The sequence below is a fragment of the Carcharodon carcharias genome, chromosome 23 (assembly GCF_017639515.1).
Source record: "Carcharodon carcharias isolate sCarCar2 chromosome 23, sCarCar2.pri, whole genome shotgun sequence".
Taxonomy (NCBI): domain Eukaryota; kingdom Metazoa; phylum Chordata; class Chondrichthyes; order Lamniformes; family Lamnidae; genus Carcharodon; species Carcharodon carcharias.
In genome coordinates this window covers 9094082-9227371 of record NC_054489.1, presented here as the reverse complement: position 1 = coordinate 9227371, position 133290 = coordinate 9094082, and the positions used below count along the sequence as shown (strand labels likewise).

The 133290-nt window shown below is 43.3% G+C and overlaps 2 protein-coding genes across 2 annotated transcripts; one reads left to right on the top strand and one right to left on the bottom strand.

Annotated features, from left to right (window-relative positions):
* Positions 1-26051: 26051 nt before the first annotated feature.
* On the top strand, positions 26052-50483 carry LOC121294011 (polycomb complex protein BMI-1-like). The gene is made up of 10 exons (XM_041217495.1): positions 26052-26316; positions 36073-36201; positions 41377-41473; positions 41995-42050; positions 42150-42200; positions 42870-42978; positions 44534-44576; positions 46566-46664; positions 46756-46836; positions 48649-50483. Exons 2-10 carry the CDS (start codon positions 36090-36092, stop codon positions 48967-48969), a joined length of 969 nt encoding a protein of 322 aa, XP_041073429.1. The 5' UTR covers positions 26052-26316; positions 36073-36089; the 3' UTR covers positions 48970-50483.
* Positions 50484-77395: 26912 nt separating this feature from the next.
* LOC121294019 (CDGSH iron-sulfur domain-containing protein 3, mitochondrial-like) lies at positions 77396-132569 on the bottom strand. Its single transcript, XM_041217503.1, has 3 exons — positions 132364-132569; positions 97518-97652; positions 77396-80712 (listed from the first exon to the last, which is right to left on the bottom strand). The coding sequence occupies exons 1-3, from the start codon at positions 132412-132414 to the stop codon at positions 80524-80526; spliced, it is 375 nt and encodes a 124-aa protein (XP_041073437.1). The 5' UTR covers positions 132415-132569; the 3' UTR covers positions 77396-80523.
* Positions 132570-133290: the final 721 nt, after the last annotated feature.

Genomic DNA, 133290 nt, shown 5'->3' with positions numbered 1-133290 from the left:
CGTGCAAAAAAAAGAATAATCACATCACTTTTTTACAGCCCTTTGCAGCTGTTAAAAAGAATTAATGTTGCTCTATGTTCTACGTGAAGGTGGTACTGTAGCAGATAAAACCCACGTGGATATTAACCTCCGTTGGCATGATTTTGAATATGAACTCGATTGTTATTAATACTTCTACGGTGCAACGGTGTATTATTGAATTAAACAGCAAAAGAAAATGATTTCTGCCTTTAACTCATTTGCGATTCTTTTGTGTCCCTTGCAAGCTTTATTTTTTTAAGCGTGAATCCAAGTAAGAGTTGCACTGTGATTTATTCAGAATTAAGTGGATGGGGAACATTGTAGGATTTTGCCCTGGAGCACGTGCCTCTGTTGCTAAATTTATATTTTGGAAATGCAACTTGAGAAAAAAAGGCACAAATGTTTGCAAGAACATGGTGTGTCTGCAATTCCAAGACTCGGGGGGTGGGGGGGGGGGGGTGGTAGTTGCTTTTTTGTATTAATTTCCCGAGGCATCAAATGGTTAACAGGAAACCAGCAAAGCCCGGTTGCAGCTGTCAATCAGCCGGCGGCTGCAGACGGATCACGTTGCTCAGCTGATGTAAATGAATCTGCCTGTTGGGGGAGGGGAGATAATTGGCTGAATGGTAAAGGTAATAGATTCCACGGGCTGCAGCCTGTAAAAAGCATCTGCAATCAGTTTCTCATTGTAATTACTCATTCCGGATTGTGACTGAAATCACTATATCTTAAGATCAGATTTCATTATTTTTTTTTACTTTAATAACATTGCAAATTGGTCATTGATAATGGGGGGTGGGGTGGGGGGAAGTAAAGCTAGCAAATAATGTCTTGAATAATTATTGTAACGACATTCTAGCTTCGTGCACTCGCAGAGGTGAAAAATACAAACACGGAATAATTTGTAGGCTTTCCCCTCCCCCACCAGAATTGTGTGCTTTAATACTCGCCATGGTCTCTAGTCGCCTTAATCGGAATCTCAATTGGAATATCGGTGCACCGTTTCTATTATTGGCTGAATTTCTGATTTCCAGTCTACACCAGTGAAAATTTGTCTTAAATCTTTTGCATTTTAGACTTTACTGATATTCTGGTGCGAGTCATATGAACAATCTCCTAGAGGCCTGCAAAATGTTCATAACGCAGCTTAATATGTTTTCAGTTTAAATAATATTGCCTGAACAGGCACATGCACAATATAGTCGGTTTGAGTGCCCCTCAACCTTCAATTTATGTTCAGGCATTAGGCATTTAGCCACTTGCGTACTGCATCATGAATCGTCATCATGGCTGCACCGGTGAGTATTGCTGGACCTCGCACTAAACCTCAAAATACCTGTGGTTTGTAAAAAAAAAGTAAAGATTTTTCATTATAAGGCACACTCACCACTCACGTCGCACCTGAACACTAACAGCGTTTGCGTAGGCTGTCCACATGATTCTTTTTGCTACCCGAGACTAAAAGACACCAAGCATCAACCAACCTCCAAACTGAACAAAAAATAACTTATGTGCCCAAAAAACAGTCATACCAGTATAAAAATGCATCTTTTAATATAATGATGTGAATAGGATCTAGGTAGAGAGGAATTAAGCTGATATCTTACCCCATTCAACAGTTAATTTTATTAATTAGAGAAAGAACTGTTTACAAAGAAGGAATTTTTCTCCAGCCTGTGTTATTTTGTTGAGCACCCACCCAGCCCAGAACTTTATTTGAGAATGCCCTTTTCTGTCTAGTCCCGGGAAAAGCACCGACAGACGGTCATTTTGACACCTCTGATACTACACTGAAAAATCTACCTAATTTGGAATGAAAAGGGTGAAATGTTTAACCTTCCCGCCTTACAATATCTCGACCTCTCCACGCCTTCTCAAACCTCTAATATATTAGCATTTGCAACCCTGCCGGAACTAAGTTGCGCCACCAATTTTCGACGTCTATTCTAGCAAAGCGGCGCAGCATTTTAACAAAAAAAAACCACCGGGAAGTAACCAAACTTAAAATTCTCAAGAGAAACGTCTTTTTTTGGCATTTCGGTACAAACTGGCGCTGAAGGCTCCCAGAGATGAATCAGATTGTGGAACCCACGCGGTGGGCCCCATCAAGTGTCCTGTGTACGTGATCTGGGTTTATGTAGGCACCAAGGAATTCAGAACCCTGTGGGGTGGGCTGTAATGTGAATGTTGGCAGTTTGTAGCTGCCCAAATTGTTACATTGACACCAATGAGCTAAAGGAAGTAATGTACTCTGCATTTCTTCATTGCAAACCTACACGAGGGGAAATCCTTTGCACATTTTTCTCTAAAAAAAGGAATTCAAAACGCTCTGATATTCACAAGTACATTAAAGCGGATCTTCTTGTCTTTTGCTTCCTTGGACTTTTGCAATTATGGAAGTATATAGTACAGGAAGAAACCATTCGGCCCATTTCACCACTCCCGGTTCTTTCAAAGAGCTATTCAATTCCTCCCACTCCCCTCTCTTCCCCGCCCCCCACCCATAGCCCTGTAATTTTAAGTACATATCCATATGCTTTTTGAAAATTAATCTGTTTCCACCATGGTTTCAGGTGATACATTCCAGATCGTCGCAACTAGACGAGTTAAAAGGAAACCGCCCCATCTCCTCCTGACAGTTTTTTTTTGTCAATTATCTTAAATCGGTGTCATCTGGTCACCGACCTTCCTGTTAGTAAGCACTGTTCTTTAATATAAGAGTAAAAATGTGAAAGAAAAATCTCGAGGTTAATACCAATTTATGGGGTTTGCCCAATCCGATCGTTCCCTTCAACCTTGTTTCAATTGTGGATTAAACTGAAAACCATCGTAACGAATCGCTCTTCTAGTTCGGAGGAAGATTATCTGTGTCATGCATTTAAAGCAGAAAATCGCCTTAAACATTGGAATATTTTTTTCCCGGACCGCTTAAATTGTTTTTGTTTGCAAGGATCCGAAGACTCCGGGAAATGCTCGCAATGCCAGTTTGTTGTGCAGTGAATAAGTTTTAAGAGCAATTTCACCTTGTTTATGGAGCAATTTTGAGCATAAAAATCCGATGGTCATGGTGTTCATTGTGCTGTCGGTGCGGTCTATGCTCAACCAAGCTCCATATTACCCGGCAAATTACCCTGTGCGTTGCCGGCCCTGCGCTTGAGAGAAAATATTTGGAACAGTTAATGTCCCTTTTCCTCGGTAACAAAATAACTTTTTGTCATTGCTTTTAGACAACTTCAATCGCTCTCTTGGCTTTAAATTGCCAAGTTTTACTCCGTGAACCGGGGCACCACCAGGTTTCGGGCACAATGCAAAGATTAGAAAGAAAGAACTTGCATTGACATAGCGCCTTTCCACGTCCTCAGGATGCGCCAAGGAAATAGTTTTGAGGTGTGGCAATGCAAGAAATAAGGCATAGCACGATCCCATAAATGGCGAAGTAAATAGTGACCAGATATCCCGATATGGAATCATCAGTGCTTTTACTTGGCTGGGGAATTCGTGATGACGCTAAATCTGCTTGTCTCATTGGCTGAAGGCTGGGCCTAGACCCAGCCAGCCATCATAAACTGCTTAGGCAAGAGTTAATTGCGGGTATATCCTGGTCAGGTTGAATTTGGCCGCGCTACAACTCGTTTGAGTTGAGGGGGTAGTTTAGCTATGAGGAGGGTCGAGTCGAACTGGGTTAGGGCTGGATCAGGGAAAATAACCTGCAGGAGATAAAAAGGAAAAAAACCCAGGAAACACTCAGCAGGCCTCGCAGCATCTGTGGAGAGAGGAGTAGAGTTAATGTTTCAGGTTAGTCACAGGCTGAAACATTAACTCTTTCTCTCTCTCTATACAGCCTTTCTGACCTGCTGAGGATTTCCAGCATTTTCTGATTTTAATTCAGATTTTCCAGAAGCCGCAGCGTTTTGCTTTTGCACAGACTGAGGTGGGATTGTGGTATTAGAACAACAGCCATATCGGGTCGGGTTGGGGGCGGGGTTAATAGTCGCAATCAAAATCTGTTTGGTTGAGTGTTTTCATCGGCTCAGAGCATGATTGGATTGAATTATGTCATTCATCAGAAACAGCAATACTGCCCTCCCAGCCATTATTCCACTGCTTACAATTTACAGCGCAGAAATGGGCTGTTCGACCTAACAGGTCTTTGCAGATGTCCATGATCTAAACAGGACTCCTTCCATCTTCAACTTATCCTTTCAACAGGTCCTTCTATTCTTCTCCCTCTTGCACTCCCCTAGTTGCCCTTAAATGCTTCTATGTTATCCTACTATTCTATGTTATCCTACTCTCTCAAATAAATAAAAAAATCTCCAGAATTCTTTGCTAGATGATTTTTTTTTTGCATCTTCATGCATACAACTATCACAATTAAAGAGCTAAAAACAAAAAAACTGAGGATGCTGGAAATCCAAAACAAAAACAGAATTACCTGGAAAAACTCAGCAGGTCTGGCAGCATCGGCGGAGAAGAAAAGAGTTGACGTTTCGAGTCCTCATTGGGTCATGAGGACTCGAAACGTCAACTCTTTTCTTCTCCGCCGATGCTGCCAGACCTGCTGAGTTTTTCCAGGTAATACAAGTAAAGAGCTGTTTAACTTCTCAGTAAACAAACATTCTTTATAATTCCCCACCTTTAATTACGGAAGAACAAATCATATCATCAATGTATTTTTATAGCCAATTTAATGCCTTTATTAATAGATTAAACTTTCAAGATTAAATGCTATTTGCAAGAAACTTATAATTAGCGCTATTTCTAAACTAGTCATCTCCGTCGTATGAGGTAATATAAACTAAGCTTTTGCCTTGTACTCCTCCTCGAGTGTTGCTAATGCTCGCCGGTCCAATTATCTATACCCTCGCTTCTCACCTAACTCCCCCCAAAAAGCCCCAAAGCAAAAGCTCAGGACTTTTTCGATTTGGTATTCCGTACGTTTTCTTTCTCACTGAATCCTTTGAACTGTCTGTATCACCCAAGGCGGCTGCTTTTATTAATTTTAAAAGAATTCCACGCAAGTTAGCAGCAAACATCGTGGGAGACAAATCAGAAGATGTATTAAGTCTTGCGACTTCCAATAAAAACGCGTCTTCTGAGAACCATGATTTAAATGGTTGCTCTAGATTTTGCATTCCATTTCAGATTAACTCTCCTCTATTATGAACAAAATAATGGGAATCTCAAAAAGTATGAGATATTCGAGAGCTACAAATCTTAGATATTTGACTGTCCGCACAAATGTTGGGACATTTAGAAGAGTAACACGCTGACAATTTATCAATGATTCTGTGTCGGTGGATTTAACCACACACATCTCCTAATCTATTTCTCCCTGTTGAAGAGCCATGCATCCAAAATTGATGGAATAAACTCTGTGTTTACTGGAATATTTGGTGATTAGAGATGGACTCATTGGAAAGTTTAGTCTGCAATTGTCCCCATTGTTCACTCCAGTAACGCCCACAGAACACAGTTCCATTGATACCCAAGAACCCTCAACACCAACTAACATTCCTCCCCTTTACCGGAATTGGTCTCGTGTCATATCTAGAAGACACGAATAAATAAACACCCCGGAGATTTTCACCACCTGCATTCATTAGCGCCTCATACACTCATCACACTCACCCCGCCCCAGAAATGCACCCCTGTTGCTTCTCGCCTTCTCAGCAGACAGAAGCGACCTGACTAACTTGAGAAACTGAGATGGAATTCCAATAGCGCGGTAATGGAGGACACACCCAAGGCGAGAAAACGATGTAACTTAAGACACAGCTGCATCGCTCGCATGAGGATTTCGAACCTGTGATTATTTTCTTTAAAGTGGAACAATTCGGTGCCAGTTGCCCCACTTCAATGATTTGTTGATCGCTAGCATTTGGTCAAAGAGCTGAAATGAGTTTGGAAATGAAAACTGCAACTCTAACCCATGCCATGTGACACGGCTGGGCTTCACTGAAGGGAAAACACTCCAAATGTCCAATGTTACACCATGATTTTGGCGACTATGAAGGTATCCCTCGGCATCCGCATCATCTGTCTGCAGCAAAATAAGATGAATGTTCCCTCACCCGAATCGAATCGCTTTGACTATTCTTTTTAAAATGAAATAAAAATTGGAATTGGGTGAGAAGGAGAACTAGTTCCATGATAGATTTTAAGCTCTAAAAACGCAACCAAAGATGTTATGCCATAGCTAGATTTAGCAAACCCACATTTCATTATATCTGGAGTTTGCCATATATAAAGTTTCAGTCTGTACAGGTTTCACCGTTCAATATTTGGAAATGATAGCGTATTTTACAGGTAGTTTTAATAACCTGCTCATTTGCCTGTTTTTCCTTTGGCTGTTTGCTAACGCTGGAAACTTTAATATTGGCTGAGTTTATTGCGTGGGTGGAGATCAGTTGTCAAATTGGCACCGAGTTTAGACTCGTCTATGTAAGAGTAGTTGAGATATAATTATGCTTTAAAAAATTGACTTGTGAGTTCTTGCAAATAAAAATTAACCACATACTTGGTATGTCATCTGCACGTCAGAGAAGGATAATGAGATGGAAGCTAATTCCCAGGCTACCATCTAGCTTTGCAGCTTGTGGTCCACTTATTGTCGCATGTGAGACATCAACTCGCTGGCTGCATACAGCACAGCTCCCTCATCCAGCTGGCATTTAGATTGCTCAATTCGCGCGAGAGGGAGAGTTTCCCTCACGAGATGTGTAAACTCACCCGCAAATCGATGGAGCTGGGACGCTTAAACGTATGAAACAAACCAGTATATATCTCAAAAAGTGCAATACCGGTATAAGTGGCAAGTTCACACACCGCATAGTGCTCTCACTGAAATAATGAGAATGGATTTTGAAACTGAATGGGATTCCTGCGGGTCTAAATAGTCTGACCGACCCGTTTGCTGTGTACTACCGCACAGCCTCAACTCTTACTTCCGATGCAATTGGATCAAGAATTGAATTGATGTCAACGACAGGTTGAGGTCGGACTTCAGGTATCAAGAATCCGTACAACCCGAAACAGGAAGTTTCAAATGCATGATTATTATGTCTCAGTAAAGTATAGGACATGCTGGGAATTCATCATTGATCTGTCAACGTCAGAAAGAGGAATGGATGGAACATTCCATCCCATTGTTTGCTCAGGAAGCTGGACTGCATTAACTCTGATTCTTTAACCATACAAGGAAACATCATCAGATACGAGTAACTGTATGATATTATGTTGTAATGGCAGAGTTAGGGACCCAGATGGGTGAAATTCCAAGAGCCGAATGTTCTTGTCCTTAGCAAATATTCTCCTCCACAAATATTCTTATGTAGGGCATTTGACTTACCAACTCGCAATAGGACATCTTATCCTAGTGTTTGGAATTTAAACATTGGATTCGTTTAATACAAGGAACACATGAGTTCCGTTGAATAACCCACGCTGGGATCCTTGTAATGCATTCCTTTCATGTGGACATCTAAAGTCTCCTGAACTAATCCAGGAATGGCCAAACTTTGTAAACCATAGATCTACATACAATAATCTTCAGACACTCGAGCACCACAAAACACGAACAACCTTTAGAGACACATTGTTATTACTATTCCTTTAAGATATTGCTATCTTTACGTTTATCTTATCTTCAATAACCATAAATTACATATACCGCAGTTTCTAAACCTGAATTAATTGTTAGATTTTAGAATCCAACGCTTGGTCAGCCTTTCAGCAAATCATTTTCCTCTGGACCTTTTCTTGGTCGAGGTGGTGATCATGCCAATGGTCTCCTGTCAATGAAAATCCACCTATTCATGCGTATACCTGGAGTAGACCAAAATATGTTGTTCGTGCAACAATTTTTCAACAGTTTCGTTCTGTTTGAGAGGCACCTGGTTTGACTCATTTTATTTAATCTGTCTTTCGAGTGTTAATTTTGGGTGTGTCTCCAACATGCAGCAACAGGAGATCCAACGGCAAGTTATTTTCCACAGCATTGCGGAAAACCGCAGAATGTTGGGCGTCTTATTCCTATCAAATCCAAAATAAAATGGCAGCAACTAAGGAATATTGCTATGATGTATCAAAATAATACAGAAAGTACCTTAAATAAAATTAAGGAACAGTGGCTGTCAGACTTCATAGCATTGAGTGTGCTAGCAAGTCTATATGAACCTTTCGATTTTATAGTTGTTTAAGCGGAACTCAATGTAGTTTCTGAAAATATCAACTCAAAAGTTTTGTTGCTATAAAAGACAAAGTTGTAAATGATCTCCATCAATCCCATTGGCTTTAGATACTTTGAATACTCAGGCTTATAAACATTTGCCAAGACTCCAAGTATCATTATGACAGACATTTGGCTTTCTCTGGAGGCTAGAGACATCGATTGGCGATTCAAGGCAAAGGTTTACTTGTCCATAGCATCAACAATCTATTTCTATCATAGCTCGCTTTCTCCAATAAGACGGATGTCTTCACAGGGAGTCAAAGAGAAGCTGAGTTGTTCTCTCCGGTGTTCTGGCCAACATTTATCCCTCCAATAACTTCCAAATCAGATGATCTGGTCACTCATTTCGTTGCTGTTTGTTGGAGCTTGCACTGTGCAAATTGGCTACGTTTTCCCTTACATTACACCAGTGGCTACACCTCATTGGTGCTAAAGGGCTTTGGGACATCATGGCGTTGTGGAGCGCGCCACGTAAATACAAGTTTTTCTTTTGTTTCTATAATCATCCTTTAGCTCTAGCTCGTACTTGATTTGGAAAATAACGTTGTTCACAAAAAGGGGTTGCCGGTCTCTTTAGCCCATATAGAACTGGATTATGACTGGTGTAATAGCTTGGAAACTGCACACTGAGATATTTCAATTTCTGTATGTGGTTCCTGAATTGGAGTTCCCTGGTTTAATTGACGAGCATCAGAATTGCTGCCCTGATTATGGTTAATTGAACATTTTATAATGACGTGGCGCATTATTACATTGTGGAAAATAACAGGATAGAATATGCTTGTAGAAGCAAGTGTTAGGAGCAGCATATTTTTGGGGGAAGACAAGATTTTGGTATGTTGAGTAATTTTATACGTGCTTATGATGCAATTATATAGGAGTTGGAAAATGAGATTTGACATTTACCACGATGTACCCACCGAACGTAGAATTCCTGGAAGCTTCTCGGTAATACGTCATTAGAAGTATCTAGAGGTTTAGTGTTTAATATCTACCAGCCGATTATTATGAGGCAGAGTTGGAGAAGTGCACAGTCATAAAGGACATGAGGCTTTCAGAATGAACAATCTAGTTTAGATGGTTATCTATTTTGATGAGAATTGTTGCTTTGGGTGTCAATGTCTTTAAAACTTTGGGCTAGATATTGAATAACGAAAATGTATTCATTTAATGTTGCACCAGTATACGCATAATATATTCCTGCCGGCCCTACACAGAACTCAGGTGGTATAATCTTCCATCTTATCTCTAGTCCAGTGATCTTGTAGATCCTTCCTAAGAACTGTGTAAGTTTTATGAACATTAAAAGCATACACTGATGCAAGTTCTACTGGCCTTATACACAGAGCTAAGGATCTTGTACATTCAGTAGGAACAATTTATTTTTAGATAGCGTTAATATATATGATCACAACATATTTTTTTCTCCGTATGGATTTTGTGACTGACACAGCTTTGTGCTCACGCTGTGGTTACTGCTCTAATGTTTTGTCAAATATGGCCTAGAAGCCTGTCCACGTGTCTTGTTTCCAATAGAATTAAATATATTCCCAGTAAAGATTCAACCCTTCCGCAAAAAAGGTTCTAGGACATGTTTTCTTGCGACTGGAATAATTCAACAGGAATTCAGCAAAAATATGTACATAATATTTATATAGAGAGTGGTTAGACTGTAGGATTCCCTGCCGCAAAGCATTGGTGAAGTATATAGGGGATAATTGTTTGAAGAAAGAGGAATATAAGGAATAAAAAAGAGAGCACGAGTGTGGCGTTAGACTAGGCGGTTGGTGTGGCGAAAACTTCGGCACAGACCTGATGGGCCGAATAGTCTTTATATGTGCTGTAACATTAATTAATTCTATGCATGTTTTCTAACTTCATAAAATTTGTATGAGGAATAAACCACAATCTTATTTTTTTTGAAGTTTAAAGTTTACTTATCCTGCTTAGCGCGTGTTACAGTGATTGGTGGGTTTATTTGCTATTAAGAGCACAGATGAACAGCAGGGTATTGAAACAAAAACAAAAATACCTGGAAAAACTCAGCAGGTCTGACAGCATCTGCGGAGGGGAATACAGTTAACGTTTCGAGTCCGTATGACTCTTCACCAGAACTAAGGAAAAATAGAAAAGTGAAATAAAGCTGGTTTAGGGGGTGGGGGGGGGGGTGTTGGGGGGTGGGGGAACAGGTAGAGCTGGATAGAGGGCCAGTGATAGGTGGAGATAACCAAAAGATGTCATAGACAAAAGGACAAAGAGGTGTTGACGGTGGCGATATTAGCTAAGAAATGTTCTCTCCTGGTGTTTGAGTAGGGTATTGAACCCGGTTTCAGCTTCAATCCAACTGAACGTTCATGAAAGTTTGAATCCATTGGTTTTCCATTCAACTGGTTTGATCAGCGATTGGTTGGATGAAATACCCCAGTGCAACGTGCGTGTCGAACGGATAACAATACAAGACACCATGGAATTTCAGAAAGAATGAGAAGGCGAGCAGTTCCACTGAAAATAATGAAGCCTGGTGTTTATTATTTAATACGTTTCTGATCCTGAACCTTCAAGTACACTTCTGATTTATTATTTAAACACTCCCTTTTAAATTAAAAATACATTGTGAGCCTACCGAGCCTTAAAACTGTTGTAATGTGTTAGGAAACCAACCTTTTTATCCAAGTGCTAATGAATTGATCGGGCAAGCACGTTGTGTGCATTGCGTGCACTGTAAAGATGAACAAACGTTGATCCTATGGCCAAAGTTAGATATGCAATTCTCCATTTTGCTCGGTGGTTACTATTTGAGCCCGGTGATTGAAGCGATAACTACTATAGTCTCTAGATTACTATAATCCGGTTTAATTTTCGATGCGTGAACATGTGTTGGAATAGATGAGGCCAAAGGGCTTAGAGTAATAAGGCCCAATTTTCCATCAAAGTATCTGTAGGGGTTGGTTGGCAGGATTTCACTTGATATCTTAGATTAGATTTCCCAACAATTGTGTCATAATTTAGCAAACACCACCACCCCCCACCCCCACCAAAAAAAATCCTCTACCTATCAGTAATCCAAGTGTTTCAGATGGAAAGCGTCAGTTTAGCTGACCTGAGCTACAACATTCAAACAGAAATTCGTCTGGTGTTTAGCATTCTGAAAAAAAAAGTGTGATTTAACTTTTGCCGCGGTTTTGACTAAAACAAAGTACACAATTCAAGTGGCGCGGCACATTCATCCTCAGGCCAGTGTCCAAATAAAAATGTCCCCTAAAAATAAAATATGATATTGTTTGGAACGCTACCTCATATCATTGAGCCCTTTATTACTCTTGTCTTCAGAGATTTGTTCACTCCATCACAAGTGATTGCACTCATTGTGAATTTGATGCAATTTTAAATCCTTTGACCCGAGTCATTTTATAAAAACATGAATTTACGTTGGCGCCTGCTGTTACATTCTCGCATTGCAGGCGCCAAATTCTTGAAGTGATGTATTCGAAGGATCCCTTTCAACTATGCCCTGGCCAGCATTCACTTACACGCGAAAGCTTATCAGCATCAGACTCTGAAGAAGCAATAGAGTCACCTCAAACGGTCGACGTTTCAGCTTGCCCTTCTGGTACCTGGTACTAGAGATTACTCTTTTATGTAGATCACGAATAGAGCAAATTCCTCACATGTCGGAAAATAAACTCATGCTATTGCACGACGTGTAGTTTCCGGCCTCTGCGCCAGATGTACCTTTTCCCCAATAGACTGGAAACATAGATGGCGGGTATTTCTAGATTATGACGTGTGACACGCACAGCGATGCAGTGCATAGAATGCATGGAACTGTTTTGATCCCATCTGAATCACCTGTTTGAACCTTTCCGCCAGAACCCCTATCGAAGCACACTCAACACTCAATATTAACAATTTGGCACCTTCGGCCCTCGTGTAAGCATAGAGGAGAGAAAATGGTTACCATCATTAGAAGAAATATATATTTTCTTATGTCGTATGCCGTTTCACTATTCTGGTTAAAACGCGTCCAAGGCTGGAACCTTTAAGGGACATCCGTGTGGGAGTGTCGAAGCTCCCGCAGCAGCAGACGCCCACGGACTTTGACCCCTCGAGGATTAAACGCTGTGAAAAACATTCATCAATGAATTGAGGAAGTATTGAGGCAACCCTGAAAAAAGAGCATTTATAAAAAAAAAGGCATTGTAACATAAACATAAAAATTGTATTCCAGCATTTAAGGTATTCTACTGCATTGCATTGTCCTGCACATGTTTTACACCAGAGAAACTCTCAATCCAGCACTTTATTAAAGCCGTAAGAATTTTGAAAGTGGGCCTGATTGTAAATAAACCTTCTCGCTTTCCTCATCCATAAAGTGACGTTGGCAGCTCCTGTTTATTTAAAGGAAAAAATGCCTTCCACGTGAATCAGCATGCGTTTCCCCATCACCGCTGCCTCCTGTGCTAACTTAATGCAAAATCTCTTATCTCCAGAAAGCAAATGCAGGACTGGAACAAACGCCAAGTCAAACTCTCTTGACGCAACTGTGGCTCATTTGGCAGCGTTCTCTCCTCAGAGCTAGACGATTGTGGTTTCAAGTCCCACAGCAGGAATTGAGCACAAAATCTAGGCTGATATCCAATGCAGTACTTAGGGCGTGCTGCACTGTTTGAAGTGCAACCTTTCGGATGCTATATTAAAATGACCCCTTATCTGCCCTCTGGACCTAACACCTCGACGAAAAGCAGGGGCTTTATGTTAACCAATATATATCTCTCAATCAACTTCACAAAAATAGATTAGCTATTCACGATCACGTTGCTGTTTGTGGGAGCTTGCTGTGTGCAATTTGCTGCCGCGTTTCCTACATTGAGGTTATGACATCACTTCAAAGAAGCACTTCATTGGCTGTAAAGCGCTTTGGGGCGTTTGTCGGTCGTGAAAGGCACTGTATAAATGCAAGTCTTTCTTTGTGGGGGAAAAAACCCTCCAGCATATATGCCAGTCTCTGCCCAGTCAAACCACAAGTAGAGGATGAAGCCTATAATGGCGAACAGCCGCATTCTTAAATCAATTCGCAAAAACCTGAGCATTTTAGTAAAGCTCAGGATTGCATTTTTCTCACTTGTATTACTACCTTCTGGATAATATCGTCAAGTGGATTTACATTATGCTATAATTAATAATCAATGCGTTTCTATTGTGTGTCTCTGTGCTAACATTGTTCACCAAATTTCCCTTTAAATGTTCTACGCAATACCTGGTTAGATAATGATTAATTAAACAGCGATTCTTGCTCAACACCATCTATTCCGATATTCCAACCATTTCACTAAAAGCAATGTCATCTGTTTAGCTATTGTTGGCATCTGTAACCTATTTGTCGGCCCTTGTACGGAGGGTCATCACAGATTCAAGTTGGACAGTGGACCATTGTAGCTTCAAATATTTATGAATTCAACATATTTTGGCACTATCAAAGTAGTCAGATGAAGCCTATCTCTGCTTAATCAAAAATAACCCAGTGCATTGTTAAATTATTCTTTACCGATCCCTTACAGCCGTGGAGTCTCCCGTTCTTTCATTCTACGCTTCCTTTAACAATCTGTAAACTTGTCATACCCCATACTGGGGTCACCTACGCAATATTTCTTACCATACCTCTCCTTCTTTCCTATGCTCTCAATCTCGGTGTTAGTTCTCCCTCTGGATTTTGATGCTTCCCCGGCATAAATTTTTAAGTGAATTATACTTCCTCAACCTCGCGTGTTCGCGCGGGTCTGTGAGTTAGAAGGCCCACTCCAGAGCACCTAATCTAGGTTGACACGTCAAAGCGGCACTGAAAGATCGCCACGCTGTCGGAAATGCCGTTTTTGGATGAAGGGTTGATCCGAGGCCGCCTCTGCTCTTCTGGATTGACCCGCAAGATCCCATACCAACTCAAAAAAGAGCAGGACAGTTCAGTGGAATCCTGCACAATAATTAACATCACTTAAAACAGATTACCTGGTTACTGTATCATTGTTGTTTGTGGGAGCTTGCTACGCTTCAACAGTAACTACACTTTGAAAGTATTCAATTGGCTGTAAGGGCTTTGGGGTGCTCTTTAGTCTTGACTGGCGCTATATAAATACAAGTTGTTTTCATTATTTCAGTTCAACTGTATATATTAGTAGTGGTTGTTTTGCTCGTGTTACTTTTATCAGTCTCCAAATTCAAAATATTATATTCTCCATAAAGCTTAATTTTATCTCGAAGGAATAGTGGTTATTCTGCACTCCAGGGCGTTTATTCTCAGGGGTGATAGTAATTATATACAAAAACAACCACTAACCAGTGTTTCTGTTCCAAAACGTTAACGTTTAATCTTCTTTAACGTTTTCAAAATATGAGTTTGCTTGTTGCATTTTTTTCAAGTGGATAGGTGCAAATTTTCAGCAGCGGTAGGTCGGGATTCCGTTCTGCCTGTATGCCGTGGGGAGTGGGGGAAGGAGGTGGAAGGGGCAGGGGAAGGAACAGTTGTATATTCGCTATGGTGTTAAAGCTGCTCTTGCCCCAGTATCGTTGGGCCTGCTAGTGTTGAAAGACAGTCCTGGAGATCTCGCCTACATCAAAAAAACTCAATGAAGAGCAGTGGGAACAAAACGTCGTGTTCTGAAACCAAGAAGGGCTAGTTTTTTGTAACCTTTCTGACTTTTGGTAGTTGGTTAATTGTGACCTCATTCGTGCATCAGTCAATAGGCATGTATCACCGACGCCCATTGGCCACTTACAGCAAGATTTGCGTGGCTATATGGAAAGACCAGTTCTGTGACTGCCTAGTTGTATAAGGTGTGTGTAAAAGTATGACAAACACAATTGCCTACAACTAATATACTTCTCTCGGTTCCGACGTCATTGTTTGCGATATTACTGTCAACGGCTACTCATCGAAGTTTTTGTGTTTAATTCAATGCTCATGAGAAACGGTTTGAGGCTGTGTACCGGAAAGGTTAAAACGAAGCTTCTCTGGAAGTCTGAAGTTTCGAAATAGACACGCCCTCCCCACCCAAATACATATAAACAAGGACCTGCACTCCGACCCCCGCCCAATTAGAACATGAATGTAAAAGTAAAAGTGAGGTTTACCACCAATAGATGGAAAGTGATGTGATTGTCAGCGGTCATCCGCAACCATCTGCTTCTTTTAACCTTCGGGAAAACGTGCGAAACTGTTCGGCCATCCAACTGAGAAGAGTGTAGGCTTTGGAACTCTCGCGAACTTCTATTGAGTTCAAGATGTAGTCGTTCGTTTTTCTCTTCGGCATCCAACAATTAAAACCAGATCTATTTAACATCGTGTGAACTTCCAAAAAGAATTGTCAGATTGTTCGCTGCGGTCTCTTTGCCGGGGATTGGGGGGGTGGGGGGCGGGGGCTGAGGGGGTGGGGGGGGGGGGGGGGGGGGGGGGGTGGGGGGGTGGGGGGGGGGTGCGGGGCGTTTGGCGGGAGGGTTTCGGTCTAAATGTATTTTCTACCCAGACAAGGGGAATGAGACATGCCAATAAGCAGACTGGCAAAAGGCGTTACTATGTGTAGCCATTGCAAAAGTATAAAAATACTAGCGGGACCACGACATGTGAAGAATACAGTTTACCCCAAAATATAACTGGCTATCAGCTCTCGATACGACTAAAGAAGAATTAAGGTCAATCACCCAGTCTATTATCATTTGGTTCATTTTATACATTGGATCCGGCCGGTCCTTAACAAGTTACGTGAAGTGTTAGAGAGGTTACAATCCCATTCCCCCAACTCCACAAACAACTAATGGGATATGTAGAGAGTCATTAACAACAAGAAAGTGTTAGGATTGAATTAAGTCCAAGTATAAAGACCTGGATCAAGGTAGTTTCTTTCTGTTCGCCAGCTATTAGGTTCTAAGTGGACTCCTAATTCATGCAGACCACAGTAATGCTTTACTTTCCCTGAGCGAATAAAGAAATATTTAATTGCTCAAATCAAGATATTACCAGGCGAACTAATGAACTTTCAGTGCTTAAGGTTCCTTGATGTAGAGCTTAACAGTAAAACACTTGGATGAATCTCATGTAGAATGTGCTGGTGTAAATAGCTGTGATTCTTTAAATAATGGAACCCACCACGCGTTTAGCTGTTTAACTCTTAGCGTCTCTCATTAATCGTTAGGCCATAAATAATTTATATTGTTTATTATTTTTAGCTGAACCCTGTGAAATATGTTCTCATTACAATTTAAAGCGGCATTGACGCTTTACTGTGGTTCGCATGTTATCTGGAGCGAAAACGGTTCCATATACTGAATATATATAAAATATATAATGAACTTAGCAACCCAACCTTAATTTTGACTGTCTGTCACGTTCCTTAAACCCATCCTGGGAGACCGCCTGGGAATAGTAGGAATACCGGGGGGTATGGGGAGGACAGCGGGAGGGGGCTGCAGTGTGAAGTGTTTAGTGACTCTTCGGCCATCCTGGTATGGGGCAGATTTGATAGACCAGTTGGTCTTTTCCTGCCCGGGAGTTTCATATGTTTGGAACAATGCGCTTGGATATTTCAAATGCCTGAAATACTATCAAATATCAGTGATGTAATGATAATAGACTGCAGTCATTTTGGCTGGGTTAAAGATAATGACTCATATTGCCTGCTACCTTCAATAATAACTGTGAAGTACGGAGTGACAGGACATAATTTAGGAGCCCTTGATCCCTTGATTGATTCGGATTCTCCCTTTGACATTTATCTACAAACTTACTTGAACTAGAGTCAAGGATTTTCTGAGTGGAAAATATATTAATACCCTCTAAGCTGTTTTGCTACAAGTAACAAGGGCATTAGTAACCACGGAGAACCAGGAAAGTGTGTCTATACTATACACATAAGAAACTTATTAGCATCAACTTACATTTATATAGCGCCTTTAACACAATAAAAGATCCCAAGACCTTTCGCAGAAGCGTTATAAACCAAAATTAGACACCCAGTTACATCAGGCGATGCCAAGGCAGATATCCAGAAACGTGATCAGAGTTGGTGTTAAGAAGCATCTTAAAGGAAGTCAGAGATGCAGAGATTGGGGGTGGGGGTGTGTGGGGGGGGGGGGGGGTGGGTGTGCGTGTCAGTGTGTGTGTGTGGGGTGGGGGGGGGTGGGGGTGCGGCGGTATAGGGGTTGTTGGAATTCCAAAGTCTGGGGACTGGGCAGCTGAAGGCACCGCCACCAATGGTGAAACAACTTATGTTGGGGATGCTCAACAGGCCAGACTAGGATGTGCACAGATGTCTCGGATTTTACACAGCTCGGTGGCCCCGGAAGTGTTAACATGTTCCGTTTTCCAGTTTTAAGAGTTATCCTCACAGAAGATTCTGTGATACTGACCCCATCCGGGATTCTGCATAAATCAAAACTTTTTTTAAAAAACAGCATGGGTCCCTCCTTTCTTCCTCTGTGATGTAATGCTTGACTCTGTCCCTGGAAGCTGCTTAACTTATAACTATGAGCGTGCTGATGACAAACTTCTGTAAATAGACAGGCAGCGTTAAAAGACGGTTGAAAAATGAGAGCGAGAGACTTATCCAACTAACACGCAGTCTTGAGGTTGGATTGTGGGACAATCTTCTCGCTCAGATTTCAGAAGAGGAAAAAAAAGGAAGATAGATTTGCGTTTATATAGCGCCTTTCGGGGTCCTGGGTCCTCCTAAAGCGCTTTAACATACAATGAAGCCTGCCAGGAAGTGTAGCCATGAGTCGATCTGATCTGAAGCAGGATCTTAGAATCTTACCTGTTTACATATTTGTTCATAGGGGTGAATGGAAATGTTATGGAAAATAGATGAACGTTGTTATGTTTCTCTCCGTCTCTCTGTTTATTATGAGATTTGCTATCTCGTGGGTTGCTTTGTTGGTCAGCTGAAGGAGCTACCCTGGTTATACAGTCACACATGTTATAGCAGCGGTTGTGTAGCAGTCACAGTACCGGAGCGCAGTACACTGCTCATCCAGCGTTTGTACTGTTGCACGCTCTACATCTAAACAAGGTTCAGTTATTTTTTAATGAAAATGAAATGGATGCTTCGTGTTGCCAGTGCTAGACCAGTCACGACGCTTTTAATGGTTGCAGATGTTATTTTCAATTGTACTTTGTAATAATAAATTCATATTAAAAATAAAGAAATGTCGTGGAATGAACCGTGGAATCCTACTGGAAACTGGGAGTGTGTTTCTACCAATAAGGCTAACTGGATTACTGAGAGAGGGTCAAGATCACACGGCAGTTATTAATAATCACTGCTATTGCTATTCTGGTCAGTAGCTTTAAGGAGCTTAAGTGACGGTCTCTTGTAGAGCGGAGGCCTCAGACAGGGAAGCAAGCGATCTTGGGAAAGGCTTCCGGGAGAGAAGCGGCTTTCGCGGGGCAACCTCAAAAAAAGCGGCGTGTGGGCCGGGGGAAGCCACAATTGGGCAGAGACACTGTGGCTCCGGGGCTGGGTGGTAGGGTAACCGTATCAGGACTGTAGTGCGTGGGAAGAGACACTACGCCGGGAAAGAAACAGAGCCATATAAAACCCGGGGTAGAGAACTAGCGATCGGCGGCAGGGGAGGGGTGGATATCCAGGCGGGATTGAGGGTGGGTCATGAGTGTTACAGGCTTCCCACATGCGGATCTGGACTCATTGAGTGCGGCCGAAATTATTGAAACCTTACTTGAAGCGTCATTTGGCACTTTTGCCTAAACACACACATAAATAGCATCTACAGTACAAAGACTCGTGCTCCATAAATAATATCCAGTAGTTTTTATAGCCCACCTCCTGAAAACCAAGCCAGTGTTTAATTTGCAACGCGAGGCGTGGGAATGGAATATATTTCAATGTCATTATTCCAATACTTATGTGTTTACAGTAGCTTAGGACAAAATGAATCTGATTGTTGGATTCCTCTGTAGCTCGACTAAGTTTAAAACATAGAGCATCACATTATACGGGTGGAGCGCCTTTCTAATTTTGTTTTCGATTAACGCTGGAGTATTCTGGAGAGGGGCGCAATGCTGAGACTGGCTCTGTGATCAGCCATACAGAGCTACGGCCCTTCTGAAACGCGGACAAATCAGACTGAGAGAGGCGGAACTTGCCTCCAAAGCAGTCTCAATCCCAGCCACTGTTGAGAGAGAGGAGGGGGCGGGGTGGGTGGGATCCATTGTACAACAGCATACACCGGGGAAGAAACAGTGCCAGATAGCAAATCGGCTGGAGGTAATGCGGGGTAAATGTAAATGGATGGGATGGGCTGAAATTCAGGAGAAACCGGAGTGAATGAATCTTTAAATGCCTGCTGTTAACAATGGAGGAATTTGCCTGCTCGTGGGGCACTTGGGGTCATGAAAACAGTCCCCCTGTGAGAGGCATGCGCCAGTAGTGACACCCTGGCCCCTTTCAAAAAAAAATGGCCTTTCTTTTTTCATTCCAACCCCCAATAGCCGTCCACGTATTAGCATCGAGATCCAGCGCTTTTTAAAAGAGAAGAATGGCCCTTTGCAAAACTGGTGGCAAATAAAATGATCCCCCTTTGTTCCTGATCAGCAAATACTGGAGAGTATGTAGGAAAGAACAGGCCCTTGTCTGGAGAGAAAATATTCATTTGAATTAACATTCCTCTCACCCAAAACACCAATGAAAACTGGGACGGGCTGTGATGATAATTTGAAGCATATTCTTGTGGGAAGTTTACGAATCATCACAGAAGGTCTGAAAAAAATATTCTAAGGATGGTAACTAAAACCAATAAAAAGGCATTTTATTTTTTAAAGGATATATTTCACATGGGGTAAAAATCTTAGAGGCGCCCGACCTATCAACCCTCTCAAATCTAGCACCCATGAAATAGAAGATGTTGTTTTTGATCCTTGTTGGCATTTGGTAGGAAGGTCAATGGACTGCAACGTCTATGAAACCTTATAATGCAGAGTTAAAAGTTCCCATTGACTTGGAACTCACAGCTTACATAAGCTTAAAATAGGCGCTATGTTAATGTGTGTGTACTAGCAGGGTTGGGTTTATGTTTTACATTACAAGTAATCAAATAACAAAAGGAACTGTGGAAGATTTAAAATGAGTGAAATATAAAGATGGCTATTTTCTTGTTAACAAAGAAAATCATTCCTTTTAAATTTTGGTTCCCATGCTTCAATTCGACCAATCAGCGTTGCTGATTGACAGTGGCGGGCTCAGCCGGTTGAACGCTGTAAAGGTGTGCTCTCATGGCTGCTGCATTAACGTTATCCTTCCAGCCATAATATGACTTATCCCACATTGAAAGTCAATAGAAAATGGCGGAAGCTCTGTTGAAATTAACCGGCATCCCTCCCTCTCCCCTCTAAAGTAAAGCATGTCGTCGCATTGATTCGAACTGTCCGTGCCTGCGCCTGAGGGGCCAGACGAAGGTGCTATCTTTCTTTTTAAAAAAATCTCTTACCGGCTACTTTAAACCCTTCATAATGTCCTCATTTATCACAAAACTCCCTCCTCTTACAGAACGCAATTTTTTTCTCAATTGCCCACAATAACAGTTATTTTGACAAGCAGGAACGTTCGCTTCCCTTCTTTTCTGAGAATTCTCAGAAATGTTTCTCTTGAGTGCTTTAGAAAAATAACGAGCCGAGTACAGGACTGCTTTCGCTTTATAATAAAATTAAAATATAGCAGCCCCTATAAGGGCCCTACCTGCAAACTGTATTTACAAACGCGCAGGCTGCAAGTTGTTATTTGTGACATTTACTGCCTATAGACCCCCCTCCTTCTAAAAGAAATAGACCACTTCTGGCAGAGGACTTGGAGTAGGAGCATCCGCAGATCGTATCAGCGTGCAGGTCGAGTGGTAAAGGTTTCATGCATCAAGGTAACACTGGCGGCACTGGAACCTGAATGGATACATGTGAGAAAGTGTTAAACACACGACGAGAAATGTAGAGTGAAACAAGGAAGATCTCCATTTGAAGATTTCCGAGAAATGGCGTTGCAAGCAGAAAGATTGAAAACTATTAATTTAAAATGCCTCTTCTGTGTATATGACGTGGTTTCAACACACTTCAATCCAATTACTTTTTACCTTCTAGGTTTTGGACCACAAAGTTCAACCTAAAGTTGCAAAAGCCGATTGGTGAACCAGAACCATTTTTTCCTAGCTTGAAACCTGTAACTATGTAATTTTATTTTTGTGATAAATTTAGCGCGGATTTAGCAAGTAAAGTAGACACATATGTTTCATTGAGAACCACATTTGAAGTGTGTTGGTACATACAAACACACGAAATGGAAGGGCAGGAAATGGCCTTCTGATCCATCAAGCTTGTTCCATTCTATGATGACTAGAATACCATGACTAAACACTTGCTGTCTCCTCCTCCTCCACCCCCCCCCCCCCCCACCCCCCACCTCTCTTCAAACACTCCACTCGGCAGCCCGGTGATGTCCTGAAAGAGGCAAAATAAAAACTAAGGACAAAAAATCAGGACCAATCAAAGACAAATACTCTCGAAAATTTAAGCAGAATTAAATCATGAATTAATCATAGGTAATGGCAAGCTTTTATTTTACAATGTTGAAGGTTGTGGGGAGATGGTAGCATAGTGATTATGTTTTTGGATAGTGATCCAGGGCCCTCGTTTTAATAATGATTTCAAATCCCACCAATTTAAATTTAAATTCAGATAATAAATACATCTGGAATAAAACAAAGATAGCATTAGTGACCAAGTGACTATCAGATTGTAGTTTAAAAAAACACCTGGGCCACGACTGTCCGTTTAGGAAAGGAAATCTGCCAATCTTACCTGGTCAGGCTTACAGCAGACTGCAGATCCACAGTAATGTGGTTGACTCTTAACTGCCCTCTGAAATGGAAATATATCACCGCTCCTTCACTGTCTCTGGATCCAAATGCTGGAATTCCCTCCCCAACAGCACTGTGGGTGTACCTACACCACAGGGACTGCAGTTCAAGAAGGCAGCTTATCACCACCTTCCAAAGGGCAATTAGGGATGGACAATACATGCTGGCCTTTCCAGCGATGCCCACATCCCGCGAAGGGATGAAACAACATTACAAGAAGAACCCCGAAGCTCTGGAAAGATTGAGTTTAGACTAGGAAACAACTCGGTGAATTTTGATCCCAACATTAGAAAGAACAAGAGGGAACTTGGGAGGACACAGGTGGGGTTGGAAGCTACAAGGATGTGATGATAATATGCGATACTTATTAAGCTGGGGTGTTTGTATTTTTTTTGCATTGTAGTCGAGGCTGCCGAAGTTTCCGTGAGCGAATAAGTATTGCCCAGGTCACCGGTCATAGCACCTTCTGATGGAGGAAGGTCTGGGGCAGTGGAACTACATAATCTACGGCTCGCCAATCATTCAATGCACGTGGCGCATACGGTAACTATAATTGTCAATTAATCATGCTCATACATCTCAAGACACAAACAGGCAAATTTCAATGGGTGATTTTATTTTTATCTCAAGGAAATAATTTGCGTTTATATAGTGCCCCTCACAGCCTCAGGACGTCTCAAAGCGCTTTCAGCCAATGAAAAGCAATCTAAAGCGTAGTCACTGTTGTAATGTAGGAAACCTAATGTAGCAAATCAATGTGATCATGAGCAAAGAATCTTTTTTTTAACTGAGGTTGGTTGAATGATGAATTTTAACCTGGACTTGCTTTGAAGGTTATGTCGTCACAAGTTAGTCGAGGTTAAACGACAGTTGCCAGTTGAACTTGTTCCGTGATGATCCATTTGGCTTACCGCTAACTGGAGGATGTTGGGTTAATTGTTCTTGATTTTCAACTTCGTGAAGTATTTACTCCCATGACCTCACCCACGATTACATCACCAGTTCTCTCTACCAGTAAGGATGCAGATGCGGGAAAAGCTAAAGTAGGAACATAAATATTTCGCGTGGGAGACAAAGGAAGGAAAGAGCAGTGAACTTGGAAGCACCATTTTGTTTTCCTTCATGTCTAATGCTGGAATACCCACTTTGTACCGAGCTACCCATTCATTTAATCCCTCGGCCTCTCTCCCCACCACCAGACGGTCAAAGCCAAATTCAGAATCGAGGAATCACCGCCTGCTGTACATTAGGAATGACTTGCACCGGGGACCATTAACCAGCAGAATTCTGAAATTAAAGTGTGAAATTTATATTTAAATTAAGCTGTTTGCTAATGTGGAATAATTAAGGAGAAATGGTTTTCATGGTTGTCACTTATTTTGACACAAAGGAGGGACGGGCACTTTTCTGAAGCATCGTGTAGTTACTCAAATGCATGATTAAAAGACTCGAAGGTTATGTCACAGAGTGCCTGCTTTGGTCCTCCCTTGTTAGTGAAAGTCAACCGGCTCATTTATCGACAGAAAACACTGGGGCTGCGCAGCGGGTCGCCCAGCACCTGAAAGGGATAGATAGGTGAAAGTTACCAGGAGAAGAGCTGTGGAACTTCTAATCAAGCAGCTCCCAAACATTTACCCATCTTTCGCTTGAAGGGGCTGACTGATCCGCTGACTATTCCCAGCTTTTTGTGTTTCTCAATTCAGATTCCACCTCCGCCGGTGTTGGTTTTTTTTTTAGCTCTAATGAATTTGGAGATATCGAGGATCAGTTTGATATCTGAGCAACGTGCCAAGGACCTATTGAACCCGTGTCAAGTATAAGCGATAAAGATGCTAACCCTTTCTTAGTTGCCTTGATCCTGTTTGATCTGAGCGAGGGCGATGAGATTTAAACGCCTTCCTGGCGGTTTTGGAGGGGGGACTGAAGATACTTCGCCCAGCATTCACTTAAACTTTGTCTGAAAAAAAAAATACACGCCGAAAGAATCTGAACTAACCTCAGCCAGATGAAACTGTGCCGATGAACCCAACCACCGTATTCCCGGGCCCGGAGAAGCTTACGGATTGAGAGGCACATATTGCTGAAGACTTTACAATGGGATCAATGTCCAGTGAAGTTTGCACCATTCAAACACTTTCAGTTTCCACGGTTTCAAGCCGAATTTGTGCGCCAGAAGAAATAATTTATTTTTAAATCTAAAAGCTGTCCCGCTTCTGGAAGGCACAGAATCCCGGCTTTATTTTCAATCGGGAATGTGTGAGTTTTGAGCACTCAGTACTGACGTTCGCGTTTCATGTGTCGCACATCAGTTAATGCACATGGATCTCCCCTTGTTCGCTTGAGGATTTCAATCCCCGGCGCAAATTTAAAATCATACTGCCTCCCTCTCCCACCCCACCCCCTCCGTCCCCTTCTCCCCCCCCGCCTGCCCCCACCCCCCGGAGCACCACAGAAAGCAGATGAATTTTTGGTTCCGCCAGGGGGTGCGGGTTTGGGCTGGTGAGGGGGTCAGCGTGGGGGATGGGGAGCTGAACGCGTCAAGTTGAGGTTGCGGTTGACCAGGAGGCGAAATGCTGTAACTTCGAGGGAATGAATGCAGAATACAAGGAGTCTGGGACCTGAGACCGGGTCACTGCGGTGTGGATTTCATAGGTTTAATCATTCCATGATTTTTTTTGGAATCCTGGGCTAGCTAACACATTTCGCAAGGTTTTCTACTCCCACCCACCCCCACCACCAGCACCCCCCCGCACCCCCTCCCCTCCCCCCATCTCCTTTGGTGTAAAGTATGAAACTTGCATGGAACAGGCTGAGTCTTTTTCGCGCGCTCTCTCCAAGCACAATACCATATACATCATAGAAATATACAACATAGCAGTGGTAGACTAGAAGTTGACTTGTGGCGTCCTAAAACTCTCAACTTCCGCATGGTAAAACTGCTAACTCGATCGTAAGTATTTCCGACCAGAAATTGGCTTGGATCGGTCTGGGCTACGGCCCCAGAGCCAAAAATGAAAAATCAGAAATAATTGTTTAATTATCGGCACGTTGTGTATTATTCGGTCAGCTACCTTTGAGAGCATTTGCATGTCCTTTTATATATTGCTAAGGGACCGCCCGCAGTTGATTTTAAAAAAAAACAATCTGAGGTGGAATAAAATATTAATACAAATATTCACAGGCAAACTTTGAAATGAAATGCCCAGTTATTGTAGCGTGGCTGCAATAAATGAAGACAGTGCCGGTTCTGTGCAATTCAGATTTTTATAATTATTTATAATTCCATGCGTTGTAAATGCTGCCGTATGTATCCACAGTGTTTAAAAAATACAACCTGCAATTTAGGTTGAATCCTGGCCTGTAATTCTTGCTATGTTAAGGGCAGCGTATAGTTCAACCGAGCCAGAAAACAAAAAGCAGGTACACCCCCACCCCCTAAATTCAAAGACCTAATTAATAATCTACATGTCCCAAACCACTTGTAATGCTGAAGTGAATAATACTCACACAATACAAGAGCAACTAACTCATTTTTCCTTTTTATTAAGTATTGGTGTGTAATATATAATGCGCTCTATTTTTAAAATTGTTACATTTTAATCTTTGACCCTTTTAAAAACTGCTGGTAACTGCTCCCCACCACAACCTCCCTCCTCTTCCGCTCTGTCTCTCTGTGTCTCTCCCTCAGTCAATGTTTCGCTCGCTGTGTGTGTCTCTCTCAGTTCGGATCCCTCTGTTCCAGTCTGTGTCTCTGTCTCTCTCAGGCTTTTTTCCCCCCTCACAGTTTCTCTCCCTCTGCGTGTGTATGTGTGTGTGTGTATGTGTGTGTGTGTCTATGTGTGGGTGTGTCTGTGGGTCTCCCTCTGTCTCTGTGGCCTCAGCCTTTTCCCACTCGCTCGCTGTGTCTCTGCCTCTGTGTCTCCCCCTGTGTCTGTCCCTCTTGTCTGTCCGCCTGTGTCTGTCTCTGTCTTTCTCTCAGTCAGTATTTCTGCCTCTGGACACCCTGAAGGAATGAACCCACGTGACCAAACGGGGCGGTCGATCAGGAGCTGAAAAAAAAGCCATTTTGTGTGAGGAGTCTGTAGTAACAGCTCCAGCCAAACACTGTTTCTTCGCTCGATTAGTCGCACGAGAGACGGCGGGGGGCCGACGACCAGGTAGGGATCGCTTTAAAAAATATTCTACTTTCCGACCAGCCTGGGAGACCGGGCTCTGGGTCCGGCAGATGTCTTTAGTTGAACGAAATTAGTGGTGCGAGATCGGTTGACATCCCTATTGCTGTTTCTATTTCAAGATGGCCGCTTGCCTTGAATTCAATTCCACCGATCTGCTACTTTTCATTGTTTCTGCCGATTGTCTTCGTTGCCCCGGTGCCCGTTCTGGCCCCGGCCGCTCAGGCTGACCCCAGGCGTTCCCTCCGTCTCCCAGTCGGGCTGATCAGCCGGCACTCGGTGCTCCCATTTGTTGCAGAATTGGAGTTGGGTCCCTGTGCCGAGTGCTTCGCTCCTGCCTGCCCGATCTCTCTCTCTCTCTCTCTCTTCTCTCTCTCTCTCTCTCTCTCTACCCTTTTTAACAGTGGTGAGTTTCCAGACGCCGGGGCACTTTTCCTCTCTCAACGCCGAATTAAGTTAGAAATCGCTGCTTTCTCTAACCCCAGCCACACCAGCCCGGCACGGCTCGAAAGGTCACACTCTTAGCTTCTGATCCTTGCTCACTTTGGACTCCGGTTTGCTTTCGAATCACCGAAGAGAGCCTTCGAAAACGCGCTCCGTCCGGGTCGGGGAGCCTCGTGCGTTGAGAAAAATGTGGTCACCCAAATATTGCCCACGATTTAAACTTTATCTCGGGTCTCAGCGGCACGATTTTATAGAATCGCAATCTGCACACTGTGCAGATTGTCACTGCGAGAGTCCTGTGACGGTCCGCCTGAACCCGGGGGTTTTACGAACTTATTTCGCCCGGGTCCTATCCTGAAATACTTGCAAGTCGGGGAAGCTTTCTCGCCTGTTACAAACCGGGTTTGTCACGGCGGCTGCCGTGATCTGAATCTTTCCAGTCTTGTTAGATACCTGGGTCAAGGAGGAGGGAAGTATAGAGAGAGAGAGAGAGAGAGAGACACTGGCTTCATTTATCCTTTATTTTTATTTGTGGTGTGTGTGTGTGTGCGTGAAGGACTCAGAACAGCTTGTGTTCGGCACAGATCCGCACAGAACAAGGAGGCTGTGTCGAAATGCAAAGCGGTTGCAAAGATCTAGCCCCGGTTGGTTATAACGAAACTATATTGAATCGCCTTTTTAACGCGCGTGTTGTGTGTTTTGGACTGAAAGCTTGTTTTTTTTTGCGCCTCTGATGCATGTAGTTTAGACACTGTAAACCTTTCCGAGATTTGCACCTTTTAAATTTTGCTTATACCTTAAAGCCAAATACAAGAGTGTATCTGTGTGAAAATTTGCAGATAAAATTGAAATATTAAGATGTGAACTCAGTAACTGTAACCTGGGAGACGGTATGAAATTGAATTTTAATCTGGTGGTAGTTTGCGCTTTGTGAAGTTAATGTCATGCTTTGTGAAGGTCTTGTCAGGCGTGGTAACACGAGTTATGTTAAGTTTCCTCGGTGTTTTTTTAAAAAATATATAAATATATTTTAAAGTCTGATTTCGGCAGTGACACTTCCCCAGTCAGTTTGTAACAACAGCAGAGAACTATAATTAAAAACTGAAACTGGGCGTGAAGTGAGGACGAGAATAGTTTTATCTTTTTGAAACGGGGAATATTTATCTTTGAGGGGAAGGTGGAACTGGATGGAGATCTGGTGCGGCTTCGAGTTCAGAATCCACATGCACATGCGTTTGTTTTTAATGTATATTTTTTCAGAGGGTACGCGGGTTCAGATTTGCGATGGAGGCTGTAGTAAGTGATTGTGTTTACGTGTTTATGTCTCGTTACGAGGAACACGCGCCTTTCTCTGCAGTTCCACATAGAGCCACCCACCCACCCACCTAATCCCCCCGCGCAATGGAAATCATATCAGGGCAGAAGTACACAGAATAGTTCATCGGCGATTGACACATGAACCAGGAGAGAGGGCGAGTCGGGTCTAAGTTACGGGAATTGTCAGTCCAGACCGGGCATGGGCAGGGAAATTACTAACAAGCCAAACTCGGCTGTAAATTGCTTAGAAACGCTGGGCGGGGTTGCTATGTTGTCGGGTGCAAGGTGAAAATTGCTGATGTTATTCTCACTGCCCCCCCCCCCCCCACCCCACCCCACCCTACCTTTCCCACCCCTCCCCCAGATGATGATGAGAACTAATATTACGTGTTGAGGAACGAGTTAATGATGTGTGCGCATTTTGGAGGAAGTAACAGTCTGATCTGTATTTTTACTATGTGACACGTCCCGATGTCTCCCATTACCGAAAGCCATGTGATTTCGCTCTCTAAAAAAAACAAAAATCTTGACAAAAATCACGTGTTTGGTGTATAGTATATCCGGGTTCCAACCATTGCTGTTCTAGTAGCCACGCTGCTGTTAATTACCCGATACATTCAGTGAGTGTTGTTTCACGTGAATCGTACCAACGTGTCGTTTCTGTTGTTGCATTGAGCTGAGAGTTATTGGAATATTGAGCGCTGCCGACTCGCATTATTTGCCTGACAGCGGGTGTGGGGTCGGTACCGGTGACCGAAGCCCTTCCTCGGTCAGGGTTTTTGCCCGACAATAAATAACTCATCATGACAATCAAGGAAAACTACAGAAGTGAAAACCGATTTGGAGCTAAAGTTACACAGCATTTAACGGACTGGAGGTAACGCGGCCACGCAGAGTTATCTGCTAAACATATAAAGGCAATAAATATTTCATATGTAGCTAACGGATTCCTGACAACTGGAATTTCTCATTCTCCAGCACACCCAGAATAACACCTCCCATCGCTTGACTTTCTTGGTTTCAGTGACTGTAAATGACACACATTGATGGAGTATCACCGCTTGCCATATTAAACCGTGGATCTGTTTCTGTAGGTGTTTGAGTTTATTATTTAAAGGGCCTCTCTCTGATTTCTTTCCCGCCACTCTCCTTTAAGCAAGATCTGCCGCTTGTGAGGCCGTTGCAATGACGCTTTGGTGAAAGTGAATGAAACATAAACTTGGGGTTTTATTGTCGAAATGAAATCACACGTAGGCTAGTCAAAAGGCAACCAACTACCTTCTGACACTTTCGGCAACCCGTACAATTGGCAACACAAATTATTCTGCGGGTTGGTCATAGGATTAAATTGGGCCTCGTGCAGTTCATTACTGAAACATTCAACTTTTAAAACAATCATATAATTATATACATTTGATCTTTTATCCACCTGTATCAAGCATAATGTAGACATTGATTTTATTCTAATAACTTGTGCTTTTAAAGAAAAATTATGAACTGTTGTCGGCAAATATATTATCAACATTATCGCAATAACAGGTTAACAATTATTGAGCTGGAGTTTATCAAAATAGTTTGAAAGTGGCAAAATCGGGTCGAACTTTAATTTATTGCGACTCCCACCATCCCACCAGGCTGCGCAGTTCCAAACTATGGGTTGCCCTTGCACTGAAAAGCAAGTTCATGGGTCAGAGAGGACAAGGAATGAAACGTAGGGGGACTTCCCATCTCCGTTGTAAACACTGTAGTAGGCCCGAACAGCTGTGGGGAACATCACAAGTCATAGATTTTAGAACTCCATAGTTAACACTTTCTACAGACATCTGTAATAGCGACCCAGGTTGAGTTTCTTTAAGACTATTTGTGATACACATCCCTCTAACAAGGCAAGCTGTTTAAAAGTCCCAATCTGTTGCAATGATTTCTCTGACTAGTATCAACTCCATCGTAAGGCCCACATGGTTTACTTGGAGGAGTCGAGATGCTCTGATTCAGGGTCTGACTGTGCATGTTTCTGTGCGGCCTTATCGATAAAGGAGACACACATGACACATTCGCACAGCAGCTCGCTGCTGCAGCAGCCACCAATCCACTCTGCATTTAAAGAAACTAGAGACTCAGACAATCAAGTTGCCTTAATTTAGGGAACAAAACTTTTGTATAGAAGATGTCAGATAGAAGCCACCATTGTTGTTACTGTGCATGTAATGTAGCTGACATATTGTTGCAATTTCATGTATAGATTTAAATGGCGTTATTGGGAAGAAGACGAACAACCAGCCAATACTGTGAGATAGACTGAATTTGTATTAGCTTACTGCGTGATGGTGAGAGATTCCAAAAGGTTGAATTTGGTAAAATTTGTACTCACTGGAAACGCACCTTGATGTAAATAAACATCAACCAGCTTAAAAGAAACAATCCCTGAGCTGGAGTGCAACTTTTTGTGAAACAGAGTTTGGTTTGTTTTTGTTACTGCAATAAATTTGCGACAGGTCCGATCGCATTAATGATCAGGAAAGGGCAGCTGATCCCTTGCTGCTTGTAGTAGTTTTGCAGCGTTGCATAGGCAAGAAATCTAATCCACCGCGAGAGTTAAGAAGTGTGTTGACTCTGACAGGAACACGCAGTCGAAGCGCTGTGACCTCCAACCTTTGAATGTCCTACCGCTGGCCAGAGATCTAATAGCGAGTGTTTACTGAGATCCATTCTTGGAAGATGGCGGTGGGGGTGGGGGTGGGGGTGGGCGCGGGGGCGGTGGGGAGGTGCGTGGGTGGGGAGAAGCAGGGCGAAGGGAATGTCACTTGTAATGTAATCTGCATCCGCTAAAACCTCTGAATTTATAATCCCGGGAGAGTCCTTCTGTTTGGTAACTTCCATCAGATAAATCACTGCCCTTAAAAATAATCGAGCAATGCTTGTCAATTACTTTCAATCTGCAGGAGTTAACCAAAAACAAGACAAACACAGACTTTTGTTTACTTCACATCTCCGTCAACAGCTGTTTCTTCCAACCTCTGGATCATGCTGTGTTGCAACTGACTTTTTTTGAGGATAACAGTTTCCTGGCTGACCCCCTCCCCAATTCCGGAGACAATCGGTTTTCAAATGAACTACCGGAGAAATGTATCATTTATTAAACTCTAGAGTGTGGTTTTAGCAGAACTGATGGAATCATTCTTTTCTTTGCCCGGTTACAAGCTTGATTCAACCAACGCCCACAATACAGGTAAATAGCAGGATGCACCTCCCCGCCGGTACCGGTAAATGCAGCAGCACAGTCAGTCAGTAAGTCAGTCGGTTGGTGGGTCAAACTGTACATCTGATTCCAATTGCAATAAAAGGTATTTCAACGTAATTCAGTCACGTGGATGACCAAGAGCGTCATCTGCAGATTCTATACATGCAGATACACTCAAACACATACACACACTCAAAGCCACTCACTCAAACATACACACTCACACAAACACCCAAACACACTCTCACGCTTACAAACAAACACGCACACATACACAGACACACTCAAACACACGCGCGCACACACACTTACACTCACACAAACTAACACACACCATTTAAATACCTATATATTCAAACACAGGCACACCTCAAGCATTCACACACAAAAAGATTTACACACAGCCAAAAACACAGACACACACACATACCCACACACTCTCAACCGCTCTCAAACACCATCAGACTCAAACACACACTCATACAGACTCACATACAGTGGAGGCTGATGATCCTCTCAACTAATTTGCATCTTGAATCCACTTTGTGTCGATTCCCAATAATAAAAAACAGAAAATGCTGGAAAAACTCGGTAGGTCTGGCAGCATCTGTTTCCCTCTCCACAGATACTGTTAGAGCTGCTGAGGTTTTCCAGCATTTTCTGTTTTTATTTCAGATTTCCAGCATCCACAGCATTTTGCTTTTATTAGTGTCGATTCCCAAAATGGACTACAAAGGGCTGATTTGGGTGTTAGCTACAGCTAGGTGATTTCTCCACTCGTTTGTCTATTTGTTTTATTTACAATCTATTTTTGGTAGGGGGACATCTTACGAAGTGTAACGACGGACGCTATAGTAACCAGAAGTGGGGACTTTAGCTACTATCCATGTCATCACACCTAAAATCCTATGTTATGTCCTTGTTTATTTTCCTTTAAAAAATATTTTTGAAGGACTGCTGCTTTAGCGTTTTATTTATCTTCATTTTTTTCATATACATTTTTTTTTTGCGTGGCAGTTTCACCCGCCGGCCGCGGGGGTGTGATGGTGCATTTTCAAAGCGATATTAACTTTCTCCAGCATCGATTTAAGCGACTGTGTATGTGCCCCACGCAGCAATAGTCAACATAATGAATTGCAGGCTAAATGTTCATCGGATCATTTATCTGATTTTGTATGGACCAATAGATATGAAAACGCGCGCGCGCGCGTGTGTGTGTGTGGGGGGGGGGGATGCGTGTTGGGTGGCGGGGGGAGGCGGACAGAGGTAGAAAAAGAACGACGGACAGAGAATGGTTTCCAAGTAAAACAGTGAGTGAAAGCGAGAGGAGCGAGGGGGCTTGGTAACTATTCGTGGTCAGCAATCTGCTGAAGGGACGGGTGCATGTATTGCAGAGCAGATCATATATACGACGGGATTAGGAAAATCCCAGATAGTATGCGCAGGAGTATCGTGTTTACTGGTTACCGTATGTTTACCCGGTCTAGTACTGTACGCTCCAGGGGATTGGGAAGCGCGGACAGGTAAATCAGAAGGCGAGATTATATTGGGATCGAATACAGCAACCCGCGTCGATCCCGTATATTTACATCGCAATCTCCTTCCCTCGCTATCGAAATGTGTATTCTCGCTGTCGGAATCGTTTCTTCCACCCTGAAAACGCCGCGCAGGTCCTGCAATCTAATCTGTCAGATGTAGTATGTGGGCAACTACCTGTGTGTGTAACCGGGCAACCGCCCAGCTCCCGGTGAAGGCCGCTCAGCTTTGCGAACGGAAGAGGCTGACCTTGCTCAAGTGAAAATAACATCTCGAGTAGATTGGCAGAGATGTGATATGAACGGAGTGTCCATTGGTGTTTACAGATGTATGTGTATATGTGTGTGTTTCATTGACATATTCCTTGCAACATGTACCAGATTCTTTCCCAGACGATTCACTGGCACCGTTCTCTGTACCGGTTCCATACAAATCGATCTCGGACAGAATGTGACATATCCGCTACCTGCTTTCAGAAAGCTGTAACTCCCGGCGCCTCACTCGTCCCCATGACGGTTTCAAACTCATATACTGTGTCTCTACGTGTGTGATATATGATTGACAATCTAATTCAACTGTATGATAAATGAATGAATATTTATAAGCCTGTGATTTTCAGACCTTTTTTTGCCCTTTCCCATCCCCTTAAAGTTTTGGAATCGCTCGCTAAAAATATGTCTGTAGTCAAGTAAAGACAATTATGCCGTAAAAGCATTACATAACCTCTAAAATGCGATACCGGCCCCGCCTTTCTCTTGGTAATCCAGTGGCGAGTTTGTATCACGACCTCTGTTGCAGTAAGCGCTCGATATTTTCTGATTGCAATAGTGCCTTACCATAATCGATGTCAGTCACTGTGCAGAAGGCAACAAAAGAGAGCTGACGGTGTTTCCCCCCAGTTTGAGAAGTGCCTCTTGCTTGCGCGTTCCATCTGCATCTTTCGCCCTGGTCTTAAAACGGTGCCATTTGGTACATTGAGTCGACTCGAGAGGAGCCTCTCGTTTACCAGTGCTGATCGCATCATACTGGGTTGCACCTGGACCCATTGCACCTTTGCCACTGTGACCGGTACTGAAGCTTCTGTCTAAAGCTGCCGAGCTCCCTGCTTTAAGTAATTCAAGCTAAACAGCAACGAGTGATGGATGTATATTTCTTAACATTTGAACGAGTATGTCACATGCTAAACAGTAGAATGAATGCTCTCGTTGCTAACATAGTTTGTTTTATTCACAATGAAAGCACCCAAGCGCCCACCTGCCATCCCCCCACCCCACCCCCACCTCCATCCCCATCCCCCAGAAAAAACATTTACTGTTCATGTTTTAAGGGTAGGTATCACATGTGAGGATCCCTACTGCACTATTCATCTGTCATATAATCACTCCCTTTCTTTTTTGAGAGATGATTAGAGGCCACACACACACCAACAGGCATGCGCACAGTTGATTACAAAGGAAAACAAGCTTTGGACTCATATTTTTCCAGCATGTTCAACTTTTCAAAGTAGTCAGGCCTCCTCTTTATGCGATGGAGTGTTTGAGAACATGTGTTAAGTATAGGATTGGATACACACATTGCTATTTATATCCACCTTTTAAGACAGTTGCTTGGTAACCGCGTCTACATATAAAAAAATGGCACTTGAGGTAAAGCTGGCGTTTGTTGTAGGGTAAGACAGTGATGTAGAGAAATGTGTCACTCATTCGATGTAAGGTTTAAGATTGGGACCTCAGATACCCCATGTGGAGTCAGCTTGCTAAAGCACATGTTCTTTCACTTCCAATTGTTCAACTAGAGAGTGTCGCAAGCATTGAAGAAACCAATTGAACTTTGTCTTTCCCAAGTGCTTAAGACCGATAGATGTAATTCAACAATTCTCAATGTCTGTTTGTAAAATGCTAGCTACCCAACACTATTCTTCACAACCATATGAAATCTTTCTAAGATATGCTGCAGATATAAGTTTGTTTTCTCAAATGGCATTTTACAAAATCTAAACTTTAGCCTTGTTGCAAAGCATGATAAAAAGCTCCACACTAAAACATATTGGAGAAGAAATAAGCCTGTTCATTAGACGTGGGGATATTGTGAGTATGCTCCATGTGGACTTGCTTACTCTTCCACTGAACAGCATGGCAGCAAAAGAAAAAAAAATGCTGGAAAAACTCAGCAGTTCTGAGAGCATCTGTGGAGAGGAGGACAGAGTTAACGTTTCGAGTCCGTATGTCTCTTCATCAGAACTGAAGCATGCCAGCAACAATTCTTTCAGCCCGTCTCCAGTTTCAACACAATTCTATAGACTGGAACATTTTAATTTAGAATATTGTGTTGCTCTTCAAATGTTAGCCAGTTGAGCTTGTGTAACCTCCCAAAAGGAAGATCGATTCCTGAGTTTCTGATGTAATAATGAAAAGCGTTAACTTCTCAAAGACAACTTTGTCATTCTTTTGCTGAATTCAGTGGTACAAAGAAGAATACGTTCGCACAGTAACGCCCTCCCTCAACCATACTGTCTTCTCACGGTTTTTGTAATATCTACTTACTGTCATATTTTCTGATTAACAGCGGGGTGCTTTGCATGGTATTATCTAAGCTTCCAGCTATTAGCATCTGTAATAATGCATGGCACCCAGCTCACTACTACATAATGTAAGGAGTAGTTGTATTACAGTCTCCTTGGGTTCCAATCCTGGGTTGAGATTGTTGTATGTTATGTCAGTTAAGGGGCCAGTTCATTTCATAAAATGTAGACGAACTATTGTGACAGTATACTTTTCTAAAGACTCGAAGATAACACTTCTGCTTTTTGCTTACTTCACCTTATCTCTTAGGCTTATCTGTGGCCTTTTCTGCCCACTTTTCCTCCCCATTTGAGGTAAAGCCGGCGGTTGTTGTATAGTAATTGTATCGTAATATAGTCAATCCTCAGATTCTTTATGGTATTTAATTGCGTTTGTTCATTTATCGTGCTTCTCAGTCCGGTTTCCTCAAACAACACTTGTACTCCATGTTAGGAATTCAGGAATTGCGCTAATGGGGAAATTACTGATGAAATCTAAATGAAAGTGATGCTAGAAAGTCATACTTTCTGTGTTTTTATTAAAATTGAATTCTTTGGAACGAGTTACTAAACTTCTACATGAACTACAACTCCCCGAACCCAAATCCAACAACTAATGTCTTTTTTTTTCTTACCTCTTCAGAGTCCATTGCAGCTAAAATGCACAGAACCACCCGGATCAAAATCACAGAACTGAATCCTCATTTGATGTGTGCCCTGTGCGGGGGATATTTCATAGACGCCACAACTATCATTGAATGTCTACACTCTTGTGAGTTTATTTTAGTTGTGCTGGTTTATGTCAACTCTTAAGCCTCAAGCCTAAACCATGTCGATGTCTTCTAATTATTCAGACTATCCTTCAGCCGGCTACAGGTGAATGGCATTTTGAAGGTTAAGTGAGGAGTTTCTGAAACACGTTTGCAGCAGTTGTACTGTCATGCATTTTTCTTTAGTTATGAATCATAATGGTAAATTTAGCTACTTTTGCAGTCACAATTTAGGACATCATACAATTGGCACCTTTTCTATGGTTCTTTTCATAACTCCTTCACGGAAAAAGTCGAGTTTGGCTTGATTGTAAGGATGTAAACATACTTGTTTTTTATTTTCTTTCGACGCTAATAGACTCAATCGGACGCGTGACTTTAGGTTTTCAGCTAGTAGAGGGTGAATAACTACATGTAACAGGGCCAGTCCCTGTCACGCGAGGCCCTATCACTTCATCTGATTCCCTCCTGATAATCAGTAGGTAGGTGTCTTTGTTCGTGGCTGAGTAAAACCCGCAACCCTGCTAATCGTGAACCAGATGGAACCCAGGAGTATTGTACTCGCGCTATTCACCATCTCACAAGGAAATGGCCACTCTCAGAGTGTCACAAGTAGAATCAGGTGTTTTACTTCGCCGTGATACCCGTTAGCGCCCCTTTAGCTTTGACCTTTGGTCCTTGCTCAAACTCGCTCCAAGGTTCATGAATGGCGCGAGTACCTTTGATTGAAATATAACGTGCACCTAGGCAATAGGAAAAGGCTGTAACTCAATCTGACGGTTCATGTGACGTCTCTGAACAGCTGAAGCTTTGTTCAGCTTGTTGCTGAGGTCATAGTAATCCTTGCATTATGTTAAAGCTCCTACTCCCAACAAGGTAACTCGCAGCTTTTCTCTATCTGTTCCTATCTAGCTAATGCATAAGTTACAGACAAAACATAAAGTAATTACTATAAGGTTGTTTTCAATCATGAGTGATTTGCTGCAATTTCATTAAAGCTTTTTGATCACACAAATTCATTAAAACATATTTCAGCCTTACAGTGGTAATACTGTTGGAATTAGAACTTGTATCCACTTGTATGTTTTAAATATATACGCCAGACAATTACTATTTTTAAAACAGAAATTGTCCAATTAATTTTTTGAGGAAAGTACATTTTAATTATGTAACAATTATGAAGTTGTTTTCCGAATGTAAGGTTTTATACTTGTAACTTCAGTCCATTTTGCTGAAAATGCAATTGATCACTTATTGCTAATTTGCTAGATTATTTCATATCGCTTAAACCCTATTTGTAATCAATCCAGAAGAGGCTGATTACCATAAATTCATATTCCAGCAATTGATTGGAATTATTTATTGGCACACTTGACTACTATGTTACAGTCATACATCATACAACAGAATGGGGACTGCAAAACCAGTCTTATTGTCACTGACCTCAATTTCCAGTGCAATTAAAAAAAGACTGAAAACTAAAAATGATCTCCTCAAGTTCTTTAATTGAAGTCAGGAACATAATCTCAGAATTTAGATGACCATTTTGGAATTCCAGACTTTTGATTGGATAATAATTCTGTATCCACTTTCATAAATCCACTATCCACAATAATAACACACTTGAGTACATTAATGTTTCAAAGCCATCTTAGACAATAAAACTATTTGCAATCATCTATTATTCTCATGTAATTAATTTGCTTTCAATTATATTGCTGGTTTGTAAGACAGGCTAGGTATTTATTAATAAACCTCCTGGTCCCCTAGTTTCCATTAGAGTCTTGTAAGCAATGGTAAATGTGCAATATTTTGTACATGAAACAGTTGAAATTACTGATTTTGAATCTACTCCTAACTACCCATTATTGCATTTGTAAAAACATCTGAACCCATCAGATTCAGTTAAAAGTTCAGCTATCCAACCTTATCCCTGTGCAAACAATCTTAACTCCAAAATAATTTACAAGTTTGTAATAGCTCACACAAGTCCAGTGTTACACATTGGGAAAAAGTTGAACCCCATGATTAGATTGCATCCCTGCAAACACTTCCAGCTGTGCCCCATCCTCTATGTAGATCTTCTGAGCCTCTTAATCAGATGAATGCCTCACAATATTGTCTTTGCATGTTCTATCTGCAATCAAATGCAGTTTATTTATTTTTCTCTATATTTGCCCACATAACAGCAGTGAATAGGCTCTAAAAAGTAATTAATTGGCTATGTAGACTTTGAGGCACTATTGGAAATGCAAATTGATTTTTTTTTCCTTTGAAACCCCTTTACTTTGTTATTTACTTGCTCTCCAATGAAGACTCAATTACAGTTAACATCACAATACATATATCTCCAAATAAAATAATTAATTGTCCTGGAATTATATCAAACCCCAAAAAATGTTCATTTAATACTGTGAAAATTACATTTTTTACCAGGAAGAAAACATACAGAGATCTGTGTCTGAACCCTTCTGTCTTATTCAGCTTGTTCTGCACATTTAGGGGTTTTTTGTAATAAAAAAGTTTCTTTTGGTACAGATTATAAAAAGTATAAAAAGGTTATAAATTGCTTCATGTGTACGTGAGCATCAGGCTAGAAGTAGAAAACTATTATAAATTGCTTTGAGTACATGAGCATCAGGCTAGAAGATGAACAATCAGATATACTTCAAGTGAAGAATAGTGTGATAAGGCTGTGTATTGTCCCCAAAATTATTCAGCCCATACACAGAACAAATATTCAGCGAATTAGATGTACTTCCAGGGGTAAGAACTGGAAGCTGAAACATAACAGACTTGTGGTATACTGAACGACATAGCGTTATTTGTAGAATCAGAAGAGGCCCAACAAAATTTTGTAGATCAAGTAAAATCTAGAAGTTTAGAATATGGATTAAGAATGAACATCAAAAAGACAAAAACGATGGCAGTCAGAGGGAATACATTAGGAGAAACTGAAGTGAAGATTGAAGTGGATGGTGTCACACTGGAACAAATAGTTAAGTTTGTCTATTGAGGACAAATAGTAAAAGAAGATTCCAAATGCAATTTCAAAGTCAGAAGGATAGAGACAGCCAGAAGTAATTTTGTGAAGATGAAGAATGTGTTAACAACAAGAAAACTCAAGCTCATAATAAGGGAAAAACTCATAAGATCCTACATTCTATCCACTGTCCTGATGCCTCTGAAACCTGGACAATAGATAAAGATCTGTAGAAGGAAATAGAGGCCATTGAAATGTGGATGCTGAGAGGTTTGCTTAAAATTCCATATACAGACCACCAGACAAATGAAGAAGTGCTTGAAATTGCAAGAGCGAAAAAAAATCTAAAAAGTGACATCCGGAAAAGAAAATGACAATATTTCGGCCATTCGATCAGAGCTGAAAAGCTACAGAGACCTCTTCCAAAGAGCAAAGTGGGGGGCAGCAGAAAGAAGGGGTGGACCTAAACGTAGCTGAATGAAGGATGTCACAGAGCGATTGCAGATGAGCTACTGTGGGTGTGTGAGGATGGCGCAGGACAGGCGAGCGTGACATACCATGTCAACAGACCTCCTGGTAACTACAAGCAGGAGCATTACAAAACTCCCAAAGCTAACTTACTCAATATTTGTATTCTGCATCCTGCAACATAGACTTCTAAATCACAGCTTGTTCGCCTTTATATATTTCTAAGTTTGACCCAGACTTGTTCAATATCCGCAGAACATCTTCAAACATGACAGCCTTCATTGATAAATTAATTTATAAAAGATAATGAATTTATAAATTAAATAAACTGAGTTTCTGAATGGTCAGCATTTTAAACCATCGTCACGTGTAAATTGAACAGAAACTGGCGTGTGTTGCGAAGCAGTAGCTCATTGAGGGGTTGAGGTGACGCTATAAACCGTAGGAGCAAAGCTTGAAGAGTTTATTAACTTATCTGAAAGCTAGTGAGTGTTAGCGCCTTTGCGGTACTCCAGGGTTCATTGCTTTGCGTGGGGTTGTCATGACGGCAGCCGTTCGCTACGCAATCATTTCGTTTTTGTAGAAACGATACAAGGATTGGTTTTACTGCTGCCGTAGGGGAGTTTTGCGGTTTCCATGTGTTATATTTCCCGCTAAACAAATCTATCAAACTACAGATCTGTAGTCTGTCACCACTTTAAGCAATCGCGGCCTGTATCTGTATCAGGAATCGGTACAGACAACCTCAGACACACAGAAACAAGAAGACCGTCATGGCCCTGGAAAGAACAAAATTTAAACCAAGAGTTATTTGATTCAACAATGGACTTTCCCTCTCAATTTTGATTAGAGGCTTGAGGGTAGTGGAAATGTAGAACTCTCTCCACTAAAGTGTATTTGAGGCTGGAGGTCAATTGCAAACTTCAAAGCTGAGATTGATAGTTTTGTTAGGTAAGCGGTGTTAAGGGTTAAGTAGTCAAGGCGGGTAGATGGAGTTAAGCAACTGATCAGCCACGTTCTCATTGTCTGGGAACAGGCAGGAGGAGTTGAACCTCCCGTTTCTATACGCCTGGGGATTTTTTTTAAAACCAGGAATGTCCCCAATATGAACCCGACATATCTATCGCTGCACTTCAAATCTACCAGGTTTCTGTATTATGCCATTCACGCTGCTCTGACGCAAATTCCTAGCTAGATGTACCTGTAGAAGAATTTCCAGTGGGTTTTTTTTTACTGTCTTCAACCGTCCACGGAAAATCTGGACAAACCTCAATCGCTTTGAGGACGGGCCAGGGAAGATGTGGACACTTGCTCCACAAGTGGATTATGAGGAACAGCTCAGAGTGAGACGGCCGCCCACAGACTGAACCTCTGCCCTGAATCCATTCACACTGCGTCAGCTGAAGCCGTTGAATGGATAATCAACCTCGATGTCGAACTGCTTCCCCGGCCCATACGAAATAATAAACAAGTAGAAAAGTTCAAATGTATTTTGCTAATCTATTGCTCGGATGAAAAACATAGGACGATATCTATAAAACTGAATAACATGACTTTATATTAGTACCTAGGAAATGGAATAAATACAACAGTTGTAAGCCAACCTCTTCAACATTAACAGGAACTGATCAGAAACATTTAAAGTTACGTCAGTATACTTTAGACTGTCGAGTTTATAAAATTGTCTATCTAACCCTTATCTTTTTTCTTGTTTAAACCCTTGCAGTTTGTAAAACTTGTATCGTTCGCTATTTGGAGACCAACAAATATTGTCCCATATGTGATGTGCAGGTTCACAAAACTAGACCCCTCCTTAGCATTAGGTGAGTCCTATTGTCACATCTTCTGTTCTTCGGGGATCCGCAGTTGGGAATATCAATCTTCGGGTGCTTTTCCTGAATTAAAAATTGGGTGATTACTCCCGTCTATTCATCCAAACCATTCCTTAGCACATGTCCAGGAAAAAACATTGATTCTGATTTTTAAAATACAGGCGAGTTATAAACCTCCCTGTTACCATTAACGGAGGGGCGACTTACACTTTTAAGAATTGACAGCAAGATGTGGAAAGTTATAGTTTAACCTAGGATCACGAAAGAAAACCGGCGCAGATGGAAACCACTCGGCACATGGGGTATGTGGGAGCTGCTCTTTCCTCAGAACCAATGATATTTTGCCTCTTGCGGCATTTATTTAATTTTCTCTCAAACCATGCGATCGACTGGGCTGCAAAGACTTCTGACATTTCATATCTTCAAGTTTATTAGAAAACTTGTCAAATGTTTGATGTGTTTTTGAATCGCCATCTATGTACTTTCAACCATTGTCTTTCTCTCTGTTCCAGGGCCGATAAAACATTACAAGACATAGTTTATAAATTAGTTCCGGGCCTTTTCAAAGGTAGGCACCTTTTCCTTCATCTTACCTTCATTTTTAAAACAGATCGCTTGTGCGCATGTTGGACCTAAATGTGTTCTGCTGGTTTTGTTTCTTTTGCAGATGAGATGAAGAGGCGGAGAGACTTCTACGCGGCCCATCCCTCAGCAGATGGTAAATGTTTATTTGAAAATAGGGGATTATGGTTGGCTGCAAATCTGATACTGCCTTGAGAACCAAACATTACTTCCCCGCCCCCTTAGATCTCCAAACTACATGGTCAACTTCAATCTAATTGTGGAAGCATAAATCGGTAAACATCTACTTGCAATTCATAAATGCGAAATGATTGTCCTACACTTGCGTTGCGCTGCGGATGTGACAGCTCCGATATTAGTTGATGAGGTCACATAAAAGTCAGTTTCCTATTCAATCTGTCCCCAAACAAATACAGTGCTCCGCAAACTATGCAGACAAACATTCTACAGAATAACTCTGTCTGTAATTTGAAATATTTAATGTTATATTTAGTGGTTCATTTTTAAACGTTTCTCTTTAAAAAAAAACCTACTTCCCAGAAACCAAGTAGGTCACTGGGGCCTCAAATAAACCGCTCTTCTTGGCTGCCAATCTACAGAGGATGTTGTGTTAAGGAGGAATTGCAATGACAGGATAACAGAGAATGTATCGTCCTTCTTGTTTGATTTTTAATATCCAAATATTTGAGTTTCTGTAAACTTGGGGTCAAGTAATGGAATTGACAGGGGTTCTACATCTTCCCAGTAACTATAACTTACAGTATATGACTGAGCATTTATGTGTTTTTGCTTCCTCCCCACACAGTCACGAATGGTTCAAACGAAGACCGTGGGGAAGTCACAGAAGAAGAGAAAAGAATTATTACAGACGATGAAATCATTAGTTTGTCTTTAGAGTTTTATGAAGGCAACAAGTAAGTTGAATTACGTTTATTCCCTTTAATTTGAATCGCCCTCAAGTATTATCTTCTGGATTAACAGCAATATGAATTTTCATAGCTTTATACTGACATTTACAGAACAAAAGCACATTTATCCCTTTGAATTATTGTGACACTGACACCGTTCAACAAGTAACCAGAGACCCACAGAACCTTCGGTATAGTGACAGACCTATAAATGACAGGAAAAAGAGTTACAATTCAAACGTTGGAATACAAGCAAAGTATGCTGATGCTGTGAGGTATCTGATGAAAGATACCCACCCAATTTTTAAATTTTATTTGCCTTGGTCACCACATAGGCTGCAATCTATTAGCCTCAATAGCCTGTTTGCGACTTTCCTTGTTTAAAATGGGAGGGCAGTGGTCTTGCATGATAATAATTGGTCTATCCTGTGTCCCAACATATTTCTAATGTTATATAATTGGAACTGTTGCATTTGTACCAGGCTGCTCCACCTTACATTAGATGTAAGGTTTGTATAAGAACCCCTTTCACGGTAATTCAGTAGAAAGAAAGAAGCTGCATTTACATAGCACATTTCCTTGCCTCAGGACAAAGGTAATTAAGTACTTTTGAAGGGGTAGTCACTGTTATAATGTCGAGAAACGCATGAATTTGCATTCAACATGATCATACAAACAACAGCTTGACAACGACCAGCTCAATGTGTTGGTAATGTTGGTTGAGGGATGAATATTGGACAGGACATGAGAGAGAACTCTGTTCTTCTCTGACTCCTACCAGGGAATCTTCTGCATTCACCTGAGTCAATGCATCTTCAAATATCTATTTGTTAATTAATTGCTACTGTAGATTAATGTAGACATAATTAGAAAATATCGTAACATCGATGCATACTTTTACAAGTGCTGTCACAGTCATTGTATTTAGGTGCAGGGAATTACTGAAAGTGAGTTACAAGAGTTTGGCGAAACTGCCGGATTTGCACGTTCATCGATTCTATTCCAGTCACTATTTTGCTTTACAAATTATATATTTAATTAACACTGCAGTCTATTTATTTTCCGGTCCCTCACAGCCCAAGGACACTTAGATTTCCGCTGAGAGTTTTTCATTTTACGATTTTCTCCTTCATTCGCCAGAAAGGCAGGATATTGGAGATTAAGTATATCGAACAACGGCAATAGGGTTTCTACCCAAATTAACACAAATTCCATTTATTTTGCTCTGTGGTTTCTGAAGAGCCGAACTTCCCTTTGTTTTCGAAAAGGTGTGAAACATTCCAGTTACTATTTTGGGGAGAGACGAGGGTACTGTAACCGAACACAATACGTGACTCCACAAACCATGAGAAAGTTAGCGAGCTCTCTCTTCTGTTAGTAAGGGGTTATACATCGAATGAGAGGTAATGACCTTGTAATTAATTAAAGGGTGGGCTTGCATTTCTTTTGCACTTTTCTGGATTTTTCAAAGCGCTTTACCGACAATGGAGTGTTTCTGAAATCTCCCTATTTTGTTGAAAAAAATGGTCAACCCAAACTGTCCCTATTTGTTTTGTCCTAGATCAGAAAAGAAAGAAGCCCCACAGACTGAAGACACAGACAAGGTAATTTCCTTAGCAGTGCTTTTGTCTGAACTATTGCATCAAATTGTAACGTTTAGTTGTTGCTTGGTGTGCTGCGGGTGCAGTTGCTAGGGTCAAACATTGATATTTCTCTTGACTTGAACTTCTTGCTTGAGTTCATTTTTTAAATTGTATTTAGCAAAATCTCTTTTTCTCCGGTTTCGTTTCCTTCAGGGTGTCAGTCCGTATATTAGAAAGTAAGCAGAATACTTCCGGACATGTAAAATATTCATAAACTCACTTCCGGCTGGCAGTGTCTAAACTACTAACCCAAGATCGGAAAATCCTTTCAATGGTAGCGGTTTTTTAAATATTAGGTCAGAAAGCCAGGACTGCAAATTTGATTAATAGCATCGACATCATAGAATCTTTCAGCACGAAAGGGAGCCATTCGGCCCATAGAGCCTGTGCCAGCTCTCTGATAGAGCTATCCAGTCAGTCCTACGCCCCTGATCTTTCCCCATGGCCCTGATATTTCCCCCGCCCCTTCAACTATTTATCCAATTTTTTTTCCTATCAATCACTTGTAGATGCGCTTAATAATTTAATTACAAGAAGCTTAACCTTATACAGTTAAACTGTGAAAGCTGACGAACATACATTAGAAAGTTTAGGATTAGGCCTAGACGAGAGTTTCATTGTCCATTTTCAATCGTTGATGTACAATTTAAACAGATATGATGAATATTTGGCTAGACGTGAGACAGAGAGGCTCCTCCATGACAGATTCAAACTTCGCTAATGGAAATAATGGCTAGATTTAGATTATGGAGTTGCTAAGATGCTAGAGGCATTTAGTAAAAACGGCACTGAGTCTTTTGAGGGCTTTTTTATGGGTTTGAAACAATTGTGACTAGTGGCTGAACTGTTTCTCCACTACTTCAGTTACAGTGTTCAATGTTGCCAAACGCTGAATCGATTCTTGGCCTCCAGTCTATTATTTCCTTGTTCACTTTGTCTAAAAAGCAATACCTTGCAACGTTTGAACGTAACGCAAATTCAGTCCTCCATTGTAAGCTTCCTGGTCCTAACAAGGCAGCGAAGTTGTGGATAGTGCCTCTACAGTTGGACAGCACTTTTCCCTTTTGAGCATTGCCATTGGGTTCCCTTGTCCCTTTGCCGGAAGTACAGGTGTCTACCCACTGCAACGATTTATTAAACTATGCAATTCCATGTATGTAATTTTCCGGCTATATTCGTGCAAGGCGCTGGTCATATCCCAAAATCAAACATTAACCACAGCCCTCTATTGTGTTATAAGCAAGTTACAATCTCAAATCACTGTTACTATCTGATCTAAACGAAGCGCACGTTTGCTAGTTACAAAGTAGTTTGTCTTCACCGTGTGTAAATGGTGTCAGGAACAGTGAGAGCGGACGAGAGAGAGATTCAGAAATGTGCTTCCTATTCTTTTGTTGACCATACAATTCTCCAGATTGGTTTTAATTTGTTTTGGGACCTTGTACAATGTTTCCTTTTGAAAATAGTGCGTGTGTACATTTACCCTCACGTTTATCTGGGTTTTTTTTCAACTCCAATTTGAAAAGAACATGTTTTAATTAGTGTTCAGTTACTCTCAGCACAGAGTCACAGGTGCCTCTAGTGAAGGTGTGATATTATTGACCTTTGACAGCTGCTGCAGTGAGCTCGGTTGGTTGAACAAGGTGCAGAACAATAATGGATATCTTTATTCATAGGCGCCATGTTCTTAAAAGTAAAGCTGCTTATACTTTGATTACAAATTTAGCAAACCTGACCAAAGTCAGGTAGGAATAATGAGCTCGGTGTTTTTCGGGCCTGCCAAATATCATTTCCTTGTGAACTTGAAAGCGAGTGGCAAAAATAATAGCTTTAGATTTGTCTTTGACAATCATCAGACCAGAAGTCGCACCTCATTGGCCGAGGGCATCTGTCAGCCGAAAACATTATCTCACCCAGAGTGCTCACCGTGTGTGTATGTTCCCTCCCTAGGCTAACAGTGTACGGTACCTGCGATGTCCTGCTGCAATGACGGTGATGCATTTGGGAAAATTTCTACGGAATAAAATGGATATTCCCAGCAATTTTCGAGTAAGTTTGTAGCTTTAAAAAAAAAACAAATAACATTGAAATCTACTTTCCGTTTCTCACCTTTGCTGAAATCTGTCTATTTTATTTCTAGATTGACGTTATGTATGAAGACGAACCCCTCAAAGATTACTACACACTTATGGATATAGCATATATCTATACGTGGAGACGGGTAATTAAGCATTTTGTTATGGGTATATGCAATCAGTGAAATTGTACCAGGAAACTCACTCGTGTATGTACGCGTCTACATGCTAGCTCATGTTTGTGTGTGTATGCATGTGTATATGTACGTGTGTGTGTGTGTGTGTGTAAGTGTGCTGAGTATAGGCAATTAGGAGAACGGGTGGATGGGGTTTAATTCGTGTATTTGCCAAAAGAGCATTGGTTGCGATTTCATGCGTTGGCAAAACTCGGATGTGACCGTACGCTCCTCAAACATATAAATCCGTTTTAGTTGTTTGTAATGAATTCTGTGCATTCCCAGCGGCGCCTGTTCCAGGTAATCCTCGGGTGATCTGAGACAGAAAAACAGCCAACCAGGTTTCAGCTGTTCACCCAGGCGTGAACAAGAGGATATTGCAGTCCTTGGAGTATAGTCCCTATTGATAGGAAAGGAGTTGTTTTTGTGAACAGTAGGCCTGGGCCTGTAGCCAGGTTGAGAATCCAGGTATAGGAACATTCTAACCCGCACGATTATACCTGGGTGCCAATAGCTATCTCCATCACGTATCTTGCTTTCATTTGTTTACTGTATAAACGGGTTACCTACATAGTGAGTACTGTGCTAATCCGCGAGAATCTATTCATTTCATTTGCCGAACTTTATGGGGCCAGATGTCTGGTGTGGAGCCAATACAAGAGGTGCAGGTGCATATGTTACCTGAACTTATCCTTTGCACTTTTTAAAAACACTTTCCAAATGCCAAACAGACGCTCTCATATTTTCCAGATTCTGTCCCAACCAAACTATGTTAAATTCAGAGAACATACAAATCTTTTGCAGATGTTAAATTCTAAACTTGCATATTTTGGAAAAATAAGTAAGACTCATGGGTTTAGTTTGGTTGCTAACCTTGTTACGTACCCTGGCCAGCTGTTCTGACTGTCAATGCAAATGTTTAAAATTATACTAACCCAGCTTGTAATTTAATTAGCAACATGAGTGCAGTACAATAAAGGTATATTTTCCCAATGCCTACAACATTGATCGCTGAAATAAATAAAAACATATTTTTCTACCCTGTGTTTGCTGTGATCAGTTAGCTTCAAGCCCCAAATCTGATTAATTACCGGGTTTCACCACATGTAGAAGGTACTCAGGCAATTGTAACTACTACCCCACCCCCCCCCCACCCCACCCCGCACCCCCCTCCACCCCCAATAATTGAAAGCCAAACACACAGGAGTGTGTATATTTGCGTATGGATAAAACCTGTATAAATAAGGCGATCCTTTGCACTCCCTTGTCTGAGATTTCTCAAAAAGCTTGCCCCGTCCGTTCAAAGAGCACAGGCTAACTTAGGAGTAAGTGAAAATTCGGGCATTTTATAATTATTGACAGTGCTTTGGGAAATCTTTCGCTGTTTGGGCACAGAATGCTGTGAGATTCGGGAGTAATGAGGGGCCGGGTGTGAGAGTTGGCCTTTTCAACGGGACAGTAACACTGGTTTTGCGATAATCCTGTGTGAAAGGCCAAGGCCCGGAGTGAAGGACACAACCGAATTGAAAAGAAAATAGGAGACAAGGTAGGATAGGTGGAAGTAGTGGCGGTCTCTGGTTTAAAAATCTTGCCTTTTATTTACGGGGAGGAGTGGTGGGGGCGGATTGAGAGGTAGACTTCTGAAGTTTTGACCTCTCGGGAAAGACTAGTTCAGAGGACGACATTCAAATGTCTATATTGTGCTGCACATTATTTCCAATCGTTTGATTTGACTACGAACCGCATGCACTTTAATGTTTCTGTGTTGTGACTCCTTTGTAGAATGGCCCTTTGCCTCTGAAGTACAAGGTTCAGCCTGCCTGCAAACGGTTAAAACTCAGTCACCCGAGCGAGGACTTCGCTAACACCAGCATAAACTCGGAGAGTGACTCAGTGAGCGACAAGGGCAGCCCAGCCGCGGTCCCTTCCACGTCTTCTTCGCTGCCAAGCCCAGGCACGCCGGCCCTGTCTCCCAATCCGCAGTATCCAGTTGCAGCTGCCTCTATCGTGAACGGCAACACAAACTGTCACCAGATGCCTCCATCTGTCGGCAGAGGCCGCAAAGTGACTGTTAACGGCTCGGCAGCCCCTGCTTCCTGCTGAAAGCTGGACCAAGTGAATGTCAACCAACAAACGAAAGGGACTCGCCTGTATATTGAACGCGGCGCGGCCAACATCGCAAACTGGCTCCTGTGCCGTTTATTAAATGTAATATATATATTCTGTTTAGCAATATGGGTATTGTCAGAAACATTTGTATTCCCTGCACAGGTTTGTAAATGTAAACGGACAGAACACATCTCCACGATGGGCTCCCAAACCACTTTGGGGTGTCACCGTTCATTTCCTCTAACTGCAGATGTCGAGTACAGTCGATTCCTCTTAAATGAAGGAGCATTGGACCGCAGGATACAATTTGGTCGCCACGTGTGTTTACTGAGAGATCAGGCGTAGATGTGTTTTTTCTCTAAACCCTGTATATTTCAAACTTTGCCTTAAAGCCAGTCTCATGAGTCACAATTGTTAAAAGGGGAACATTGTATTCAAACTGGTATTGTGACAAAGTGATCGCGATTAACTTTCAATCTCATTCAGATGGATGGTGTTGTAGCCAATTAAAGTTGACCAGATCCAGGAGTCACGTGTTGGAAGATGCAAAGCAAACAACTTTCCTCTGCCTGGTATGAGGAAGATATTTTTCTCTCTCTCACATGTGACAGTGTGTATTAGTCCGATAAAACAGTCAAAAAACCTGAGACATGTGTACATGTAAACCATTATGTAGAGAACCCCATTTTAAAACCTTTATGGGACTTAGAATGGCCTAGAGACTAGTTTATATTCTAACTCCAGCTTTGGGGTCTGTGGTAACATATTCAGTACATACTTTAAACTAGTAGACTATGCCGTTTTATTTCACCAATTTTTGGTTTTAACGATAGTTGTGGGGGGGAGAAAAACGTTTGCTGACCAATGGTTGCGAAGCCACAAATTTCTGATCTCAATTAACAGAAATATAGCCGGATCTCTCAACAACTCACCTTCAGCCCTGAAAGAAATTCTTCCAGAATGCGTTCACTGGTCACCTCCATCCTTCTCCAACAGTTCAAATATTCAATGCAAAAATGTAAGACAATTCCAAAAAACTGGTTTTGGTTGCTTAATACAAATTGTGATGTTTTTTTCTTCATTTACTCAATTAATTGAAGTCGACTGTACAATCTAGCATTTCAATGCTTACATTTTTTTAGTCTGGGGTGGGTGTGTGTGTGTGTGTTATTGAGAGAGAGAGAAATAAAACACAAGTGTGAGAGTCAGCGAAACGCCTGAAATGAAATGATAAGTCTGTCCTGCTAACGATTTGCTACGACGAAACAGCACAAAGGAAATGAGTTCAGAATGAACATTGTTTCATAAATTTTATTTTATGTTTTGATAAACCTATTAAATCACTCTAGAAGCCTATTTACTTTAATTATAAACACCTTCCCATGTTTAAAAATAACCTTTCGATTGTAGAACGGTATGACAGCTATTCGGTTAAAATAATGACAATATCCATTTATTTTCTAAAGCAAAAAAAACATATTGAATAAAGTTTTGAAAGGAATGGACACTGGTAACACGATATTGCCTCATTTGGTAATTATAAATGCTTGCAAGTTGTACGCCGTTTGGCCCTGAAGTTTTCTAGGGAATATATATATATTTTTTAAAAGATGTTGAAAATGACCAGCAGGCCAATCAGCGGCTGAAGTAAGCGTCCAGCTTCACTGGAGCAGGATTGCGCTCTCAACTGTATTTTCCCGACTTTCTCACATTGTCAGATCACAGGCTTTTCTTGTTCTGCGTTTCCAGGTGAACATCAGTCGGTGCATCAGTTGCTGCATTTATATAGCGACTTTTTTTTTTAAAAAAATGTACTTTGTTGACTGTAAAGCGCTTTGGGAGAATTCCGAGGTAGTGAAGGCGCTATAGAAATGCAAATTCTTGAATTTCTTTCTATTAGAATGCAATACTTGTCCAATGTATATGGTCAACATGTTTCTCATGAAATACATATGATGAATATCTCCCTGTCTAATCCCAACTCAACAGCTCCCCGTCTTTTCATATATATTTTTGGAGAGAGAGAGAGAGAGAGAAAGTTAAATGAATCCAGTGCTGCTGAAATCTGCACAGCCATTTTCGGTAGCCTCACAAAATCCAGAGAACTCTGAGTCGCTCTCGTACTCTATAGAAATCCGATTCTGAACACTGGGCCGTGAATGGCATGGTGACGGGAGCAGTTTTATTTCGAAGGGGCAAGGGCAGTCCGTCTGTGTGGGGTGGCCTCGGGAGCAGTTACAAGGGGAGAGCGTACAGAAGAGAGTCCTGGGCGGGGACTCTGCCTGCAAAGGCAGAGTGAGTGAGAGAGATAAAGAGAGTGAAGTGGTATTGATGAAGCCAGACCCTTGTACGAAGGGGAAACCCCCAAATCCATCTGTATTAGATCTACTAACCTTCTTTGTACAAGATCAACGTGTTTCTAATGGGATCCGTCTGCCTCGTTCCAATAATTTGTTGTTTATATTTTAAAACAGGGATAATCGTCACTTACTGAACTCTGCTGCTGAAATCCATACGGCCATTTTCGGCAATGCCACCAAACCCAGGACACAGTCCCTACACAAGTCAATAGAGTTCCGATTCTGAACACTGCTTTTTTTTTAATGTTTCGGGGAAAAAATAGTGAAACTTTAATGGTCTAGTGAGCACTGAATGGGGTTGCGTTCGAACCACCGCCTCTCTCAGGATGAAGACGTTGTTCAGGGCTTTACGTTGGAGTAAAAGCTACCGGGACCGGTGTTCTGTTCATGGCCAGAATATGGCGAAGGGAAGCGGGGTGGAGGTGGGGGGTAAGAAGGAGATGAAACTTTAAACATCCTTGGATGAAAATGCCCCCAAAATCCATGGGAAGGAGCAGCCGACGGGCTACCCGTCAAGCTCTGCGCATATAATACACCTTTCAGAAGGGTCGCTATGGTTACCATCGATGCTGGCTAATATCCCCAGGGTTTTTATTCTAAATTCAAAATAAAACAGTCACACTGCAAAATATCTTCGAAATTCAAATCTGCACACGCCGGCTAATCTTTAATATTTTTTCTCCTGAACGCACACATTAAAGAGGCAGGGCTGTTGGGATCATGCACGGCTTCAATATTCCCAACTGGTTTTGTTATTCTCAATAGTTTCCGAATCTGCTGAGAACAGAATAATCCAGGTTTTTTCATCAAAAGTTGCCGCAGGCATTCCAAACATTTTTCCGCAAGAAACCGCAAGAATTGGTGTTTTTCACGAATAGCGGCCGGCTAGGTGCTGTGGAGATGTATCAATCGTATATACAACAGCTAATATTGGAAGCTGGGAAGTTTAACTGAGCATATTAGGATTTGAACAAATGAATTGGATTGAAATTATCTAAAGTAAATCGCCAACATTTGATTCATGCAGGCCACAGATATAGGTGGAGATCCAACGATAGGCCAGTCTCCCAAAGCACAGGAAAATATTTCAACACCCTCAAGCCCTCAAAGGTAACTGCAAGTATGTAGGTGAAGGGAAGGGGAAATCCTGCAGGATGATTTCAACGCGTCCTTTTACATTACCGGTGGCGAAGAGACAGCAAACTTCAGGGTGATTAGTCTTGGAAGAGGCAGGAATAATGACCTACCCCCGTCAATCTCCTTCACGCCTGTCAGACAGTTGCCCTGAACCGGATTTTTATTGGGTTTTCTGCCGCTGGATCTCAATTAGAACCTTCGATTTAGCCTATTGCATTCTTAGTCAAAGTATATATAATCGAGCATCAATTAAGGGCGGGATTTCTGACCACGATAACTGCAACAGATTAGAAGCCATTCTTTCTTTTAAAGGATATTAAATTCTGTGTTAGCAGAGTGTCAATTAAAATTGGTTACTTCTCGAGAACAAACCGAGAGGTTGTCGTTTATAACGAGTGAGATTTGGTAATTCTGTTAGGTCTGGGTAGGGATTGTGGAAGTAAATGAAACACAAAATGCTTATGCCAATTACAGCCTTAATACACGTAGTTCTAACTAATTACTTTTTAGTTTCCTGGAAGATTGAAAACGCCAAAGCCTTCACCAATCCAAGTTTTTAAAGAACGTTTCTGGGCAGATGTGTCAACAAAGGGGAAAGGTTAGAAATCAGTGGTTAAAAAGGGCAGAGGGACATGGCAAACCCATTGAAATTTATAGAGTTGTGTTAATTTTTCCAGTGTGATATACCTCAAAAATATTAAATCAATATGAGCGAGTTTCAATCCAAGCAAGGCTGGGCAAGTCTAGTTTTGCAGGAGTTTAATTTGATGGCAAACGTTTTTTTCCCCCGCCTTTGGACAGATGTTGCATTACTTTTTGGCCAATTGAACGAGAAGAGGCCGGTTTTGTTCACGCAATCGTTCAAACGTCTCTTGAATTCCGCAGATTGTTTTAGAGCCCGTTGTATAGACCAAAGCATATAACCTGTGTATATGTTCAAAAGATTAGCTATTTCCCCAAATGCATTATTTCATTCCATGCATCTTTTTTCCGGGGTGATCAACAATCAGTCCGTTCACAGGATAGGGAAGAAATGCCTCTTCCACACTGAGAAAAACAATCTTTCACCAAACGAATGGGAAGCAGTTTCTCAGTTTAATTCTGGCTGGCATGTAAACACAATTGTAATCAAGTAAACTTATTACACTTCAAGTGACCTTGGACTGACACACAACTTTTCGGACATTAGCCCAAGTTAGAAAAGTTCATATTTTAGAGCTGAGCTTTTCATTAGTATCACCCGCCGTTACAGATTTCCATTATTCTCTCAAAACAAATTGTAAAGAGTTTTTTTTTAATTATTTACAAATACTTCTGGTAAATAATTACTCGGCCAAGAAAGCGTCATAGGATGAAGGGGTGTGACTGAAGCCTGGCGGATGTTTAGCAACAGTACCCGGAGGACGAGCTGGTCGGTTGGAACTATTTCCCAATGGGCGGCAGGTTAAATCGGCTGTGCGAAGAGATCATTGAGACGTATGGGTATTGTATTTGTATCTCATCAATAGTCAGAAATTGTCACTCTGGATACAGCGAATCATGTCAGGGTACGTGTCCAAATGTTTATGCCTAACACAGCAGCTCAAGTAAACTTACTAGAATCACAGAAACTCACAGAACTATTTGAAAGAGCATTCTAGCTTAGTCCCACATCCTTGCCTTTTGTCTCTAACCCTCTAAATCCCTGATCCTCAAGTACCTGCTCAACTCCCTTTTACAGTTATTAATGGGTTCAGCTTCCACCACCTTTCCAAGTGGCATTACATTTTAAATGGTAACAACATAATCTTGACAATATGAAATAAATCTAGAAAATGCTGGAGATACACTAGCAGGTGAATCCATATCTGTATGGAGAACAGGTAGATGGTAACACAGTTCCTCATAGTCTTTGAATGGGGAACTGCTTCATAAAAGAAAATGCGTAATGAGGCCTTGGCCCTATGTGTTTGATCCATTGCCAAGGAATACATTTGATAATGGCAGCCCCAATGGGTATTTCTATTGGCCCAGTTCTTAGGATGAATCAAAAAGAGCAGCTTTATGGCCAGTTGCCCAATATAATCTTTAATAATTAATGAGCAGAAAACAAAATCACTCCTGGTTTTCACCTTATCACAGGCCTTCCCTTTAGTTCTTTCATCTCCTTCCTTTCACTGCCTCTATACTTGATTAGATACTTACATTTTTAATGTCTACTCCTGGTTGTAAGGCCATCAATTTGAAAGGTTAACTCAATGCTGCCTGATCTGCTGAGTTTTCTTTCAACATTTTCTGTTTTTATTTCAGATTTCCAAATTTTGCTTTTGTTTTTAGCAAAAGCTTGGCATTGAACATGTTTTTAACTCACCCTTGCGACTCTGCTGGTGCGTCTGTCAACTTGTGTACAAGCCGGGAACAATAAATTTATTCACTCTGGTCAGCACTGTCTGGCAAGGTCAACTGCTTTCAGTTAAGAACAGACCTTTGGATCTACTGGTGTAATTTGCAAAGAAGCAAGGTAAATAAATATCACCCTGGAATTATTTTTTGACACATAACATGATTGACCATTGACAGAGTTTTGCCAGGACTTTCTCTTCCCCAGGCCTCCTAGCTCAATGTTATGCTTTGCAAAACAGTTTTGTAGAACATATCACCAAATGGAGGTCATTTGGTCCATTGTGCCTGCACTGGCTCTATGAACGAGCTATCCAAGTACTTCCAATCCTCTGCTATTTCCCCATAGCCCTACAAATGTTTCATATCAACTACCTATCCAACTCCCTTTTGGAAGTTACTAACGAATGTGCTTCAATCACTCTTTCAGCAATCCACTCCAGAAAATAACAACTCACTGCATAACACTATTTCTCTGCATCTTCCCCCTGGAGTTTTTGCCAATTACCTTAAATCTGTGTTCTCTGGTTCTGACCGTTTTGACAGAAATTACATTCCAAAAGCAATTCATTGTGTGAAGTACTTTGAAACATTTTGATGAAGTGACAAGGTACTAAATAAATGCAACTATCAATGGCTGCAGCCTGACAGCAATAACACACCCGTGTGAGATACTCATTGCACATATCTGCAAGTGATATATAAGGCAACCTGTGATGAACCATAATCCAAAGAAGCACGTGGACTTTTGTTTGAATTTAAATATGAAATAACTTTCCATTGAATGATACTGGATGAGAGAGGATGGATGCAAAGTACAGTATAAAATGACCAGCTCTTCTTCAACTAATAGCATGGGATCTTGTTGCCTCTCATTCCTTTGAGTATAGGTGACTGAAGTGTTTAAAACATTAAAGCAACTTGGATAAATACAAATAAACTGTCTGCTCTAGTGGGGGGAACCCAAATCAGGAAGCCCATTCAAAAATTTAGACCTGAAGAATACACAAACAAAATCAGGGAGCGTTTTATCACACAAAGAATAGTAGGAATTTGGAACTCTCTCCCCAAAAAGGCTGAGGGCCAAACTGAAATCAATAGATTTTTTGTTAGTTAAGGGTAACAAGGGATATGGAGCAAAGGTGGAAAAATGGAATCGAGAGGCAGATCAGCCACAATCTTAAGGAGTGGAATGACCTGCTTCTGTTCATAAGCAATGTTCCTACATCAACTATTAGACCAGTAAAGCAGGGCCACGGTTGAATGCTTCATCCTAAGAATGGCTCCTCCAGCAATGCAATACTACCTCACCACTGAATTGACATGTCAACCTAGACTATGGGGTGGGGAGAGTTTCTGTAGAGGGTTCTCCCAATTATTTGCTGTAACCTTTGAAACGGAAACCCCTGGAAAAATTGTGTCAACATTGTTTGCCTGCAGTTTTCCAACCCCTTCCACCTAAGTTATACCAGATAATTGGGAGAAACTCTGGCAGGTAATCACTGGCTGTGTGCTCAAGTTCTGTAATGAAACCTGAACTTACAAACTACTACATCAGAAGTGAGAGCTCTGCTCCTTGAGATGTGTATATAAAAATCCCTCTGAGTTCATCAAATGGAAGAAAAAGTACTTGACAAACATTTTTTTAAACGAGAAGAGAAAAGTCTCTAGATTATTTGTGGCACACATAAATTGGTTAGGTAATCATTGTTTTCAACATCATTTCTATTTTTGGATATTCATAGATAAGTCAAGAAAGATTTGCCTGACATGATGGGCCATTTAACTTTCTGACTTAAAGCTAACATTGCTTATTTTAGGTAAAATTATTGTGTCAAAAACCTGTATAAACCAGCACTAACAGTATATAAATATTACCTGAGGGTTTAGTGTTGGATGAGTGGCAAGTTTGTGAAGAACTGGGAACACCTAACATATTGAGGTAGCCGCACACATGTGAACACACAGCATATGTACACACGGACAGATCAATGGATGCACATACATCTTATTGGGAGAGTCATGGAAAGTTTTTATCATGTAAATTCATTTACTATGTCACTGCTGTTTTCTCATGTTATCCCTCATTTCCTGAAGACAGTGATTCATGCTAGGATACAGTACACAACTCTCTAATAGCTTGACCAATTGACCATTCTTTGTGCGTGGGTCTAGATAGTGAGTACATCAGCAGCTTACTGGAATGTACAGGACATCACGTGCTGTGGCCTGAATGATCTCAGTGCCCCAATATATACATCTAGCAAAGGTCATGAAAATGGAATTGGAACCCTGGTTTGCATATTTTTTCACATTTCTAACTTACGTTGATTGTAATATCAAACTGCTAACTTTACATTCACAGTATGTAGTCATCGCTGGTAAGGCCAACATTTATTGACTATCCATAGTTGTCCTTGAAATTGTGATGCAGAGCCACCTCTTGAATACAAATGAATGGCTTGAGGGGGCTCAGACAGCAGTTAAGAGTCAACCACATGTGGAGTCACATTTGACCAGACCAGGTAAGGACAGAAAACTTCCTTCTCTAATGGGCCTTAGGGAACCAGATGTTTTTTTTTAAACCACAATCCAGTTTGTTTCATGGTCACCATAACTGATGCTAGTTTTTTGTTCCAGATTTTATTCAATTAATTGAAAGGAAATTACCCAACTGATGTGGTGGGATTTGAACCTGCTCCTGATTGTTAGTCCAGATCTCTATATTGTTAGTCCACTAAAATAGCCACTATGCTGCCATGCTCACACTATGTTTAAGGGAATCAGAGGTTTTCAGAGGTAGATTTGAATGTGGAACGCGAAACACAAACAGATCAGCCATGACCTCATTGAACGGTGGAGCAGACTTGAGGGGCCAAATGGCCTACTCCTGTTCCTATTTCGTTTGTTTGTATGTTAGCCAACTGATGCTGGCTAACTTAATTTAAATCTGCGATATTGAATTTGTATGGCTCAGTACCACAACACATAATCTATCTACCCAGGCAGTGAAATTTTGTGCTACTCTGCATTTTGCCTGATCTGCTAAACTAAATCTGAAAGGTCGACCTCAATAATCTCTCCAAAAATCCTAATGCCTACAATGTATTATGATTAACATTTTTATTATATGAGCATTTTTTGCTTAAAGAGCAGGTGTCACCATCAATATTCTTTCACAAGTCAGTTACAAGGAATTGCCATTAATTATTAAGCATTCTTCTGCTCTTTGCCATCTATCTATTTAATGTTTTGCTTAAACAGGAAATGCCGATAATATTATCAAGGGAATTATTTTGAACTTATTACCAAGTCTGACATTGCAGGGAAGCTGAACTGACATCAGTAGGGAAGAGATTAACCTCAGAAGTGTCTGCTTCATCTGTGAATGTTAATTAAGCTTTTTTAGTCTGTTGGGTTTGCAACTCCTTTAAACTAGTCCCCACAATTATCTGTTTACTGTGTACGCAAATGTGATAAAATGATCACTGGAAAGAAAATTATGCAAAACAATTGCGCCTTTTGAAAAAAGGATCTGAATGACTTTTAATTTGAGCGAATTAATGCAACTGAGAATAATTTCACAATTAACAAGTTCTTATGAGGGACTTATGCAGAACAGGTGGAAGAGAAAAGTGATACAGATATTTAGGAGCTTGAATTTATATAGCGCTTTTCATTACCTCAGGATATTTCAAATCACTTTACAGCCAATGAAGTACTTCTGGAGTATTCACTGTTTCATTGAACATGGCCACCAATTTGCACACAGCAAGGTCCCACAAGCAGCAATAAAATAATGACCAGAAAATCTGTTCCAGTGAAGTTGGCTAAGGGATAAAATTGGCCTGAGCATTGGGGTGATCTCCCCTGCTATTCTTTGAAATGGAGCCATGGATTCTTTTATATTCAACTCAAAGGGCAGACAGGGCCTCGCTTTAATGTCTTATTCAAAAGACAGCATCCCCGACAGTGCATCACCCCCTCAGGGCTGCACTGAAGTGCCAGCCTAGATTATGTGCTCAAGTCTCTGGAGATGGATTTAAGTAGATAATCTTCTGACTGGGGGCTGAAAGTGCTACCACCAAACTAAGGGAGAAATTATGCAGGAGCTTTAAAGGATGCGTGCATGAGGATCACCCTATATGAGCAAACTGGCAGCCACATTGCCTACATTACAACAAAGGCTACACTTCAAAAGCACTTAATTGGCCGTAAAACTCAGTGAGAGGAAAGACAATGATTTCTAGCATATTTCATGTCCTTGGCAGAGGACAAGAATTCACCAAGAAAATTGAGGATTTAAGTAAGTGCTACTTTTATGCGTCTCTGCTACTCTAGGGAAGAATTGCATCCAGACAGAGCATGAAATTTATGAGGAAAATATGAAACAGCTAATGAGAGTCATTTGAATTTAAGGGGTGGAGATTTGGAGGGGAGGGTAGAGAAAATTAGATCCAAATAAGATTCATTGAAGAATGGATGCAAAACGGATGTAACTCAGTGAAATACAAGAGCCAGTGGGAGCTGAAGGTGTCGTAAATCTAATGTGAATGCATGTGAATGTTGGAAGCTACAGAATCTAAAATCTCAGGCAGTGATAATAGGTACAATGTATAAGAACTGGGTGCTCAGAAAGAACAGTGTATACAGGAGTGGAAGAGATGTAGTCCATTTGCTAGGAAGGTTCATGCAATCTAATAGAGATGGAAAGGTACGTAGCACAAAAGGGGCAAGTTTAACATTAAAGGATGCTACAGACTAGCGGATCTGAATTAGAAGGATTCTATGAAGTAACACTGGCATGTGAAAATGGGACAGTTATATCATCAGCTGAATGGTGGAACAATCTCAAGCAGTGGCTTAGTGGTTAGTACTCTTAACTGAAAGGTTGTGGGTTTAAAACCTACCCCAGTGATTTGAATACAAAATATGATCTCAAGTATGGTGTACTCCTATCCTATGCTCCTAATTTAATGGGGAGAATCAACCAACCTAATGTAATCTGGGAAGATCAAGTTAGCAAGCATATTGTTTGAGAACTTGATGACCCAATGTATCAGGGAAGCCTTAAGAAACATCACACATCTTGGCTTTGTAATGGTTTATGACCCAGGTAATATATAGGAAACAAAAGTCATAGTTCCCTGGTTGATACCAACTAGAGAATAATCAAATGCCAAATGGTCTGGGATTTATCAATACTAAGCCTGGAATATAATTTTAAAAAGGCCAAATTCAGGGAAATGAAGTACAAATGTATAGAAACTCATTTGGGGGATTTTTTGTAACACTTAAATAGAAGTCTAGTAGTATATCCTTAAAAGCAAACAGCTGAGCATGGAAGGTCAGGTTACCCTTGGATTAACAAGAACAGACTGAATAAACATAACCTTAAATGGATAAACAAGACTACCAGAAGCAAAATAAGGTTAAAAAAAATCTACAAATCCTGAAGGGAGAAAGGTGAAGGGTGCACTGGGATGAATATAAGAACATTCAGGAACAGATTAAAAGAGAGGCTAGAAATGCAAAGAGGAATTGGTCAATGAGAATAGCTGGAGATGCTAAGCACGTTAATAAGAAACCCTTGCAGTAAGAGAACATTCAGAGAAGAGGTGACAATCTAAAAGCTATTGATGGGGGTTGAAACTGGATAACAATGAAATAGTTGCTGGATTAAAAGATTACAAAATAATAATATGGGAAGGCATGAGTAATAGTTCTATAACTGGCATTAGTCAGGAAAATGAGCTACAGATCATCAGTGAGGTTAAAATGCTGACAATAAATGAATCCCCATTTACCCTAGGAGAGATAAGGGATGGGATTTACAAAGGAGTGAATAAACACTGGTAAAATGTTGAATAAATGTGACAGAGCAGATCTTGACGACTAGAGAAAGTCATTTTGATTCATTACTGGTTAAAGTGATAGAATAGAGTAAACTTAAGCATTGCGTCCATAAAAAAATGCTAACTATTTTAATCACCAACACAGCTTCAGAGGCGATCTTGTCTGACTAATATTATTGATAACTTTGGGAAAGTGAAGTCTTGGGCTATTATGGAGCTACACTTCCAAAAAAGGCTTTTAATCAAGTTCCACATGAATGGCTACTATTTAAATTTATAGTGGTAGGAAATTGAAGTAAAATGTGGATGGTGACAATATAAATAAACTGATATTGAATTGGGAAGATGTGGTGTGTTGCCCCACAGGTTTTGGCATCCCTACAGTTTCCAACTTACAAACTATTATTCAAAATTTCAGCATAAACAGATCAAATTTGCAGTTAATACTAAACTGGGAAGAAGGAATTATACCTGAAAGTGGCAACAAGGACCAGAAAATGGGTTAGCTAGAGTATGTAAGTTGGTGCGCAAATGACAAATTGCAGGTAACTGCAAAATATTACACATCGGAAGAAACCGTCATGAATGGTGTTGGAATACCTTACTGCCAAATTGAAAGAGGCATAAGGATATTGATACAGTCTTCCAGACTTTGCAACATATCAGATTCAACATTGATTTCGATAACTTCAGATTATAATTACTGTTCCTATTTTTTTGACAGCAGGTGCTGGTAATAGTTCTGCTGTTGCTATTTTCATCTCCTCTAAAATTGTCTTTTTGTCCTTTACCTGTACCATTACTATCTCCTTTTGCCTTTTGCCATCATCTCCTTTGTCATTTTGTTCTCTAGCCTATCGCAGATATTCTTTTTATCTTTCCTCCTTTCCTCTCCCTTCCATCATTTCCCTGCCTCTGTATTTGTTTAAAAATTTCTCTCTGTTCTGATGCAAGATCATTAACCTGAAACATTAATTCTGTTTCTCACTCCACAGGTGTAGCCAGAACTGGTATTTCCAGCATTTTCTATTTTTATTTCAGGATTCCAACATATTTTACTTTTATTTTAGTCAGCTTGTGCTTAACTTGTCCAAATGTGATGGATCATCAATCAACAATGCAAATAAAATTCTGACTTATATAACCAGAACAATAAGAAAAGAGTCAACGGAAGCTGTACTTAACATATACTATGATCTGGTCCAATGATAGCTTAAGCACATCTCCTTTTCTGGTCACTGAGGTATAAAGAAGATATTTAAATCTTGAAGACAGAAAGATAAGGACTCTAAGGCTGCCCCCTAGCATCAAAGGGATAAGTTAAGACCAGAAAAACTTAGACTTTTCAGCCTTAAGTGGAGGTAACAGACAGAAAACTTCATAGAGACATTAGAACATAAGAAATAGGAGCTGGAGTAGGCCGTTTGGCAGTTCAAGCCTGCTCCATTATTCAATAAGATCATGGCTGATCTTTTATCTCAACTCTCCCTTCCCGTATCCCTTAATTTCCTCTTATCAGAAAATTTATTGATCACTATAAAAGAATGATGGGGACCTGAATTTGAACCAGAAACTTTTTAATCTGTTTTTTAAGTACTCTAAAACTGAACTATACCCCAAAGTATATTAGCAGAAAGCTGCAGAGAAAAAAGTCAATCTGGAACACTATTTCAAAGTTAAATTATGGATTGGGTTCAAACTGGTAAGAGGCAGATTTAGGACTGATAGCAAGGATTTTTTCACTCAGTGAATGATCAGTGAGCTTCTAGGACTGTGATCGTAGGCATAAACATGTGATCATTTAAGCACCAAATGCATGATTTGGCGGCGATATTTCAGGGTCGAAGAGCTAGGAAGGACCAAATGATCTCCTACATCCCACGAGGTTGGGTAAGGACAAATTATAGCCTGTCTAGCCTCACATTTCAAAATGCACCAACTGCTGGTGGTACTGGGGGGCCAATGGTGCAATGGAATCTATGTCAACATCTTCTGAAAAGGAGGGGGGGAGGGAGAAGAAAATTAGAAGGAAAGATAAGCTTGACTTTGAGCATGGCTTGTAGTGATTTTATGCTTGGGTCAGTATGCTGTGCAGTAAACACAGTAATAGGTAACAAGTTTTCCATTAACTCTGTGCCATGCTGTGTTTGTACTCATAAACTTACCCACATTGTTAGGAAGAATGTAAAAAACAAGCATACACTTAAGGGACATTAGCTACAGTGAGAACTCACAGGACTTAAGGTGAGACAGCACTACCTGAAATCCAGTAAATTAGCCATTGAGTTATCAAGAGGTTTCTCACTTGCAGTTGACCATGTAGATTGCAAATAATTTCCATGGGGGCTGAATTTGCTAATGTCACCTTGCAGGAAATAGGAATGGATCTGCATCTACCATCAGTAAGATAAGATAAGATAGGGGGGGAAATCTGATTGTTATTGTTTGAACACTAGCAGAATAAGTGATCCTGTGGTTGCTGGGCAAGGGATTACTTGAGCTGAATTGATTTTTAGGACTCATTGTTGAAGCTTATACACAGGCTTCTTAAATGAGGTAGTGTAAAGCTGCCAAGGTGCCTATTGCACAAAACAATGTGAATATTTTCCACAATATATTTTAAGCAGACATTCAAATTTTGAGGTACTTGAGACAGCAGCAAAAGTTTTAAATACCTCATGTACATGCACAAATTCCTTGAGGCTTGTAAATTTCTTGTAAGTTTTGATTTGTTCCAAATTTGCTCCTTCCCCTGAAGATTGAGCAGTACAAGTATCATGACCTTTGGCAGGTGTTCAAATGGTGCTGTGGGATCTTGTAAGTCCATCTGGGGGCTTTGTTCTGACCTAGAACTAAACATAAGAACATAGAAAATGTATGGCACAGAAGGAGACCATTCAGCTCATCATGTCTGTGCTGGCTGAAAAATATCTACAACCAAAATACCTATCCAGCCCAACCCAACCCAATCAGGTCTCATCAAATAAAATGCCACCTCGAACAATGCAATTTTAAAAATTATTTTATGGAATGTGGGCATCACTGGCTAGGCCAATGTTTGTTGCCCATCCCTAATTGCCCCTGAGGAAGTGGTGGTGAGCCACCTTCTTGAACCTCTGCAGTCCATGTGGTGTAGGTGCACTCACGGTGCTATTAGGGAAGGAGTGCAAGGCTTTTGGCCCAGTGATAGTGAAGGAATGGTGATATAGTTCCATGTCAGGATGGCTTGTTGGGAGCTTGAAGGTGCGGGTGTTCCCATGCATCTGTTGCCCTTGTCCTTCTAGGTGGCAGGGGTTGCAGGTTTGGTGAGTTGCCGCAGTGCATCTTGTAGATGGTACACACTGCTGCTACTGTCCATCGGTGGTGGAGGGAGTGAATGTTGAAGGTGATGGATGGGGTGCCAATCAAGTGGCTTGCTTTGTCCTGGATGGTGTCAAGTTTCTTGAGTGTTGTTGGAGCTGAACTCATCCAGGAAAGTGAACAGTATTCCATCACACTCCTGAATTGTGCCTTATAGATGGTGGACAGGTTCTGGGGAGCCAGGAGGTGTGATACTCTCTGCAGAATTCCCAGCCTCTGACCTGCTCTTGTAGCCAGAGTATTTATATGGCTGGTCCAGTTCAGCTTCTAGTCAATGGTAATCCCCACGATGTTGATGGTATTGATAGTTAATTGAACATTCCCTCAGTATTCACCAGAGTGTGAACCTGGATTATGTGCTCATATCTCTACATTTCATCTATGAACCCATAGCCCTCTGACTCAAAGGCCAGAGTGCTACCACTGAGCCAAGACTGGGGACCTACAACGGGGATTAAAGTTGTCGTGTGTGTTTACTGTACATCAGCTGTTGACTGCTGCAGCTGCTAAATTTCTCCAGACCAGTTAAAAGGATCAAGGGCAGCAACAGAAGTTGAGTGGACTAGAGACAGTAGTGGGAAGCTATCAAATAATCATAGCATAAGTTAAACGTAATTTCATGAAAATAGGCAGCAGCAATTACTGGTCCTTTCTGCTGAATGATGAATAGTTAAGTTTGAAAACAGTGTATTGCCAGTAGAATTCTACAGTCCACATTTGAATTGCACATGAACCTAGGATCCCTGCCCACCAGGAATTGAGGGTCATAGGAGAGCTTACATTGACCTCAGATTCTTGATATTTTAATAAGGCCAAAATAAACCTTAAAGAACTTAATCCTTTGATGCAGATTGACACAAATCCACTTCAGATGTTCCAGTCCACCACTGACTGTGCAGACTTTTAAAAGATTTTACAAGTCTTGCAAGATTTTGGTGGGACTCCTGAGACTTGAGATGAAGAGCTTAAACTCTTGTGTAGTTTTATTGTATTTTGAAATTCTCCACCTTGATTTTATCGAATGAAAAAGAATTCTGTCAAAGAGTCTTCTGCATAGTTTTTACTGCATTTTCCACTGATACATTTACGAACATACGAAATAGGAGCAGGAGTAAGCTATTCGGCCTCTCAAGACTGCTCTGCCATTCAATAATTTCATGGTTGATATGTTTGAGTTTCAAATTCCACATTCCCATCTACCCCCAATAACATTTGATTTCCTTACCTAGCAAGAATCTATCTGTCTCTGTCTTAAAAATATTCAATGCTTTCTGAGGCAGAGAGTTCCAAAGTCGCACAGCCCTCTGAGAAAAAAAAATTCTCCTAATCTCTGTCCTAAAAGGGCGACCCCTTATTTTAAAACAGTGCCCTCTAGTTCTCGACTCACCCACAAGAGGAAACATCCTTTCCACATCCACCTTGACAAGGCCGTTCAGGATCTTGTATACTTCAATCAAGTCACCCCTCACTCTTCTAAACTTCAGTGGAAATGAGCCCAGTCTGTCCGACCTATCCTCATAAGACAACCTGCTCATTCCAGGTATCAATCTAATAAACATATATTACCCTAATCTTAAATCCCACATTAAGATTAGGGTATAATTATCGTTAGCATTTTGTAGCTAACGTCGTATTTGAAGAAGTGTCATGTTTAGGGCAAGTGATTTCTTCCTGGAAAGGATGGTGAATATTACAGGGCTAATTGTGGTGTCTCTCAAAATGGCCTTTATGTCAAAGCTTGATATCTTGGTTTTTGTCTTCCCCTTCACACTGTTTCCTCTCCTCAAAATCTCAAGGCAATTATGGGGTGGAAGACCATTCTATCCATTTTAGTTCATCCCTCCCAAGAGATGCTAACCCCTTCATTAAACAGGTGTTTTACATCTACAACAACAATTTATATTTGGTGGCAGCCTTCATTCTCTTAAGGTGATGGTTTGCATCATGATGGTCAACTCTGTGTTAATCGGCCCCTGGTGTTTCTCAGGAGCCCCACCCAGGCATGGCAGCCTCTGCCACATCTGTTGCAGAGGAAGACAGTAGGCTGAGAAGGTGTGCAGCTCAATGGCTTCAGTTTTATCTGGTCTCCCTTCTTGGCTGACTGTGCTTTTCATTTCTGCTCCCCTCTTCCAATGCCCTTCCAAACAGTCAGCCTCCAGAGGTCACAGCCAACAGTACCTGTCTTCCAGTTGTCAGTGTCAATGTCCACCATCTTCATTTCTCGCTTGCAGATGTTGCAGCAGAGGTGTGGACACCGAGGAGGTTGTGACACAGTGGTCAGTCCACTGTATAGAAGGTCTCCGGGTATATGGCTATCATCCACCTGATAAATGTGATCAGATGTGCAGAAGCTGTTAGCTTAGCAATGAGTGTGTGCTAATGGAATCAGCATGCTCCAGGACCCCTGAGATGGTGACCTTGTCTGTCAAGAGATACCGAGGATATGTCTGAGACAACAAAGGTGACAACTGTTCAGCCTGTTCTCCTGCCTAGCATATGTTGCCTAGGTCTCACCACTGTAGAGGACTGTGCTCAGGATAGACCCATCGTTTGGTGTTTTTAGTCAGGTTGCGATTGTTCCACAGTCTCTTACTCAGCTTGGACATAACAGCTGCAGCATTTGGCTATGTGACTAGGGGAGGGCTGGTGTAGCTTAGTATTAGAGTATTTGATTACAGATCAAGTGATCTCTGGTTCAAATTTCATGTACCCACTTAACTTTCTTAAATAGGGTTTTTAAAGTAATGAAATGTCCCAAGGTGCTTCATAGGAGTGTTATAAAACCCACTGTGTCTCCTATCAATGTAATATGGCTGTCTGCACACATGTATTGGTTTGTCTAGATGTTACTTCGCTGCACCCAGAAAGCTGTTATATGGAAACATTAATATCTTTATTCATATTTGTTAAAACATTAACAAATATTGCTCTGGCCCTTCAGTAACAGCATCCCACTTTGTTATACAATACAAGGGAGAAAAGAAAGAGAGAGGGCAGAGCGAGTTAGGGCCGTGAGACACAGACGGTCAGAAAAAGCATCAGTTCCAGAAAACCTTGTAAAGTCTGGTTTTACTGATATTGTATCAGAGACAAACACATTATTAATGCACTGTGTCTCCTGCCAATGCAATATGGCCACTGATACCCGTCTGCACGGTGGTCCGCACATGTGCAGAAATCCAATGACATCAATGCTGGTGACTGCAGCCTGGAACTCAGCATGACAGGAGGGGGAAGAATAAAGAGGGACAATATAATCTAACACTCACAGCAACCTACAATCCACTTACATTTACTGGGATAGTAAGACAGAGTTTAGAGACCCTCACCAATGTGACTGCAGTAAAATATCCCACAAAGAAAATATATCACTTCACCCATCTGCAAATCCTTTCCTTCTAATCCACTGTAAAAGGAGTTTCCAAAATCCATCACTTTCAGCCCAGGTTAGAAATTCACAATATTTTCTCCTCCTGCTGCAGGGACAGTGATGACTGCAAATGAGCCCTGCTGCACATTGCCCCTTATAAAGATAGCAGCCACACATGCACCCTGCTGCATATTGCCCCCTATAAAGATGGCAGCCACACATGCACCCTGCTGCACATTGCCCCCTATAAAGATGGCAGCCACACATGCACCCTGCTGCACATTGCCCCCTATAAAGATAGCAGCCACACATGCACCCTACTGCACATTGCCCCCTATAAAGATGACAGCCACACATGCACCCTACTGCACATTGCCCCCTATAAAGATGACAGCCACACATGCACCCTACTGCACATTGCCCCCTATAAAGATGACAGCCACACATGCACCCTGCTGCATATTGCTCCTTATAAAGATGGCAGCCACACATGCACCCTGCTGCATATTGCCCCTTATAAAGAAGACAGCCACACATGCACCCTGCTGCATATTGCCCCTTATAAAGAAGACAGTCACACATGCACCCTGCTGCATATTGCCCCCTATAAAGATGGCAGCCACACATGCACCCTGCTGCATATTGCTCCTTATAAAGATGGCAACCACACATGCACCCTGCTGCACATTGCCCCTTATAAAGATGGCAGCCACACATGCACCCTACTGCACGTTGCCCCCTATAAGGATTGCAGCCATGCATGCACCCTGCTGCACATTGCCCCCTATAAAGATGGCAGCCACGCATGCACCCTGCTGCACATTGCCCCCTATAAAGATGGCGGCTGCTAACCTTGGTCTATTATCAGCATACAACTGTGCATGCATGACATTGGCAGCAAATGCAGCCTTATAAAACAAAGTATGACATCGAGCCATGTAAGGAGATATTAAGTCAGATCACCCAAAGCTTGGTCAAAGAGGTAGGTGTTTAGAAGTATCTTAAAGGAGAACATTGAGAGAGAGAGGTGGAGAGTGTAGGGAGGGAATTCCAGAGCTCTGCACCTAGGTAACTATAATTAACTTATTATAATTATAATTAACTTCAATGGTGAAGTTATGATGATTGGGAATAAGGCCAGAATTTGAGAAGCACAGATATCTCGGAAGGCTGTAGGGCTTGGAGGAGATTATAGAAACAGGAGTGGGGGTGGGGGTGGGGGATGAGGGGTGGCGAGGCCATGGAGGGATTTGAAAACAAGGATGAGAATTTTAAAATCAAAACGTTGACTGACCAGAAACCAATGTAGGTCAGCGAGCACAGAGGTGATGGGGAACAGGACTTGCTGCGAGTTAAAACACGGGCAGCAGAGTTTTGGATGACCTCAAGTTTATGGACGGTAGAATGTGGGAGATCAGCCAGGATTGCATTGGAATATTTGAATCTAGAGGTAATGAAGTTTAGAGATCTGGAGTCGTCTACAACTCTATCTGGAAGTCCATTCCACAAATTGATCGTTCGTTGTGCAGTAAAGCATTTCCTGGTATCAGTCTTAAATTTATCCTTTGCTAGTTTGAACAAGTGTTCCCTAAGTAAGTGCCATCATACACATTAACTCTGATTGACACGTAACTACAGTAAATGGGAATCCAGAAATAGCTGGAAGCATTTCTGATTAATAAATAAAAGGAATAATAGATACTGTCATTGGGAATGTGTTCTCAATACTCGTATTTGCAAGGCGTATGCAGGTGAACTTTACCTTTGTGTGCATTTGTGATAAAATGGTAAGTTTGTATGAGAGTTTTTTGACTGTGACTGTTTTACACCCTTGGTTACTGAATGGTGGTTAATGTCTGTTAAGTAAATACAAAAGTGTGAACCATTTACCTGTATTATATGAGTATATGTAAAGCTTGTTCTGCAGACATTAGTACATGTGGAAAACAATGTCGCTGTAGTTTAACCTGGCTTCAGAAGAGAGAGGTGTGAGACCATTTGGGAGAATTGCTTGACTTGCTTGGTAGCAGCTGCAAAGGTAAGTTAGCTTTTAAAAATTGCTCAGGTTGGACTTTGTGAGCTTATTTTAAACTTGCTACTATTCTTGCTCAAGTAAGGTTCTAGTAGATTGTCTGTGGTGTTACCTACGGTTGTTTGATACACTTAAGGTTTAGTTGAACATACACAAGATAATGAGAGACGTCGGAGAGGCATCCCTTAAAGCCATCTAGTGGTCAGATCCTGCAACTAAGTTAAAGTAGTAAAATTGATTGAAGACTGTTGACATAGCAATTTACAATAGAAATGTTAACTATAAAATGTGACCAATTATTGTGGCAACAGGTGCTTCCTGTTTATGCATGCCCTATGAATAATATTTCATGGTATGGAGATTGAAAATGTACTGGTTGAGAACAGGACTTTGAACCTGCAAACATCTCTCCTGAAGGAGAGAATACAATTTGCAACCAAGGATCTTGCTGCCTGTAAATCACACTCTACGTCTATCAATCGCTGATTGGTAGCACAATATATCTGCATCCTCAGCTTTATCATTGGCCTTATCCTGTGCTGTATGATTCATTCAGCCCGCTGCACTTATGCTGGCTCTTTGAAAGAGCTATCTGATTCATCCCACTCCCCCTGCTCTTTCTCTATAGCCATGCTTTTTTCCTTTTCAAGTATTTATCCAGTTCCCCTTTGAAAGTTGCTACTGAATTTGCTTTCACCACCCTTTCAGGATGTGCATTCCAGATCATCATAATTTGCTGCGTAAAAAAAATTCCGCTCATCTTGCCCGCCCCAGTTCTTTTGTCATTCTTGTGCATTAGACAATTATGCAATACTCTCCAGCTTCCATTAACCTCGAGGTAAACTAACATTTGATAACACTGCTGCTTCTGAATTGGAAGGTCATCAGTTCATTCGCCACACAGGATTGAGCGCAAAATCTTGGTTGATATTTTCATTAATGTTTCATGGAAGGAACACCACATTTTCTTTCAGATGAGATGCTTAAGAAGGCATCAGCTGCTTGTACCAAAAGGCAAACTAGATCGACCTGAACACAAAAGCTAAACAAGCCAGAAGCTGGAAATCTGAAATAAAAACAGAAAATGCTGAAAATGTTCAGCAGGTCAGGCAGCATCTGTGGAGAAAGAAGCAGAGTTAATAATGTCACATATCTGTGATCTTTCATCATCAAGATTATCTGATCATTAGTTATGGGGTATTGCTGTACACAAATTGGCTGCTACTTTTGTCTACGTAGCAACATCGATTGCAGATTAGAAGGTGGTTCTTTGATTATAAGTATTTGAAACATCCTAAGGATGTGGTAAGTGGCTTTTAGAAATGCAAGTTATTTCTTTCAACACTGTGCTGTTATTCTGCATGTAATTTATTGCAGCTTGGTGTCTTGTATGTGAAATCCTCCCAACCAGTGTTTTTCTACTGTGTAACCTGTTCCAGTCCAGAATGTGACATTTTACAGGCTATGTGATATCCTGAAAGCAACCTAATCCTGTTTATCATGCTCACCAATCTGCATGCAACATTCTGCAGCTTCTACATTTTTCGCTGTGGAATACACGTGCCACTAATTTGAATAATGGAGCCTCTTAAAGCAGGTTTTCTTTGACTGAAACCTGTACTTCCATTTTCCTTTGAGTCAGCCTTGGCTCAGTGCCTTTGAGTCAGAATGTTGTGGGTTCAAGTTTGCTCCAGCCACTTGAGCATAAAATCTAGGCTGACACACAAGTGTGCTACTGAGGGATTGTTGTACATTCACAGGTACAGCACCATCTTTCAGTTGTGATGTGAAACCGAGGCCTTGCCTGCCATCTCAGCTGTGCAACAACATTCTATGGCATAGTTTTTTTTTAAAAAAGAGGATATTTCCCCAGTGCCCTAGTCAATATCTACCCCATGATCAACATCACAAATTCCGATTATCTGGTCGGTTATTTCATTTTGTTTGTTGGAGCTTGCTGTGTGCAAATTGATTGTCTGCATTACAACAGTGATTGCACAACAAAATTAGTTAATTGGCTGTGAAGCATTTTGGGATACCCCGAGGTAGTGGATGCAAGGCCTGTTAATTGTACATCAGTTGTGGTTAAGGATTTATAGGTGGAGGCAATTGATTGGATTGTTACTTGAGGACATATAAAGAAACACTGTGGTATAGTTGAGTTAGGAGGTATATATTTGTAATGTTTCACTCGCCGACTAAATCTAAACCAAATAAAGATTATCTTTGGTTTCATCCTTCACCAGTTGGCTATCAGGAGTAATAACAAGATCTGTCTTTATTTTCTTTAATGAACTCCCATCTAAGACACTTCCCAAACATATCATGAACATGACTGTATATTATTGTGTGGACTACATGTGCCATTGATTTGAATGGTAGTCTCTTAAAGCAGGTTTTATTTGATCAAAGACATATATTTCCATTTTGTTTTCTTGCATTGATATGTAAAACCTAATTTAAAAAAAAGAAAATGCTTTATGTTGTTTTTACAAGGAACAAAAATATAATTATAATTCTGTTTTGCTGTCATCTATGTTTTCATCATATAATAAACTTCAGCACCATTTAACCCTAACAAGTCTGCAACTGCTCTCCATTGCCTTGATGCTTTATGCTTCGGGGATTATGCTGCACTGAGACTTCTGTCTCAACAGGAACGAGTAGCAGCAATACATTTGAATTATGTGCCGGGATCATGTCTGGAATTATCTGGACTTGATTGGATTTGCTGAATGATTTATTGGAGGTGTTTAGCATGTCAAAACACTGATTGTGAGAGCTCAGGTGGAGGCAGTCTCTGAGATGTGTCTCGAATGGGGTTCATAACCTATCAGAGCTCAAACCCTACACTGAGGTTTGAATGAGTAAATTGAAAAGAGTATGGAATTATTGAAATAAACTAAAGATTGACATGCATCCGGGGCACTGCAAAGGCAGTATACTTGAATGATTTTTTGCATCAATAATCCTTTAAACAAAGAGCTCCTTATTCAGCTGTGACATTGGCGTGTGTGTATGTGCATGTGCTTGTTTTGTGGATGCATTTCTTTAAATGGGGCTATCAGAACTCAGGCATGTCATTCTACTTATGTGTGTATATGTGAACTGGTGTCAGAATTGGAAGAAAAATAGAATTGGTGAACCCGTTAGCAAGCGCACCATCTTCTTCACTGTCCTTTTTGATTGCTCCAAAGGAACAAAATGAGAAAATGATGGCAACACACAACAGATCAGTCAGCTCCTGAACAACATCCCAGTGACAGAGGGTTTTTGATGAAAAGTCACACCTGCAGTGTTAACATGCCTTCTATATTTGTTTAAAAAATTTTAGGACCATTATCTACTTTAAGTCAGAAACAGAAAAAAAAAGACATTCAATCTAATGTCAAAGAGAAAAGCTTGGCATTTGACGGTATTTGGATGGTTAGCAGTAGCTGGTAAAAAAAGCATCAGCTCAGTTCCTGTAACTATTTTGTCAAACACATGGTGAAAGCTGCAACATTGACAGCTTTTATTTGTGGTTCCCATAGATGGTACTGGGTGAACGAAGCAGAGAATATATGAAGCTGACTGCTTGGCTAATTGTACTCCAAGCCCAGGATGTTCTGAAATGAAACGAGTAATGTGAGATACACAAAACATATACTGGACTTTGAATTCTTTCTGTCCTTCCTTTCACTCCCCCACTTCTGCTAAAAGCTATGTCGAAAACAATGTCAAAAAAAGATATAATAGCTCTAAACTGTAAATACAGATATCCTGTTAGAATTTATACAGGGACGCAGGAACAAGAGGACATCATTCAACCCCTCAAGCCTGTTCTGCTATTTAATGAGATCATGGCTGATCTGAAAGAGGAGTGGAGAAAGCATCGATCAAGCTATCTCTCTCTCTCTCTCTCTCACAAACTGGATAACTTAGGAAATGTGGGTAATCATGCTTGAATACATAATCGTGGTAACTTCAAAATAGAATGCATGTGATTGACAAGGGAGTGAGGAAAACCACTCCTTAAATGGGAGGCGGTGTGTAAAAATTGACAAGAGTAGGAACTAGAGGCCACATGAGAAGAAAGAACTGGAGCCATGGATTAGGCAATATTACATTTTCTTTTAACCATTGCTTAAATATGTAGTATTCCATGATTCAATAAACTGTACTTATTATCCATGAACCAGTAGATCTCTTCCTTCCTCACCTCCCTCTTCCAATCCCAATTTTCTTTCAACATTGTACACTATCTTCCTTCTTGGGAAGTCAATGATGAAAATCTTTCTTTCTATTCAATGATTGTTTAAGTCAATAGAAAGAGAGGAACAAGAGAAGACCATTCAACTAATCAGCATGTTCTGCCTTTCAATTAATTCATCTGTATCTTATCCATCTATCCACCTTTGGTCCATAGCCTTTAATATCCTTGCCAAACAACAATTTAGCAATCTTAGTTTTGAAATTTTCATTTGAGTCAAATTCTCAACAGCTATCTGAGATGTGAGAGTTCTAGATTTCCACCACCCTCTGCATGAAGAGGTGCTTCCTGGTTCTACCCCTGAATGGCCTGGCGTTAATTTTAAGATTATGCTTCCTTGTTCTGGATTCCTTCGTCAGAGGAAACAATTTGTTTGCAAAGTCATTTGGCAGAATGCCTCATCACCAGAACTTTGCAACAAGCACCAAGACATAGCTCGGCTGGCAGTGAGAAAGGCCCTCCCCATCAGATCCTTCCAACATGCCAGGAGTCTCACCCCCTCTGCATGTTGCCCTTGAGGTGGCTGTGGTGGAGACGAGACCATTGTTCACCTCCTTGTGGATTGTGCCTTTGCAAAGAAGGTCTGGAGAGAGATGCAGTGGTTTCTGTCGAGGTTCATCCCGAGCAGTTCTATGAAACAGGGCTCTGTGCTCTATGGGCTGTTCCCAGGGACACACACCGAGACAAACATCAACTGCAGCTGGAGGATAATCAACTTGTGAAAGACGCTTTTTGGTCTGCCCGAAACTTGTTGGTCTTCCAGTGCAAAGAGTTGTCCCCGACTGTGTTGCAGACTGGCACATTCCAAGGTCCAGGACTATGTGCTGAGGGATGCACTAAAATTTGGGGCAGCTGCCACAAAGGCCCAATAGGGAAAGGTTGCTGTCTAAGACCTTCTGCCAAATTGCACCGAGAGGCTGGGAAAGGTATACACCCCTCGGGCTGTAGGACTCACAATGAATGTACACATTGAATACTAATTGTATTGAACAACATGATATATGTTGATAACTCCAATACCATTGCACTGTCTGACTGTCTGTAATGACCATATTGAAATGACTGTAATATTCATTGATTGTATTGAAGCACCTCGTGATCCATGTGTAAAAGTTGAATCTGATTGCACGTTTTGTGATGACGATTTAGAAATATTCTGTAATGGTCTTCAAGATATTTTATGAATGAAGTACATTTTTCAAAAAAAACAATTTATTTGCATCTTTCCTATCAAATGCCATTATCATTTTAAATGTCTTGATTGCATCATTCCTCAATCTCCTATACTGAGAGGAATACAAGGCAAGTTTATGCAACAAATGAAGCTAAAAAATGCAGTGTTCCACATTATATTTTTTGAGTGTGTTAGGTGGCATGCCAGCAGGGTGTATGACGACAACAATTTAGATTATTTTTTTCCTGTTTCCTACAGAGATGGTGGATGCCTGAAACAATAACAATTTGCTCCCTCCCTTTATATTTTTTGGCAGGTTTTATCACCAGCAATTCGAAGGAAGTGAAAACACTGCACTCTTAATAACCTTGCACTGTGTGGGGGACTATCATGTGTTTTATTATTCATTCATGAGACATGGTAATCCCTAATTGGCTGTGAGAAGGTAGTGGTAAGCTGATTTTTGAACCATTGTAGTCCATTTGCTTTAGGTACACCCACAGTGCCTTTGTCATATCCAAGCCTGGGTTGGTGCTGGGTGGTGCATCTGGTTTTATTCTTATTAGTCTTTTTCCCCGAGCAGCTTGCTAAGTACAGCTGAGCTGGAGATTTGGAGTCACGTATATGCCAGACCAGGTAAGGAACAACATTAGTGAATGAAGTTGGCTTTAATGACATTCTAGTAGTGTTATGATCGCCATTACTGATCCTAGCTTTTTATTCCAAGTTTATTTAACTAGTTGAATTTAACTTTCCCAGTTGCCAATGTGGGATGTAAACTCATGCCTCTAGATCACCAGGCCTCTGGACCACTGGTCCACAAACATAACCATTATGCTAAAATAAAAGAAAAATACAGTGAATGCTGGAAATCTGAAACAAAAACAAAAATTGCTGGAAAAACTCAGCAGGTCTGACAGCATCTGTGGAGAGGAAGTCATTGTTAACTCTTCATCAGAATTTCAATACCATTATGCTACTGTACTCTGTGAACATTTAATAAGTTTCTAATCAATTCTTAAGTTTGCTATCTTAACATTTTAATCAATTTAAAATAAGGCCAGTGCTTTTTTATATCATAGGTCACCAGAACAAAATTCAGTTCAATACTTTACATTTTGAAATTTTGAATTCAAAATTGCATTGGATTGGGATTGGACCTTCCAGGGATAGATATTAGATAAGGTAATCCAATTTTCTAATGCTGGAACTGGGAATGCTGTCTCTAGAATGACCAAGTTAAAGAGTGGAGAGGCTGCGATAGATAAGTATTCCTAAACTTTGAAGGTCAAAGAGAATCTATACAGGGAACGTTCAACCAGGAGATTAAATAAACAGGGTAGACAGTAGAGTGAAAGCTGGAGTACACTGTACCTCTGGAATGGGTGGACTATAAAACAATTCATTTGTGCTTTTCAAACGTATAAACATTGTTCTCAGTCAGTTTGTTAATGTCTTTCTAATTGGGTATACTGTGGAACAGTAACAGAGGGGCATAGACTTGCCAGTGTAGCCTACTGAGTTTATAATCAGCGTTGTACTGGTATGTGGAAGACAGCATGTGGTGGCCAGGCATCTCTGTCCTCCCTCCCACTACAGGAATGGGGGTGGGAAGACAGTCAGCAGTATCAGCTGCAACACTGGCCTGTCAAACAGTGGCGGAGATGGAAATTGAGGCAGCAGAATTACCGTCCCAAACCCATGGTCTAGCGAGGCCAGGAAGGGAAGGAGAAATATTTTGGAGTAGGGAGGATAACAATGAAAAATCCTCCATAGCATTCTGTAAATTAATCCAAATCCCAAGTATATTCAAACACAACAACTTGAATTTACATAGTACCCTTAACATAGTAAAACGTCCCAAGGTGCTTCACATGAACATTATCAAACAAAATTTGACACTGAGCCACACAAGGAGATAATAGGACCAGCAACCAAAATCTTGGGCATCCTGTTCACTGATGGAGTCTAGCATCTTCATTAACTTTGTGTCATCTGTAACTTCAGCCATTGTGATTGAGTTAGGTAATTTGTGAAGATATTGAACAAAAGAGGTCCCAAAAACAGATCCCAGTGGGCCCCATTGCTAACTTTTTCCCAGGTTGATGAAGACCCCTGCCACCCTCTTGGGTGCTATTGATCAATTAATTAAACATTGTAAAATATTTCCACTGATACCTGCTGGATTCTCAGTTCTAACCTTTCCAGGGGAACTGAATCAAAGGCCTTACTGGAATTCAAGTACACCACATCCACTCCTTTAACCCTTTCAAACATCTTTGTCACAATCTTAACCAAAAGCAGTTAATTAGATTGATAAGCCCTCCTCTTCATGAACTTATATTGGTTTTATTTATGATCTTATTTCTATTCAGATGCTCCATTATCTTCTCTTTGGCAAAGGTTTCAATAAACTTGACCTGCATTGGACCTTGAAGAGCAGGGTTATTTCTAATGTAAACCATCAGACACCAAAAAAAATCTTTCCAGCAGCCAGCATGTATTGTATTAAATCTTTAATTATTGTCAAGTAAATACATTCTTAACATCAACAAAATTATCATGAGATTTATGGATCTTCGCTCAGGCTGGACAAACTCCTTTCACATCAGATAAATGTTTTTCACATTACAAAAACTCTTTGAGAGAAATAAATTAAATTGTATGAAAGAAAAACAGAATGCTCTGTCATATCAGCAGCGTCTGGTTTAAGAGCTTCCAGGAAATGTAAATGACAGGCACCCAATGGCCTCAGAGCCCCAGTGTAAGGAGGGAAAAATCTGCCACAGTTCTATGAATGACGCCCCTGCTGAAACCGTATCTTAGGTCTCCCTACAGCTAAACATCACTCACTGAGAAGACAAGTGGAAAAGATAAAAAAGAAAGACTTGCATCCATATAGCACCTTCCAGACTCCCATGATACTCCTATGCTCTTTATGACAAAATATTTTGGAGTGTAGTCACTGTTGTAATGCAGAAAGCAGGGCAGCTAAATTGCACAATTTAGCTCAATTGCACAGCAAGTTTTCGAAACGTACAATACATTAACGATCAAATAATCTATTTTAGTGATGTGGGTTGAGGCATTAATTATTGACCGGAACACCGAGGAGAATTCCTTGACTTTCTTCAAAATAGCTCCATGGGATCTTTTGCAGCTACCTGAAAAGACTGAACAGGCGTTGGTTTAATGTCTCCTCCGAAAGACAGCCCCTCAGGTAGTATAGCCCTCTCCCAGTACTACACTGGGAGTATCAGCTTGAGTTTTGTGTTCAGGTCTCAGGATTGGAGCTTGAATCCACAACCTTCTGACTCAGAGGTAAGCATGCGACTCACTGAGCGGAGACTCAATCTCCACAGCATAAGTTGCAAGGGCAGATTTTTTTTCAATCTTATTTAAACAGCTTCTCTTAACAGCTGATTTATCTTAAGTCAGCTGTTTACAAGAAAGACTGGGTGGAGAAAGGCCATTCAGCCCATCTCATTGAGCCTTCAAGGACCCACAGTCACCCCCTTCATAGCCTCCAGCTGCTTCCCTAACCGATCCCATGCGTTATGGTCACTGTCCAATGATAAGGTTCATTGTGTGTGTTACACTGGTGAGCTGAACTTCACACAAACATTAGAGAATGCACACAGACAGCTCCACTTTACTTGGAAATGAATCTGGCACTCACTATAGAGCAATTAAAGTGCCAATTCCATGCAGCATAAAGGTGCAGATATCAGAATGCCTAACAACCTCGGTAATAAATTTACAATTGATCATGATGCAACAAGAAGCATCAGTGCAATTTAAAATTATTTTTGTGGTATTTTACTGGATAGTGAGTCATCTCCACACCAAAGACAACTGAATAGCTAATTAAACTAGCAAATATTTGTACTGCACTTCAAAGGTTATTGACTAGAATGCTAAACGTGCTAATGCCAATGAAGTGCTTTGGCAGTGTTATCTCCATTGCAATGTTTTCCTACATTACAACAATAGCTGCACTTCAAAAATATTACACTGGCTGTAAAGTGTTTTGTGACGCTCTAAGGTTGGGAAAGTTGCTATTTAAATGCAAGTTCTTTCTTCCTGGTATCAATTGTTTAAGGGAGAATGACTAGAAAATCATTGTGTTAAAGGTTTCCTGAAATTCTTTGTACACATTTATGCCATGCATCATTGAATCCTGCAGGCAGGAACTTAACATGAACACCTTAACCACGGCACTTAAATAATGTGAAGACTTAATGAATGCCTTCACTACTCTTTATGACACACCAGAATGTTTAGTAAATATTATTTTTGTTTTTTTAAAAACAGTGGTTTAGGTAGGATTTGAAAAGGCAGAAATCTCTGAAATATTAAAGCTGTTCCTTGCAAGGATTAAGCTGTTAACAGTGCTAGCTTTTGTCGCCCGCCACCTGCATGGGTTACAGAATAGTTGGAGCAGTGAACGCCCCTTGTTGAGGGAAATCCCCTGGAAAAATATATAATGAGTTATTGTATCACTCACATATTTTAAATAGCTGTCTTAAAAAAGGCACTCTATCATCTTGCAGGGAGACAATCCTGACAGGTGGAAGCTACAATTTACTAGTTTAAGGGTGCGCAATGTGGTGACAGCTAAGGGGCCTGTGCAACACTGAACAGACCGTAAAACTGTGTGAAAAGCATGCCTGATCCCGAACCTACCTGACAGGTCAGGTTAAAATTGGGGCTGAAAGAATTTGCAATTTTCCCAGTATGCACTAGTGGCTGTGAGATCCGTAAATCACAGCTAGATTTTTTTTCTACCTATTCAAACATTTGGAGATGGGGTCCAAGTGGAGTAGGCACACTGGGGGAAAGGGGGAATAATATTCCACCAGACCTCTGGAAAATGAATTAGCTGGATCCTTTCCTACACGTAGGTCCTGAAATTCTATAGGATTGGGAGGTTTTCCCAGTCTCTCGTTGTAACAACTGTTAGAGACCAGCGGGATCCTGGAGAGACGTTGTAAATGGTTACAGAAAGAGATGCAAACTATTAGAAGTGGACATTTATCTGGGGTTCTGCCAAAGACGCAGGGAGATGCTGGGCAAATTTCAGTGCCATGATATTTTCAAAACTCCCTTAGGTTTGGGATTATTTTTCACATTAATTTTGGATCAGCATGCTTAGAATTCACCCAAATTTTCCCAAAATATCCCACCTAAGCTGCAACCTTCCTGAAAGAATCTAAACCACTTTCAATTGATTCTGTTACACATTTGTGAGATTTATTGCTATTGGACCAAGACAATTTAAAAACAAGACAGAACTAAAGCATGTAGGAGACAGAGTTCCATACTTTTTAAATATGTTTACAAGTGTGTAACTAAACCAGAAGTGAAAATTAAAGCATAACAATGAAAAGTTTATGGAGTGATTGCCTTTATGTTGATTTTTACTGAAAATCATTTCAGTCCTTTTTATTTGCATTTTTTTCTCCTTAAACAGGAACTACTGTTCAGTTTAACTCAAATTTTTATAATCCCACATAGGACAGAAATTCTTAACCCTTAACTGCTTTTAAAAAAAAAGTTACAGCAGGTGAACAGAGATTTTTTTTTTGTAGCGTGTGTTGTTGCTTGTACAGCACCTTGTGTCTCAGTTCTATTCCAAATGGGGGCTTGCATGGAGAGCAGCCTGTTGGATCCAGCCCTCTTTGTGAGTGCCATCGCAGTACGGAGGGCGTTTGGTCTGTTTGCAGCCACACAGCCACACCTTCTTCGCCTCCTCCAGTTTGAACCTCAGTGGAGTGGGAGCTGAAGGGACGGACCTGTGGGTCCCATCACAGAATGGCTAAAGAGAAGAAAGAAAAGCTACTTGGTTAGAAAAAAATATATAGATCGCAATATACACTGGCTTGGAGTTTGTGTTGCATATGAACCTAACATAAGAAATAGGGGCAGGATGACATGTAAATTCATGAGGCATTACATTGTTATGTTAGGGGATAGTGATAGCATGGTGGTTATCCTACTGGACTAGTAATCAAGAGGTCTGGACTAGTCATCTGGCAACATGAGTTCAAATTTAACTGTGGTAGTTGGTAAATTTAATAAATAAATCTGGAATTAAACAAAAAAGCTAATATCAATAATACTGACCATAAAACTACTGGATTGGTGTAGAAACACAACCCTATACTAATATGGCCCTTCAAGCCCACTCTGCTATTCAATAAGTTCATGGCTGATCTTCTACTTCAACTCCACTTTCTTTCCCTATCCTTATACCACTTGATTCCCTGGGCAGCATCTTAACCTATGTCAGGTGGGCTGGACAGGAGCAGGCGTGGAGCCAATCGCTGGCTGCGTGCCACCATTTTACATGGGTGGGCCAATTAAGGCCCGCCCAGCTAGTAGTGCTCAGCTCTACCTGTGTGGGCGGGGTGAGGAGGGCGAGTCGGGGCCTGCGCTCTATCGCACATGCATGCCAAAGAGTGCAGCAATCTCCCTGAGGCACGGAGCTGTCTCAGGGAGATTAAGTTGATATTAAAATAATTGAATAAAGCATTTAAAAAGTTATTTAAACATGTCCCCTCATGTGACTGTCACAGGAGATGGGACATGTTTTTATATTTCGGGAAAAAGTTTTTATTTATTTAATAAACCCTTCAGGAAACCTTATCCCACCCATGGATGAGGTTTCCTGAAAAACATGAAGGCCGCATGGGCTCTTTGCCTGTCCACCAACCTTCAGGTTGGACGGGCAGTGTTGGTAATAAGCTTGATTACTTTTTTAATGGCCTTAATAGGCCGTTAACAGTTCGGTGGGCGCGCAGCTGCCTCTGGTGCACGCCCGCTGAATGAGAGATCTAAATGAAGTCAGGACGCACGCCCGATGTCATCTCGTGTCATTTTGCGCATTGGCGTGTCCCTGCATGTCAACAGCAATATTCTGGCCCCTAAGTGTCCAAAAATCTATCGACCTGTGTCTTGAATATACTCAATAGCTGTTAATTGTATATTAATTGTGTTTAATTTTATGCAGGTGGTGGACATTAACTTGGGATTCACTTGAACCACTCTGAAAATGGACAAAAACTAAAACTGTGTTGGGTTAGGAAGTGTCTGCTGAACTTCACCATAATGGCACCAGTGACATATCAACTGGTCTCAATCTCCATTCGAGAAGGATAAACAGCTTGATGTTCATGACCATCATCCTGCAACCATTTCCAAATGAGAGGAAGGGAGAAGAGAGCAAGAAAGAGAGATGGAGAGGAAGAGAGAAAGCAAGGCTCATGTGGACGGATCTGGGCTGAAAGTAGAATCTGGTTCAGCTGTAATGTGTCCCATACTTGACCAGCCTCCTAAAACTAACTTAAAGAATGGTGGCTGAGCGTACTGTAAGGCACTCAGTACATGTGGAGGACTATACAGCAGGAAGGGATCAATGCCTCTGAGGAAGGGGAGAGAAAACGGGTGAAAGAAAAGGAAGGCTGAGGAAAAAACACAAGCACACAACTTTGCAAAGACTCTTGGAGGATTCTCAATAGGTCACTTGTCATAGATTAAAGGTAATACTTATCTGAACTCAGTTACTGTTTCACTTGGAGATACTAGTTTGAGGACATTAATCAAGTTGTCACTGATAGTTGTCCCATCAGAATTCAATTTTCATCACAAACTGACAGATGGACTGAAGCAGATAAGGGAGGGGGACAGTGGCTCATTTCTAACCCAGATTATTTCTCAACTTTGCTGCCAAAGTTTGTTTGGCTACAAGACAATCGCCCTTGTTCAAAATTCATAAAGAAAGCTGAATCTTTGCTTTCCTCCTCTACATATTGCAATCATTCTTATGCAGGGTTGTGCTGATATTTGAATGGATAATGGAAGAGATATACTTGGGCCCTCAAGGCTACAACATATTATTTTTCTCTGAGAAAAATCCCTTATTTGTCCATGTCGAGCGAGGTCAATGTTATAAATTCAAAGTTGATCTGATCTGCTTCACATTCCTACTCAGAAGTAGAACTGTCAAAAAATAGATTAAAAAGTGTGAAAAGAAAAATGATCTCTTTTGAGTCCGGATGTTCAAGGGCTTCTACATGTGACCCTCAGCTGCAAGTTTCGATGATCTGGGCTGGCTGACAATGAAGACACATTTGCCACAAGTTGGTTGAGTTTTACCAGATCTTGGTTGGGATTTTGATGGCTCATTTTTCCAGTGAAGAAACAGACTTTGTCCGATTCTCCCCTCCCATTTGACATTGTCCAAATTGCTTACCACATCAGTCAAATGAAACGTTCACTTATATACCACAAAGGGTATTGTCCTATTAGGAATGATTGAGTAGACTGGGCCAGTGTCCCTTGGCGTTTGGAAGGCTGGACGGTGACCTCATTCAAACCTATAACATTTTCTGGGGACTTTTGGAGGGATGGATGTTGGGGAAGGGCTATTTTCGTTGGCTGGGAGTTCTGGAATTGTAGGGCGTGGTCTTGAGGTGGGGGTTCATCGGCATGAGGATTGTGAATTTTTGGAGTTCTCTGTCCCCGGGGCTATGGATCCCTGGTTGTTAAGTGTATTTGGAGCAGAGGTCAGTGGATTTTCAGGTGCAGGATGTGGGGGGAGTACGGTAGTTGAGGGAAGTAGGAGCGATGAGGGAAGATGCGGAAGGGTGGAGTTGAGGCAGAAAATCAGCCAAGATTCTATTGAATGGCGGAGCAGACTCAAAGGGCTGAGCAGTCTACTGTGTTCCTATTTTGTTCATCAGATTTCTGAATTATCCTAAAAGAGTTTCATGTACAATGAATTATCTTGACTGTTGCTATGCAGGGGATATGACAGCCATTTGCACAGCAAGAACTCATAAACACCAATGAAATAAATGGTTAATTCATCTGTTTTTCATCGTACTGATTGTACCCCAAAATAGTGCCAATCAGATAAAGTCCCATGGCCGTTGCGTTTTCCACTACTCTCATAAAAGATGAACTTTTGTGTTGTGTTGTATTTATACAACTTTTCACAACCTCTGGACTGTCCAAAGCACTCTAGAGCCAACAAAGTACTTTGCAATGTAAAGTAGAAAGCACAGTAGCCAAGTTTTGCACAGCAAGCTCCCACAAACGACAATATTAAAATAACCAGATAATCTGCTCTAGTAATATTGGTTGCGGTATAAATTTTATCAGGACATTCCCCTACTCTTCTTTGAACAATGCTAATGAATCTTTTACATCCACTTGAAAGAACAGATGGACCTTCAGCTGAAAGACAACACCTCCAACAGTGCAGCACTCCCTTGGTACTGTATTGTGAATGTCAGCCTTCACGACTCTGGAGTGAGACTTAAACCCACAACGTGGTGATTCAGAGGCAGGCAGATTTACATACTGAGGCTAAGCTGACACTGCCATGGAGTTAAAACTGAGCGAAGTCACTTCTTTCAAATTAGGGGAAAAGGCGCAATGTTGATTGAAAAGGAGAGGTATTAGCATCAGTGATGAAGACTATTGCTTGACAGTCCAATGAGACATTAATTAATAAATTAATGTACTGGAATAAACAGGTTGAAAAGATCAAATTTGTAGATTTTCAAAAGCTCGATTGCATATGCAAAAAATTCATAAAAGGGGCAAATGAAAATCTGGACTTTATACACGTTACAGAGGCACAGAATACAAAAGTTAAGAGTTGATGATGACTCTTTGCAAAGAACATCTTTAGGTCGCAGCTTTGGGAATCTCAAAAAGAAGGATATCGAAGGCATAGAAAAAATGCAAAATTTAATTTATTCGCAGGGAGCAGAGAATAAGGGGCTGAATTTTACCAGACATCTTGGGATGGGCTGGGAGGCGGGGGGGGGGGGGGGGGGGGGGGGGGGGGGGGGTGCTGGCTCGTAAAATAGTGAGGGAAAGTGGGAGTTAGAGTGCCCATCTTCTTCTGGCTGCCATGCCATCTTGCCAGTGGTGGGGAAGGGGGCAGATGGGCCCGCCCCCACCAGAGGCCAATTCAATCACCTAAGTGGTCAATTACCCACTGCCACTGGCATTTTACCAGTAGAGGCTGAGCCCCCCCACCACCACCACTTGGGGAAACCACCAAGTAAACAATGGCAGAGTCCCAGCTGGCCCAGGGACAGAGGATCCTCTTATTCAGGCACTCTTTAGCCAACAGAGGGGCCACTCCCTGGTGGCAAAGGTCACCCCCATGGCAATGGTACCACCTGTCCTCACCAAACCTGCAGGCCCTGGTTCTCCCACACTCCACTGACCTGGTTGGGAAGGCGCTGGCTGCCCTTCCATGGTGTCCTCTTCTTCCAGGTGCTGTCCCAGCAGTGGCCACCTTGCCCGGTGTGAGAAGGGCCAGCAGCAGCTCCTCGGGGCAGCCAACCATACTTAATGGGGACTGGATCAATTAGTTGGCTACCACTTGTAAAATACATTGTTTTTAGTGTATTTAAGACCGAGTGTATCTGAGTGTATTTAAGACTGAGATAGACAGGTTCTTGATTGGTAAGGGGATCAAAGGTTATGGGGAGAAGATGGGAGAATGGGGCTGAGAAACTCATCAGCCATGATTGAATGGCGGTGCAGACTCGATGGGCCGAATGGCCTAATTTCTGCTCCTATGTCTTATAGTCTTATGGACTTAATACAGCCCCAGGTAACCACAGACCGCTGAACCGGGACTGCCCTCTCGCACTTCCCCCTGCACCCCCCAACCCCCCAAAAGCTGTTTTTGGGCTTGTCGGCGGGACCCCCGCTGTGAGAACAAAATTCCGCCCATTGATTAGGAGGAGCTGGATTCTCTGCAGCAGAGGTAGTTAGAAGGTATCTAATAGAAGCATTCAAAAAATTTAGAGAGTTTAAAATATAAATATTGAAATTTGGTCAAGAAATCAGAAACAATGAGGAATAAATTTGGGATTAATACCATAAAGACATCATGGGGAAGGATGGTTTTCCACATAAGGGGAGTATGAGAATATGGAGTGAATAAGCATAGTGGCTCTTGAAGCTAAGTCAATCATAGCGTTCAAAATACAATTTAATAACATACTTGAAGAAAAATATTAAAGAATACAGAGCAAGAGAAGGGAAATTGGATTAGAGTTGATAACTTTAATGAACAGACATCAGGCAAAACTAAATAACCTCCTTCTGTGCTGAAATTTGTAAAATTCTATGAAAACGGTTATTTTTTAATATCTGCACATTACAGACTGTGCAGATTAATGTTCCCGTAACCTTCTTCTTTTTCCTGCCTGCAGCTAATTTTGAGAACTGGCCAATAAACGACTGCAAAAAGGCTTAAGCTTAACAGGATATTCACTTTTAAAAACCCTCCAAGCTACAGGCTGGGGTAGTTCATTAGACACTGACCTTTCTATGGTCTCTAGAACCAAGGCTCAAATCCAGCCACATTGATCGGATGAAAGCTCCTCTGTTTTTCCTTATTCTTTCATGGGATGTGGGCATCGCTGGCAAGGGCAGCATTTGTTGCCCATCCTTAATTGCCCTTGAACTGAGTGGCTTGCTGGGCTATTTCAGAGGGCAGTTAAGAGTCAACCACATTGCTGTTGGTCTGTGGTCACATGTAGGCCAGACCAGGTAAGGATGGCAGATTTCCTTCCCTAAACGGACATTAATGAGCCAGGTGGGTTGTTAACAAAAGTCAATGATAGTTTCATGGTCACCATTACTGAGACTAGCTTTCAATTCCAGATTTTATTAATTGAATTTAAATTCCACCAGCTGCCGCAGTGGGATGTGAGCCAGTGTCACAAGAGCACTAACCTGAGCCTGACGATTATTAGTGATGTTACCTCTATGCCATTTCTTTCCAAAGCCATAGTGCACCTATGTGCAATGAGTTTGGTCAGTGTCAACTAACTTCTAACAAAGCTCATTGCACAAAATTCCACACTTCAGCATCAAATGGGTAATTTCAGTCAAGCCATAGGATGCCTGTTGCAGGAAACATCACAATGGAGGTGAGTGAAAGAAAAAAGACTTTCATTCCTTAAACAACCGCAGGATATCCCAAAGCACTTTACAGTGAATGAAGCAATTCTGAAGTGTAGCCAAAGTTGTCAGAAACACAGCAGTCAATCTGTTCAAGGCACAGTCCCACAAACAGCAATGAGATATAATGACCAGATAATCTATTTTAATGATGTTGCTTGAGGGATCACTATTGGCCAGGGCATTGTGGATAATTTTCTGCTCTTTTTCAAAACTGTGCCTTGGGATCTTTTGCATCCACCCCAGAGGGTCTTGCTTTAATGACTCCTCTGACAATGAAGCATTCCCTCAAATGCCACACTGGAGTTTCAGCCTAGATTTTCATATTCGAAGTCTCTGGAGTGAGAGCTGAAACTAAAACCTTCTGACTCATACAGAGACAAAAATTCTACCAAATAAGCCATGGCTGAGAAATGCTTCTTCTGAAGTTAAGCTCTTTACAACTTTACTCAAAGAGTGGAAATTGTTATCAAATGGAGTGGTTCAGGTGAAAAGCAGAGATACATTTAAGGGGAAGCTATATAAGTACAGGAGGAAGGAACAAAAGGTTATGGTGAGATGAAGCAATGTGGAAGGAGGCTCATGTGGGGAATAAACAGCAGCATAGACCTGTTTGGCTGAATGACCTGTTTTATTGCTGGAAAGATGATGTATTACTACAAAATCTAACTGCAATGTATCTGGGAATGCTCAAAGCTGCCACTAAGTGCCTGAAATGGAAGAGGCTTGATTCTTAATCATTAACATTCCTGGTGTTAATGAGCAGAAAATTTGCAGTGTAAGTGCTTCAAAGCATCGTTGATAATTGTAGTAAGTGTATATTTCTTGCATAATTTAGCATTTTTCCCAGTTGGTGCTTTAGAAATCTTCCCCACCCCACTCTTATAATGAACTTAATTTTAAGTCGGGGTTGGGTTGGGTTGGGTTGGGTGGGGGCACATACTGCTACACCACACCCCCCCACTCCTCCTTCACCGGAAGAAATGTCAGTCCCAGGCCAACCAATGTTAAACAAGGCCGCCCTGCAGCCATCACATGCTCCTGGCGGCCTTACGGAGGTGAGTGCGGGACTTCCACCCCTCCGTGGGATCAGGTTCTGCCCTCAAGAGCTGCCGGCCATCAGATTGGCAGAACACAGCACTGGGCACTGCTGGAACTGCAAGTATGTCCCGAAATGAAGGCAACATGAATATCGGAGTGAGGTAAGTCAAAAGTATTGGGTAGGGAGGGATCGGGGAGCCTAGGGAGAGGCACGAGGGAACGGGTTTTGCTGTCTAGGCGGCAACTGACAAAGGGTGAGGGTAACACCTAAGGGAGGGGAGGGGAGGAGGGGGGGTGCCCCAGATGTGCACAAGGCATCACCAGAGGGATGTACCCAACCCTTCCTCCCTGTCTTTTAACAACCTATCCAATTGTGCTCCCCTGCCCATGCCAACCATTTTATGGCATGGGCATCATAATATTCGAACTAATGGGCTTGTTAACGAGCTCAATTACCTGTTAATTATTTTTTTAAATGGCAGACAGGCTGCCAATTTTGGTGCCCGCCCTCCTACTCTTTTACGTAGAACAGTTCAGGGGTGAGCAGGAAGGTGTGGGCTAGCTATCCGTCATATTTTACTTGCCCACCCACCCCCTACTAAAAACATGCCCAGTGGGTGGGGCCGGGGGGTGATGAGGTGGTGGGGGGGTGGGGGGCACTGTAAAATCCAGCCCAATGTCATTGCAGTCATGCAAATGACCCAGGCACATAAGTTGTTCTGAAAATCCAATATGCTGGACTCTGGGAGAAGAAATGGATTTCCTCACATGTTTCTAGGAACAGGAGAGAAGGAAAATGACACAATAGTGCTCATGTGTACATGGAATAGGACTACACAGCTGCCCATGTGTGCAATAGGGTGTAAGTTTAAACTGCCAAGCCGCATTTTTAAAGAGTGTGGTTAATGAGTCATTACACTAAAGTACCAAAAGGAGTCAAAAACTTTAATATAGTGTTTCTAGTGGTAACCCCCTGAGTTTATTCATAGTTTAGGGTTTTAAAAACCTTGTTTTACAAGATTTCTTTGTTGTGTTAAGTCACATTTAACACAGCAATGCTTCCTTGAAAAGAAATAAAGCCTTAGAAGTGTTCTTGTTCTGTACACATCAAGAATATTGAACATAATATTCTGTTGCATTGTATACAGCTACGCAGGTCAACAGAACCATGAGAATAGCAAGATGACTTTACAGTCATTCTTACAATAATCTGGCTTCTGCAGATCAGAGGAGTGGAATCAGTTGTGTGGTTAATAAAAAAGTATTCTTATTCATCCTGTCATCTGGTTGACTCACAGGTACGTACAGCTCTCTTGCTACCTTGACCAAGTGACCATTCATCATGTATGACAGTAGCTAGGGAGGATGACCAGGCTATTTGATTTTACAGGGTGGCTATGGTCAAATCCAATTGTGATCTCATCCAACATCCACAAGTATACAATTTCCAATATTGGTCACTGGTCAGCAATGAAAAGTGAGATTCTCAGGTGATTTTTTTAAAATCAACTTTCTCTGGTCCATGAGATCAATTGTAGTCCTCCTGCTCCACTCCCCATCCTAGTTAAGGTTACCCAACTCAAGTGCCAGCTTTGGCTCAGTGAGTAACACTCTTCCTTCTGAGTCAGAATGTTGTGCGTTCAAGTCCCACTCCAGAGACTTACAAGTAAACACGTAATCCAGGCAGGCACTCCCAGCTTAGTAGTGAGGGAATGGTGCACTGTTGAAGGTGCCATCTTTTGCATCTCCGCAGCCCTGTCTCCCCTCTCAGTTGGACGTAAATGATCCTATGGCACTATTTTCAAGAGCAGTGCTGTGCCGGCTAATATTTATCCTAAAATCAACAACACTAACACAGATGATCTGGTCATTAGTGCATTGTTGCATGTGGGAACTTGCTGTGTGTAAATTGGCTGCCACATATCCTGCATTACAACACTAACAACACTTCAGGAGTATTTAAGGCTGTGAGTTGCTTTGGGACCTCATAAAAGGAGCAATATGAATGAAAGTTCTTTTTTAGTCAAGAAAACAAAAATAGAGACTTTCTGGTCTACTTGAATCATCATTACACCATGTGGTGAATCTACCCCTTAAGAGATTATAGGAACTTCAAGAAAAAAATAGTAACTTAATAGTTCCAATACCACAGTACCTCAGAGTCTACATGAATTGGAATCAGTTGCATGTGATCTTTATGAGCTCCACAGACTTAATGACGTTCAGTCACAGCTCACACCAACCAGAAAAGGCCCAGGTTGCATTCCTGATATGGACTGAGTGAACTGGCTTCACCTAGTCTCGGTGTCCTAGGTCATGGGAGGAGGGAGGTGGATTAATCAACAGTTCAGCTCTCTCCAGTAACCCTCGCCCTCACTAAAAGTACATACATGTAAAGCCAATATGATTCAGTAACTTCAAGATATAATTTCCTGATTGCTATGTGTAGTGCTATTGTATATTTAGCAGTAAGATTTCCTATCCTTGTTATTTCTAGCAAAACCATAGAAGCTCTTAATTCTATAGAGCCATTCATACTGTGAAATGTCCAAAGCTGCTTTGCAGGTGGTTGCTGAAAGCTTTACATAGAGTCTAGAGCACATAAAGAGGCCATTTGACCCAACTTGTCCATGACGGTTTTTTATGCTCCACGTGAACCTCCTCCCACCCCTCTTCATCTTACTCAGCATAATCTTTTATTCCTTTCTCTCTCATATGCTTCTTAATATTCCCCTAAAATACATAATTTGCCTCAACTACTGTTTGTGCTAGCGAGCCCCCCATTCTTTGGGTATAGACTGCTTTACTACCAATGGTGAACTGGTTATACAGAACCTCAAAGTTGGAAGAGTAAAAGGTAGCTTTTGAAAATGAGAATTGAAGAAGATTGTAGAGACAGGGTGGAGAAAGGCCATGAATGGTCTTGAACTATTGTTCTATTTTAATGCTGCTACCTTTAATAGCCAGGATAAATCACTCTCACTCTCTCAACTGTAAAGAGCACATCATCATCAGTGCTGACATGGCAATTTCAGAAATGATTTTATTGGGGCAAAAAAATTGTTTTTGTTGGGGGAGGTGGTTGAATCCTGAGGGGCTTGAAATGATGATTTTGGGTACTTTATTTGGTGCCAGTGTTTTGAAATACATTTTTTTACTTTATATACCTCTAAAGCCTTGATGTCTATAATATCTCCAGGTGTGGAAAAGTATACCCTACAGCTAAAAGAGACAAGACATTTCCCTTGATTACTCATGGAGTAAACAACTGTGTGTGTGGGTAATAAACCTGGCAGAGTGGATCACCAAACCACTGATAGAACCCACCCAATTTTCATTAAATTGTAATTAACAGGATGACAATCTGGTTGGTTAGATAAAGAACAATCAATCTGCTTTGCCAGGTTAGTGCCCTTGCAGCAAGGCTGAAAATTACCCACAGTGATATTTATCTAATGACGTAGCTGAGCCATATAAACTCTTCAGACTCATCAACCCGACAACTGTCACCTGCAGAAACCATTCATCCTCAATCAGCAGCCAGCCACTGGAAACATAAGACCATAGACATAGGAGCTGGCCATTCAGCTCCTCGAGCCTGTCACACCATTCATATTAGATCATAACTCATCTGTATGTTAATTCCAGCTTGGCCTCTTTGCCCTTAATACCCTTGTCTAACAAATATTTATCAGAGTTTTGAAATTTTCAATTGACCTATCTGGACAACCTACTGCTCATTTTAAGGTTAATCTGGTAAATCTGCGCTGCATCCCCTCCAAAGTCAATCTACCCTCCCTGAAGTGTGGTGACCAGAACTGAAAGCAGCCCTTAAAATGGGTCTAACTCAAGCTTTATAAAACTGTAACTTCCACCCTTTTGTATTCCAGCCCACTTGAGATAAAGCCAATGCTCCATTAGTCTTTTTAAGTTATGTCTAATATTACTGATTTATGCGCTTAAGACTCTGAATGCTCTCTGCTCCTCTACTGTTCCTAGCTTCACATCATTTCAAAGATATTGTGATCTATCTTCCTTTGAAAACCACCCATCCACCTTAAGCAGGCAACAGAAGGCAACAGGTCACCAGAGACCAGACAGCAAAACCTGCCCATCGCAATTGGCAGCCAGCCACCCATAGTCAAGGAGTGAAACTAAAATACTGATCAATTTCTCTTGCTGACATTCAGCATCTGGCACTTGCTCAAGTTTGAACTCCTAGTCTCCCTGTCCCAAAAATCTGTAGAAGCACAAAAATCACAGGTGATGTTTCAGAATACCACAGGAGTTCTTTAAGATTGTATTAGTTGGTGATTTTTGAGACCCTTGAGGATGGCAGTGCTGGGAATGGAAATGTTTTCCCAATTCTCCAATGGTCAGGTGCAAAGTAAAGGCCTGGTGTTGTCAGCCTAGATTTTGTGCTCATGTCTCTGGAGTGGCACTTTGAATCCACAACCTTCTCATTCAGAATCACAATGCAGAAGAGGCCCTTCGGCCCATTGAGTCTGCACCGACACGTGAGAAACACCTGACCTACCTACCTAATCCCATTTACCAGCACTTGGCCCCATAGCCTTGAATGTTATGACGTGCCAAGTGCTCATCCAGGTACTTTTTAAAGGATGTGAGGCAACCCGCCTCCACCACCTTCCCAGGCAGTGCATTCCAGACCGTCACCACCCTCTGGGTAAAAAAGTTTTTCCTCACATACCCCCTAAACCTCCTGCCCCTCACCTTGAACTTATGCCCCCTTGTGACTGACCCTTCAACTAAGGGAAACAGCTGCTCCCTATCCACCCTGTCTAAGCCCCTCATAATCTTGTACACCTCGATCAGGTCGGCCCTCAGTCTCCTCTGCTCCAACGAAAACAACCCAAGTCTATCCAACCTCTCTTCATGACTTAAATGTTTCATCCCAGGCAACATCCTGGTGAATCTCCTCTGCACCCCCTCCAGTGCAATCACATCCTTCCTATAATGTGGTGACCAGAACTGCACACAGTACTCCAGCTGTGGCCTCACCAAGGTTCTATACAACTCCAACATGACCTCCCTACTTTTGTAATCTATGCCTCGATTGATAAAGGCAAGTGTCCCATATGCCTTTTTCACCACCCCACTAACATGCTCCTCCGCCTTTAGAGATCTATGGACACACATACCAAGGTCCCTTTGTTCCTTAGAGCTTCCTAGTGCCAGGTCATTCACTGAATACTTCCTTGTCAAATTGCTCCTTCCAAAGTGTATCACCTCACACTTTTCAGGGTTAAATTCCAACTGCCACTTATCTGCCCATTTGACCATCCCGTCTATATCTTCCTGTAGCCCAGGACACTCAACCTCACTAGTAACCACCCAGCCAATCTTTGGTTCATCTGCAGACTTACTAATCCTACCCCCCACATAGTCATCTATGTCGTTTATATAAATGACAAATAATAGGGGACTGAGCACAGATCCCTGTGGTATGCCACTGGACACTGGCTTCCAGTCACTAAAGCATCCTTCTGTCATCACCCTCTGTCTTCTACAACTAAGCCAATTTTGAATCCACCTTATCAAATTACCCTGTATCCCATGTGCCGTTGCCTTCTTTATAAGTCTCCCATGTGGGACCTTGTCAAAGGCTTTGCTGAAATCCATATAAACTACATCAACTGCACTCCCCTCATCTACACACCTGGTCACCTCCTCAAAACATTCAATCACATTTGTTAGGCATGACCTCCCTCTGACAAAGCCGCTGACTATCCCTGATCAAACCTTGCCTCTCCAAGTGGAGATAGATACTCTCCAATAGAAATTTCTCCAATAGTTTCCCTACCACTGACTGAGACTCACTGGCCTGTAGTTCCCTGGCTTATCTCTACAACCCTTCTTAAATAGTGGAACCACATTAGCTGTTCTCCAGTCCTCTGGCACCTCCCCCGTGGCCAGAGAGGAATTAAAAATTTGGGTCAGAGCCCCTGCGATCTCCTCCCTTGCCTCCCTCAGCAGTCTGGGACACAAATCATCCGGACCTGGAGATTTGTCCACTTTTAAGCCTGCCAACACCTTCAATACCTTGTCACTCCCAATATCAATTTGCTTAAGAACCTCGCAGTCTCTCCCCCGAGTTTGATACCTTCAGCCTTATTCTCTTGTGTGAAGACGGATGTGAAGTATTCATTCAACACTCTAGCGATATCCTCTGGCTCCACCCATAGATTGTCCCCTTGGTCCCTTATGGGCCCTACTCTTTCCCTGGTTATCCTCTTCCCATTGATATACTTATAGAATATCTTGGGATTTTCCTTACTTTTACCAGCCAGAGCTTTCTCATATCCCTCTTTGCTCTCCTAATTGCTTTCTTAAACTCCACCCTGCACTGTCTGTACTCCAGTAATGTCTCTGCTGATTTGCTTCCCTTGTACCTGCTAAAAGCCTCTCTTTTCCTTCTCATCATAAGCTGAATATCTCTGGTCATCCAGGTTCTCTGGGCTTGTTACTCCTTCCTATCACCCTAGAGGGAACATGTTGAGCCTGTACTCTCCCCATTTCCTTTTTGAACACCCCCTACTGTTCCTCTGTAGATTTCCCCACAAGTAACTGTTCCCAGTCTACCTTGGCCAGATCCTGCCTTATTTTACTAAAATCCACTCTCCCCCAATCCAAAAAATTTTTTTGCAACTTGTCGATTTCTTTGTCCATAACAAATTTAAACTGTACCATGTTGTGGTCGCTATCACTAAAATACTCGCCCACCACCACCTCAGCTCCCTGTCCGGCTTCATTCCCCAGAATTAGGTCCAGCAATGCGCCATCCCTTGTTGCACCCTCTACATATTGACCTAAAAAGTTCTCCTGTACACATTTCAAGAAATCCACTCCATCCAAGCCCTTAACACTATGTCTATCCCAGAGGCAAGAATACTACCCACTGAGCTACAACTGACACAAAAATATAGCTGGCCAACATTGAAGAGGAAGAATTGTCACTCAGTCGCAGGCCTCTGCCAAGTTAGGTGGATTCAGCCAGATTGGCTGGTCAGATGATCTTCATCTCCAGATGTCTGGATTAGTAAGAGTGAAATTGATCAGGTTTGTCATTCCTGATTGCTGTCCCTGCCTGAAATGCATAAGCGTGGTGAGGCTCTCTTGAAAACTAATAGCTATTGATGCTGTCACTCAGGGCTTGCAAATAAATAATGACCATATAAGAGACAAATTAAACAAACACACAACGGGGTAGATTTTCACCTTCACCACCAGCATGATAAGACAGGTGCAGGAGTAGGCTATACAGCTCCTCTATTTTTTATTCATTCATGGGATGTGGGTGTCACTGGCTAGGCCAGCATTAATTGCCCATCCCTAATTGCCCTTGTGCTGCCTTTTTGAACTGCTGCAGTCCATGTGGTGTAGGTACACCCACAGTGCTGTTAGGGATGGAGTTCCAGGATTTTGACCCAGCGACAGTGAAGGAATGGCAATATATTTCCAAGGCAGAGCGGTGAGTGGCTTGGAGAGGAACTTCCAGATGGTGGTGTTCCCATGTGTCTGCTGTCCTTGTCCTTCTAGATGGTAGTGCTCATGGGTTCTGAAGGTGCTGCCTAAGCAGCCTTGGTAAGTTTCTGCAGTGCATCTTGTAGATGGTACACACTGCTGCTACTGTGTGTTGCTGGTGGAGGGACTGAATGTTTGTGGATGGGGTGCCAATCAAGTGGGCTGCTTTGTTCTGGATGGTGTCAAGCTTCTTGTTGTTGTTGGAGCTGCACTCATCTAGGCAAGTGGAGAGTATTCAATTACATTCCTGACTTGTGTCTTGTAGATGGTGGACAGGCTTTGGGGAGTCAGGAGGTGAGTAACTCGCTACAGCATTCCTAGCCTCTGACCTGCTCTTGTAGCCACGATGTATATGGCTAGTCCAGTTCAGTTTCTGGTCCAGGGTGACCCCCCAGGATGTTGCTTCCCCATTCAATAATGTCAATGCTGAATTTTCATTTCAGCTCCACTCTCCTGCCCTCTCTTCATATTCCACGATTCTCATATTGTCGAAAAATCTATTGATGTCAGTCCTGAATATACTTATCAGCTGAGCATCCACAGTTCTAATAGATTCACAACCCTCTGAGTGAAGAAATTCTCCTCATCTCTTCATCCTGGGACTATGGCCCTATGTTATTAACTGTCCAACCAGGGGAAACAGCCTATCAGCATCCACTCTGTCAAGCACTTCAAGAATTTTAGATGTCACAATAAGACAGCCTCCTGGTCTTCTAAGGTGCAGAGAATTTAGACCCGTTCCACTCAATCTCATAGGATAGCCCTCTCACTGAGAGAAATCAATCTGGACAGCTGTCCGAGCAGGTCAGCCACTCTTTGCAAAACCCATGTGATGCTCATTCCCTTGAATTCACCAAGGTGTTCTATAAAGGACAGGTGAGTCGCTCTGATAGATTACCGCCCAAGCAGGAGGACATAAATCTACCTCAATGACCTCAGGCTAAAACAGCAGGGAAACAAACCGAACAGGAATTCTTCCTTCAGAAAGGAATCATAACTTTCTGAAATGCTTATGAAGCAGAGTGCTGCGTTCAAAAAAATTTGCGGCATATAGTGAACGTTAAGACATTGAGGGGGTACTGTATGTATTGAGGATAGTGCTGTGAAGTCTTCACTAACAGACTGTCAGTCCCCACAGGTCTTGGGCTTGAAATGCAAATTGTGAAAATAAATATGATTATTCAGGGGCTGGCACCTGAGATGGAAAAGCAAGAAAACCTCGTGAATGAAACTTAACTTGTTCACTTCCCTGTAGTGCAGAGAATGGAACCTGCCACCATCACTTCGTCTGGCTACACGTGACTCCCGTCCCTACAACAATAACTTACATTTATGTAGTACCTTTAACACAGTAAAACATCCCAAGGCAATGGGGTCAACTCTAAACAGTCTCTGAAGAGGCCCAGTAAACAATTTCTCGAAGGCCTAATGCCTTGGAATTGCCCACATCTGGAAAACAAATATAAAAAAAAGCGTGTTGTGGTTCGAATTAAATAAAATCAGCAATGTCATAGGCCCTGATCAAAAGGTTTTTATTTCCTGGGGCGACAAAAGATAAACTGTAATTTTGTCAGAAAAAGTGTTTTGTCTTTTCAGTGCACGAGCAGAAATTATTTGAAGCAAGTGTTGAGGGCTGACTGCGAGCAAGTTTAAGAATTAACACCAGGCTAATATTGAGGTTAATTTTCATTCTTGTCAAAGCGAAGGTGGTTAATAGTAGCGAAAGTTACATTTTCAATCTTTTTCTATTTAAAAGGCCAATTTTGAGCGCCTTGTGCTGATGCTGGGACCACACCTAACTGGGCAAATACCTGGACACTTAATGGATGGAAAATTGTGTGTGGAATACCTGGGGATTCCTGAAATGCATGGCCAACGAGTAAGGCCGTTTGAACTTGGAAAATTGCCAGTTGGTTTGAGCCCATTAGACATAACGTGGGACGCGTGCAGAAAGTAATGTTTGATCCATTCCGAAAACAAAAAGGACTAATACTCCAAATAAAAAAACAGTATTAAGTAGTGACAGTGAATAAATACCTGCTTCTTGCTGTGCCCACAGGCACACCAAGCGTAGAGTTTGGCTGCTTGAAGTTCTGCTTCAAAGGGATGTTTGGCTGCGATGACAGCTCTCTTTGGTGAAGCAGCAGACGTGCAGTACCAATGACTCCTTATCTGCGGGTGGAAGGAAAAAAACATGAAACAGAAATGCTGGTTGGCGGTTTTGGTGCCGAAGGGATTCTAATTACCGTCGTTTGGTTCGGTCAGCAACTGGCAGCCAGTGGAGCCGCAGTGCAGGGCTTTTCCTTGCTGCATTAATTGTCAGCAGAGACAGATTTCAATGAGCAGTCAGGACCCCCCTCTATGTTTTTATTGAAGTATTTATTGGTATTTTTATACTGTTAAACATACGAAAAAACTTTTCAGAGCAATAGCTTTCAAAGTAAGCCAGCTTTTTTTTTTTACAAAACAGTTGCTTTCTTTTAAAGTTTACTCATAAAGACAGGCCTCAGTTAAGCTGTGTCGCATTGTGTTGAGCAGAACCCCAAGCTCTCACAGCAGTTTCCGAAAAAGCACAGGTTCTGCCAATGTCCTTTGCTCCAGTTTTATAGGATCCAGATATAAGCGTCCGTGGAGAGGTGATTAAAACGGGGTAAAAGTGAAATACTGCAGATGCTGGAAATCTACAACAAAAACAGAAATACCTGGAAAAACTCAGCAGGTCTGACAGCATCTGTGGAGAGGAATACAGTTGACATTTCGAGTCCGTATGACCCTTCGTCAGAACTAAGGAAATATAGAAACGTGGTGAAATAAAATGGGGGAAGCTCAAGAAACCAGACTGGAGGAGCCCCAAAAAGGTGAGGGTTTGTGGGGCTGGTGGAAGTTACAGAGAAAGGCAGCAAGTCACCAAGACTCCATCAATAGCACCTTCCAAACCCACAACCTTTATTAACGAGAAGGGCAAGGGCAGCAGATACATGGAAACACTATCACCTGCAAGTTCCCCTCCAAGTCACATACCATCCTGACTTGGAAATACATCGCCGTTCCTTCACTGTCGCTGGGTCAAAATCATGGAACTCCCATCCTAACAGCACTGTGGGTGTACCTACACCACATGGACTGCAGCTGTTCAAGAAGGCAGCTCACCACCACCTTCTCAAGGGCAGTTAGGGATGGGTAATAAATGCTGGTCTAGCCTGTGGCGCTCACATCATGTGAATGAATAATAAAAAAGAACGAGGCTATGGAGAGCTTTGAAAACAAGGATGAAAATTTTAAACAAAAACAGAAAATGCTGGAAAAACTCAGCAGAAGAGAGAAACAGAGTTAATGTTTTGAGTCTGTATGACTCTTCTTCAGAGAATTTTAAATTTGAGGCGTGGCTGGACCGGAAGCAGAAGAAAACAATATTCAGCTAAAGATTTTCTTCCTAATCAGTATCCAATGACACCCAGAGGAAAATAGGCATTCACAGAAGTCGGGAAAAGACTGCAACAGCCCCAGTCCCACAGCACCCTGACAAAGACCACTGAGGCTCACACATCATCACCACACTCTGATGAAACATTAAGTGGCTGGCAACACCTATGGAATCATGTCTCAGCCACAATCAACATCTTTGACAGGGGGCATGGGCTGAGGTGTGACACTATTTTAAAAATGAAATAGTTACTTAAACACTGTTTTGTCCATCTGATTGGGAGGGGTGAAGAGCTAACGAGAAAGGGTTAGCATACCCTGATGGGAGTCCATTCAACATTACAGTAAAGGTTATATCGGTGGCTGGAGGAAAAGGTAAGACATATGGGAACAAGATAGGCTCATGTTATTAGGACTAATAATGGTGGGCAGGATAAATGCCAACAATGGGTGGGTTAGGCAGAATGTTATAAATAAAGACTTGCATTTATGGAGCACCTTTCAATAATTCAGGATGTCTCAAAGCTCTTCAGTCTATGAAGTACTTTTTAAGTGTAGTCAGTGTTCTAATGTAAGAAACATTGGAAGAATGTTTATGTAATTCTGTGTGAGAGATCTACACATTCGCTAAATAAATTCAATAACACCAGGAGCTAAGATAATTTGTCATTTCAACAGAAATGTGGAAGCAGATTGAATAGTTGCATTCAAAAGGGAATTGGATATTGGGTTGGAAATGAAAAAATAATGCTGCGTTATGGGGAAAGAGCAAGGGAGTGGGACTAATTAGGGGGCTGTCATTGGAAAGAATGGGCCAAATGGCCTCCTTTTGTGCTGTATGATCCTGGGATTGAATATTACGGAGAACAAAGGGTTGTTAAAGTTCATTTTTTTGTTTCAACTGACGGGTGAGACAACCTCTTGAAACCTGTACCCAGTCTGTCTCTCTTCACTGCCAAGTGTTTGGGAATTACACCCAGAGCTACGTCACAGCCAGATATATTAGACTACCCAGTGAAAGAAATGACTGAGTCGAGAGGGGGTTCTGTTTATCGTATTAATTTGAAAGGAAATTACAGTTTTTCCCCTGGTTTTCCTCGGGGGGGGGGGGGGGGGGGGGGGGGGGGAGGGGATGAGATTTCCTGGCAGATCGTCGAGGCTGAAAATACATACAGAATAAAGGAGGATAAATGCTCACAATGTGGGGGAAGCTCCCATTCAGCGGCAGCTGGGTTCAATTCGGCATTTTCCCTCCACTCTTACAAGAATTGACCCAATAAAGATTCCCCCCCCCCCCACCCCCCAGCCGGTTCTGAAACGTTTACCTGATTATCAAAACCCCTTAACTCGTCCAAAATTAATTTACTGAATGCAACTCAACGCCAACTGAATATGGCGCCTGGGCAACTCGGTGTAGTTCACAGATTGAAGGTTGTAATGAATAATAAAAAGGGGGCTTCCTTGCAAAGGTGAACAGATTTTTTTTTCTCTGTTGGATGAATCTTAGTCGATAGAATCTACCTTCCCGCGAAAGACATAAATATTGAAAGCGGAAATTGGCCAGGCTGAACGGGACTGTAGTTAAAATAAATAAATACATTGCAAATGTATATTTGAGAGGGAACCCTTCAAATGACAAAAGGGAGGGAGGGGGGGTTGCTGGAATTAAGATATTACGAACTGGGAAGAGTTTTGAGAGAGTTTACATTCTGGGACCTCTTCGACCCAATCTTCCTGAGAACATCCGAAAACCCCTTTCTCAACGTGTGTGTATCGGTGAGGCTAAAAGAGAGAGGGGGAGGGATTCAGACAGCAATGTTTATGTTTATTGTCCCAAGTAGACCCGGGGTCTGGTTTCCATTATCTCGTCTGCATTTCGAACGCTGCGAGTGAGTTCATTCCGCCTCCGCCTCGGGTCTCAGGATGGGAGAGAGAACACGAACAGTTCGGCGTTCAGGTGCGAGTTTTCTTTTAGGGAGTGTGGCGATAGGTCTGGTGCGAGTGTCCGGCGAAACGAGATCTCTCTCTCTCTCCCTCCCTCCCTCCCTGTGCTGTCATTACCCAGGTTTGCTTAGAACGTGGGTTGGTGGAGACGTGTGGATGGAGACAGAGCAGGTGTGTTCCCTGGAGGAGGAGGAGGAAGAAGGAGGGGGAGGAGGGGGGGTCTCAGTCTCCTGTTTTAACTCACCTGCTAACACTCCAGATGCAAAATGGTGTGGTACCTGAGGGAGGGGAATGATGACCTGAGTTTAGTGATCTGTTGCCATCATGACTAAACCACAGCTCAGTCTAGAAGCGGATGATAATGACCTGAAACTGTGTTAAATCACGAAAAAGAAACCCATCACAAAGTAAGAAAGGGCCAGGTCTTACTGAATGCGGGAAATATTGAGCAGGTCAGACAACATGGGTGGAGAGAGAGAGAGCGAAACTGGACATTAACATTCCACATTGCTGACTTTTCATCGAAACTGGAAGAGAGCTTCCAGCAGTTGCTGTTTTTATTTCTGATTTTCACCATCTGGTGTTTGTGTTCTAACTAGAAAAAACGCTGGCTACATGTTGGGGAAAACAATTCTGATTTATAAAAGAAAAGAAAATCAGCCTCGCCCTCCAAGGCAGAATTATTTCCGGTTCTTAATTGGGCGAAGTAGCCCGGAATGGAAAGCTATGAAAGTGGTGAGCCTCCTTAGACAGCACCTTCCAAACTCACGAACTCTACCACCAAGAAGGACAAGGACAGGAGATACATGGGAACACCACCACCTGCAAGTTCCCCTCCAAGTCACTCACCATCCTGACTTGGAAATATATCACCGTTCCTTCACTGTCGCTGGGTCAAAACCCTGGAACTCCCTCCCTAAAAGCACTGTGGGTGTACCTACACTACACAGACTGCAGCGGTTCAAGAAGGCAGCTCACCGCCAGCACCTCAAGGGCAACTAGGGATGGACAATAAATGCTGGCCCAGCCAGCGAAGTCCACATCCCGTGGACGAATAAAAATAAAGACAATTATATTTGTGCAATTTCAAAGTAAGCAACAGGAATCAACACTTCATTTGGCGCAGGACACAGATTTATGGTAATTGGCAAAAGGCCGGACCAGGAGGAATAGTTCTGGGCAGATCTGGAATGAGCTGCCTGAAAGGCTGGTGGAAGCAGTTTTAATTGGCATCGAATCACAGAATTGTTACAGCGCAGAAGGAGGCCATTCAGCCCATTGTGTCTGCACCAGCTCTCTGAATGAGCATTTCACCTAGTGCCATTCTTCTACCTTCTCCCCGTAACTCCACATATTTGTTTCTTTTCAAATAATCATCCAATTCCCATTTGAATGCTTTGATTGGACCTGCCTCCAGCACACTCTCAGGCAGTGCATTCCAGATTCTAACTGCCTATTGTGTGGAAAAAAAAAAATCACCTTTCAAAAGGGTATTGGATAAATAATTGAAGGGGAGAAAATTGCAGGGGAACAGAAGAGACAGGGTCGGGGAAGTAGGGGTTTACTGGATAATTTAATGGAACTAATTGGATAGCTCTTTCAACGAGCTGGCAGATGCGTGATGGACTGAATGGCATCCTTCTATGCTGTAAGATTCTAGGTGCTGCTCACAAGTTATCTTTTAATTGTACCATTTCTTATAGGATGGATGCATTGTATATTATCTGCCTCTTTACCCTGGTATGGCTTTGATTTTCCAAACTTTCTTCTCACCTTGGAAAAGTCTGGTGTGCTTGCAGGTTTGGGTTCTAGAGACTCTGACATTGCACCAAAAAGAACTAATCAGTCAGGTTATCAATACATATATCGTTGATCACTTTCAATTATCAACTGTTATTTTCGAGGAGTAAAGCTCCCAAAACTTGTAATTTTTATTTTTGAAAGCAAACAATGATTTTATATACAACTGCAAGCGAATAAGCAACACTGGGAAAATCTTGGGACTGAGTTGTCTGTAATGATGATGAGGGAGTGCAGATCAATAGTGGTTCCCTAGAATAAAAGCAAAATACTGTGGATGCTGGAAACCGGAAATAAAAACAGAAAATGCTGGAAAAACTCAGCATGTCTGCCAGCATCTGTGGAGAGAGAAACAGAGTTAATGTTTTGAGTCCAATTCGAGTTCACTGGAACAACAAAGCTCTGAAGAAGGGTCATATTGGACTTGAAATGTTAATTCTGTTTCTCTGTCCACAGATGCTGCCAGACCTGCTGAGTTTTTCCAGCATTTTCTGTTTTTCATACTGTACCCTATTGTTCCTGGAGGCAGTAAGGATGTGATCCAGCATCTTTGTGACAAGAATTGTTACTTTAGAAGCGATGAATGTAGTGTTCACTGGAAACAAATCTTATCGAGAAGATTTAAGGAGCAAGGATGAACTATAGCCAGGGAAACTTATCCTGAGTTTAACAACAACTGGGAAAACATCGCCTAATCCCATTTTATAACCAAAACAGCTGAATCTCAATATCCCGTTTGGATCGTAGTATTTCCCCACCCCCTCAGTTAATCTGCACTGTTTTACATTAAAGTGGAAAGTACTGTATTTTAATTAAGGGATTATTTGATTTTTTTGTTCTGTCAAAAGACAATAAAGAAAATGATATAGCTGCAGGAAAATGTCTGGGCAAACCTTGCACTTGCTCATGATTTGTGATCTCTGTATTTAAAAGAAAAAACAGCAATTGAGGAAGGGATGTTACAACCAAAAATGCCTTCTGGATACATGGAGTGTATTGTAGAGGTGGAAAAACATTGCAAATATTTCTCCCCCCTGCTAAAAGGAAGGATTGCAAAGCCCCAGAATCAGTTTCTGAACTGGTGCAGCTTTAGTCAATCACTGATATTAAATACAACAGTTACACGTCAGTTTCATAAAATATGCACATGGCAAACAGTCCAACTGCTAAATTCTTATGGGGTGGGGGGGGAGGTGTGGTGGTGTGGTTGGGGTTGGGGGGGGTGTGGTTGGGGGGGTGGTGGTGTGTGGTTGGGGGGGTGGGGATGTAGTGGTGGGGGTGACAAGCAAAGAAAGAGTGATCATAAATAAAGATTACATAGAATTTATGGCACAGAACAAGTCATTTTCCCAATCGGGTTAAGTGGCCATTTCTGCTCCACATGAGCCTCCTCCCAACCCACTTCTTACATTATCAACATACCCTTCTATTCCTTTCCTTCATGTGTTAAGCTAGCTTTTCTTTAAATGTTTCTATGCTATTCAACTCAGCTATCCCTTGTGGTAGCGAGCTCCACATTCTCATCACTCAGGATGTACTAATAGTAGTACAAAACTAGTTAGCTCAGCGATTCACTAAGGGCAGTTGTACGACCCCTTGTAATGATAAGTGTATAACACAGACGAATGTCAAGTGACATGCAGTGAGGGGTTAGGTAATGGAGCCACACTAGTTGTCATTGACCAATACATTTCCGTGTACTATGCAAGTCACTAAGTATGGAAACATAGATCTGATGACAGACAAAACAGAAATCTGATAATCCAAGGGCTCCCTGTGATCACCTCTGAAAATCTCTACTTGCCAGGAAGCCATGAGAGTAAACCCCTCGGGATATTAGAATAAACTTGAGAAGAAGTGAAGACAGCAAACTCAGGTTGACAAGATGTGATGAGTGGTGTGCCACACGGATCAGTACTGTGTCAGTTTATATCAATGACTTGGATCAAGGGACTACATTTATGGTTGCTAAATTTGTTGATGACACAAAGATGGGTCGGAAAGTAACTTGTGAAGAGGATGTAAGGAGTCTGCAAAGAGACATGGATGGGTTAAGTGAGTGGGCAAAAATTTAGCAGATGGAGTATAATGTAGGAAACTGTGAACTTGTCCATTTTGGCAGGAAGAATAGAAAAGCAGTGTAATTTAAATGGTGAGAGATTAAAGAACTCTGAGGTACAGAGGGATCTGATGTCCTGGTACATGAATTACAAAAATTTAGTATGCAGGTAAAACAAGTGATTAGGAAGGCAAATGGAATATTGTCATTTATTGCAAAGTGAATTGAATATAAAAGCAAAAGTGTCTTGCTACATTTGTACAGGGTGTTGGGGAGACCACATCTAGAGTACTGTGTACTGTTTTGGTCTCCTTATTTAAGAAAGGATATAAATGCTTTAGAAGCAGTTCAGAGAAGGTTCACTCAACTGTTACCTGGGATGGGGAGCGGTTATCTTATAGGACAAGCTTGGGCAGGCTAGGCCTGTACCTATTGGAGTTTAGAAGACTGAGAGGTGATCTTACTGAAACATATAAGATCCTGAGGGGACTTATTAGGGTGGATGCTGAAAGGATGTTTCCCCTTGTGGGAGAGACTAGAGCTAGGGGACACAGTTTAAAAATAAGGGGATCTCCCATTTAAGACAGGGATGAGAAGAGAATTTTTCTCTGAGGGTCGTGAATCTTTGGAACTCTCTTTCCCAGAGAGCAGTGGAGGCAGGGTCAATTAATATTTTTAAGGCAGAGGTAGATAGATTCTTGACTAACAAGGGAGTCAAAGGTTATCAGGGGTAGACACAATGTGGAGTTAAGACCACAATCAGATTAGCTATGATCTTATTGAATGGTAAAGCAGGCTCGAAGGGCCAAATGGTCTACTCCTGTTCCTAAATCATATGTTTGTATATTCGAGCATGAGCTTCCTAGGCACCTTTCAATTGTTTATTTGGAGAAAAATGTCCTTTTTAAATGTGCTATCAAACTCACAAACAATAAATGATCAGGTCATTGCCATGTAATGATAATATGATGATGGCTGTTCCTGTTTGGCACCACATTCATGTTGCAGTGTTGTATTACTGTTAGTAGAATGATAACCAGCAAGAAAGAGTGACTCCGTCAAACATCAGATGAGAGGCACCCTCTACATGGTCATACACCTACACCCAGCCGCCTAAAGTCAAGGAAGAGCTTCATGAACAGTGTTGTTCCATTACAATCAACGCCATCTGAAGCCCGCATCGCCTTGTGGAAAGACCGGATGAAAGCCTTCTCCCAGGAGCTAATTACAACTGGGCAATCTGGAAGAGCCTTAAGAGACTTAGGACTGGTGTAGGTCGTTCAAAGGTGTCACTAAGCAAATGGGGATATACAACCTGCCCGACAACTTGTGAATGTGGAATTGAGCCACAGACTATGCAACATCTCCTGCAATGTCTATCGCTAGAGGAACCCTGCACTGTTGCAGATCTTGCCGAATTTAACAACAAGGCGCAAAAATGTGTCCAGTTCTGGCTGGGCCATGTATAGACTGTCTGTGGACACAAGAAGAAGAAGTATCGCATGTAAAATAAAGGTTCTCTCAGCCCACACATTGTGTGTGACTTATTTCACTGAGACAACTGGTTTAGAAGAATCACCAAGAATGACTGTAGAAATTAAAACTATAAAACCTTTTCATACTGTAACTTGCCAAACTCTCTAACCTGCAAACAAAAATACTCAACAAATGAATGACACAGGACATTAAAATTCCTAACCATGTTTGCATCAGCAACAGAAATATTTGATGAAAAAGATTTGTCTTTATTGGCCACAGTGGTGTGTTTGTGGAATGTTTTCTGGGGTTAAAGGTGTTATATAAATGTAAGTTGTTTCCATATGTAAAGTTCAAAAGGATAATCTCAATGTACATAAATCTTAAACTGCAAATAGTAACCAATATTGAGTGTTATGTTTCAATGAGGTGTCAACACGAAGGATAACCCTTCTCAAATCTATTCGTCTACAAAATTCAAAACAGGACAAACTTGTGAATAAGAATATCGAAGTTTGGATAGTGTTTGATTTTGGCCAATGGTACTGTCAGGTTTTAGGGATGCGTAAGTTCCACTGTAAGTTGGCTGAACACCTCTGCTTATGAAGATACACTTTTCCCAAATGACAAGCATCACAGTGCTGCTCTGAACACATGTTGAAAAATTCTGAAAAAAGCCTGAACATTTAGCATTCCAACACTTAAAAAAAAAATCAGACTTTCTGCTTGTAAAATACGAAGCCAGTAAAATCGCCACAAGTCTTAGAAGAGGTGTGAAGTGCGACTGGATTTGTATTTTTACAATCAGCCCAATTCTGTAATTAAAGCAATGAGTTTCAAATGGTTTATGACTACATAACAGAAGTAAAACTTAATTAAACATTAATACTATACGCTACTGCAATCTCGTTCTTATTAACAGAAAATTCTAAGTTCTGCGTTATTGGAAGCATGCTAGGACTGCCTATTTCCAATGCTCTATCCCGGCTGCTATCAGTAACCAGATTTTTTAAAAATTATAATTGCGACAGATAGCAAATGTAATATCTCACAGATGGGATACATTAACTGATGCATTAAGGAGAGAACAGATGGCTGGGAGCGAGTTTCATGTCTAACACACCAGAGGGCTTTGGATGACCTCCATAAGCTGCAAGAGTAAAGATCAAGCAGTTTATAAACTTCAGCCAAATTACTAGAGTTATAATCCGGATCACACCCTTCACCAAAAAAAAAGCTTCTGCACTGTCACGCTCAAGCTTCTGTCTATTGCTACTGCCAAATCTCCCTCATTACCAGTGACCACGGTCATTACGGCTATTACATGGAGCTGTGCGGTTTGCTATGGTGCTTTTTCTTCCTTTAATTCAGCTGGCATGAAAGAGTGTTGAATTTGTTGTTTGGTGGAGATAAATAGTATTAATGTAGAGAACAGGTGTGATCGCAAGATACATGGCCATCCTCAGAAGCTAGAAGTTGTATCACTGTTTCCTAATGACTCTCTTAAATCTTGAAATTTATATCCATACATATGACCCAGATTTTGCTAATAAAATTACAATTATTAATGTGCAAATGGTACAGCAACTTCAGGCAAGGGCATGGTTAAATGCAGATATCCAAAAGTGGCTGTCCAAAACTCCCCATTCCGTCATTAGCTTCATGGAAGTGGCATCTCATTATCTGCCCTAGGAACATAGGACTTAGGAGCAGCAGTAGGCCACTCAGCACTTCGAACCTGCTCCGGCACTCGTTAAGATCATGGCTGATCTGGTTGTGGTCTCAGCTCCACTATCCTGTCTACAACCAACACCCCCCCACCTCACCCATGCCATATCCCTTGACTCCTTTATTTATCAAAAATCTAACTCAGCCTTGAGTAAATTCAATGACCCAGGCTCCACTGCTCTCTGGGGAAGAGAATTCCACATGCTAATGACCCGCTGAGAGAAAAAAATTTCCCTCATCTCCATCTTAAAAGGGAGGCCTCTTATTCTTAAACTCACTATTGAAAATCGTAGAGTCGCTGTAATTGCACAGTCGATATGAACTAAACTTGTCACGGAAAGTTAAATCAAGAAATTTCAATTCCAAGCACCCTTTTAACAATGTGATAAGTTTTACTGCTTCCAATCAGTCTTTCAGTATTGAAAATTATAAGTGTGGACTCACATTCTTTCAGATTTTAATTCTAAGAAATTTTAAAAATGTGATATAGATCGCTTTTCAAGTTTTACTTGGTGCGTTATTCTCTCTTCTTATCCAATCTTTCTTTCCCTTTCTTTTCTACCTGATTTGACATTGAATTAACCAACTCTAGTTAGGCCTGGAACAAAAACAAAAATACCTGGAAAAACTCAGCAGGTCTGGCAGCATCTGCGGAGAGGAACACAGTTAACGTTTCAAGTCCATATGACTCTTCATCAGAACTAAGGAAAAATAGAAAAGAGGTGAAATATAAGCTGGTTTAAGGCGGGGGGGGGGGGGGCCGGTGGGACAGGTAGAGCTGGATAGAAGGCCAGTGATAGGTGGAGATAACCAAGAGATGTCATAAACAAAAGAACAAAGAGGTGTTGACGGTGGTGATATTAGCTAAGAAATGTACTAAAGGGGTCATTAAGGGTAGAAAGCAGGATGAGCAAGGGACAGATAGCCCTAGTGGGGGTGGGGTGGGGGGAAGGGATCGAAATAGGCTAAAAGGTAGAGATAAAACAATGGATGGAAATACATTTAAAATAATAGAAATAGGTGGGAAAAGAAAAATATATATAAATTATTGGAAAAAGGGGATCGGAAAAGGGGTGGGGATGGAGGAGAGAGTTCATGATCAAAAGTTGTTGCCTGGGTTTAACTGGGTGGGGGAGGGTGGAGGGGAGGCATATTGCTCGCCCCCACTAGAAAAGTCGGTCACAAGCCGACCATCTTTAAAAGAGGTCACCCACGGTTGGCAGCCTTAACAAGCAGGGAGTGGAAAGAAGCCCCATCATCAAGAGCTAACGGCCAATCTGATTGGCTGGCAGGTCTTGCAGCCCCAGCAACTCCAGAATTCAGTAGCGGGTGCCGCAGTAGCTCCATGAAGAAGACAGCATGGACACTGGACTCTAGTCTGGGATTTTTGGATGCGGAGAGATTGGGCACCCTAGGGAGAGGGGAAGGTTTGGGTTTTTGAGGCTGATGGGGAAACAAAGGGCGGAGTGCCATCTTGGGGGGGGTGAGGGTGGGGGTGGTGTGCCATCTTGAGGGGGGGCCCTGATGTGCGCAGGGCTCCCCCAAAAGGAGATACCCCCTTTCCTTCCCTCTCTTTCATCAGAGTTGGTGAAAATGTAGCCTGCCCACACTCATCCGCATTCCAAAACCAATCTTATTATGGCAGTGGAGGCAGAACTATGCCCCTGACTGCCTCAGTTAATAGGACTAAGGGCGAGATGGGCCATTCTCACCCCTCTGGTTTTCAGGGGTGAGCAGGAAGGCAGTGGGCTAGCCACCCATCATACTTTACCTGCTTCCCCAGGGCAAAAACACACATGGTCAAAAATCCAGTCGAAAGTTACACTTCGTTCTCAGTCCCCGTGCTGTCAATTTCATAATCCTTCAATTTGATTGGTTACGGGAATATGGGGGGATACGCTGTTGCTTGCCCTGGTCACTCAGGTCGCTCTGCTTCCTTTGCTGTGACGCTATCAACTTGCATTTTCCACAACTTGATCTTAAAAAAAAATCTTAAAACCTAAATGTGAAAGAGCAGGTTTAACTAATGGCAGATGCCATCAGATGCTCTGCTACAGTAAATTATAGCCCTCTGTGGTATTGAGAGGTCAGCTTTATTCTGTTTTTATTTCTTTTTCTCCCACTAATGGCTGCTATTCTGATGGCCAAAACTAAAGGATAAATGACTGCGAGTAGACTTTTAATAGATGTGGAAATATTACCTGGTGTATAAGTTACTCTATAAGGAAGGCCATAATACACAACTTGATTGAAACCTACTGGTGAATCATGTGCGCTGTGATAATCTATTAACAAAACAGTACACTCAGTTCTTGCAATAAAATTATTAACTTTTGATCCTAGGAATTACTGTTGCTGGTATTAGCAAATATTTAATCATTTTGATGATATTCTTCTCTCAACTGTTTTAACACAGGAGTTATTGTTAAATGGGTAATTCTTAAATGGCGGGGAGGAGGAGGTGCAGGAGGAGAGGCTGTGTCTGTTGTTACGATCCTAGACCAGACCCCCAAGTTATCGGTAAGATCTGGTTAGGGACCAATAACATTTTGTTTAAAGTAGACAAAGTTTGAGATTCAAGCTGCTTGCTCAGTGAATAAAGGCACAAGATTCTAATAGTTTCCAACAAACAAAAGTAAACTTTACTATACAGGATCAGAAAGATAATTTGTTTATATCTATAGATAAATATCTAACTTACACTGTAACATTTAGGATAAATATGAGATACATATGAATTAACAGTCAAACACACCATCCTGCAAAATAGATGCCAAATGCGACCAAACAAATTCCACGGGTTTCTCAACAACCCATCTAAACATCAGTAACACTGTGGGCGGGATTTTCCAGTCCTGCCGAAAGTCAATGGGCTTTTGGCTGACCTGCTGCACCCCTCACGGTGGGTCCCACCTCAATGGGGCCGTAAAATCCTGGCCTGCGAATCAACAATCTCACAGAAACTCCATATCTCTCAGGAGGGATTCCAGTCTTCACCTTCTAAGGTCTTGCCTTGGAATTCTCTCCAAAAGTCGCTCCAACTTGGATGGCTTCAACAACAGCAACCCCCCCCCTCCCCTAAGGGTTTCAATCTTGTCTCCTGAGATTCCATTCCCCTAGATTCCCAAGTCTGCAATTAAGCAACAGCTCTCAAGCACAACTTCAGATATTCAGCCACACCAAGCGAAACACTAACACTCCAAATGGGTATCTTTGACCCAGCGGCCTGCAGCACACAGTCACCAACCTTTGGCTGTCTTTGCCACTTAAAGTCTGCTCCCAACAGCCCTTTTCCAGTTTGGAGCCTGTTTCACTGCTCTGCTCTTTTTTGTTAACTTAAGTGGGGCCTGTTTCTGTCTCCTACTTCTGTCCCTGTGACTCCCTTTTGGGACCTCCCTCTCCGGGACACTAGTCTTTCATGATATTTCGCTCCCGGTCACCTGACCAGGGTTTTCGCACCGTTTTCTTTTTTCTCTCTCTCTCTCTCTCTTTATGTACAGGCACACTGAGGCTGTCCTGGGCCCAAAGAACTTAAGGATGCAGAATTGCTCACGTGCAACCTGCTCCCGGTCTGCTTCGCACAGTACGTCCGAGGTTTGTCAGGACTTGGAGTTCCCGACCTTTGAGCTCAACAAGATAAGTGTTGTTTTCATACAAATGTGCATAAATCATTGAAGGTAGCAGGGTAGGTTGAGACCGCGGTTAATAAAGCATACAGTATCCTAGGCTTTATTAATAGGGACATAGAGTACAAAAGCAATAAGGTTGTGCCAAATTTGTATTAGACACTGGTTCAGCCTCAGATGGAGTATTGCATACAGTTCTGGTCACCGCACTTAAGGATGTGAAGGCACTGGAGAGAATGCAGAAAAGATTCATGAGAACGGTTCCAAGGGTGAGGAACTTCAGTTATGAAGATAGACTAGAGAAGTTAGGACTGGTTTCTTTAGAGAAAAGAAGGCTGAGAGAAGATATTCAAAATCATTGAGCTCTTCCAGCTTGTGAAAGGATTGAGAATAAGAGGGCACAGATTTAAAATAAATGACAGAAGAAGTAAAAGCGCGATGAGAAAAATCTTTTTCACGCAGCGACTGGTTAAGGTCTGAGTGCACTGCCTGAGAGTTTGGTGGAGACAGGTTCAATCGAAGCATTCACAAGGGAATGAGACTGAAAACGAAGAATGTGCAGGGTTACCAGGAGAAGTCAGGTGAATGGCACTAAGGGAATTGCTCATTTGGAGAGCTGGTGTAGACACAATAGCCCAAATGGCCTCTTTTTGCCCTGCAAGAATTCTTTGAACTGAAATTTCATACACTTTGAGTTTCGATTTAGATAACTTCCTATATCTAGAGATGCATGAGGCAGTCAAAGCCCATGATTTATTTCCGTAGCTTGTTTTTCCTGGAACAGGTCGCTAGCCTGAAAGCTGAGGCTATAGCTTCAGGTACACCTCTCTGCATCAAATGTGGCTGATTAGGAATCTCTCCCACTCTTATGGCCTGTTAGAAGGATTTGCAGGTTGATAATCAACCCGTTTGCCAAGCTATGGAGCAAGACTTGAACCTGGATCTTCTGGCTCTAAGGCAGGGCTGCTACCCATTGTGCCACAAGGGCTCCTGTGTAATAGCTTAGCTTAAAATTAAATTAAAAATGGCTTTGGAGAGGGTAGAGGAGATTTACTGGAATGATACTAGGGATGAAAGAGTTCAATTCTGTGGTTAACTAGAGAAGCGAGAATTGTTCTCCCTGTAGCAGAGAAGGTTAAGCGGACTGATAATTAAGTTGAAGTATGGCACTGTTTACTGTAAATGCTAATCCACTTGTTCACTTAACAAGTGTTATATAAACCAATTTGTTGATTTACATTTGGCCTCATCTTACTAAAGTGATGAATAGTGCTTCACTTGCAGGGTTAGAGAAATGTACAAAACTCAGTAAGAACTTGAGTTTTATATAACTCCTTTTACAAGTTACAAGGAGTTATATAGGGCTATATAGTTATATAGAGCATCTCAAAATGCTTCACAGCTAATAAGCACTTTTTGAAGTGTAATCATCAATGTAATTTAGGGTCTTGACAGGGTAGATGTTGAGAGGATGTTTCCCCTTGTGAGGGAATCTAGAACATGGGGGCATAGTTTCAGAAGAAGGGGTCACTCATTTATGATGGAGATGAGGAGGAATTTCTTCATTCAGAGGGTTGTGAATTTTTGGAACCCTCTACCTGGGCTGTGGAGGCTGAGTCATTGACACCTCTATAGTTTAAGAATCTGTTTGTCTCAGCCTTGAATAAATTCGAAGGTTATGGGGGGCAGGCAGGAAAGTGGAGCTGAGACCAAGATCAGATCAGCCATGATCTTATTGAATGGTGGAGCAGTCTCGATGGACCGAATGACCTCCTCCTGCTTCTAATTCTCATGTTCTTAAGGAACAAGGCAGCAGCCAGGATTTCCCGGCCCTGTTGGAGTTGGGTGTCATGACGGGCAATGGCTGGGGCGGGGGGGGCACAATATGGCAAGATGGCCAAAAATTGGTTTGACGCTGCCATGAAACCAGTTTGCGATTGTCCACTCCACCCATGAATGGGGGGCCGCATCTCGCACTGCTGCACATCGTGGACTTCATTCTAACACATTGGCATCTATTTATAAGCTCTGCTTGCCAGAATCAGTCCCCCACATCAAAATTACCACCCACGCCGAGAACAGCGAGCTTCACCACTGCCTTTAAAAAGTCCTCACCTGGTGGAGGGGAACTCGGAGGTGAGCGCACACAACCTTGCGCAGCACTCGCGAGCATCGTCCGTAGGACATTGAGGGAGAGGCGCTGCGCATTCACTGGGAGGCACAGGCAGGTTGCTTTTTCCCAGCTGGCGTTCAGTGCAGTGCAGTGCCAGGGCAAGGGATCTAGTGCAGGTCAGGCAGGGGGTGAGGGGGTGGGGGAGTGTGCAGGGGGCTGCGCACTCCACAAACTGCCGCTGCAAAGGGGGGAGGACCCTGGTTGAGGAGGAGATGGAGGAGCTGCACGTATGCTGAAGAGATCAGGCGTGGGGCCAGCCCTACTTCGAAGGTGCTGAGAGCACAAAGAGAATGACCAAACTCTGTCACACCTGCCCACAACATTCTGGCAGCAACGACAAACACCATCGAGGTGCAGGGGGGCATCAGTAATGTATTCATTTAGTGAGTGTGAAGCTGGACCATCACTTTGGTCTGAAGGTTACACACTGCACAGGGAAGAGGCCCTGGACTGAGACACCTGCCTTTATCTTTGCCTTTGTCTTGTTCAGGAACCAAGGTTTCATATCTGAGTGACACAAACACTGCTCATCATAACAAGGAGCCATAGGCAAGGAGACATTTTTGGGAGTTTATTTACAATAATGAACATTAAGTACAAGTGATTAACACCCGTGCTCAGGCTGTGCAACCACTTTGCTTGGCCTAAATAGCCGTGTGGTTATGGTACTGGGTTTGTAATCCCAAGATCAAGAGTTCAAATCTCACAATGGCAAACTATGAAACAATGTAACTTCATCTGAAACAAATGGAAACGGGTTTGTACTCGAAAGAGTTACATCTTTTTAACCTTCCTAACCCTGCCATTACCCGCTACGTCATGATGCTCCCCTGACATCCACAGGGGAAGCGGAGGCAGCCTGCTGACTGCTACACCCTGTACATGATGACTTTGGCGAGCGTCCTCTGGAGGGACGAGACCTGGAGGGCCCCGGCCTGCTTTCGGGGTTCTGCTCTGTAGCAGTGACACCCTCCTCAGCCCGTGGAGCTGCAGCTGCTAGGATCACAGAAAGAGGGGAGTCGGATGGGCTGCAAACTCCCGGAGTCACCTGAGTGGATGACCCTGGGGTGTGCACCTGCTGATCCTCATCCCTCTGGGTGCCCGAGGGCCCCTGGCTGACTCCTTGAGGAGAAGGAGAAGCTGAAGTGAGATCGAGCTGCCCGGCATCCCTCTTGCGTTGACACAGTTGGAGGCCAACTATGGCGTTAGCGATGGAGTTGAGCCTGTGCAGCAGTGCAGGACTGATGTCCTGGACCAAGGTCTCCGTGGTAGCCACCAGTGTCGACCTCAGTGCATTGGCAAGCCGGCCAATCAACACAGACTGAAGGTGGACAAACTCCTCCATTGTGCCTTGCAATCTGAGGAGTGCAGCAGACATCGCTTCCTGGTGTTCCCGAGCTTGCCTTTGTAGCAACTGAAGTACGGCCGAGTCCAGAGGCTCAACACCTGACTCTGACTCAGCAGATATCTGGCCCCCAGCAGGCCTCCGAGTGCTGGAAACCTGGGAAGTCCCTGTCGCTGCCTGCCGTGGATCAGACAGTGCAATGTGCTCACCAGGTTGTGACCCTGAGGCTACTCTAAAGCTAGGTCCCACCGAGGTGTGTGTCTCTGCGCTGGTGGAGAGTGTGGGTGAGTGCTGAGACAGGTCTTCAATGAGGGTGCCATCAGCTTCTTCTTCCGAGGTGTCTTCGGGGCTTGAATCGGGGACCTGGGATGTGGACCCCTCGGCTGCTTCCCAGATGTGCCTGTGAAAGCAAGAAGAGATAACTAGTGCATGGCAGGGGACTGCGGAACAGGGGAACTGACTCATACCATGGTCGTCTGATGGATGTTGCACTGCTGGATCCTCACTTGGTTGAGCACTGCCAGGTTGGTCAACACAGGAATGGTCCAGATTGTCGCTGGCCAGCTGGATAACACTGTTTCCCAAGTTGGTGAGGACCTTGATTTCAGGCATTCCTCCACCAGTCTGCCATCTCTCCCATTTGTTGTGTGCCAGCTGGTCCTGCATGAATACAGATGGTGAGTGTGTAAGCAGGACGCCTGCCAGGCCAGATGAGAAGGATGCCTGCATGTGCGGGTGGTGAGTGGTGCCATGGACAAATGAGGACACAATCTGAGGACAGATGAAGGTGTGTGTGTGTGTGTGTGTGTGTGTGTGTGTGTGTGTGTGTGTGTGTGTGTGTGTGTGTGTGTGTGTGTGTGTGTGTGTGTGTGTGTGTGTGTGTGTGTGAGTGCTGAGAAGAGTGACTTACCCTGGCGGAATGGACGAGATCATTCATCCTCTTTTGGCACTGGGTGGCTGTCTTCTTTTGCAGGGCATTGGCACTGACCACCACTGCCACTGACCCCCATGCTGGATGGGTGACCTCGCTTGGTGTTCTTCGCCCAGAGTGGGGAAAGGGGACTTTACAGTGAGTCTCCACTGCATCCAGCAGGTGCCCGAGAGAGGCATCACTAAATTTGGGTGCAGCATCTTTCCTCCTTTTGGCAGCCACGATCTTGCAGCAGGTTCCATTGCATAGAGAGTGCTAGCTCTGTGCAGGGCCACTCTTTGCATATGGCGTCCATATTACTGAAGGTCTGAGGTGACAACAGGACGAACGAATCAGAGGCCACCCTGCCAGTGATCCAGTGTGTGTCCCGGGAGTGTGTTATTAATGAGGTGGGACGTGCTGGGAATGGGACAATACAGCGTGAAAGCCTGCTATTGCGGCCGGTGGGTAAAACATTCTATTTCCTGCCCGCTACCACACTTTGTGTAAACCTGGGATTACTCTGCCCAGCTAATCTGTGCACAGCGTGGTTCCACAAACAATCAAGAAATAAGCAAGCAGATAATTTATTTTTTTAGTGATGAAGGTTGAGAGATAAACAATGGCCAGGATATCAGAAGAAATCCCTTGCTTTTTTCCAAAAAGTGACATTGGGTCCTATAAATGGTATCCTTCGACAGCACCTTCCAAACCCACAAACTCTACCACCTAGAAGGACAAGGGCAAGAGATACATGGGAACACCACCACCTGCAAGTTCCCCTCCAAGTCACCATCCTGACTTGGAAATATATCGCCGTTCCTTCACTGTCGCCTGGAACTCCCTTCCTAACAGCACTGTGGGTGTACCTACACCATATGGTCTGCAGCGGTTCAAGAAGGCAGCTCATCACCACTTTCTCAAGGGGCATTTAGGGATGGGCAATAAATGCTGGCCTAGCCAGTGATGCCCACATCCCATGAAATAATTTTTTAAAAATCCACCTGAAAGGGCAGGTTTTAAGGCTGGTTTATTGCCTTATTTCAAAGGTGACACCTTTGATAGTGCCGCACTCCCTCAGTACTGCAGTGAACTGTAAGCCTAGATTATGTGCTCAAGTCTCCGGACTGGGGTTTGAAATCACGAGCACCTGACTCAGGGTTGAGTCAGCTGAGTTGAGGCTGACACCAGGACCAGTTCATATCACAAGTGATCTCATTGTTACAATCTCCAGCTAATGCAATGGTATGACTTGGATATTGGGAAGTAAAGATTCACTCCTGCTTATGAGAGACACTGTTGACGCAGAACCAGAGATTACATGGTGCAAACCTGAAATTTATCACACCCTTCCACCTCACTATTTCTGTCTCCTCACTTTTTAAAAGCCTCCTCTAGCATAACATCTTTTCCAGAAACTTTGGGTCTCTCTCTAGTTTATTTCTTACTATCGCATGCAATTTTCACAACTTCCCTTCTTTGAGGACCTTCAGTTACATAAAAGGCTCTCTAAAATAACCCATGAAATAACAAAAATCTTGCAAATGAAATGTTTTTCTAATGTTGTATCACATTTGAGATGTGGAGCAGAACAAGCATGCTTATCTACCTTGCACAATTCTGATCTCCATTTTATAAAAAAGGTACAGGGGCACTGGAGAACAGACTTACAAGATTGATACCAGAAAAGGTTATATCTATCAGGAAATATTGAACAGGTTAGAAAAGAAAAGGCTGAGGTAACCTGATGGAGGTCTTTTTGAAAACTATGAAGGGTTTTGATAACATAGACATAGAGAAGATGTTTTGACTTATGTGGGATACTGAGGCTTGGGCCTTTACATTTCAGAATAGACAGAATAGTTACATTCCAATCAGAAAGAAAAATTCCAGGGGGAGGACCCATCATCCGTGGTTAACTAAAAAAGTTAAAGACAGTATTAACCTTAAAGAAACAGCATATAATTGTGCAAAGATGGGTGGCAGATCAGAAGATTAGACAGAATATAAAGAACAGGAAAGAATGACAAAAAGATTAATAAAGAGGGAAAAATGAGTGAGACAAAGCTAGCTAGAAACATAGGGCAGAATCTTCACCCCGTCGGGGTGGGGGGGAGGTTTAAGAGCAGGCATGTGGAGGTGCACCCTCCGATCGGCACCCCCAATTGGGGGCGTGCTGCCATTTTATATGGGCAGGCCAACTAAAGCCCACCCAGCGCAACATCCGCAAAGAAGTGCTATGCACTCCCTGTGTGGGCGGTGGCGGGGGGGGGGGGGGGGGGGGGGGGAGTTCCCTGAGCCGAGGGTGCGCTCTTTCATACATGCGCACGAAAGAGCTCTCTCATCTCCCTGCGGCTAAGTGCTGCCTCAGAGAGATCAGCTGCACATTAAAAAATATTGAAAACAGATATAACAAAATTTCCCTGACATGTCCCCTCAAGTGACAATGTCACACGAGTTAGGACATGTCCATTGCTTTCAGTTTCACTTTTATTAAAAATTTATAAACGTACATGAAACCTCATCCTGCCCGTGGATGAGGTTTCATGCTTTTTCTAATATCCGCCAGGGCTCCTGGCCTGCCCATCAGCCTTAAGGTTGGACGGGCAGGTCCACTAATTACATTAAATTACATTAATTACTTTGTCAATGGCCTCAATTGGCCATTGACAGGTCGGCGGGCGCACAGCTGATTCGGCTGAGCCGCCGCCGGCTTGAAAATTGAAATGGGGCGCAGTGACATCGGGAGTTCCACCCAATGTCATCCCGTGTCATTTTATGCGTCGGCGAGCGGGCCCCGCCCCCTGCTCGCCAACCGGGAAATCCTGACCATAAAGATGGATAGTATTTGTTTCTATGGATATTTAAATAAAAAAGAGTTAACAAAGTGAGCAGGTCTGACAGCATCTGTGGAGAGGAAGACAGAGTTAACGTTTCGAGTCCGTATGTGTTCTGATGAAGAGTCATCCGGACTCAAAATGTTAACTGTCTTCCTCTCCACAGATGCTGTCAGACCCGCTGAGTTTTTCCAGCAATTTTTGTTTTTGTTTCAGATTTCCAGCATCTGCAGTATTTTGCTTTTATGCTAACAAATTGAGCATTGGTCCTATAGAAAGTGCATCTCAGGTATTAATAATGGAAAATAAGGAGATGGCAAATGACTTGAACAGGTATTTCACATCGGTCTTCACTATTGAGAATACAATAACATCTCAGGAATAGCTGTAAATCAGGAATTGGAAGGGAGGGAGGAACTCAGGAAAGTTACAATCACCAGAGAAGAGGTACTTAGTAAATTGTTGGAGCTGCAGGCTGACAAATCCCCAGGCCCTGATGGACTTCATCCTAAGGTCTTAGAAGAAGTGGCTAGTGAGAGAGTTGATGCATTTGTTTTAATTTTCCAAAATTCACTAGATTCAGGGAAGGTTCCAGTACATTGGAAAATAGCAAAGTTAACTCCTTTATTCAAAAAGGGAGGGAGACAGAAAGCAGGAAAGTACAGGACAGTTAGCTTACCATCTGTCATAGGGAAAATGTTAGAAGCTATTATTAAAGACATTATAGCAGGGCACTTAGAAAAACTCAAAGCAATCAGGCAGAGTCAACATGGTTTTGTGAAAGGGAAATCATGTTTAACCAATTTATTGAGTTCTTTGAATGAGTCACATGTGGTGTGGATAAAGGGTGGATGTACTTTACTTAGATTTCCAGAAGGTATTTGATAAGGTGCAACATGAAGGTTATTGTGGAAAATATAAGTTCTTGGTGTACAGGGTAACACATTGGCATGGATAGAAGATTGGCTAGCTAATAGGGAACAGAGTCAGCATAAATGGGTCTTTCTCTGGATGTAATGGGCGGTGTCCCACAGGGATCAGTGCTGGGGTCTCAACTTCTCACAATTTATATAAATTTGCTGATCTTAAAAAAATAGGCAGGAAAGTAAGTTGTGAAGAGGATGTAAGGAGGCCACAAAGGGATATAGGTAGGTTATGTGAGTGGGCAAATATCTGGCAAATGGAGTATAATGTGAGAAAATGTGAAATTGTCCATTTTGGTAGGAAACATTAAAAAGAAGCATATTACCTAAATGGTGAGAAGTTGCAGAGCTTTGAGATTTAGGGAGATCTGGATGTCCTCGTGCATGAATCACAAAAGGCTAGTATGCAGGTACAGCAGTAATTAGGAAAGCCAATAGAATGTTATTGTTTATTGCGAGGGGAATTGAATATTAAAAACGAGAGATTATGCTTCAGTTGTACAGGACACTGGTGAGACCACTTCTGAAATACTGTGTACTGTATTGGTCTCCTTATTTAAGGAAGGATGTAAATGCATTAGAAGCAGTCCATTTAAGGAATGGATGGGTTGTCTTATGAGGAAAGGCTGGACAGGCTAGGCTTGTATCTGCTGGAGTTTAGAAGAGTAAGAGGCAACTTGATCAAAACCTTTAAATCCTGAGGAGTCTTGACAGGTAGACGTGGAGAGGATGTTTCCTCTTGTGGGAGAATCTAGGACTAGGGTGTCACTGTTTAAAAATAAAGGGTCGCCCATTTAAGACAGAAATAAGGAGAACTTTTTTCTCTCAGAGGGTATTGAGTCTTTGGAACTCCCTTCCTCAAAAGGCGGTGGAAGCAGAGTCTTTGAATATTGTTAAGGCAGAGGTAGATAGATTCTTGACAAACAAGGGGGTGAAAGGTTATTGGGGGTAGGCAAGAGGTTATAATCAGCCATGACCTTATTGAATGGCGGAGCAGGCTCGACTGGCCAAGTGGCCTATTCCTGCTCCTAGTTCGTATGTTCATATACAAGATAATCACCAATAAATACAATAGGGAATTCAGGAGAAACTTCTTTATCCAGAGCATGGTGAGAATGTAGAACTTGCTACCACCAGCAACGATTGAGACAAATAACTTGGATATATTTAAGGGGAAGCTGGATAATCCCATGACATGGACTGTTTGGGTTGAATGGTCTTTTTCTGTACTGTAAACTCTATGTTAACTGTATCCCAAGAATAGGCCATTCAGTCCCTGAAGATTAACAAACTAAACATCACTACTTCTGTTTGTCTTAAAGACTTGTACAAAATGGTAAAGTTAAAACATGGGTGAGAGTTAAGCCTTGGACATGAGACAGGTTCGAATGAAGAAGAACCTTCATCCCATTTGCTCTCAGTCCTCTGAAACGTTCCTGATGTGTATGGGTCAGTGGGTACCATCATCTACCCAATAAACAGCTACCTGAGGAGCTCTAATGTTGTGATTTATGGCATCAATCATTTCTTTTCTGCCAGGAGGTAAGCAAATGGAATCTTAAAATACATACAGGTATGTCAACAAATCTCATTGTGACGAACAAGTTTCTATCTCACTCCCTACAGTGGAATGTTTATCAGGTTATAAAGGAACCAAGGTTACAGGCATTTGGACATTGTGACAGACTGTCCTAAAAAGCAAACTACTTACTGTCTGCTGGCAATGGCAAAAAAAGGTTGAGAGAGATTGGTTGGGTGGGGGACATACACTCAACTGAATGTAAAGAGTAGAGTATTTAATTAAAATAATCTAATCAATAATCCAAACCATATTTTTTACTAAATCGATCCCAAGTTCAAATGAACTACATTGCCCTGGTTTCCACCTGGGTGATGACACTACTTGTTGTGACACTAAGCCCATATGCAACAGAGGATCATGAGTATGTTTCCTGGTGCATTTTGCTGGAATCAACACAGCAGCATCAAGTTCCTCCAATGTCATAAAACAACAGCCAGTTCCTGACAAGTGGCCTTTACTACGCTAAAATAACTGGCTCAACTACCACTAAAATAACTGGCTCAAACAAACTAAAAATGTGTATATTCATGTGTAATTTTGTCCTGTCAACGAAACATTGCATTAACCAGTTGCAAAAGATTTACCAGTGGACAGAGCGCCATTCCATTCCAAGCATGCACATATTCTTGTAAGAGGGGGAAGCAGTCAAACCATCTTTTCTCATTTGACTTGTTCTGGACCTGTGAATGGCAAATTCTGTCATGTGCAGGAGCAGATCCAGCCCCAGGATCTCCATCGACTTATTTATCACCCTTCCCACATGTTAATAATATGTTAATTATGTTGCTAAGATACGCAGATGGAGGACATTGTTTAATTAAGTAGCTAGAGCACTTATAAAGCGAGACTGTTGGGGCTGGGTCAGCAGTTGGAAGCAGACATTTGGAATGCTGCATTCTGTGAATAAACCTATTATCAAGAAAAGTATTAGTGTCTAGTTTCATTCTTCACCAACTGGCTCGGGATCAAGTTAACGTGACGCGTGGGGTGTGGTTGAAAAGTGAAGTTAGCTGTCTGGAGTCAAGGCAGCAGCCACATCTAGCCTCAAAGCTACTCGACTGGGAAGAGGAAAATAAAATATTTCAGGTTTCTTCCTCTTGAGTATTGTACCAGGGCCCCTGCTGGAAAGTAGACATGTGGGCCTTAGACACACAACAGGATTGGAGGTGGTTGAGTCCTCACAGTCAAATGTCCAGTGAATAGTCACAGTCTAATTTCTCACATGAAGAATATCCAATTGTGGGGAGTGTCAGAGAGCTGCTGGGATCTATGGAAGCACATCCCAGAAAGAAGGCAGCACCTTCAAGTGAGGGCAATAAATTGACATTCAACTCGCGCTGGTTTAGACAAACTTTGCTGTAGTGTTTATAGGGGGAATAAAGTGAATCCTACCATTCCAGTTATTAATCCATTACCGGCATTAACAGGCCCGGACCGGTGTCACTCAATGGAACCAATCAAGCATGGGGCTGACGTGTAGCCAAAACTTGAGGAGCAACACTTTCAAAAAGCCAAAGAGGGGCTGCAACCTAATGCAATCTGTGCAAGCATGGAACACACACTCCTCAAGGCAGCAGAAAATACATGCAGCCTGGGAGTCTGTGAAACATCTTAACCTACAGCCCCACGGGCCTGGTGCATGCAACACCCTCCACACCAGATCCCCGATGAAAAAGGGGAGGACTCCCACGTAAAGTGCCCTCCACTGGGGACCCCTGCCACCTCCGGATGGTAGGACAGAGTGCCACGGCATTGCCCGGATGGTTGGCGAGAGTGAGAAGTGAAAGGTGTGCAGAAGCAGCCCATAGAGGAAATCCCTCCGGGAGGAATGTAAAGGCATAGAGGGAATTTCTGCAAATTTTGGGGCCACAGCTCCCAAGGAAGGTTTTGGGGCTTGAGGCCAATGTGAAATTCCTTCCGAATGGGGGTCAGCTTGGACAGGAGTCCAACTCCACAGGTGCAGAGCACCACAGTTTTGAGGCTATGGATGGGGCTCAGCTGCGAGCTGGACATCAACTGACGCACCAGTTCATATGGCATCATCCAGCCCGCTCCTTTGACATCCAATATATCAATGCAGCAGTCCGAGCCCTCCACTCCGCCAGCCGCATGAACCTGTATTGGTGGACGTGTGGATTCCTGAGCAGCGGTTCTCCAATGGTAGCTGCTATTCCTGCCAGGAGGGAGCTCTTGTACATGGCGACCATGTTCCAGACAGGCACAGAATGTACTCTTGTGGGGGAGACTTCAATATCCATCACAAGAATGGCTCAGTAGCACCACCACAAACCGAGCTGGCTGAGTACTAAAATGACAAAGCTGCTAAACTGAGTCTGTTACAGGTGGTGAGGGAACCAACAAGAGGGAAAAACATACTTGACCTCATCCTCACCAACCTGCCTGGCGTGGATGCATCTGTCCATGACAGTATCGGTAGGAGTGACCACCGCATAGTCTTTGTGGAGACGAAGTCCTGTCTTCACATCGAGGATACCCTCCATCGTGTTGTGTGGCACTACCACCGTGCTAAATGGGATAGGTTTTGAACAGATCTAGCAACTCAAGACTGAGCATCCATGAGGCGCTGTGGTCCATCAGCAGCAGCAGAATTGTACTCGAACACAATCTGTAACCTCATGACCCAGCGTATCCCCCACTGTACCATTACCATCAAGCTGGGGGATCAACACTGGTTCAATGGAGAGTGCAGGAGCACATGCCAGGAGCAGTGCCAAGCATACCCAAAAATGAGGTGAAGCTACAACACAGGACTACTTGCATGCCAAACAGCATAAGCAGCAAGTGACAGACAGAGCTATGTGACTCTACAACCAATGGATCAGATCTAAACTGAGTCCTGCCACATCCAGTCGTGAATGGTGATGGACAATCAAACAACTCACTGAAGGAGGTGGCTCCACAAATATTCCCATCCTCAATGATCGGGAGCTCAGCACGTCAGTGCAAAAGACTAAGTTGAAAGATTTGCAACAATCTTCAGCCAGAAGTGCTGAGTGGATGATCTATCCCGGCCTCCTCCGGAGGTCCCCTGCATCAGAAATGCCAGACTTCAGCCAATTCTTGAAATCACCTGGAGTGAAGTGAAACAGCTGAAGGCACTGGATACTGTAAAGGCTATGGGTCCTGACAATATCCCGGCAATAGTATTGAACACTTGGGCTCCAGAACTTGCCGCACCCCTAGCCAAGCTGTTCCAGTACAGCTACCATACTGGCATCTACCTGGCAATGTGGAAAATTGCCCTGTTATGTCTGTACACAAAAGCAGGACAAATCCAACCTGGCCAGTTACCGCCCAATCAGTGTACTCGATCATTGGTAAAGTGTTAGAAGGGGTCATCAACAGTGCTATCAAGCGGCGCTTGCTTAGCAATAACCTGTTCACTGATGCTCAGTTTGGGTTCTGCCAGGGCGAGTAAGCTCCTGACCTCATTACGGCCTAGGTTCAAACATGGACAAAAGAGCTAAACTCCTGAGGTAAGGTGAGAGTGACTGCCCTTAACATCAAGGCAGCATTTGACCGAGTGTGGCATCAAGGAGCCCTAGCAAAACTGGAGTCACTGGGAATCAGGAGGAAAACTCTCTACTGGTTGGAGTCACACCTAGCACAGAGGAAGATGGTTATGGTTGTTGGAGGTCAGTCATCTCAGCTCCAGGACATCACTGCAGGAGTTCCTCAGGATAGTGTCCTCGGCCCAGCCACCTTTAGCTGCTTCATCAATGACCTTCCTTCCATCATAAGGTCTGAAGTGGGAATGTTCACTGATGATTGCACAATGTTCAGCACCATTCGCGACTCCTCGCAGTCCATATCTAAATGCAGCAAGACCTGGACAATATCCAGGCTTGGGCTGGCAAGTAACAAGTTACATTTGTGCCAGGCAATGATCAAGAGAAAATCTAATCATCGCCCCTTGACATTCAATGGCATTACCATTGCTGAATCCCCACTATCAACATCCTGGGGTTTACCATTGACCAGAAACTGAACTGGACTAGCCATATAAATATGGTGGCTACAAGAGCAGGTCAGAGGTTAGGAATCCTGCAACGAGTAACTCACCTCCTGACTCCTCAAATCCTGTCCACCATCTACAGGGCACAAGTCAGGAGTATGATGGAATACTGCCCACATGCCCTAGTTGAGTGAAATTCCAACATCACTGAAGAAGCTTGCCACCATCCAGGACAAAGCAGCCCACTTGATTGGCAACCCATCCACAAACATTCACTCCCTCCATCACCGATGTACAGTAGCAGCAGTATGTACCAGCTACAAGATGAACTGTAGGAACTCACCAATGCTCCCCAGACAGCACCTTCCAAACCCACAACCACTACCACCTAGAAGGACAAGGACAACAGAAACATGGGAACACCACCACATGCAAGTTCCTCTCCAAGCCACTCATCAATCCTGACTTGGAAATATATCGCCGTTCTTTCACTGTCACTGGGTCAAAATCCTGGAACTCCCTCCCTAACAGCACTGTGGGTGTACCTACCCCACACGGACTGCAGTGGTTCAAGGAGGCAACTCACCACCACCTTCTCAAGGGCAACTAGGGATGGACAATAAATGCTGGCCTAGCCAGAGATGCCCACATCCCATGAATGAATTAAAAAAAAAGATCGGCTGAGTGGGTGGCAGTGGGTGGTAATCAGCAGTAGGTTTCCTTGCCCATGTTTGAGCTGATGCCATGAGACTTCATGGGGTCCAGGGTCAATGTTGAGAACTTCCAAGGCAACTCCCTCCTGATTATATACCACTATGCTGCCACCTCTGTTGGGTCTGTCCTGTAAGTGGGACAGGACACATCCAAGAATGGTGATGGTGGTGGCTGCGACAATGTCTGTAAGATATGATTCTGTGAGTATGGTATGTCTGGCTGTTAGTTGATTAGTCTATGGGACAGTTCTTCCAATTTTGGCACAGCCCTCACCTGTTAGTAAGGTGGACTTTGCAGGGTTGACAGGACTGGGTTTTCTGTTGTTGTTTCTGCTGCCTAGGTCAATACCAGGTGATCTGTCTGGATTCATTCCTTTTTCTGACTTTGTAGTGGTTTTGATACAACTGAGTGCCTTGCAAGGCCATTTCAGAGGGCATTTAACAATTAACCACATTGCTGTGAATCTGAAGTCACATGTCGGACTGACATGGTCACAGTTTCTGAGACTAGTGTTTTAATTCCAGATTTATTAACGAAATTTAAATTCCACTAGCTGCCATTGTCAAATTCAAGAGAGAGAGAGATTTAGGAAGGGAATTCCAGAGCTTTGAGGCTTGGCACTGTCGATGGTGGAGCCATTATTATCAAGGATGTGCAAAAGCTCAGAACTGGAGGAGTGCAGGTACCTCAGAGGGTTGTGGGGTTAGAGAGGGTTACAGAGATAGGGAGAGAGTGAAGCCATGGAGGGATTTGAAAACAAGGATGAGATTTTTAAAATTGATGCATTTGTCAACTGGGATTGGGGGTGGAGGAGGAGGGCAAGGAGGAGACAAGAGGGAAGAGGAGGAGAAGATGAGAGCAGGAGGGGGAGGAAACGAGGGGGAGGAGGAGACGAGAGCAGGAGGAGGAGACGAGGGGGAGAAGGAAAAGTTAAGGGGAGGAGGTAGTGGAGATGAGAAGGAAGAAGAGAAGAGCGGAAGAGGAGAAGGAAACAAGGAGGAAGAAGGAAAGGAGACGAGGGGGGAGAGAGACGAGGGGGGGAGAGAGAGAGACGAGGGGGGGAGAGAGAGAGACGAGGGGGGGAGAGAGAGAGACGAGGGGGGGAGAGAGAGAGACGAGGGGGGGAGAGAGAGAGACGAGGGGGGGAGAGAGAGAGACGAGGGGGGGAGAGAGAGAGACGAGGGGGGGAGAGAGAGAGACGAGGGGGGGAGAGAGAGAGACGAGGGGGAGGAGAGAGAGACGAGGGGGAGGAGAGAGAGACGAGGGGGAGGAGAGAGAGACGAGGGGGAGGAGAGAGAGACGAGGGGGAGGAGAGAGAGACGAGGGGGAGGAGAGAGAGACGAGGGGGAGGAGAGAGAGACGAGGGGGAGGAGAGAGAGACGAGGGGGAGGAGAGAGAGACGAGGGGGAGGAGAGAGAGACGAGGGGGAGGAGAGAGAGACGAGGGGGAGGAGAGAGAGACGAGGGGGAGGAGAGAGAGACGAGGGGGAGGAGAGAGAGACGAGGGGGAGGAGAGAGAGACGAGGGGGAGGAGAGAGAGACGAGGGGGAGGAGAGAGAGACGAGGGGGAGGAGAGAGAGACGAGGGGGAGGAGAGAGAGACGGGGGGGAGGAGAGAGAGACGGGGGGGAGGAGAGAGAGACGGGGGGGAGGAGAGAGAGACGGGGGGGAGGAGAGAGAGACGGGGGGGAGGAGAGAGAGACGGGGGGGAGGAGAGAGAGACGGGGGGGAGGAGAGAGAGACGGGGGGGAGGAGAGAGAGACGGGGGGGAGGAGAGAGAGACGGGGGGGAGGAGAGAGAGACGGGGGGGGAGGAGAGAGAGACGGGGGGGAGGAGAGAGAGACGGGGGGGAGGAGAGAGAGACGGGGGGGGAGGAGAGAGAGACGGGGGGGAGGAGAGAGAGACGGGGGGGAGGAGAGAGAGACGGGGGGGAGGAGAGAGAGACGGGGGGGAGGAGAGAGAGACGGGGGGGAGGAGAGAGAGACGGGGGGGAGGAGAGAGAGACGGGGGGGAGGAGAGAGAGACGGGGGGGAGGAGAGAGAGACGGGGGGGAGGAGAGAGAGACGGGGGGGAGGAGAGAGAGACGGGGGGGAGGAGAGAGAGACGGGGGGGAGGAGAGAGAGACGGGGGGGAGGAGAGAGAGACGGGGGGGAGGAGAGAGAGACGGGGGGGAGGAGAGAGAGACGGGGGGGAGGAGAGAGAGACGGGGGGGAGGAGAGAGAGACGGGGGGGAGGAGAGAGAGACGGGGGGGAGGAGAGAGAGACGGGGGGGAGGAGAGAGAGACGGGGGGGAGGAGAGAGAGACGGGGGGGAGGAGAGAGAGACGGGGGGGAGGAGAGAGAGACGGGGGGGAGGAGAGAGAGACGGGGGGGAGGAGAGAGAGACGGGGGGGAGGAGAGAGAGACGGGGGGGAGGAGAGAGAGACGGGGGGGAGGAGAGAGAGACGGGGGGGAGGAGAGAGAGACGGGGGGGAGGAGAGAGAGACGGGGGGGAGGAGAGAGAGACGGGGGGGAGGAGAGAGAGACGGGGGGGAGGAGAGAGAGACGGGGGGGAGGAGAGAGAGACGGGGGGGAGGAGAGAGAGACGGGGGGGAGGAGAGAGAGACGGGGGGGAGGAGAGAGAGACGGGGGGGAGGAGAGAGAGACGGGGGGGAGGAGAGAGAGACGGGGGGGAGGAGAGAGAGACGGGGGGGAGGAGAGAGAGACGGGGGGGAGGAGAGAGAGACGGGGGGGAGGAGAGAGAGACGGGGGGGAGGAGAGAGAGACGGGGGGGAGGAGAGAGAGACGGGGGGGAGGAGAGAGAGACGGGGGGGAGGAGAGAGAGACGGGGGGGAGGAGAGAGAGACGGGGGGGAGGAGAGAGAGACGGGGGGGAGGAGAGAGAGACGGGGGGGAGGAGAGAGAGACGGGGGGGAGGAGAGAGAGACGGGGGGGAGGAGAGAGAGACGGGGGGGAGGAGAGAGAGACGGGGGGGGAGGAGAGAGAGACGGGGGGGAGGAGAGAGAGACGGGGGGGAGGAGAGAGAGACGGGGGGGAGGAGAGAGAGACGGGGGGGAGGAGAGAGAGACGGGGGGGAGGAGAGAGAGACGGGGGGGAGGAGAGAGAGACGGGGGGGAGGAGAGAGAGACGGGGGGGAGGAGAGAGAGACGGGGGGGAGGAGAGAGAGACGGGGGGGAGGAGAGAGAGACGGGGGGGAGGAGAGAGAGACGGGGGGGAGGAGAGAGAGACGGGGGGGAGGAGAGAGAGACGGGGGGGAGGAGAGAGAGACGGGGGGGAGGAGAGAGAGACGGGGGGGAGGAGAGAGAGACGGGGGGGAGGAGAGAGAGACGGGGGGGAGGAGAGAGAGACGGGGGGGAGGAGAGAGAGACGGGGGGGAGGAGAGAGAGACGGGGGGGAGGAGAGAGAGACGGGGGGGAGGAGAGAGAGACGGGGGGGAGGAGAGAGAGACGGGGGGGAGGAGAGAGAGACGGGGGGGAGGAGAGAGAGACGGGGGGGAGGAGAGAGAGACGGGGGGGAGGAGAGAGAGACGGGGGGGGAGGAGAGAGAGACGGGGGGGAGGAGAGAGAGACGGGGGGGAGGAGAGAGAGACGGGGGGGAGGAGAGAGAGACGGGGGGGAGGAGAGAGAGACGGGGGGGAGGAGAGAGAGACGGGGGGGAGGAGAGAGAGACGGGGGGGAGGAGAGAGAGACGGGGGGGAGGAGAGAGAGACGGGGGGGAGGAGAGAGAGACGGGGGGGAGGAGAGAGAGACGGGGGGGAGGAGAGAGAGACGGGGGGGAGGAGAGAGAGACGGGGGGGAGGAGAGAGAGACGGGGGGGAGGAGAGAGAGACGGGGGGGAGGAGAGAGAGACGGGGGGGAGGAGAGAGAGACGGGGGGGAGGAGAGAGAGACGGGGGGGAGGAGAGAGAGACGGGGGGGAGGAGAGAGAGACGGGGGGGAGGAGAGAGAGACGGGGGGGAGGAGAGAGAGACGGGGGGGAGGAGAGAGAGACGGGGGGGAGGAGAGAGAGACGGGGGGGAGGAGAGAGAGACGGGGGGGAGGAGAGAGAGACGGGGGGGAGGAGAGAGAGACGGGGGGGAGGAGAGAGAGACGGGGGGGAGGAGAGAGAGACGGGGGGGAGGAGAGAGAGACGGGGGGGAGGAGAGAGAGACGGGGGGGAGGAGAGAGAGACGGGGGGGAGGAGAGAGAGACGGGGGGGAGGAGAGAGAGACGGGGGGGAGGAGAGAGAGACGGGGGGGAGGAGAGAGAGACGGGGGGGAGGAGAGAGAGACGGGGGGGAGGAGAGAGAGACGGGGGGGAGGAGAGAGAGACGGGGGGGAGGAGAGAGAGACGGGGGGGAGGAGAGAGAGACGGGGGGGAGGAGAGAGAGACGGGGGGGAGGAGAGAGAGACGGGGGGGAGGAGAGAGAGACGGGGGGGAGGAGAGAGAGACGGGGGGGAGGAGAGAGAGACGGGGGGGAGGAGAGAGAGACGGGGGGGAGGAGAGAGAGACGGGGGGGAGGAGAGAGAGACGGGGGGGAGGAGAGAGAGACGGGGGGGAGGAGAGAGAGACGGGGGGGAGGAGAGAGAGACGGGGGGGAGGAGAGAGAGACGGGGGGGAGGAGAGAGAGACGGGGGGGAGGAGAGAGAGACGGGGGGGAGGAGAGAGAGACGGGGGGGAGGAGAGAGAGACGGGGGGGAGGAGAGAGAGACGGGGGGGAGGAGAGAGAGACGGGGGGGAGGAGAGAGAGACGGGGGGGAGGAGAGAGAGACGGGGGGGGAGGAGAGAGAGACGGGGGGGAGGAGAGAGAGACGGGGGGGAGGAGAGAGAGACGGGGGGGAGGAGAGAGAGACGGGGGGGAGGAGAGAGAGACGGGGGGGAGGAGAGAGAGACGGGGGGGAGGAGAGAGAGACGGGGGGGAGGAGAGAGAGACGGGGGGGAGGAGAGAGAGACGGGGGGGAGGAGAGAGAGACGGGGGGGAGGAGAGAGAGACGGGGGGGAGGAGAGAGAGACGGGGGGGAGGAGAGAGAGACGGGGGGGAGGAGAGAGAGACGGGGGGGAGGAGAGAGAGACGGGGGGGAGGAGAGAGAGACGGGGGGGAGGAGAGAGAGACGGGGGGGAGGAGAGAGAGACGGGGGGGAGGAGAGAGAGACGGGGGGGAGGAGAGAGAGACGGGGGGGAGGAGAGAGAGACGGGGGGGAGGAGAGAGAGACGGGGGGGAGGAGAGAGAGACGGGGGGGAGGAGAGAGAGACGGGGGGGAGGAGAGAGAGACGGGGGGGAGGAGAGAGAGACGGGGGGGAGGAGAGAGAGACGGGGGGGAGGAGAGAGAGACGGGGGGGAGGAGAGAGAGACGGGGGGGAGGAGAGAGAGACGGGGGGGAGGAGAGAGAGACGGGGGGGAGGAGAGAGAGACGGGGGGGAGGAGAGAGAGACGGGGGGGAGGAGAGAGAGACGGGGGGGAGGAGAGAGAGACGGGGGGGAGGAGAGACGAGGGGGAGGAGAGACGAGGGGGAGGAGAGACGAGGGGGAGGAGAGACGAGGGGGAGGAGAGACGAGGGGGAGGAGAGACGAGGGGAGGAGAGACGAGGGGAGGAGAGACGAGGGGGAGGAGAGACGAGGGGGAGGAGAGACGAGGGGGAGGAGAGACGAGGGGGAGGAGAGACGAGGGGGAGGAGAGACGAGGGGGAGGAGAGACGAGGGGAGGAGAGACGAGGGGGAGGAGAGACGAGGGGGAGGAGAGACGAGGGGGAGGAGAGACGAGGGGAGGAGAGACGAGGGGGAGGAGAGATGAGGGGGAGGAGATGAGGGGAGGAGGAAACAATTTAATGATGGAGGAGAGGGTGTGTAGATTTGGGGATAGGGGGTGAAGGAGATGGAGGATGAGCAGGTAGTCATTACTGGAATTTAGAAAACGTGGCAGCCAATTTTCACACAGCAAAGCCCCTACTAACAGCAATGTGATCGTAAACATATCGTCTTTTCTTTAGTGATGTTGGCTGAGAGATAACTATTGACCAGGACACTAGGGATAACTCTACTACTCTTCTTCAAAATAGTGCCAAGGGACCTTTTATAACCACCTGAGGGGGCAGACAGGCCTGAGTTTAATGTTCCTCTGAAATTCAGATGAGTGCTCCCTTAACACAGGCTCTGGGTGTGTTAGCCTGGATTAGGTGGTGAAGTCTTTGGACTGGGAGCTAAGTTCATAACCTTCCGAGTCAGAGGCTTGAATGCTCATCATAGAGGCACGAAAAAAAATTGTTTTGTTATACAAGGGACATTTAGAAAGGTGTTAGAAAACATTAGTCCAGGATAAGGGTGATAACATTTATATATTGACCAGATAAATAGGACAACTGCATGCAACATGCAGTTCCTAACTCGCCCCACTCACCTGCACCGACGCTACGCGGTGACCCACAACCAGCGCCAGAAGCCCATTCATTGCAGCTCTGTACAAATTCACTCAGCCCGGTTTCTTCTTGAAAGGTTTGTTATTTGTGATCCTGTGCCGGCCAGGAAGGTCTAAAAGATTAAACTGCAGCCGGAAGATGAAGCTGCAATGTCCGCCCCCTTTTTATTTTGGTTCCCGGGTCACCAAATCGAAGTCAAAACCAGGAGGACCAAGTTCCATGAGACCTTTAAAAGTGTTTGTAGCGCAGCTGATCTTAAATATGTCGTCGTCCCCCCCCCCCCCCCCGCCCCTTTCAGTTAAAATGCTCTTCTCCTAACACCAGATCGAGGTTTAACTGAAATATATATGCCTGGTCTCTTAGTTTATAACATTATTCGCTGCATCACTTCAATGTTTACCGTACAATTTCGAATGGGCTGTTCAGGCAATTTTGCCTCTTGGTTTTTTTTTTGTTTGCACCCCTGTTTTTCAGCTGCCTGCCTGCACTGAGAGAGTGCACACCCATCTCATGGAGCCCTGTAAACAGCAGCATCCAGCTCTGAGACTCCAGTTGACCGTAATATATATATATATTTTGTTGCTATTTTGCGAGTATCAGCTGTGACTCGGTGGGTAGCGCTCTTGCCTCTGAAGGTCGTGATTTCAAGACCCATTCCAGAGACTTGAGCAGAATATCCAGTGCAATGCTAAGGGAGTGCTGCACTGTCGCAGGTGCCCTCTTTCGGAAGAGAATGTTAAACCGAGCCCCCCCGCCCCCCCCTCACTTCGCCCCGTCTGCCCTCTCAGGTGGATGTAAAGGATCAAAACACTATTTTGAAGAGTTATCCCTAGTGTCAGGGCTGTCAATCGAGTTCACTAAAACAGATTTGTCACATCATTATCACATTGCTGTCTGTGGGAGCTTGC

Bases quoted from the DNA above. Each gene is read 5' to 3' on its own strand.
- LOC121294011 (XM_041217495.1), top strand. From the start codon at position 36,090: ATGCACAGAACCACCCGGATCAAAATCACAGAACTGAATCCTCATTTG. The intron at 36,202-41,376 runs GTGAGTTTATTT...AAACCCTTGCAG, and splicing joins CATTGAATGTCTACACTCTT to TTTGTAAAACTTGTATCGTT. The intron at 42,979-44,533 runs GTAAGTTGAATT...GTTTTGTCCTAG, and splicing joins GAGTTTTATGAAGGCAACAA to ATCAGAAAAGAAAGAAGCCC.
- LOC121294019 (XM_041217503.1), bottom strand. From the start codon at position 132,414: ATGAATGGGCTTCTGGCGCTGGTTGTGGGTCACCGCGTAGCGTCGGTG. The intron at 97,653-132,363 runs GTGAGTGGGGCG...TTCCACCCGCAG, and splicing joins ACCGCGTAGCGTCGGTGCAG to ATAAGGAGTCATTGGTACTG. The intron at 80,713-97,517 runs GTATTTATTCAC...TCTTCTCTTTAG, and splicing joins GTGGGCACAGCAAGAAGCAG to CCATTCTGTGATGGGACCCA.